This window comes from Macaca mulatta, chromosome 4 (assembly GCF_049350105.2).
Source record: "Macaca mulatta isolate MMU2019108-1 chromosome 4, T2T-MMU8v2.0, whole genome shotgun sequence".
NCBI lineage: Eukaryota > Metazoa > Chordata > Mammalia > Primates > Cercopithecidae > Macaca > Macaca mulatta.
Genome location: NC_133409.1, coordinates 7278181 through 7422359, shown reverse-complemented (window position 1 = coordinate 7422359; position 144179 = coordinate 7278181). Strand labels below are relative to the sequence as shown.

Here is a 144179-nt window from a genome sequence, read left to right as displayed (position 1 = left end):
TCTAGTTCTGCAAGCTTCATTCATGGTAAGTGTCCTACACACGTGTACTATTTTCAAAAATCTTTTATACCATATTTTTATTGACCCTTTTCTAAGTTTAGATACACAAGTACTTACCATTGTGTTACAGATGCCTGCAGTACTCAACACAGTAATGTGCTGTACAGGTTTGTCACCTGGAGCAGCAGCCTATACCGTAGAGCCTAAGTGTGTGGTGGGTTGTCCCATCCAAGTTTGTGTAACTGCACTCCATGATGTTCCATGGTGCATTTCTCAGAATCTATCTCCATCATCCAGTGATGCATGGCTGCATATCCAGATTATTTACCACAGCATCTGTCACATAGTGAGCACTCAAGAAATGTTAACTTGTATCAGTTACAGTTGATTTAGCACCACTTTTATGCTAGACTTTTACACTTTATGTACAAGCCATCCAATCTTCACAATCTTGCAGAGTAGATATATGTTGTCATTTACAAGAGATGAGCCATGGCAGCAGAATGATTTGCCCATGGCCTTAGAAGAGATGAATGTCAGAACCAAAGGTCAATCCAGCTCTAGACTACCAACTCTCAACGTTTTCTAACCTAATGTCTCCCGTCCAGAAGAGAGAAATCTGAAAAACAAATCAAAATCCAAAAATAAAAGTCTTGCTTTGGGCACACTCAATACCTGAAAAACCCAAAACATCACATCTTTTGTAGGTAAGTGACATGGTTTGGCTGTGTCCCCACCCAAATCTAATTGTAGCTCCCATAATTTTCACATGTTGTGGGAGGGACCTGGTGGGAGATAATTGAATCATGGGGGCAATTTCCCTCATACTGTTCTTGTGGTGGTGGGTAAGTTTCACGAGTTATGATGCTTTTATAAAGGGTTTCTGCTTTTGCTTGGTTCTCATTCTCTCTTGCCTGCTGCCATGGAAGGCATGCCTTTCACCTTTTGCCATGATAGTGAGGCCTCCCCAGCCACGTGGAACTATGAGTCCATTAAACTTCTTTTTCTTTATACATTACCCATTCTCGGGTATGTCTTTATCAGCAGCGTGAAAATGGACCAATACAGTGAGAAAAGAAAGCTGATGAAAAACCAAAGGGAAGTTGGAAATGTTTTGTATTCACTGGATTGGGGAGTTTGGGAAAAATCTCAGCATCCTCAGCTCAATCCCTTCCCCAATCTCCATAAATCCGTCTTCCTAGACATGGGAGATCTAGGGAATATGTCATCAGACAACTTCCAAAGGACAGCAACCAAATAGAGGTCCCAGAGTCAAGCAGGTCACAGTTGCACAACCATACCCAACCTGCAGAGCTGTCAGCTCACGGATACTCAGGAAATGGATGTCTGCTTGTAGATCACAGCTTAGAGGCTGACACTCTGTCTACCTTACCTAGAGTAAAGGGTGGATGGCTTACCCTTTCAATTGCTAACACTCTTGGTAGATTTTTAGAGACATAGGTGCATAGAGAAAATACATCTCGTTTTTAACTTTGTATTTCCCCCTTTTCCTCACTCTCAGTTGATGACAAGAGTTTTTATTTCTCTGAGAAACTAGAAACTAGAAGAGACTTTGCACAAACTTAACCCACCACATAAACCCACATGAATAGAATCTCACTCACATGCTTGCTTTCCAGGTAGTATCCACAGGTAAGTAACCTATGATTCTTAATTTAAAGCCACTTCCTCTGCTTGTGCATAGACATCCCCTATCAAAAGCTTAGCACAAGTGCTGCATGAGTTAAGCTCATCAGACACCGCCTACTTCTATGAGGAGAAGAAAAATAACCAGAGAGAGAATCCATGAAAAAGACAGAGATGTCCTTAACACATATGGGCTTCACGGTCTTAATTCCAGGGTCCATCGCAGGTTACATTAAAGCTCAGAGTCTGTTGTGTCCTCATTAAAGCAAAAGACAAACTTCCAAGCCTGCAAGTGTTGTATACTAAATATAGAATTAACTTTGTGTTTTACTTCCTCATAAACATCTCAGTTGTAAGGGGGAAACAAATGTGTAGCTTTACTATCTCGGGAAACTCTAAAGAACAGTTTTATTAAGAACTTTCTCTTCCATCTCCTAACTCTCTTAGCATAAATTTTTATTTCTCCCACCAAAATGTATCATTGCACTTAAAAAATGTTTCTTTGTCTATCTATCTCCGAACTCTGGTTTGCAAACCTCTTGAAAGCAATATAACATGGCATGTGCATTTATAAATAATTTACAAGCGAATGAGGATATACACACGTGTGTATACATATGTTTGTGTATATATATATCTGTGTATACGTGTGTGTATGTGTGTGTGTATGTGTTTATATATGTGTGTGTTTATATGCATGTGTATAGAATATGTGTATATATTATTCTACAGCTGACAGGAATATGGTGCTGGTTAAGCTCTGAATTGTTTCTTGTCTTCTTCTAGAAACATTGAGAGAAATAAACTGAACAACAACAATCTGAAATTTTGGAGAAACTTGAGAAAACATGCAAACTCCGAATTGTTATCCAGTGTTGTCAAAGAAAGTGAGGGGAGCAGAATCCGCAGAAGCTGCAGGGACGTTTTGGTGTGGTGGGAAGTGCAGGGAGAAGAGTGCTGCCTCAGGTACCTGAAACAGCGGCACTCAGCTGGAGGCAGCCCCATGCACAGGGCGGGGTTTCCGAGGGAGACAGGAAGGACGGTGGAGGAAGCCCTCTACAGGGAGTCAAAGGAAGCCCATCTCAGGAAGCAACTTCTTCTAAGAAGCATGCAGGAATGTGTTCTGACAATTCTCTCCTCTGTGCTAAAGCTTCACTCTGTCGATCACACGAAAACAAAAGAAAGAGAAAAAAGTATCCCCAAGATAATATTTCTGCATCTCAGAAGAGTAAGATACAAATAAGAACACATATTTTCAATAGAAATTTCATACACAAATAGTTTATGAACATAAGAAGATTCACAAGAAAGTCCTCATTCTCAATACCACTCAGATGAAGAGATATGCAAAAGTAAAGTTACACTGAAATGCCACATATCTTCTTTTGGGTCCGCAAAATTTACAAAAACTTGACAACATAGTCTGTTAGTAAGGTAAAAAGAAAATATATACTTTAAAACAATCCTGGTGGGAATTCAAACTTCTACATTATTAAGGAGGGCAATTGGCAGCATATATTAAAATAAAACAAAATGAAAACTAAAACAGAATTGCCTTTATGTTTTGTACCAGCAATCCAATATCTTGAAATTTACTTTGCAGATGTAAATCTCTCATACAAAAAAAGCAAGGCTATTCCTACCTACATTGGTACATATTTATTTGTGTAATGTTATTGGATAGCGCAAGCGAGGTAGTCTGATACCCAAAACCAAAGGTGATCAATTTAAATTAAAAACATTCACTCTTCAAAATATATTATCAAAAAATAATAAGCAAAGCCACAGGTTGGGAAAAAATGTTTGAAAAACATTCGTCTGAGAAATGATGTGTATCTAAAACAAGTACAGAACATTTAGAACACAAGGAGAACAAAGAAGGCACAGTATGCCCGTGAGTAATTCAGTTCCAAGGGAAGGGACTGGAAGTCAGTGTGTTAGTAGTACATGCTGAGTGGTATATATTAATACTGTGATATTACGAGGAAGAGATCCATTCAGGAAAAAATATGCGTGGTTTGGAAGTAGAAAGAAAATGAAATAGTCCATAGGATTGGGACCTTTATGTTCTGGAAAATAAAAGATTGTTTGGATCCAAACTCATATAAAAAAGGAAAAAACAAAAAATGGGGGTGCTCACTAAAACTTCTCACTTAGCAAAGCCATTCAAGGAGATAGCCTTCCTGTTTAAGCCTTTGTACTCAGACTTCAGCAAGACAGTTTCTGCTAAATGGAGAGAGAAGCAGGACGGCAAGAAATAAATTAACAAAGCAGACCTGAAAATATGTCAAGAAAAGGACACACTCTGTTTGTTTTGTGTTTACTGGCAAGAGAACTCATAGGAAGCAAACAGATTAGAAGAGTGAAAAGATTGGGAGGAAATGTTGTTGCCAAAGAAACCATGAGGCTGATTTAAAAAAAAAAAAAAAAAGAAAACAACCCTGTAACAGTTTTGCTAGCCTCAGGAATAAACCCAATCCAAAATTGCACAGAGAACAGTCTACAAAAGCCAGGCAGCAACCAAGGAAAGTGCACTCCTCAATCCCCAAGGCAGAGAAGATCATCGGGAGAAATGCCAAAGGAGGGACTCCCAGAAAACCCTGGCGAACAAGAAAGTTCATCTCAGAAGGCAAAGTTGAGAACCTGTCAAGGCGTCCCCCCACCTTCAGATAGGGGTTCTTCATATGCCTTCCTGGTAAAAATGCCATTCAACTCCCCAGTCAGGGTTTCTCTTTTGCAGAGTGGAGCATTTCTTGTCACTGTTTGATCTTTTTATACTGGATAGAGGTACGTTGGGAAGATAAGTGTCCTTTTATGTCACTGAGCCCAAGGAACCATATTTAGAACTCTAGAGAGGAATGATCATCATCTAAAGATTCTTGGGCTTTGCCTGAATACAAGGACTGCATGGGACTCTGGTCATCTCCCTTGGATAAAAGTGATTATATTCTATACATCAAGGGAAAAATTGAAATGGACATTTAGTGGTGATAAACCAGGCTATGGCACATCTTTAAGTAACATCTGTTTTTCTCTTGTGTCTGGACCTTTCCTGCCCACATCCTGTATTTATAATATCCCATGTTTTGCTCTTTCCATAGACCAGATGTAGAAAAAAATATTGACTTTGGAAACCACATATCAAAGATGGCAGAGCTTCCATCTGTCTGAATTACTAAAATGTCTGCAAGACAGCTTATCCTGCCCCTTTCTTCCCCCTAGCCCTGGGCTTGGTACCACTCAAGAATGTTACTTGAACATGAAATAGTCTTGTGTTCTATTGCAGAGTTACCTCCTTTGGGGAAAATTTATTTTTAGGTTGGTAACTACTATAACTGATATATTTTTTTACCCATGATGTAGTCTGTACCCTTAGTCTTTTGATACTAACTCTTGTAGAGGATAGCATAATGGTCACCCACATTGCATCTGTACATACCCTCTCCCAGCTCCGAACACCCAGATTCCTGATATTTCTGACCATCACAATCAATACTGCAACATAGTCCTCATTCCTGACGACTACTACTAAACTTCTAATAATTTATTTTGAGGAGTGGCAAAATATTTTTTTTTCCTGGGCCATATGCATTTAACCTAACTTGTCATATATATGATGAATTTGTTAATAGATAATATCAACTACTTGCCACGATTTGGTAAAGAAAATAGACACAAACTAGATTTAAAAACTTTCTGTGTCCAGCTGTCTACTCAACATCTCCATTTGCTGTACCAATTCATCCAAAAAGAAGCTGAGTTTTCCTTTTGTTTCAGATCTGGCAATATTTCTGAATGAGAAAAAAAATCAAACAAGATTGTCCTAAGCAAAATAACACTTTTTCAACCTTATGGAAACATGAAGAGTCCAGGATCAACATGACTGCTCCACAGTAATCAGAATCATAGACTCCTCCCATCTCCTCACCCCAACACCTTCTCACACCTCCCATCTCTTACCCCTCCCACCTTCTCAATCCTCCCATCTCCTTACCCCTCCCACCTTCTCAATCCTCCCATCTCCTCACCCCTCCCACCTCCTCACCCCTCCCACCTCCTTATCCCTCCCACTTCCTCACTCCTCCCTTCTCCTCACCCCAACACCTTCTCACACCTCCCATCTCTTAACCCTCTCACCTTCTCACTCCTGCCACATTCTTCCCTCTCCTATCTTTTTGCTCTTGTCTTCTTATTGCCATGCCCATCTTCTTGCTCTTCAAGGCTCACACTGTGACTCTCACCTCAGGACCTGCAATGTTTAGTTAATTCTAGCCACCCAATATACGTTCTAGCCTTTGGAAGTAAGGAAAGATTAAGAAATATACAAATTTCCCCCCTGGCCTTTAAGGACACATCCTAGAAATTTCACGTAATTTAGGGTCTGTGAAACAAACGTAATACATATTTCCATGCATCATTTCTAATGAATTTGAGAAAGAACTCAAAGAAGTTGCAGACTGAAGCTTTTATATATATATATATATATATATATATATATTTTTTTTTTTTTTTTTTTTTTTTTTTTAGACAGAGTCTCGCTCAGTCGCCCAGGCTGGAGTGCAGTGGTGTGATCTCGGCTCACTGCAAGCTCCACCACCCGGGTCCACACCATTCTCCTGCTTCAGCCTCCTGAGTAGCTGGGACTACAGGCACCCTCCACCGCGCCCAGCTGACTTTTTGTATTTTTAGTAGAGACGGGGTTTCACCGTGGTCTCAATCTCCTGACCTTGTGATCTGCCCGCCTTGGACTCCCAAAGTGCTGGGATTACAGGCGTGAGCCACCACGCCCGGCCAGCTAACATATAATTTTAATGCCACAGAGAATCCTGATTGCACGTATGTTGGTCAGGCGGTCACAGACAACACTGAACCTTCACACCAGACCACAGGCAGATTCCCCATAGAGAAGCAGGGGTCATTCTCCCTGTGAGCATCTTATTCCAAAGAGAAAGAAAGGTAGAACGGAGACAGGCATGTATAGTTATTCTTTCCAAACTTACAAACCAACAGCAGCCCCCACTACCTCTAGGAGACAAAGAAGCCTGCAGAATGTTTTGGATAAATCCCTTTTCACAAAAACCAGATGTTAAAGCATTCATCTTTAACACACAGTACTGTACTATCCTCCTTGTATTAGCCGGGATGTGGTCACAGGGTCACATCTGAATGCAAGGAATCCTAGGCAATGTAGTATCTACTCAAGGTGGCCTTGTGCTCCACTAAAATTTAGAGGTACTGTTCCTAAGGAAGGAGAAATTATCATTATTTGTGGCACAAAGTACTGTTTTGTTTCCAGTCTTTCTTTTCTTTCTTTCTCTCTTTCTTTTTCTTTTCTTTTCTTTTATTTTTTTGTCACCTGAATATTCCTGTGTATATTTCTTGTACATACTCTCTCCCCAAAATACATGACCCCAGGGTACTCTCCAATTATTTTGCACATCATTCGAATGCCAGGATGTCTAGAGACTTGCAGACCTCTTCATCAACCTAGATATGAATCTTTGTGCCATGGTGTCAATAAGATAAAAAATACGTCACCTGCCCATAACATGCCCAATGGGAAAGGGGAGTAGAAAGGGGATAACTTTAGAGAACCCTCTATTCAGGAAAGGGGGCAATGGAACCCACAGTCAGCGATGGGCAAGAACAATCTCAGACTCCGTGCGTGAGTCCATGCACTGCTGCCCCAGGCCAGATTCAGTGCTTTGGGTTCCATGTGTCCAAGAGCCCCCACCTCCTCATCGTCTTTTTTGGTGCCTTATTCCCTGGGAAGTTTTTCCTTCTCTAATATTGTTCATTATGAGCTTTAGGGAGCCCACTCTTCTGGGACATTGTATAGACTTTTCAACCTCCTTCTTCATGAAGCAGATTCATGATTCAGGACTCCAGGTTGTTTTAGGAGTTACCTGATAGATGCTATTGAAGAGGTCTTTGGCAATATCATTTCCTATGAAAACTGCTAGCTGTCTGGTGTATTTGCACGTAACCAGCCCCTAGTGCGAGTATTCACACCCACAGTTTTTGTCTGTATGCTATGCTGAACCTGAAGACTCAGATCTTCTTTCTGTAGGTCTCTATTCTGCCCAATATTCTCTTATCTTTAAACTGACCGACAGCTATTTTTATGGCCATCTAGAAGAATGGGCCGACATAGGGAAGAAATTCCTTTAATCCTATCACCTTCCTATGGCAGGACACTAGGCTTATCATCTGGTAAGATATAATTTAACAGCCACGGCTAGGATGCCAATGCAAGTGACATCCTATACCCTTCTAGGTTCTGAATCATGGGCAGACCTTACTTATAACCGTACATCAAACAACAATGCCTTTCCTGAAACTCCATAGCCCCTTTTCCCCTTCCCTGCCTGTGTTTCTCCATGGTTCTTAACACCATAGGGTAGATTCTATTTTACTCATAGATTGTTTACTTTCTGTTGGAATGGAAGCTCTAGAAGGGCTGTGCTTTGTTTTATTCGATGCTATAGCCCAGGGTGGGGAATAGCAGTGCCTGTTTCTACCATGTGTTCAGTGACTATTCGTAGAACAATGCCCAGTCCTGTTGAGTCATGGGTCCACTGGGAGGGAGCAATTCTTTCTCAATTCTATTTTCAATTCTCTTTTTCTATTAATTTGCATTTTCTTCATACAGTAGTCGAAAAGTTCAAGGAATCTCTGCTGTGTGCTTTTGAGGTCTCAGGACTCACACTGTTCCACCAGACAACACATGTGTTACTGGCGGTTCACCTGCACTCTCCCTTTGCTGAAAAGGCATGAATGTATAGATACAGTATTTTAAGGAGTAAACTAGAACATGTTACTTTAAAACTTTCTATTCAGAAAAGTTTTATTATTAAGCTTCTTCTCTGTTAGTTGCTCTTAAGAGCACTGGGAATATGAGGAAAGAAAAAGCGCAGCCCCTTTCTTTAATGCCAGCAGAACTCTGGATACTTAGGTCTGGAAGTAAATCAATCTGAGTCAGTGCAATGTGTTATAATGGAGGGAGGCTCTAAGGAGGAAATTGGAGGCCAAGATAACTCTTCCAGGGTGTGTGAGAATAGAGGACGGGAATCAGGAGCAAATGTCCACAGAAAAACAATGATAAAATGGCCCATGCTCTTCAGGGGCCACAGCCTAAACCTAGACCCCCAGTGCACCCTAACTCTGGGCTCTGAACTCAGCCACCAAGCCACTCCCCCACCCACTGGGCACTCCCAACAGCAAACGCTCCTTTTCTATCTCATCTATCCTTCAAACTGAGATGAATTTCCACTGATTCTTATGAATGCTCCTCCACACATGTCTAGTTGTCATTTTACAAACTCATTTTATTCAATATAAATAGTCATTATCAGGTGAGAAGTGACTTTTCCCTGGGGTGTTACTATTTTAACACATAAGCAATGGACTATGGAAATTGGAAAAATAATTTGACTCTGGAAATGAGGTGCCAAAGGCAGGAAGGAGGAATTATTTGGGGGCCAGAGGAAGTTTCTTGGTACTCCTAAAATCATACTAGAAGCAGCCGCTGTCTCTGCAGTTGGTGAAGTCTGATTCCTCATTGTTTGCGGAATGCCTTGGATGCAGGGAATCCTGACCTGGTGATTCCAAGCACATGTGATGATGCCCACTTGAGGGAAGTCCAGTAGCAGTCTCTGATAGTCTTTAACCACATAGCCCCAGGATGTGCTTGGTTTATTTTAGGACAGAGGTTTCCACATGGGGGAATGGCAATGATTTGAAGAAAACTAATTTCTCCCATCTCTACAATTGATAACACATGGCCTTGATTAGAGATACTCAGGAGTGCCTTTTTAAAATTCACATATCTTTCTGCACAAAAACTAATGGACCGTTGAGTCAGGATTCTGCATGTGATGGTAGCTGGTGCCAGATGTTCCAGAGGAAAGCAGACAGCCCCACAATGAAGCTAACCATGAAAAACTCAAGCACAGGGAGAAATCCTTTCTGACCCCAGGTGGAAATCAATCACAGGTCTTGAAGCAAAGGATCATTACTGTTGGCAAAATTTCATATTGGCAAGTACTGTTGCAAACACGATTTTTCCATGCAAATTAAGCTAAATGCATTATGAACAGTTGGTAACTATTAACAGTTACTACACTTTTCAACACTCTTTAACAATTTTCCTTAACTCCTACCATGCTAATAGATGTGTTAATCACTGCCTAAACAAGGCAAATAATGAGACATCTTAATTTGCCACTATAGATGGAGAAAGAGGAATATTGAAACTATAATGACAAAATAACACACATTTAAAAGGGATGTTTTCTTAGATATGACAGTAATGAGAATCTCGGGATGTTCAGGGAAAATGTTTAATAACTAATTGAGAATATAAAAGAAATATATGCAGAGATGTTTCTGTGTACCTCACAGTTTTACTTATAAAGTCAGAATTGGGAGCAATGGTGGATAAGCTAAATAAAATAGAGTATTTTTATGAGATCCACCTCTCTGCCACCAGTGATTTCATGAAATATATTTATGAATAAATGGTTATGAAAACATGTGCAATGTGATTCAGTGAAGGTTATCAGTCTATGTATTGCGGAAGGATACTAACATTTTTTTTAAAGTTCTCTTAGAATGGAATAATTATGTTATACTTTTCTTTATTTTTGTCTATGAAAAATATGTATTACATTGTAGTCTAGGAAATATAAGTTGTTTTGAGGAAAAAACATATCAATACTACAGTTGTTTAAAACAAAAAGCTCCATCCAAAGATAGGCATTCTCTTCAACAATTCTCTTTAGAATGGTGACACAGGTTAGACTTTTCCAAAAGATCTTTAACAAACTCCGAGAGAGAGAATAAAACAGAAACAGCAAAGAAAAAAACAGGAAACATAAAAACAGCCAAGCTTTCAAACTACAGGTTTCATAGCCCATAATAACTACTTTCTAAGCTTGTATACTGTGTTGCAGTCATCGTCCTGTCTTGTTCTAGTCCCACAGGTTGAGTACAACTATTCAGGCAACATGCTGTCACTCCTGCACTTTCAGCTCTAGGCAAAGATTCCATCTTATTTTCAAAACATACCAAAAAGTTGTCTTCAGGCCATCCCAAATTCTCCCTTCCATGTAGTGAAAAAACACCCAATACAGGTAAGGGCCTGTTTATTCTGACTTTTGTCGAGGGATATCAATGATTGGAAGCCAATTGAAAAGCCTTTTGTAACCAATAAAATAAATGCATCTGCTGTTCAAATGACACATAATTTTTCTCGGCCCTTTTGGTGGGCTCACAGCAGGGGCACCCCCTCCACTCAGCTCACCTGGGTCAAGTCTCACTTGCACACTGGCTTAGCCCATGGCTGGGCCAGGTGTGCCCCAGCTCACCTGTGTTATAGCTTGTACCCACGTTCAGTGGTTCTCGAGCTCTTGTCCAACATCCAAGAAGAATGAGAATATACTGATGATTGAAGACTGAGGAGGGCACAGCATAATTTTATTGAACGATGGAACACTCTCAGCAGTGAGAGGGGATGCGACGTGGTCCCTCACCCCCTCAGTTGGGTGGTTTCTCTCTCAGTGTGGCTGAGTCTGGGACTTTTATGGGCTCAGAATACAGGAGTCTATGCTGCTTGGTTTGTGAATATAGAAAGAAAGCTAAAGCAAAGATACCACTCCAAGGTGGGCACGACAGTGTAGAAAACCAATTAGGAAAAGGTATGCATATGTAAAACAGGTAAAGGCTGGGGATCAATCAGAGGAAAGCACACCAAATGGGAAGACAGGTTCTCAATCTGATCTGCAGAGTTACCCTAGACTTGTAGCTAGGCTTTGAACTGTCTTCAGCTTGAAGGTGGAGTTTCCCCAGGTACCTGCCCCTATCTGCCTAGGCATTGACCTGCCTCTGGCTGCTATCACAAACACATGTTTTTTTGGTTTGTTTGTTTGTTTTATGGTTTTTGGTTTTCCTTTCCTTTACCACAAGCATGACAGATTATAGAATGATCTATCCAAGACCAGTATTATCTCTATATTTCTATGTGACTCTTTTTCAAGAACCATGGTACTTCTAAAACAGAAAGTACACATAAAGAAATATAGGATCTTAAATATATCTTTACCGCTTCCAAATTTAGCTCAGAACTTACTTCTTTAAGGAAACTTTTGTCCTGTAATTCTTTCCAATTTTGACCATTTGATTTGCATGCTAGCATTGATTTTCTTATTTTGAGTCTCCTGCTAATTAATATTTAAGCTTTTGCTTTTTCCTGCTTTTCCATTCCATATTTCCATTTTTCTGCCCCTTGATTGTTCAGCATAGCACAGTAATTATATTAAGGACTTGGGAATCTGAAGTCCTAATTTCATATCTCAAATATTCCATAGCTTATCTCTGTGATTTTGTGAAAATTACTTAATCTTTCTAATTCTCAGTTTCATTATCTGAAAAACAGAGATAACAGTCCCTCTTTCATGGACATTTGGAGAAGATCTAATGAGATAATGGTTGTCAATTATTTACCACCATGCCTGGCACATAGTAAACTTTGAAATAATGGAATCTGCCATAATGCTTATAGCAGTCAGAGTTTACATGGATTCTGTTCACGGCATCTTTTCTGAAGACTCATTAATTAGTGACTTGTACAGTTAATTAATTACTGCTTTTAGGGATGGGGACGAGATGACCATGCATTCTTACCCCGAGCAAAAATCTCTGTCCAAGAAGCAGGGATACATCGAGGCTAGGGAGACCCTCCCATCACGCCACTGTTATTGCAGACAAATGAATTAGAGCTTTTGCCGGACACAGCCAGGAGTGGAAACAGGCGAGCAATTAGATCCAAACCAATGTACAAACTGGAAATCTAATCTTCCATGAGAAACCCTAGAAAAGATGGCTTGATCTCCGCTCACCACAGACAGTGTTGTGGTTAAGGAGATGAAAAGCAGCCTAATATGGCTTGTTATCTTTTCCTTCTTTCTATTCATTTTACAAGCAGTTTGGAAAGCTTCCCAGATGCTAATCTATAAGTCTTTCCAAATAGCACCTCAGAGGCCGGAGACATGGGAGGGCTGCGGGGAACACCTACATTTGTTAACAGGGTGGATTTTCTCTTTCTGTAAGTGAGTGGATTCCTCTGTGTCTATTCCAAGGGTAGAGAAAAAGATTCTGCCTGTTACTGAGCTTCAGCAAAGACACAAATCAAACATGTCTCTTGTCTGCAGCCAGACAGGCCGATGTGTGTCGCGGCTGCCAAGTCATCCATCCTCGGAGCTGTGTGTCAGAGCTTGGCTGAGAGCAGGATCCATTACAGGGACAGGGGTTATGTCACAGCAGAGTTAAGGCATTGTTTTTCCTTCCCATCCGTGCTCCCGTTTGAACTCCTCTCCAGATGTTTTTCTTTCTGCCATGTAAGGAGAGAAGTGATGGGCTCAGATGAGCCAAGGTAGAAGAACACAAAATAAATGGACTAGTCCAGGAGGTACTCTCATAAGACACATCCACCTCACCCTTTGTTTTGTTCAGTCCTATTCCCAGAACAGGGGGAGGAGGAGGCCTGATTGGAGGAACGAGACTGAGATCAGATACCTGGCCTTTGTCATGGTGGTGGAGAAGGCAAAAAACACCACTGGCCGCAAAAACTCCCTTGGGCATTTTCTCAAGAATGAAAAGGATGTGATTCTTGCAGATGGGAAAAGTATTTTAATTTCCAAGTTCAGGATGCATGGAAAGATACAGGTAGGAGAAGAAAGAAGCCTGGGCAGCTGATTTATTCAGAAGTGAAGAGAGAGCAGGAGAAGAGAAACACACTGAATACGTGCTCAACAGTGCACAGTTACATCTGTTTTCCTGGATCGGGCAAGGTTATAGGTAGAATTAGTCCCCATTAAATGATAAATCCAAGTGCTACCCACTGTGTCCCGTGAACGTGTGACCTCACCTGGAAAGAGGTTCCTGGCCGATGTGATGGAGTCGAGATTAGGTCATACTGAGGATAGAGGTTGGGCACTACTACAACGTAACTGATGTCTTTATAAGAAGATGAGGAGAGACACAGAGACAGACGCAGGGAGAAAGAGGCCATGTGACAACAGAGGCAAAGATTGGAGTGAAGTGGCTACAAGGCAAGAAATACCAGAGGTTGCCCACCCCACTCCCACGCCCCCTCACCCCAGAACTGGAAAAGTGAGGCCGAACTCCACTCTGAGTCTCAGAGGGGCATGGCCTGCCACGCCTCGGTGTTGGACATCCAGCCTCCAGAACTGTGAGAGAAGATGTTTCTGTTGTTTTCATCCAGATGTTGGTGGTTCTCTGATACAGTGACCCTAATGCAAATGCTGAAGGAAATGTGAAAAAAAAAAAAAAAAAAAAAGGGACACAGCTTTTACCCTTAAAGAGTCTACAGCATGAGTAGAAAGATTATCTAGCTTGTGCGTGCTAGAAACAGTACTTGACAGCTGTTGAAAGGAGAATGAGGTCAGTGTTGTTGTGTTCAGGTTCTTGGTGAAGTTCTTATGCTCAAATGTCTGAGGAAGGCCTCGTACTATGCTTAAATATTTAAATTTTAGATGTATAGTATTTCAAAGCTGAAATAGACTTAAGAGAGTTATCTGGCAGCTTGTAAACTGTGTCCTAAGGAAAGCAGAGCTTTTATAGATTTGCTCCATCTCCACCTCCCACCTCTGACGCGTGCCTCCACCCCTCCCCCAGGCTCCCTCCATGACAGCCATCCCCCTCAAACCTGGTCCATAAACAGACGTTCACCTTTGAGACGTTGGCTATTTTAATGCTAGTCATCTGACATGAAGCCAGACTTCTCCCTAGTCTCTGAAAACAGTCATTTCCTATGTTTGGGTGGGAGTCGCAAATCATTTTGTTTGTGTCCTGTACAATCACAATGTCTCTTGCCATTAACAACCTCTTTTAATATGCTTGTTTTTTTTTTTTTTTTTTACCTTTTCTTTTCAATTTTTATTTACTTATTTTGCAAGCAGCCAAACCTCACTCTGAAGTAGAAAACGATTTTGGCGGGGAGGATTAGCTAGCTTGCTGAATTCTAAGAAAGATTTAAAACAAGATTTTAAAATGGACAGAATCAGGGGAAGCCAGATGGCAAAAATGCTGTCCCATAAGACATCCATTGAGGACAGCACAGCCACCACCATGAAAACTCATGAGACAGCTTGGAACACTGTGGCTGCTCTCAGCCTGGAAACCTCCGTCTACCACAGCATCCCTGGTACTACCCTCCTGGAAGCCAGAGACAGTAGTGCTCCCTCTGTCTGCAGCCAAGCTGGGCTCCACAGACCAGCTCTGCAGCCTTCACCCAGGTGCACACTCCCTGAAAAAGGTGTCTTCGTGGCTGAGCCTGGCAAGAACTTAGTCTCTGGTCTCTGCTGAACTGCAGGAGAGCAGAAAATAGAGTGTTGCATGTCCAGTGAGAAGTGAGAAAAAGTGGGATGTTGTCCGGCACTCCCTACTTGTTTTCTTGTTTGTTCGTTTGTTTGCTTTTTGCAAATGTAGATACCGCTCAGCAGCCCAGGAGCTCATCATGAGAGCTCAGCACAGATGATCTGTATCAGAGTTTCACATAAAATTTTTTTCAAAAAATTGATTCTTGCAACCCAATGGCCCTGTCCAGTCGGCTCAATCTGCAGACTGCAAAATGTTAGGGGTGTCAAGTGACTCACTCAAGGTCACGCAGCTCATTAGTGTGAGCCTATCGATCAGGCCAGGGCCCCCTCCTGCTCTCCATGGCAGCTAACTGGCATCCTATCTGACAGGCGGAGAAGGACAGTCCCAGGATCCCGAGCACACGCATTTTGGGGAGGGTGAGATGATTCTAACAGCTGTGATGAGGAAAAGCCCCAGGAAATACCACATGGTTTTGAGAGACAATGATTAATACCTAATGAAGGGTGACAGGTGAAAAATATATTGTGGATAATATATAGCCATCTCTTGCCTTTTGAATTAGATGTCAGCATGTCCCCCTAAATTCTAAGGTAGGCACTCATGGGGAAGCATCAGAGAGGAGCCCAGACCTTTGTTGCCTGATTGAGGACACTTCCAGGAGTGGTGAACCCTATGCTGAAAACCAAATAAAATCTTCATTAGAAATTACCTAAAGATCTGTGCCTTGGAGAGCCAGATGCAACAAGGCCAGGTATGAAGATCATCAGATCTATGCTGTGCAGCGCAGACGGAAGGAGTCCCACAAAGTCACAGGGAGCCGGTTTGGAGGGTGACTGCTAAGAGTGCCCTGTGCAAAGCAAGACAGTAGCAGAGGCTGTTGGAGTCCTACAGCTGCTTCTGCGTCAGGGCTTCCAAAGTATACAGTGAGCTGCTGGAAGCCACAATGACAAAGGAGGCCCCTACATGAGTGGGAGAAACTGGTGCTTTAAACTAAATTTTAAAAGTCCAAGAGAGTAGTTGTAAGTGTTTTTAATTAGTTACATATCTGCTCATAAAATGTAGACATTTATTTGTTTCTACCATGCCTGACAGCTAATACAGCAAACTTTAAGTAAGGCAAGGAGTTCTAGAAAAGGACAGAAGAACTGACCCACAGCCAAGGGTCACATGGTAATAACAACAGAGAGATATGTTTCCAAATGTTACTTATAAGTGACAGGATGATTCAAAATGATGAAAACTCTAGATAAGTCCTGTCTCATATGTCCATGTGAAGAGACCACCAAACAGGCTTTGTGTGAGCAACAAGGCTGTTTATTTCACCTGGGTGCAGGTGGGCTGAGTCTGAAAAGAAAGTCAGCAAAGGGTGGTGGGATTATCATTAGTTCTTACAGGTTTTGGGATAGGCAGTGGAGTTAAGAGCAATGTTTTGGGGGCAGGGGGCGGATCTCAAAGTACATTCTCAAGGGTGGGGAGAATTACAAAGAACCTTCTTAAGGGTGGTGGAGATTATAAAGAACCTTCCTAAGGGTGTGGGAGATTACAAAGTACATTGATCAGTTAGGTTGGGGCAGAAATAAATCACAATGGTGAAATGTCATCAGTTAAGGTTATTTTCACTTCTTTTGTGCATCTTCAGCTGCTTCAGGCCATCTGGATGTTTACGTGCAGGTCACTGGGGATATGATGGCTTAACTTGGGCTCGGAGGCCTGACATTCCTATCTTCTTATATTAATATGAAAAATAAAACAAAATAGTGGTAAAGTGTTGGGGTGGTGAAAATTTTGGGGAGTGATATGGAGAGATAATGGGCGATGTTTATCAGGGCTGCTTCAAGCTGGATTGGGGCGGCATGGGAACGTACAGTGGGAGAGATTCAACTGAAGAAAGATTTTGGGGTAAGGGGTGATATTATAGGGTTGTTAGAAGGAGCATTTTTCATATAGAATTATTGGTGATGGCCTGAATGCGGTTTTGTATGAATTGAGAAACTAAATGAAAGACACAAGGTCCGAATAAGAGAAAGAGAAAAACAGGTATTAAAGGACTAAGAATTGGGAGTACCCAGGACATACAATTAGAGAGTGTCAAAGGGGGTTCCAGGTAATTATTTGCTTGGTTGGTGAGTTTTTGGGCTCTATCCTTGAACTTCTTTATGCTGTCATATACCAGGCTGGACTGATTTAGGTAAAAACAGCATTCTTCATTTAAGAACATATAGAGTGCCCCCTTTTTTTTAGCAGTAAGTCAGGGCCTCATCAAATTTGGAGGAAAGAGAAATGCAAAGCCAGCAATTGTTTGTTAAACAAGGATTAGAAATGGCTAGGAGAGTGTGAGTGAGGTTGATAGTGTGGTGGAGATCGCTGGGAAGAGGGTGGCATAATAAAGGGAACAAGAATAAGAGTAAGTATAAAAGCAAAGAATAGGTCTTCATCAGGGTGAAAGTATTGGAGTGTACTTTGTCACTGAAGATCTTCTATGTACTTAAAGAGAGACTTAAGGGTGGCAGTTTGAGGTAAAACCAGGAGCCACTGAATACCAAGAGCCTGAGAAACTGCTTGGGTGATTTGACTAATAAAGGCTGGTCTGTTATCGGACTGTATAGAGGTGGGAAGGCCAAACCGAGGAATTATGTCTGACAGAAGGGAAGAAATGACCACGGTGCACTTCTCAGACCCTGTGGGAAAGGTCTCTACCTATCCAGTGTAAGTGTCTAATCAGACCAAGAGGTATTTTAGTTTCCTGACTCGGGGCAGGTGAGTAAAGTCAATTTGCCAGTCCAGGGCAGGGGAAAATCCCTGAGCTTGATGTGTAGGAAAAGTAGGGGGCCTGAACAATCCCTGAGGAGTAGTAGAATAGCAGATGGAACAATTGAGAAGTGATTTCCTTGAGGATAGATTTCCACGATGGAAAGGAAATGAGAAGTTCTAAGAGGCAGGCTAGAGGCTTGTAACCTACGTGGAAGAGGTTATGAAATGATGACAGAATAGAATGGGTCTGTGAGGCTAGAAGGAGATATTTTCCTTGGTACGAGAACCATTTACCTTGTATGGGAAGAGACTGATATGTGGAAGTTTCAGTGGGGGAGTAGGTGGGAGTGACTGATGAGAAGGAGAAAAACTGCTGTAAGGGATAGAAGCTGGAACGCTAGCTGCTTTTTTAGCCACCTTATCAGCATAAGCATTGTCCTGAGCAATGGGATCTGATGCCTTTTGATGGCCTTTGCAGTGAATGACTCCAGCTTTCTTTGGAAATAAAGTGGCCTTGAGAGGAGTTTTTATTGAAGAGGCATTAATGATGGAGGACCCTTGCATAGTGAGGAAATCTTTCAGCCCATAAAACAGCATGGTGGTGCAGGATATGGGGTCAGTATAAGTATTGACGTGTACTCCCTTTGCAAGAGTGAGGGCCCGAGTTAAGGCAATGAGTTCAGCTTGCTGAGAGGTAGTGGAGGGGGGCAGAGTGGTACCCTCAATGATAGACGTGGAAGATATTATAGCATAGCCTGCCTTTGCTGCTGAGTACCAATTAGGCCTGGTGGAACGGCCATCAATAAACCAAATGTGATCAGGGTGAGGAACAGGAAAGAAGGAAATATGGGGAAATGGAGTGAATGTCAGATGTATCAGAGATACAATCATGGGGGTCAGGTGTGGTATCCAGAATAATGTGGGAGGCTGGATTGATGTCCAGGCCAGGAACAATGGTAACTGTGGGAGACTCAACGAAGAGTGAGTACAGCTGAAGGAGCCGGGGAGCACAAAGTATATGTGTCAGGTGTGAGGAAGAAAATATATTTTGGAAGTTGTGAGAACTGTAGAGAGTGAGTTGAGCAGTTTGTGATTTTGAGAACCTCTGAAAATATTAGGGCAACAGCACCCATGGCACGCAGACATGAGGGCTATGCTAAAACAGTAAGGTCAAGTTGTTTGGACAAAAAGGCTACAAGGCGCGGTCCCAGTCTTTGTGTAAGAATTCCGACCACACAGCTCTGCACTCTAGCTGTGTGTAATGAAAAAGGGTTGGGATGAGTTAGGGAGAGCTAGTGTGGGGGCAGCTTCTAGGGCTGATTTTAAGGAATGGAAAGGAGTGGCAAAAGGATTTAGGATCTGTGGGGTCAGCTAGGTTTGCTTTTGTGAGTTTATATAATGGTTTAGTCGGGATGGTAAAACTAGGTATCCAAAGGTGGAAGTACCTAACCATGCCTAGGAAGGAAAGGAGTTGTTGTTTTGTAGAAAGGGTTGGAGTTTGGGAGATTAGCTGGACACAACCAGCAGGGAGAGCACGTGTGTTTTCATGAAGAATTATGCCAAGATAGGTAACAGATGAGTAAGAAATTTGGGCTTGACTGAAGTAATGGGAGCTGTCTGTGGAGCCTTGCAGCAGTACAGCCCAGGTAATTTGCTGAGCCTGATGGGTGTCAGGGTCAGTCCAAGTGAAAACTAAGAGAGGCTGGGATGAAGGATGCAAAGGAATAGTAAAGAAAGCATGTTTGAGATCCAGAACAGAATACTGGGTTGTGGAGGGGTTGTGGAGGGAGGTATTGAGGATAGGAGAGTATATGACTTTGGCACCACGGGGTGGATAGGCAAGAAAATTTGGTTGATAAGGCGCAGATCCTGAACTAACTTGTAAGACTTGTCCGGTTTTTGGACAGGTAAAATGGGGGAATTGTAAGGAGAGTTTATAGGCTTTAAAAGGCCATGTTGTAACAGGCGAGTGATAACAGGCTTTAATCCTTTTAAAGCGCGCTGTGGGATGGGATATTGGCGTTGATTGGGGTAAGTGTGATTCGGTTTCAATGGGATGGTAAGGGGTGCATGATCGGTCACCAAGGAGGGAGTAGAGGCGTCCTATACTTGTGGGTTAAGGTGGAGAAATACAAGGAGAGGATGTGAAGGAGGCTTTGAACTGAGGAAAAAGGTGGCAATGAGGTGTGGCTGTAGCCCATGAATAGCCAGGTAAGCAGATAACTTAGTTAAAATGTCTCAACCTAATAAGGGAGCTGGGCAGGTGGGGATAACTAAAAAGGAGTGCATAAAAGAATGTTGTCCAAGTTGGGACCAGAGTTGGGGAGTTTTAAGAGGTTTAGAAGTCTGGCGGTCAATACCCACAACAGTTATGGAGGCAAGGGAAAAGGCTCTTGAAAAGAAGGTAATGTGGAGTGGGTAGCCTCCATATTGATTAAGAAGGGGTGGGACTTACCCTCCACTGTAAGAGTTACCCAAAGCTCGGTGTCCGTGAATGTTTATGGGGCTTCCGAGGCGATTGAGCAGCATCAATCTTCAGCCAATAAAGCTGAGAACATCTGGGAAGAAATCAGTCAGAGCCTTGGGCCAATTGGACAGTCCCATTTCCAGTGGGGTACCACACACATGGGACATGGCTTAGGAGGAATCCCGGGCTGTGGGCATTCCTCGGCCCAATGGCCAGATTTCCAGCACCTGAAGCAAGATCCTGGGGGAGGAAGTCCTGAAGGAACCCCTGGCAGCTGCAGTTCAGGCATTTTGAAGTTCTTGTGCGCTGGAGATGTGGCTGGGGTTTCTCTTACAGTGGAGGCAAGTAATTGCAACTCAGAAATACATTGCCTCTACTTTATTATTGTACACCGTGAAGGCGAGGTTAATTGAGTCCTGTTGTGGGGTTTGAGGGCCAGAATCTAATTTTGGAGCTTTTTCTAATGCCAGGAGGGGATTGGGTAATAAAATGCATAGAGAATAAAACAGCCTTGTGTCCCCTCTGGGTCCAGGGTGGTAAAGCGTCTCAGGGTTGTTGCCAAACGGGCCATGAACTGGGCTGGGTTTTTATATTTGATGAAAAAGAGCCTAACTGCTAGCTGATTTGGGAGAGGTAGAACAAAGAAAAAAGGAGCATTAGCCTTGACTATGCCTTTAGCTCCAGCCACCTCTTTAAGAGGAAATTGTTGGGCAGGTAGGGGAGGGCTAGTCACGGAACGAAACTGTAAGCCAGAGCAGGTGTGAGGAGGGGAGGTGATAGAAGGATTAAAGGGTGGGGGAGCAGAGGCTGAGGAAAAATTGGGACCTAGCTCAGCCTGGTGAGGAGCCGCCTGGGGAGAAGGAGAGAGGTCAGACGGATCCATAGAAAAGGAAGATTCAAAAGACTCAGAGAGACTTGGGGTTGGGACTGAAGGGACAGGCGGGAGGGAAAGAAGAAAGATTTGGGATGAGTCTCATTGGGAGCAGAGACTAGGGAGGGACCAATGTGTAAAGGAATGCCTGGACATCAGGCACCTCAGACCATTTGCCCATTTTTTGACAAAAATTGTCTAGCTCTTTTAGGATAGACAAATTGAAAGTGCCATTCTCTGGCCACTTGGAACTACTGTCCAGCTTGTATTGGTGCCAAGCAGTGTTGCAGAAGAAAATAAGACACTTAGATTTTAGGTCAGGCAAGAGTTGAAGAGGTTTTAAGTTCTGGAGAACACAGGCTAACGGAGTAGAAGGAGGAATGGAGGGTGGAAGATTGTCCATAGTGAAGGAGGCACATTTAAAGAGAAGCATAGAGACACAGAGAATGGGGGTGGGGAGCAGCCAAAGCAAGTGTCCCCATAATTGACTTGCCACCAAGGGAATGACCAAGGCAGGCGTCCCCACGGAGATCAGACGCCAATGGAACATGGGTGAATAATGAGAGAGGCGTCCCCGTGATGATTAAACACCAAGGGAAGGCTGCCTTCCCGAGTCCATGACTGGTGCTGGAGTTTTGGGTCCACGGATAAAGTGTGTCTCCTTTGTCTCTACCAGAAAATGAAAGGAATTGAAATTAAGAGAAATGAGAGATTGAAGGCATGAAGATTGAAAGGAGAAACAGGTTGAGGGATAGTGAGAGAGGTTGGAGAAGAGAGTAAAGAGAAACCACTTACCTGATTAAAAATCAGTGAGATGTTCCTTGGGCTGGTTGGTCTGAGGACCGGAGGTCCTAAGTGGATCTCTTCACAGAATGAGGGTGAGGACAGGGGACTGGTCTTCCAAAGGAGTCCTGCTGACCCGGGTCTTCGGCACCAAATGTCTCACGTGTCCATGTGAAGAGACAACCAAACAGACTTTGTGTGAGCAACATGGCTGTTTATTTCACCTGGCTGCAGGTGGGCTGAGTCCAAAAAAGGAGTCAGCAAAGGGTGGTGGGAAGGGGGCTAGAGAATTGATGCTGCTGGTTGGTTAGGGATGAAATCATAGATGTGTGGAAAATGTTCCTGGTTGCCGAGTCAGCCTCTGGCTGGGGGCTATGGGACCGGTTGAGTCATGATTCATGGACCCTGGTGGAGTCAGTTGGTCACCAGAATGCAAAAATCTGAAAACCATCTCAAAGACCAATTTTAAATTTTGACAATAGTGATGTTATCTTTAGGAATAATGAAGGAAAGTTAAAAATCTTGTGAACTCTGGAACCACAGCTGACTATTCTTTAACTACACCTATGTTTTAGCAGAGTTCAGGCCTCTCCCATAATCCTAATCTATGGCCTTTCATTAGTCTTACAAAGGCAGTTTCAGTCCTGAACAAGACAAGCGTCAATTTTAGGGTTAAACTTCTTTCCTTTATAACTTATCCAGTCTCGGGCAGTTCTTTCTAGCAGTGTGAAAATAGACTAATACAAACACTTTCCAAGAAGTAACAAACATTTTAAGAGAGAGAAAGAAAGGGTTACATTGCCATCTCTCAAAATGGCTGATTTTTCAATAAGTATGTCAGAGAGCTCATTTTATTCCATTCTTTCCAGAATTGTGTATTACCATTGAAGAAAAAATTACTAATCTCTTAAACTGAAAAATCGCATTTTTCTTTTAATTTTGCTTTGTTTGGTTATTAAGTGTCACAATTTTAATAGTTTTTTTAATCATCTGTAATTCTTTTCTAATAGTCAGGTTTTAATTAAATTCCTATTGAATTTTAGCTTTTTTTTTCTTATCTACTTACATGGGCTCTTTCTACAATAGTTTATTTCTTCTTCTTATATATTTGTTGCAATTATTACCTTCATTTGCAATTGTTAAAGTTAGCTTTGTGACTATTTTAACATGTTTAAATTCAAATTTATATTTATTTTTTTCTTTGTATTTTGTATTGATTTGGGTTTGAAAAATGACTTTGATTTCAAGATCAGATATGTAGGTTGAGCATTCTTAATCTGAAAGTCCAAAATCCAAAATACTCCAAAATTTAAAACTTTTTGAGCTTCAACATGACATTACATGTGGAAAATTTCATACTTTACCCTCATGTGATCTGATACAGTCAAATCACAGTCAATATTTTATTTCATGCACAGAATTATTTAAAATATTATATAAAATTACTTTCAGGCTATGTGTATAAGATGTATATAAAACATAAATGAATTTCATATTTAGACTTGGGCCCCCTCCTTAAGATACTTTATTTATATGCAAATATCTCAAAATTTCAAAAATATCCAAAATCTGAAACTGTTCTGATCCCAACTGTTACAGTTAATATTGAGTGCCAACCTGATTGGATCGAAGGATGCAAAGTATAGTTCCTGGGTGTGTCTGTGAGGGTGTTGCCAAAGGAGATTAACTTTTGAATCAGTGGACTGGGAGAGACAGACCCACCCTCAATTTGGGTGGGCACCATCTAATCAGCTGCTGACATGGCTAGAATAAAGCAGACAGAAGTTGGAAGGACTTGATTTGCTGAGTCTTCTGGCTTTCACCTTTCTCCCATGTTCAGTGCTTCCTGCCCTGGAATATCAGAGTCCAAGTTCTTCAGCTTTTGGACTCTTGGACTTACACCAGTTATTTGCCAGGGGCTTTCAGGCCTTCAACCACAGACTGAAGACTGCACTGTCACCTTCCCTACTTTTGAGGTTTGGGGACTCAGACTGGCTTCCTCGCTCCTCAACTTGTAGATGGCCCATTGTGGGACTTCACCTTGTGATCGTGTAAGTCAATTCTCCTAATAAACTCCCCTTCATATATACATCTATGCTGTTAGTCCTGTCTCTCTAGAGAATGCTGACTAATACACCAAGCATTTTAGATAAGGGCAATCCACCTGTATATTCTCCTATACTTCTGTTTTTATTGTCTTGTTTTTATTTTTTAACATAACTATAAAATGTATTAGAATTTTAGTATTTTTTATGACGGACTCTAAAGATAGCCTTTTATTTCTAGGATGTCAACATTAACTAAGAAAGTAAACTCAGCTTCTCATTTATATGTCATTCTATTTAGCATCCTTAAATGACTTTCTTAAATAGCTCTACTCTTACTTTTTTTGGGGGGGCGGGGAGGACAAGGTCTTGCTCTCTCATCCAGGCTGAGTGCAGTGGTATCATCACGGCTCACTGCAGCCTCAATCTCCTAGGCTTAAGTGATCTTCAGCCTCCAGAATAGCTGAGACTACAGGTATGCCAATACACCCAGATAATTTTCTTTTCTTTTTTCTTTTTTATTGTTTTTCTAGAGACGGGGTCTCACTGTGTTATCCAGGCTGTTCTCAAACTCCTGGCCTCAAGGGATCCTCCCACTGGGCCTCCCAAAGTGCTGGGATTACAGGTGTGAGCCACTGCGCCCAGCCTACTCTTACTATATTTTACATATAATTATATTTTAAATAACGGCATCATTTTGAAAAGTAAGGAAAGCATGAAAAATGTAAAATTCCTTATAAGATATAAGATTACAGATAAAGTAGGATTTAATACTGCTGGTAACCATCTCCCTGCACCAGCTGAGTGATGAGGTCAGAAAATAAATCTGGTTAAATTGATCTGAAAATACTATGCTATCTAGTGGGGATGTGAGTTTTTAAAAGGCCTACAAGACTAGAATAGTAAACTAGCATGAGTCATGCACAGCTGAAAAGACTAGTGCCTCTGCTGCCTTTTCAGCTAGACTATCAAATACTAATAACCTCCATGTAGGACTGACCTCCTCTGATGAATAGTGTGCAATAATAACATGTGGACCAAGTTAACAAAAATGGCCATAATTGTAATTAAAAATGGCCATATATATGATAAAAATGATCTCCCGTGAGGGTTTGTTTGCACATCTGAATATTCTGATACTGACTTTTTTTCTCCTGTTGTTTTAGGCAGTAACGCCTAATTCAAGGAAACCCAGAGACAGGTACAGAAAACATACTAAGAACACAGGAACCTCTGGATCCAGGAAAGGTGACTGAGTCCACAATGCCTCCAACAGACCTGAACATAAATCACAAGACAACGGAACGTCACTGTCTCTTATTTGGTGTCCTATGGCTGAAAATGTGCAGTGTTTCTGATGTATGTCTTTATGGGGGCATTTTAGGGTAAAGAGAATTGTGTAAGTTAGGACTTCCCTGACAGAGACATGATCTAGAATCAGAATCCTCGGAACTTCTCATCTCTATGGTTAACTCACGCCCAAGTCCCTGGAGGGCACAGACACAGCCCTGAGGATTTGTCTGCGGGGGCCCTCAGCACCCTTGAGGGTTTACATTAGTGAGACAAATGGCGAATTCACTGCAGCCAAATGTTGCACATTTCATGATGAAAGATAAGTCTCCCCAGACTGGGCTTCATTTATTTCTCCTGCAGTGAAATATGTGTGGATTTGTATTTTTTCATTACTACATAAATACAAGCAGTTTATGAAATGCTGAAGGAATTATCAAAGTTAAATCTCCCATTCTATGGCTATGAGAAGAATTTCCTTGTTGTTTCTTGCTTCATAAAAACACAAGCCATGATCTAATGATTTAATGAAAAAAATCTATTTTGTTTAAAAAGTGAAATTAGAATTTGGCACATCTGCTCAGTACCTCAGGGGGAGTTAAACCCTTGCTTTCTGAAAATAAAGGGTACTGTAGAAATGTGTACCACCAATTGTCCCAGGTTATTGATTAGTAATGCAGATGGCACTGGATCATAACATCAAAGTTGTTGTTTTGGTTCAGATCATTGTACTATGCATTTCCAGGCTAGCAGACAATTCATTTGTATTTTCACACATCCCAATACTTAAATGTCCACTCGATGCCGGCCACTATGGAGGAGCTGGGAATACAGTGGTAAACAAGAGTGCTGGAGCCCAGGGAGCTTGCTATGATACATACCACTACCATGGTCCCAGTAATTCCTGCCAGGTGGCATTCATGCCCTTGTGTAATCTCCTCATCCTTTTGTGCACATGGAAAGGACCTAATGACTGTTTTCTAACAGAATTTGACAAGAATTCTGGAATGTCATTTTCCAGATTAGGTTACCAGGAGACTGTGGCTTCTTTCTTGGGTGCCCTCTCTTCGCTCTGTCCCATTTGCTCTGCAAGAAGGCCTGTCATATTGTGAGCTGCCTGAGAGAGGCCCACAGTGGGAGAAACCAATACGCCCAAGGACCATCAAGAACCAACAGCCAATGAGTGGACTTGGGGCAGGACACCCTGGGTGAGCCCGATGTAGCTGCCTGCCCTTGGCCAATAACTTTATTATAGTCTGATGGAGACCCCCAGCTAGGGGCACCTGGCTAAGCTGCTCCCAGATCCCTGCCCCACGCCCCACAATAACATTGAGGGGATACATGTTTGCTATCTAAGGTTAAAGACTTCGGGAGTAGTTTGATATGCAGAAATAGGTGACTTACACACTTACTTGCTAGAGCCAGGGTCAGATAGCGAACAGATACATCAATGGATGATATGATGTCAAATTGATCTTTCTGCTTTCATGATTTTCTCTTTGTCACTGCTTTTGAGAGATTTGATTGTGATATTCCTTGGTGGTGTTTCCTTTATGTTTCTAATGCTTAGCGGGATTTTAGACTCTTGGAAGTACGAGTGTAATTTTCATTAAATTTGGAAACATTCTAGCCATTATTTCTTCAAATGTTTTTTCTAGTGCCTCCTTACTCTTCAGGGACTCCAGTTACTCATTTTAGGGTTGTTCAAAGTTGTCCCACAGCTCACTCCTGCTTTGCTGATTTTAAAAAATTCATTTTTCGTACTGTGTTTCATTCTGGATCATTTGTATTTCCAAGTCTTCACACTCACTAATTTCTCTTTCTGCAAGGTCTAATTCACTTTTATTCTGTCCAAGAAATTTTACAGGTCCTATACTGTAGTTTTCATCCCTAGAAGTTTGATTGGGGTCTTTTTTATGTCTTCCCTGTCTTCACTTGACTTTTTGAAATATGGAAATACAGTTATAATAACTGTTTTAATGCAATTTTCTGCCAATTCTCACATTTGTGTCAGGGCTGGGTCAATTTTGAAGGATGGTTGGATGGATGGATGGATGGATGGATGGATGGATGGACGGATGGATGGAGGGATGGATGGAATAATTTAGTCCTCATTATGAGTCATTTTCCTGTTTCTTTACATGCCTGGTAATTTTTTACTGGATGCCCAGGTTTGTAAATTTTAACTTGTGTGCTTGATTTTTTTTAACACCTATAAATATCCTTGAACTTTATTCTGGAATGCACTCAGTTACTTGGAAACAGCTTGAATTTTTTAAATTTTTATTTACTTTTTTTTTTCAGGGCATTGCTCAGTTTAATGCAAATTATTCCGTACCCTGTGGCCAGATACTTCGGCACAGTCTACAGACTGCTTGTGAATATGGAGCTTTTCCCGTCTACCTATGGAAAGAGACTATTCTCAGCACTGTTACTACTGATCCTTCAGGGTGGCTCTGTCTCTGGCCCTGGGGAGTTTCTTTGCATATGGGTGGTGATAAGGGACTCCACTGAATACTCCCTGGGGACCCTGGGAAGGATGCTGTGCAGCTTCTTCTTCTGTGTTACCCCAACCTGTGAACTCAAGTACCTTCTCCTTCCAAGACTCTCATCTCGGTCTTCTCAACTCAGGGAGTTTTCAGAAGCCCTTCCTGTCTACTGTTCCCATCCACATGGCTTACAAACCCTCTCAATTCAGTGAAATGGGACAGTCATAGGATTCACTTTGTTTTTCTCCTTTGATGCATCACAGTCCACTTGTCTGATACCTATTGCCTTGCTAATCATGGTCTCACATATTTCGTCTGCTGGAGGTTGTTTGTAGTGGGAGGATATATCCGTGTACTCCATCTCATTCAGAAGTGCAAGGATGATACATGTTTATTCTTAGATTTTTATTTAGATATAATTATAGATTTATATTTAGTTGTACCAAGTAATACAGAGAGATCTCATACACCCATTTATCTAGTTTCTTCCAATGGTAACATCTTGTTATAATTGGACGATATTACAACCAGGATATCGACACTAGTAGAGTCACAACATGGCACATTTCTGTGATAGTTAATATTAAGTGTCAACTTGATTAGATTGAAGGATGTGAAGTATTGTTTCTGGGTGTGTCTGTGAGGGTGTTGCCAGAGAAGATTAACATTTGGGTCAGTAGACTGGGAGAGGCAGACCCACCCTCAATCTGGGTGGGCACAATCCAATTGGTTGCCAAAGCAGCTAGAAAAAGCAGGCAGAAGAAAGTGGAATTAGCTGACCTTCTGAGTCTTCTGACCTTCATCTTTCCCCCATGCTGGATGCTTCCTGCCCTCAAACATCAGACTCTAAGTTCTTCAGTATTTGGACTCCTGGACTTACACCAGTGGTTTAACGGGACTCTCCAGCCTTCAGCCACAGACTCAAGGCTGCACTGTTGGCTTCCCTACTTTTGAGGTTTTGGGACTCAGCCTGAGCCACTGCTGGCTTCCTACCTCCTCAGTTTGCAGAGATTGTCTATCATAGGACTTCACCTTATGATCATGTGAGTCAATTCTCCTTGATAAACTCTCTTTCATATATATACATATATCCTATGAGTTCTATCCCTCTACAGAACCCTGACAGATACAATTTTTATCATCACAAAGATCTCTCATATTGCTTTTTTTCTTCTTCTGCCCCTCATATCCCCTCCTGAACGTTGGCAGTCACTAATCTTTTCTGTTTATATAATTCTGTCATTTGAAGAATGTTATGTAAATGGAATTATACAACGTATAAACACTTGGGATTTGTTTTCTCACTCAGCATAGTTCTCAAGAGATTCATCCATGCTGTATAAATTAATAGTTTATCCTTTTTATTGCTGAGTAGTATTCCATAGTATGGATATATCGATGTTTAACTGTTCACCCACTGAGGCATATCTGGGTCATTTCAAGTTTTTGTAAAGATCATAAATGGTATTGTGTTTTTAACTTCAGTGTGCACGTGCTTATTGCTAGTATATTAAAATACGGTTGAATTTTGTACGTTTATCTTATATTCTATGGCATTGGTCAGCTCTAAATTAGTTCTAGTAATTTTTTTATGGGCATTTGGAGATTACTCTACATCTATAATCATGCAGTCTACAAATGGGGTAGTTTTATTTCTTTCCTTTAGATTTGTATACACTTTATTTATATATTTTCTTGTTTAATTGCACTGGCTGGACCTTACTGTATATGTTGAGTGAGAGTAGTGAGAGCAGCTATCTGGGCCTTGATACAGCTCTTAGGAGAAAATCATTCAGTGTTTCCTAATTAAGTATCATAATACGCGTAGGTTTTTTGTAAATATTTTTTGTCAAGTGGAAAAAGTCCATTCTTGACTATTTCTTGAGAGGTTTTATCATAAGTGGGTATTTGATTGTGAAGTTGTCTATTTTTTTCTTTCAGTTCAATCAGTTTTCACTTTAAATATTTTGCAGCTCTGTTTTCTGGAGAATACATGTTCAGGATTTTTATATCTTTCTTGGTAGATTGATACTTTTATCATTGTATAATATATATCTCTATATTTTAATACGGTATGATTTTTTTCTTTTTCCTGGAGCCATCCTTTCATGTTAAGTATTCTGAAAATAAATAATCTCTTTTTTTTTGGAACTGATAATGTCTCGATTCCCTCTTCATCCCTGAAGGATACTTTCACTGGATATGAAATTGTTGAGTTGACAGTTGTTTTCTTTCAGCCTGTGAAAAAATGTGCCACTTTCTTTTGGCGTTTATTGTTCCTGGTAAGAAATACACTGTCATTTTTTTAGTCCTTTCCCTATGATTAAGATGTCATTGCTCTCTCACTAATTTTAATATTTTTTTCATTTTCCTTTGTTTCCAGATGTTTGGCTATGATGAGTCTTAGTATGAATTTCTTTGGTTTTACCTTTTTTCTGTTTCACTCAGCCCCTTGAATCTGTGGTTTTATGTCTTTCACTACATTTGAGAAGCTTCCAGCCATTACTTTTCAAAGCACTATTTTAGCTCCAACTACTTTCTCTTCTCTGCTGGGATTTTGATGACATAAATGTATATTTTGTTAAAATTCTATCAGTCTCTGATGTTCTCTTGTTTATTTTCAGTCTATTTTCTCTCTGTTGCTCAAAATGGGTAAGTTCTAATGTCCTATCTTCAATTTTCCCATTGTTAAAGCTTGAATTTTTGTGTCCCACAAAATTTCATATGTTAGAGCCTTAAGCCCAGTATGGCTGTATTTTGAGATGGGTCCTTTAAGGAAGTAACTAAGGTTAAATGAGATTATAAGGGTGGAATTCTGATCTGATAGAATTTCTATCCTTGTCAGAGAGCTTGTGCTTGTGCAGGCATCTCTCTCTCTCTCTCTCTCTCTCTCTCTCTCTCCCCCCCGCCCCAACCCTGCTTCTCTCTTTATATTTATACACATACCAAAGAAAAGTCATGGGAGGACACAGTGAGAAGGCAGCTGTCTGCCAGCCAGGAAGTGAGCCCTCACCAGAAATCACATTGGCCAGAAGATTGATCTTGGACTACTCACTCTTCAGAACTGTGAGAAACATATTTCTATTGTTTAAGCAACCCAGTCTGTGGTATCTTGTGGTGGCAGCCTGAACAGATAGATTTTAATACTAAAAAGCTCGGTGCTTTTGTAACAAATACCCGAAAATGAGGAGGCAGCTTTAGAACTGGGTAATGTGTAAAAGCTAGAGGAGTTTTGGGGTACATACCAGAAAAAGTCTAGATTACCATGAAGGGACTATTGGTGGAAATTTGTACATTAACGGTGACTCTGGGAAGGACAGCAAGAAAACAGAAGACCTGAAGAGAAAGTCTTCATCTTCTTGAGAATGCATATATCATCATAAACAGATTGTTGGTGGAAATATGGATGGGAATGGTCATTCTAGTGTTGTCTCAGGTGGAAATGAGGAACAGGTTATTAGAAATTGAAGTAAGGGTGATCCTTTTTATAAAGTGGCAAGCACCTTGGCTAAACTGTGTACTGACATTTTGTGGAAGGTGAACTTTGAGAGTGATGAAATTGGATATTTAGCTGAGAAGATTTCTAAGAAAAATATTGAAGCATATTAAGTTTTCCTTACATTAGGAGTAAGATACGAGAGGAGAGAGATAAATTGAAGAAAGTATTCAGCAAAAAGGAACCAGAACTTGGTGATTTACAAAATTCCTAGACTATCCATATTGCAAAAAAGGACAAAACATGTTCCAAAGAGAACACTATGGGTGTAGATGAACAACTACTTGATAAGATTCATGTTTTGTAAACCACAAATGTAATCAACCACTTCAGCAGAAGCCAGAAACAGAAATGGGATTATACTCACAGAGATACTGCCGGTTTGAAGTAAAGGTACCTAAGAAAGTGTGACACAATGGAAGAAGGCTATTGGACTTCTGGAATCTACAGAAGGGGACCATAAAGCTATTGAGCTGTGAACATGCTTCATCCTTTAAGAAAAAGAAAAGAATGTCCCTGAAGGGGATTCAGAGGTTATCAGGGCTTCCTCCTCAGTTTCAAAGACGGAGCTACCACCTCTGTTTCAATGGGCTTGGCTGTTGTCACCCAAGCCCTTATAGGCAGAACCACCTGGCAAGTCTCAAAGGCAGGGCCACCACAGCTGAAGGAGCAGGTCTTCCCTGCAGAGCTATGGGAGCGATGCTGCCATCTCAATGGGCCTGGAAGAAGCAGCATTGATCCAAAGTGTATTCTTGTCTTCAGATCTATCGGAATTTGCCTGCTGTTTTTGGTTTGCATAGAATCCATCACTTCTTTCTTCTTTGCTGTTTCTTCCTTTGGAATAGGAATGTCTATGCTGTACCTGTCTTGTCATTATATTTTGGAAGCACACACTTGTCTGTTTTCACATGTTCACAGGTAGAGAGGTGATACGGTTTGGCTGTGTCCCCACCCAAATCTCATCTTGAATTATAGCTCTGATAATTCCCACATGTTGTGGGTGGGACCCCGTGGGAGATCCCTGAAACATGGGGGTAGTTTTCTCCATATTGTTTTCATGGTAGTGAGTAAGTCTCATGAGATCTGATAGTTTTATAAGAGGAAAGCCCTTTTGCTTGGTTCTCATTTTCTCCATTGTCTGCCATCATGTAAGACATGTTTTTCACCTTTCACCATGATTGTGAGGCCTCCCCAGCCACACAGAACTTGAGTCCATCAAACCTCTTTTTCTTTATAAATCACCCACTCTTGGGTATGTCTTTATCAGCAGTGTGAAGAAGGATTAATTCAAGTGGCGTTCTACCTCATCATGAATCATACCTTGAGTCTCACTCATGTCTGATTTAGATGAGTTTGATGAGACTTTGGAATGTAGACTTTGGGGTTGATGCTGGAATAAGTTAAAACATTCAGGGCTGTCAGAATGATATTTGCACACAAGAAGAACATGAATTTCAGGAGGTCAGAGGTAGAATGTTATGGACTGAATATTTGTGTCCTCCCAAATTCATATGCTGAAGCCCTATCCTCCAGTGTGGTCGTCTTTAGAGCTGGGGCATCTAAGGAAGTAATTAAGATTAAATGAGTCCATAAGAGTGGGGTCGTTATCAGGTAGAATTAGTTTCCTTATAAGATGAGACATCAGAGAGTTCGCTCTCTCTTACTGCGAGTGCTCCCAAGAGATACCGTGTGAGGACACAGCAAGCAGGTGGCCATCTACAAGCCCAAAAGAGAACTCTGGCTGGACACGGATCAGCTGGAACTTGGACTGTGGGCTTCCCAACCTCTAGAACTGTGAGGAATAAGTTTCTGTGTAAGCCATCCAGTCTGTGGTAGTTTGTTATGGCAGCCAACAGACTAAGAAAACAGCCAGCATGCACCCCTCCATTCTGCTGTCAAGCCTTCCGTTGAGTGTTGTATTTCAGCTGTGTGCAGTAAATGTAGTCATGATACAAACTAAACACTCACAGAAATATTGTAGCAAACAAAAACTCACAAGAAATGCAAACTCATGATGTAAAGACTGGCAAACAAGAAGGCTTGATTTCAAAGAAACAAACAAAACTCTTGGGCCTAAGACATTGGGTTTTGGTGCCTTTGGAAATTATCTAAAACGTGTCAGTTAATGACTCAATACAGCTGTGATTGATTAGCCAGTCATTTGTGGGACCATCATAGTTACTCAGCATTTTCTCTTAAATTCTTACTCTTTAAAAAAGTTACTGAATTATCTGCATGTATTTAATAAATAAATATTTGTTAAGGCCCCTTTGTTTCCTTGGCGGCATTCTAAGCATGGAAATTAGATTTTAAAAAATAATGTACTTAATACCTATATTGATTGTATTTTGGTTTTAGCCTTATAATTATGAAAAAGAGAAGTCCTCAGTATTTAGGGTGTGTATTGTAGGCACTGATCTAATGACTACTTAAAAAAAATTCTTCTTCTTTACTTCTAGTAGAAGCTGTTTCTTACTGTTGTTTATAACAGAAAGGAAAGAATAAGTATTAAATATATGCAGCATAAAGCCTCCCTTGGTCTCCATCTTCATGTAGAATTATTCCTGAAAAATTGCAGTGACTCAAAAGGCTTCCTGATCCCCACAGGTGGTCAGAGGTTTCAGTGTGGCAGCTGGCAAGTCCAACCCACCACTGTGGAACAGCAGCAGGGGGACCACTAGAAAGAGCCAGTTAGAAGGATTTATTTTCTGTTTGGTTTTTTTTTTCCCTCCTTAATCAATGGAATAATATCTGTAATACTTAGCCTGATAAGCAGAAAAAGGGAAATGTAAGACTCAAATTATTGGTTCATAAAATAAAGCTCCAGACAATTCTGTTTTATTATACAGAATGGATTGGTTGTGGTCTGTTAGCAGGCAGAGGTACTATGCATACAGATACCATAATAATAGTAAAGAATGGTTGAGTGGAGAACCAGTGCCTCTGCTCCAATTATTTTTATAATTGCTCTCTATCTACTGTCTCTGCAGATATTCCATAAACAGTGTGCAACACTAACTCCATCCTTTTGTTGCATGTGTTATTATTTTTGCTATAGATAAAATTTTCAACCATGTAGAAACAAAAGTTTAAAACTGTTATGTTGCTCTCTGCATTTACAGGTTTGCCATAATGTGGCATAATTGGACATGCTGTTAAAAGACCGAATTAAACACATCATGTTTTGGTGAAGAAATGAACCCAAGAAGTAGTAAAGATAGTGGGGAATTCCTGAATCCCAAAAGTCTTCTTAATTTTGACCATTTGACGTTTGTGTGTGTGTGTGTGTGTGTGTGTGTGTGTGTGTGTAGTAACTCAAATCAGAAAACCAGCCAAAAGGGGCCAGCTCTCAAAATCCAGGCACTTTAGTGAGACAAAGACTATTTCAGATTTCAAGGGCTCAACCCTGTGGACTAATATCTTGCCATTCAAAGAGGGAGGTAGTACTGTGAGGTCATTTATTGATTTTGTCAACAAATATTTGTGGACTACTTATGATGGGCCAGGACCTGTTTTGATGCTGAGGGTCAGTGGATTTCAAAGCTAAATATGTAAGAATTTACATATGTAATATGTAGTTATTATATGTAAATATGCATTTACATATTTTAGATTTCAAAGCTAAATATGTAATAAATATGTAATGTGTTGCCAGAAACATTTTTCCCTAAGCAGCAACTGAACAGTGGGAAACCACTCAGCTGGAGTCATGGTCCCATTGGCCCTGCTGGCCTACTGTCCTGCAGTTTGATATATCAGCATTCATTGAAGATAAAATTGCTTTTCCCTGACGTTTTTGTTTGTCTCAAAAGCAGTCTAAGACATGCTTTCTTCATTTGAGAGATGTCCAGAAGAGGGCTTGAAAAAGAAGACCAAATACAATGTTGTCAGTAGTGCACCAGGATTGGGAAGAGTAAAAACATTCACAGAAGACAGAATAGACAAGAGACTAGCTGAGGGATCAATGTGTCCGTACATAAGCAGACAACTAATAATAAAAGTAAAGAATGGTTGAGTTTCCAAACCTACTACTTTGTAAAAACAAAACAGAACAAAAAGCACCCTAAATTTTAGTGGCTCAAAACAACCATAGTGTTTCTGCTGATCTTGCTTGGCTCACATATATGATGGCATCAGTCAGTGATTCAGACCTGGATGGCATTCTGATGTGTCCTCACATACTTGTGGTGGGAGCTGGTGGGGTGCTGGAACCTTCTTCTCTTTTCTCCCACCACTCTCTTACCCCTTTTCTCTCCCACCACTCTCTCACCCCTTTCTCTCCCTGCACCCTTCTCCATTTATTCACTAGGCTGGCCCAGGCTTCTGTATTTGGCCGCAGGACAATATAAGAAACTGAAGGCAGAAGCTGCAAGCTCCTGAGACCCAGGCTCTGACACTTCCCCAGTGTCACTTCTGCCAGGTTCTGTTGGTGAAAGCAAATCACAGGGAACAGATCTAATGGTCAGTGATGTAGACTGTATCTCTTAAAGGGGGTTATGCAGAAAATTGTGACCATATTTGATCTACAGCACCTATTAAGGACTGCATGTCCTGTGTATAAGAACATAATTATGTAAATATATAATATACATATTTCAAAATAACCTCTGTTGAATAAGAGATGACTGGAAATTAAAACACATAAAATAAGAAGAGACCATGAGAGGGTGCAAAATAGGCTTTTGCACCTATTATATTGTTGAAACTATGTAAAACTTGTAGTAAAGTTGCAATAATTTTTTGAAGAACTTCCATCTGTCATTTATTTGAATTTCCCAAATGCAGATATTTTACCACATTTCTTCAGCAGTAGAATAAGGATGAATAAGTACATATAAATTCAGAAAGTAGATTAGTAGCTGTGGGTGGGAGAGTGAGAATAGGAACTGAGTACTGATGGATAAGGGGTTTCTTTGGGGGCTGTAAAAATGTATAGAATTAAAATGCATAGAATTAAATGTATTAAAAATGTATACAATTAAAAATGTGTAGAATTAAAAAAATATAGAATTGAGCGGCACAACTCAGTGGGTATACTAAAAACACGAAATTCTACACTTTTGATAAGTTAATTTTATGGTATGTGAATTATATCTGAATAAAACTGTTTAAAATACTATCCATGAGCACTAGGTGAACGAATTTCATTATTAATGAAATCAAATGCAAGGTTGTGGGGCTTAATGTATGCTAGGACTCTATTCTAGATCACCAGACAGGCTACAAGGTCGAAGTAAATAGGAGGATATTGGTGAAGTCTGTGAAGTGACCGGGGAACTTATATCCCCACCCCTCTGAGTATGTCTTTCAGCCTGAGGCCTCAGGCGGTTTCAGTTATTTCACGGGCCCAACGTGGGACTCTCTGACTCAATGGAGTTAGAGAAATTGAGCAGCTTGCCTGGATCCCCTGGCCTGCGTGTGGTGGGAGCTGAGTAGGAAGAAACCGAGGCCTGACTCCCGCCTCCTGCACCCTGCCAGTATATGTAGGTAGGGATCTGATGGGCCAGTTTTGACTTGGTGGGGTATATAAAACAGACATGGCAATCCCTCCCCCTACCCCCTCCCCATAATAGGCCCCCGTGTGTGATGTTCCCCTTCCAGAGTCCAAGTGATCTCATCGTTCAGTTCCCACCTATGAGTGAGAACATGCGGTGTTTGGTTTTCTGTTCTTGCCATAGTTTGCTGAGAATGATGGTTTCCAGCTGCATCCATGTCCCTACAAAGGACACAAACTCATCCTTTTTTATGGCTGCATAGTATTCCATGGTGTGTATGTGCCACATTTTCTTTATCCAGTCTGTCCTTGATGGGCATTTGGGTTGGTTCCAAGTCTTTGCTATTGTGAATAGTGCCACAATAAACATACGTGTGCATGTGTCTTTATAGCAGCATGATTTATAATCCTTCGATGTAAATGACGAGTTGATGGGTGCTGACGAGTTGATGGGTGCAGCACACCAACATGGCACAAGTATACATATGTAACAAACCTGCACGTTATGCACATGTACCCTAGAAGTTAAAGTATAATTAAAAAAAAAAAAAAGAAGACATACATCAGAGACAAAAAATAAAGTTTCTTTCAACTCTGATAAAAAATAAAAAATAAAAAAATTAAAATAAATAAAAAAAACCAAAACAGACATGACACCATTGTATATTTATAAATACATATAGAAAAATAGAAATATCAAATATTGTTCAAAGAAAAAGAAACCTGAAACTAAACAGAGTTGACACAGACAATTGTTCCATCTTTGGCTGATCAGAACATTCTTTGTGTAAGTATCTTCCAGAAGTATCTGGTTTTCCTTCACAAAACGTTTGTTCTCATTTTAATTTGTTGCTTGTAGTTTGCATTAAGTCTTATATTTTAATTCATTTTATGTGCCATTTACCTAGAAAATTACTAATAAGAAAGAACCATAGCAACTAAATAACAACTGATACCTCTTGGAAAGGCTTAAATGAGTTTTGAATAACTTCTTGATTGCTACTGTAGCTAAAATATGTGTTTTGTGAAAAATGCACATTATATTATTGTCATGGTAAGAAACTGAGATAAATTACAGGTAATTCTCATTTTGTAGTACCGTTTCTATGGTTATATAAGCAATTTATGTTACTTCAGTACTTGTTACCATGGTTATCTCAGGTAATTCCAGGTTAGTAAAATTAAAATGGTGTGGGTATTTTTGTTTGTTTGGTTGGTTGGTTTTGTTTTGTTTTGTTTTTGGTGATGGTTGTTGAGTAACATCGTTCATGTGGAAAGAAAGAAATATCCCTTATTGGTAAAATAGAGTATTTCACTTAGTCGTGGTACTGGATGACTGGAGGAGAGTAAAAGAGTGGGCAACTCATTCTTATGGGGAACCCCCTCCTCTCCTCTCCTACCGTTAGACAACTGTGAGACCCAGGTATCTCGAGCAGCTCCAGTTAAGCTCTCGCACATGATGGGCTGAGCCACGGTAACAGACGGAAAATAAGCTCTAAATCCTAACATTCTCTCAGCTGCTTGATATAAAAAGAGTGACAGAAAAATTAATGACTGTGAGCTCAGAAACAGAAAGTGCTGTCCAGATGCTTGTTCTGTCGTTGTTGCTGATACTGTTTCTATTGTTTATTCATTTTTCTCTTGTTCTCCTCTGATGAACACACGAGCTGACATAAACTTAAAGAGGAGATACGTGTATCGGAGTAGATGCCTGAAATGACTTTTGAAGGTGTGATGGTGGGCAGGGAAGATACCTTTAGTACAGGATTGATGCACCAAGCCTGCCAGGGAAAAGGGAGTGGTAGAAACTCCACTGGAAGAGCATGGACATCCTCATGGGCAGAGCAACAACGTCCAAAGCACATGCTACACTGTATTTGGCCGACGTTAAGTTTCTTCTGGCTACCAGTTGGGTTTTAGCCAAGGGACCCCACTAATTAGGCATGTGACCTTCATTTGACTTGGTAGTAGTCTCTCAAAGTCAGAAACCAAACATACGGCCCTCCCCAAGAGAGCCTTGTGAGTTAAATGGGGAGAGAGAGACGTCGCTGGAATTTTGCAGCATAAATGTTGTGTGACTTTATCTTAGTTTTTTTCTCATTATCTTTTTCTCACTTTTCTTACCCCCACAGTTTCTTAGCTTTGCTTTCTTGCCCTCCTCATCCATCTGATTTAAATTTTACATTTTGTTGTTTCCTGTGTATTTCTGTTAAGCTCTGATAAACCCTTATGAGGCAGAGTATGGTATAAGTTAATAAAAGTAATAGAAGTTAGGAACCATTATTGCAATGACAGTATAAAAGTAGAATAAGAACTGCACATACTGCGTATGTGGACCCATGTACAAGTGTGCACAACACTGTTGCAGTTAAAAATCTATATGTCTACATTCACATCTGTCTGTTTTTTAAAAATGTTTGTGTTATTTGAGGGTTTGTTTGTTTTTTTTTTAAATTTATTTATTATTATTATACTTTAAGTTGTAGGGTACATGTGCATAACATGCAGGTTTGTTACATATGTATACTTGTGCCATGTTGGTGTGCTGCACCCATCAACTCATCATTTACATCAGGTATAACTCCCAATGCAATCCCTCCCCCCTCCCCCCTCCCCATGATAGGCCCCTGTGTGTGATGTTCCCCTTCCTGAGTCCAAGTGATCTCATTGTTCAGTTCCCACCTATGAGTGAGAACATGCGGTGTTTGGTTTTCTGTTCTTGTGATAGTTTGCTAAGAATGATGGTTTCCAGCTGCATCCATGTCCCTACAAAGGACACAAACTCATCCTTTTTGATGGCTGCATAGTATTCCATGGTGTATATGTGCCACATTTTCTTAATCCAATCTGTCACTGATGGACATTTGGGTTGATTCCAAGTCTTTGCTATTGTGAATAGTGCCGCAATAAACATACGTGTGCATGAGGGTTTGTAAATTAAATCATTGCTAAAAGCGTAAAGCTATTACATATCTAATTTTGCCCAACTTACATAAATACCAGGATTTTCCAGTACAATTCATAATCTAACAGAATATCTTATTGGGAAACCATAAAACCAATTCTACATCTCTTTATGCCAATACCAATAGGGTGCATATTTCAGTAGATACGAATAATGTGTCCACTACATTCTAGGAAATGTATGTTACTGTATCTCCAGGAAAATTTGTGGATAATATCTTATTTTCCTTTTTTTTTCTCCCTATGGAGACAGGAAGAAGTTTTGATACAAGAGAAAGAAACAATCCTCAGACAAAAACATACCTGGTTCCTTACCATGTAGATCAATTAGAGCAACTTAACTGAATTTTCTGCCGGTCTCTTCCTGTACAAATCGCTCCTGTTCAGAGATCCTCACAATTGCTGTGAAATTCAAAGAAAGAAAGTAACTTTTCATAACCTGTGAGTACATACAATACTAACATAAGACACCAAATTATTAATAAAAGTCATAAATCAAAGTTCATCACTTTTCTTACCAAATACATTAAACACATCTGGATAAAACCACTTTCTACTCCACAAACGAACTTGGAAAGAATATATTTGGATTACTTAGTGGGATTCCCTTCCCACAACACATTCATAGTGTCTCTTTCTCTGTTTCTCTCCTTGTTTTTAAAGCAGGATTACTTTGTTTTAGACCTGTCATTCTTCCAGGTTGCTAACTGGACAAATTCTGTCTTTGAATATGCAATTGAGTCAGCCTGTTTCAAGAAATATTACGCAGAGTGTATCAAAGCAAATACAACTGCAGCTCAATTTTAATAATGCTTTTACTTTCATTATAAAGTATGTTCAATGGCAGTTTCAAAATTAAATGAAAATTTTTACGTGACATCTTAGCACCCATAGGATAATTGAAAAAGAAGGTTGGCTGAGTAGATTAGGTTATGAAAACTAAGATGTCAAAAGAATTTTTGTTTAAAAAAATGAAATCTCTTTTCAATTTGGGGAACATACGGCAGAAGAATCATAGATCTGGAAGAAAGGAACATTAAGCATTCAACAGGTACAGCTCTCTAGTATGGAAGAAATTTTAAAACAAGAACAACTGCAACAAGCAAGAGGCTCACATTGCCTCCTTGAGCGTGAGAAGGATTCTCCATATTCTTCAGATCATTATACGGAAGATCTCTCCTCAAATCAGAGCAAAAAACATGACATTCAGTTTCGGCATTGTTGCATTTATTGCTCAAAGCATTTAACTTTACTTGTTTTATGGATGTTCTGTATGAGACTCCTTATTTCTCCCATAACTGCAGTAGGTTGGCAGTACTTATGTTAGCAATTTGATGTTGAAGGTTCAATGCAGTCACTTGACCTGGAGTTTGCGGTGAAGATAAACAAGGATTATTTATTTTACCAGCAGAGTAGCCCTGATGAGACTATGGGATTTCCTTCTAAGTAAGGATTTCCAGACGTCCCAATCAAGATGATCAATACAATTAAAAATGAAATAAATTACCATTTTCATTAAATATATGGAAATAGCATATTCATTTTTTTAACTAAAAATGAAATGGATTAGCATATTCTTAGTGGTTATTTTAAGATTAGATATCAAGAATGTAATTGCTCAGTTGTGGCAAATGTGATCGACCCATCCCCTCAATTAATCCTTTTTTTTTTTTTTTTTTTTTGAGACAGGTTCTCACTCTGGTGCCCAGACTGGAGTACAGTGGCATGATCATGGCTCACTGCAGCCCCAACCTCCTGGGCTCAAGTGATCCTCCCACCTCAGCCTCCCATGTAGCTGGAACTACTGGGATATGCCAGTATGCCCAGCTAATTTTAAAATTTTTTGTAGAGATGGAGTCTCGCTTTGTTACCCAGGCTGGTCTCAGACTACTGACCTCAGGTGATCTTCCCTCCTTTGCCTCCTACAATACTGGGATTATAGGCATGAGCCACCACATCCAGTCTAACTATTCTCATTTGAACAAAAGTTGTTTTTACGTACAGAGCAAAATTAATTTTAAATATTTTCTAACCTAATGTATACTAATTATTAGTAGATATACAAAATGAGCATTTTAATATGCCAGAGTCAAATTCTATTTTATTTTATTAAAACAAAAACACACAAGATAGATATGTTTCTTTTCATATGTCAAAGGTAAGAGTCATCGAGGAGCAACCTATCCCCAGGTCACCTGCCATACATTGGCAAAATCCAGGCCTTCAATTTATATTCTGTGTTTTTACATATTTTTTTTTGTAATGTTGCTACCTATGTTAGTAGCCCTTAACCATTCTAATCTCTCTAACCACAGTATTAAAATTTATTGAGTCCACCAAGAACTTTGGTTTACGTAAGATATATCAATGACTTTGCCATATCAGGATTTAAAATGAGAAAAACTTAAAATACGTATTTAGTCATTGAATAATAATAAATCTATTACATGTTAACAAAAATAATATACCTTCTGATACCTATGCTTGTCAAAGCAAAATATTATTGAGAAGGGGGTCATTCTTTTAAAGTTTTTAATGAATTTCTTTAGTATCTGGCTTAAAAGAAGACAGCTGAATTTCCATGTCTGCTTCTGCATTCAATGTAGTGCAATATATTGCTTTTGTTAATATATGTACTAAAAATAACTGGCGTCACACAGATACATTTTTGGAAAAGGAAGGAGTATTTTATTTGCCTTTCTAGATAACTGTGATGTGTATAAATAACCCAAAGTCAATAGTTAGCAGTTTCTTAAAGGTTAGTTCCTGCAGGAGTGGCTCACTACCCAGCACTTTGGGAGGCTGAGGTGGGAGGATTGGTAAAGGCCAGGAGGTTGAGACTGCAGTGAGCCAAAATCATGCCACTTCACTCTAGCCTGGAAGACAGAGACAGACTCCATCTCTCAAAAAAAAAAATAGTTGCAAATGTAGACTCTCAAACCATAGCAAACTTTGTACACTTGTGAGAGAGTAAGAGGAGTGAAAAAAACATTTTATTCTTGATCTCACAAAACCTCTGCAAGTCCATTGCACTTACTTCAGGGGTTCTCAGGTCACATTTTAAAAACCATTAATCTTTAATATTAAGTAATATTTGTGAGTATGATTTTAATGATTATATAATATCTTAAGAATAAATCTCCCATCATGATAATCCTCCACTTACTATTTGTATTCCAGATTTTATTTATATAAATAATCCCATCCTTTTTTCATATTTCTATTTATGGTGGATGTTTTTTAAATACTGCTAATGAGTAAGTATGGCTCTTATAAGGCATTACTGCATATGATCAAATATCTTTCGTAGCTGTTACAGTCAATCTTGCTATGAGTATTCTTGTGCATCAGGTGAACATTTCTGTTGAGTATATACCTCTTGATGGAATTGCTGGGTCATGCATTTACTCATGTTCCACATGAAGAGCTACTTCCCAACAATTTTCTAGAGTTTTCCCAGTTGACCCTCCCATTAGCATTATAGGACAGTTCTAATTGCATCATCTTCTTGACACAGTTGGTAATTGTTTTAGTGTATTTTCCATTTTACCTAATATGGTACAAGTGGAATTGTATCCCATTATGGTTATAATTTTCATTTCCCTGATGACTCACAGATGAGCAAATTAATACGTTTATTGGCAATTTGAGTATTCTGTTTTGTGAGATGTTTTTTCAAGTTTTGCTCATTTTTTAAATTTGATTGTCCACCTTAGACTTACTTGCTTGTTAGAGTTCTTTATGTATACCAGAGATCAGTGTCTTGTTGACTGTGTGTATTTAGATCTACTCCCATGATGGGGCTTGCTTTTGCAATATGTTAATCACTTTAAATAATTTGTAATATATTTCAGTATATATATTTCCTCTTTTGTAGTTACTGCTTTTTTCTTATTTCTTTATGAAATCAGCCCAACTCCAAAGTCAACCTGATGTTCTCTTGTTTCCTGCTAAAATAGTTTTCATTTTAATATCAATTTAAATATGAATTCCATCTGAAATTTGATTTTGTGTTTTGTCTGAAATAGGATTCCATGTACACTTTATTTTCCAGGAAAGAATATAATTACATAGCACCAACCACCAATTTTTCCACTGAACTGTATTAATTAATATAGTTTTTTGTTAGGTCTTGATTTTGTGAATATAAATTCCCCAGATTTATTCTTCCAGACCACCTTCACTAATCTTGTGCTTTTGCATTTCTGTAATTTTAGTATCATTGTATCAATTTCTAAAACAAAATTCTTGGATTTTGAATTTTGGTTGAGATTGAAATGAATTTATAGAAAAATTTTGGGAATATTGACATCTTCACAATATTGAATGTTTCAGTCTGTGAACATACGATTGGGAAATATTGTTCATCTTTCATTAGATTTATTTCTAGTGTTTGATATTATTAACATTGCAATATTGTATTGATATTGCAATAGTAAGTGGCAGTTTTTAGAAATGTAAATTTTCCAATTGTTTGTTGCTAGAACATAAAATACAATTACTTTTTTTAATGACCATGTGTCCAGGAAACTTGTTAATTCTAAATATTAATTTTAAATAGTTTGTTGATTCTTTGGATGTTCCAGATATACCATCACGTCTGCAAACAATGACAGGCTTGATTTCACCTTTAAAATTCACGTGCAATTCTTTTTTAGCCTTGTAACAGAGGCTAGATAATTCAGAACTTCATTGAATAAGAATAACAAGCATCTCTTGATTTTTCTTGATCTAAGAGGTGGTGGAGGGATGTTTTCAATATCCCAGCATTGAAAATCATGGCTTTATTAATAGTTTTTCTTTTTCAATTAAAAATGTGCTCTCCCTTTGGAGGCCAAGGTGAGAGGATGGCTTGAGCCCAGGAGTTTGAGACCAGCCTAGGCAATATCGTAAGATCTCATCTCTACAAAAAAAATTTAAAAATTAGCCAGGTGTGGTGACACATGCCTGTAGTCTCACCTAAATTGTGAGGCTGAGGGAGGAGGATTCATGAAGTGAGCCATGATCACGCCACTGTACTCCAGCCCTCACTACGGAGTGAAACCCTGCCTCAAAATTATTAATTAATTAATTAATTAGTTAAATAAAAAGGACTCTCATTATTAGTTTAATAGTAATTTTTAATAAAGAATGGGTATTAAATTTTTAATGTTTTCTGAAATTATCTGATGATATGGTTGTTATGACTTTGATTCTTAATGTGGTTAAAGGAAACATTGATTGATAACCGATTGTTATCCAACTTCAGAGTTTTATGATAAGCCCTACTTGGTTGTCATGTAGCATCCTTTATATGTATTATGGAATTTAAGTTTCTAATATTTGTTAATTTTTGAGAGAAATTAGTCAGAAATTTTATTTTTTATGTTGTGCTTGTCATGTTTTATAGCAATGGTTATGCTAAAGTCCTAAGAAGGTATGGACACATCCACGTTATTTCTGTAGCAGTTCAGAGTAAATAAAAATTACAGGTGGTCCCTGACTCCCTGACTTATAATGGTAAGTATTCAGTAGAAAATGTACTTTGAGTACTCATATAATCCTTCCGTTTCCACCTTTAGCTACAGTATTCAATAAATTTCATGAAATCTTCAAGACTTTATTATAAAAAAGCTTTGTATTGTATAATTTTCCCAACTGTAGGCTGATGTAAGTGTTCTGAGCGTGTTTAAGGTAGGCAAAACTAAGTTGCGATGTTCCATAGGTGAGGTGTATAAAACGCATCTTTGATTTACAATATTTTCAACTTACAATGGGTTTATTGTGAGGTAACACCACTGTAAGCCAAGGAGCATCTGTAATCCCAGCACTTTGGGAGGCCGAGATGGGTGGATCACGAGGTCAGGAGATCGAGACCATCCTGGCTAACACGGTGACCCCTTCTCTACTAAAAAATACAAAAAACTAGCCGGGCGAGGTGGCGGGCGCCTGTAGTCCCAGCTACTCGGGAGGCTGAGGCAGGAGAATGGCCGGAACCCGGGAGGCGGAGCTTGCAGTGAGCTGAGATCCGACCACTGCACTCCAGCCTGGGCGACAGAGCGAGACTCCGTCTCAAAAAAAAAAAAGGGCTTTACATTTCCAACTATGAATGTGCATCCAGTTAAATTTCCAGTTTTATTGTTTAAAAATGTCTCCCATTGTATTTTATGTACAATAGTTCTTCCAATTGCTTTTGTCTGATATTAATGTACCATACCATTTTTATGCTTACTCTTTCTATGGTGTATTTTTCATACTTTTTATTTTTAGTACACATGTGTCTATAAATTTTAAATAGGTCTTTTTTAGCCAGAATATAGTAAATGATTTTATCCCATCTAGCACTCTCTGTGTTTAATTGGTATATTTAATCAATTGACATTTAATATAATTATTGATATGGTTATGTTTAAGTGTAAACTGTGTCATTCATTTTTCATTTTTTTATATGACTTTTTTTCTCTCTTCTTTTTTGCATCCTCTGGGTTGATTAAATATTATTGTTGCACTCCATTTTATTTACTGAAAGTACTGTTGGCCACCTCTCATTTTACCCCTTTTCTAAATGATTGATTTAGGCATACAACATGAAAGTTAGGCATATTATATGAAAAACTTACCATTTAACAAAGTCAGTAGCACATCACACATTGGCGTTTTCCATGTCCTACTTCACACTTCTCAGTTCACATCTGAAAGTTGCTTTTTATTTCTCACCTCACACTTAAAGCTTCAATTTCCTGCTTTACAAATGCAATGAACTGACAACGGTTTAATTTCATTCCCACATTATAATTGGTGCTATTGTTGTGATATTTTTCTTTTATATGAGCTATCTCAGATTTGTAATTTTTGTTTTAGACAATTAGATACCTTAAATAAAATTATGACTAAAAACATACATGCAAACAAACATATGTGTATCAATTTATTTACTTTTGGTTTTGCTCATTTTTACTGCAAATATGATTATCTTTGTTGTGTCATTATTCTTCATCCCAAAGAACGTCATTTTTATACAGTGTGGTCCAGCTGGAAATATTTATTTCATGTTTATCTTTTAAATGATATTTTCACTGGATACAGAAACTTGAAATACAAATTATTTAGACAACAAAAAATAGTAGAATAAATCAAGAAGTTCAAACGTTTTATTTTTGACTCAGCAGTATACATAAATATTGACACAAATAATAGAAAAGAATGAAAGCATACATTCTCAATAGGAAAATGACAAGGAGCAAACAACTACCAAATGAAGGAAATTCTAATACATTGCAAGAGATTTCTTTTACAATAATGTAAGAATAATTTTTAAAAAATGAAGTGTATCTTTTCCTACACAAACATTATTATCTATATGTTTGCCAATGGAAATATATATACATTTAATATTTAAATGTTTATTATTGTTAAATATCTTTTATACCTGATAATATTCTTTTTTTAGAAATCTACTCTTTAAATGTTAATTTAGCCAATCCAGCGTTCTTTGGTGTTTGTATGGAATATCTTTCTCCACTGATTTACTTTTGATCTATATTTAAGTTGATGTTTATTTATTTATGGTGGAGTTCTTATAAAACATATATATAGCTGTGTTGGGGTCCGTGCCGGGGGTGGTGGAGAATGAAAGAACACACAAAAGACAAAGACACACAGAGAACATGGCGGCCGCACTCAGAGCCTCCGCCTCACTTTATTTATACCCCATAAACCCCACGTCAGCAGAAAGAATGCAATGCAAAACAAACTTTCTTTTCCCACATGTAACCTTCTACTCAGTTCCTTGTTTCTATGCTCTTCCTTATCTGCCCGCCTTCTTGGCGCCTACGGGAGTTCATTAAAAGTTCAATTGGAGATACTGTCCTTGAGCCCTATCTATTCTCAGCATACTGTTTTCAAAGGCCCCTGCATAGCTGGGTCTTGCTTTTAATAAAATCTGAATTATTTTAACCGGTAGGTTCAAACCATTTCCATTTAATGTGATTATTCATATTTTTGGATTAAAGTCTATCATGCTGCTAGGTATTTTCTATTTTCCTTTTATTATTTGTTCATTTTTTCCTCTTTTATACCTTCTTTCATATTATATGATATTTTAAATTACTGTATTTTAACTTCATTTATGCTTTATTTCTTACTCTGCTCTTTAAAATTTTACTGAGTATACTAGCATTTATATTACTAATCTGTAAGTAATCACAATCTTTCTTCAAATACTATCACAGTGCTTCATATATAATGTATGAAACTTACAACAATATCATCCCAATTCCCCTGCCTAAGCTTTGTGCTATTGCTTTCATACATTTTATTTTACATATAGAAACAAACAATATGTTGGTATTATTTATTCCATACACAGTTATCTTTTAGATTGATTTAAAAAGCAGAAAAATGAATTGTATAATCATTTCAATTTTACAACATTCTTACTGCAACACTTGTGTCTATATGACATCTTATTCTTTCTGCCTGAAGAGCTTCCTTTACCAATTTTACTAGTGGAAATTGACTAATATGAGCTCTTTCTGTTTTTGATTTTTTGAAAAGCTTTAATGTCCTTTTGATTTCTAAGACATGTTTTTTGCTGAATACAGAATTCTAGTTTGAGATTTTTTTTCTTTCAGCATTTAAAAAAATGGTACTCATTGTCTTCTGGTATACATAGTATCTAATAAAAAGTCTGCTGTAATATTGATCTCTGACAACTGTAAGTAATGTGTCTTCTCACTGGCTGTATTTAATATTTTCTACCTGTATCTTTGTTTCCGGCTGATATTATGTGACATTCTTGGATGTGTGGTTTCATATCTTTCATTTTGATAAAAAAGAAACAGCTATTATTTTTTCAAATATTTTTTCTGCCTCATTCTTTCTTATCTTTATCTGGGATCTCAATTGTACAAAAGTTAGACCCTTTGTGTTACTGTGTTATTTTGCGCATCTTCTGTACTCTTTTTCGTTGTTGTTGTTGTTGTTTTTGACAGAGTTTTGCTCTTGTTGCCAGGCTACAGTACAATGGCATGATCTCAGCTCACTGCAACCTCTGCCTCCCAGGTTCAAGTGATTCTCCTGCCTCAGCCTACTGAATAGCTGAGATTACAGGCATGTGCTACCTCACCCCGCTAATCTTGTATTTTTAGTAGAGACAGAATTTCACCATGTTGGTGAGGCTGGTCTAGAACTCTTGACCTCAGGTGATCTGCCTACCCCGGCCACCCAAAGTCCTGGGATTACAGGTGTGAGCTACCATGCCCAGCCTGTTCTTTTTATTTCTTTAATTTTTAAATGATTTTACCTTTACCTTCTTTTTTAAATTGTGTCATTTCTACTGCACTATCTTCAAGCCAATGATTCTTTTTTCAAATATAGAAAATTGTATAATAAGATCATCAGGCATTTTTAAATGTCTGTTACTATATTTTATTAGATTACCTTAGTTTTTCATCTGTTTTTTTCTGAAGAGCACCATGTATTCCCACTGTCATTTTCCATTATATCAGAGGTTGGCAAACTACAAGCCATTGACCATTCAGCAGTTTTCATAAATAAATTCTTATTGGGATACAGCCCTGTTCATTTATTTATGTTTTCCTCTATGTATGTTTTTTAGCTTAATGGAAGTATCAAATAATTGTGGCATATGTTGCATGACTCTCCAAACAAAACGTGTACTTATCCTTGAAGAAAAATTTTGCCAAAACCTGCACCAAGCTAACTACTACACATATAAAGAAAGCCATTTAAGACCAACGAGACCCTAGCCAAGTGTCTATTAGAACTTCCAGCCTATACTTGCCTTGCAATATTATTAATTAAATAAATGCGTGATAATTTTGTTATGCAGCAATAGTGTGGCTGTTACACTTATGAGCAATAGTCAGATCACAAAAGTTAGAAAAATCAAGCATTTACAATGAAGTAGAAAGTAAAAAACACCAATTTGGGGCCAGGCACGGTGGCTCACACCTATAATCTCAGTACTCTGGCAGGCCAAGGTGGGCAGATCACCTGAGATCAGGAGTTCAAGACCAGCCTGGCCAACATGGTAAAACCCCATCTCTACTAAAAAATACAAAAATTAACTTTGTGTGATGGCAGGCACCTGTAATCTCAGTTACTTGGGAGACTGAGGCTGGAGAATTCCTTGAACCTAGGAGGCGGAGGTTGCAGTGAGCCAAGATCATGCCACTGCACTCCAGCCTAGGCAACAGAGCGAGACTTGGTAAAAAAAAAAAAAAAAAAAAAAAAAAAAAAAAAAAAAAATTCCCACCAATTATGAAATATTCTTCTAAAATGTTTAAACTGATTATTATCTATTCTTTACCAGTTTTAACAAAAAAATAAGTTGTGTGCTCAAAAGCCACACTTTTTAATGAATAAATGGTCTAGTGGAATAATAGAATGAACTGACATGGATAAAAGAGACTTAAGAGACCTATCATCTGAATGCAATGAATAAACTTATTTGAATCCTGATTCATATGAATTGACTATACAATTATATTTTTAAGAAATTGGATAAAATTGTACATGAACTTTTTTATAGATTATGATAAAGGAGAATTTCAGTTTGTTAGATGTAATAACAATTTAGGGCTTCTTTTAAGGACGAAATTATAAACTATATGGGATTTCTTTTAACATATTCTAGGAAAAACAATTGGGGTAATACATAAAAGAACAGAAATATGTGGATAATTTTTGGATTTAAATTATTGGATACATATGGGTTAATTATACATATGCTTTATTTCTATATATGGTTAACAATGTCAAAAATTAAGAATTCAAAAATTGTATACATACATATATTCCTACCTATATGCATATATGGAACAATAGGAAAAATTGAAAAGAAGATTATATGGAATAAAGCCTATAATCCAAGCACTTTGGGAGGCCAAGAGGTCAGGAGTACAAGACCAGCCTGGCCAACAGGTTGAAACCCCGTCTATAGTAAAAACATAAAAATTAGCCGGGCATGGCAGGCGTGGTGGCGTGCACCTGTAGTCCCAGCTACTTGGGAGGCTGAGACAGGAGAATTGCTTGAACCTGGGAGGCATAGGTTGCAGTGAGCCAAGATCACACCACTGCAAAAAAAAAAAAAAAAAAGCTATCTAAGGGGCTGGTAAAAGACTATGTCTTGAAAGACAATTTTTAGCAAAGTATCTCAACATATAATTAGATCATCAATGAAAACCTAAGTTACAAAGCTCTCCAAACATTATCATGATCAATACACTAATGCTATTCTTCTAGATGTGTTTGAAATAGCGGCATTGCTGTAATAAATGACTAGCAAGTAGGACTACCTATAAGAAAGGTACACAAGATTAACACCTTAAGACAATGTTGCGTTTGGCAATGGCAGATAATCTATTGGGCGTGGGTAGAATACTACAAATAAATGCTTCATTTTGCATGAGTAAAATTGTAAAAGCGGAAAAGAAGTCTTCACTGATCAGATTTTAGACCATATTATATTTTATTTGTTTCTGTTTTCTGCTTCTTGCAGGTGAACAAGGTTTATCTGTTTCGTGAGATTACACTTGGGTAGGGCACTGGTTGGGAAGATTCTCAATCAATTATGCTCACTGAAATGAAAGAAGAACACCAATGTACCTTCCCCTGCCTTTTAGAAATCCTAGTTATGTGTATTTGTTTAGTTCCTAGCCCTTGTTTGAATGTGGACTATTGAATATAGGGTGACATTTAAACGACCAAGAGAGACAAAATTAATTTATATTTAAATCTAATAACAGTCAGATAGTCCATAGAACGAGAGCCCAGGTTTGCATGGGCTGTGTGAACTGCAGGTTTTCTGAGGATGAGAGAAATATAGGAGAGACATGAACTATTTCTCTGAAGATTCAGGGACATTCAGGTGAATAAAGGTGATTGTAGGTCATTTTCCTGTGAGTCATAAGTTGCTATTTTATTGAGATGGCCTTGGTAAAGCTGCAGTTAACATTTAAGTTGCTGTTTGATTCTTTTGTTTGTCTCATACTGGTTTTCTTTTGAATGTGATGTTGTTTTGAGACAGGTTACAAGGTAGCCCAGTTTTATTAAAGTTAGAGGAAAGTCTATCCTCCTAGGTTCTGAGTGTAGGTTATCTGTTGGTCTATGTTTAGGGTTCTTCTGAGTCCTTATTTTGTTTTATTGTCTTCATCCATCTTTTAATGAAAACTAAAGAAAGGCCGTTTTCCAAATGTGATTTTAAAACACAATTTTAAAGTGTTCCTCTCTAGCCTAGATTTAAACCGTAATCACAAAAATCGCCACTGAAAGGCCTTTGCAAACATTGTTTATTAATTTTCTAGTTACAGAACAAAAATATTAATGCTACTTTGAAACAGAGATTTTGATTCTTTTCTCCAAGCAAAACCTGTCTATTTTACAGATACCCCATCATAAATCACTGCTATTTGTAATAGTCACATCCATCATTTGACCTTTCTACTGTATAATACATGACAACAAAAATCATTCTCTAAAGAGAGAATATTCTCATTAAATTCTGTGTCCTATTACAGTATTTGGTTTTTAAAACCAGTGAAGTCTCATTTCAGCATTTTACTAATAACAAGTGGTTAATGCTTGAAAACAACAGAAATGACCTTTTTCTGCCCCCACATTAATCCCTGTGTAAAGGACAAACAAGTGTTTTATCATAAACCAATCCCAGAATGGAACCATGATCTAAAATATACTACCAATTAAACAATAATTCAGCGGCTTTGATTGTAAGTACTCTGTGTGGAACAGATTAAAAGAATGCCATCCATGTATTCCAGGAGAAAACCAATTAAGCCAACCATATAATGAGCAATGATGCTCTCTCACATCTGCCAGCAAAAACAATCAACTTAATCTATTATAGACTGGTATGTTTCCATTCAGTATTCTATATGGGTGACTTAAATCAACAAACCAAGTGCACAGAACCAACACTTGGTTTTATGTCTGTGAAGTAACAGCTTTAAGAACCTAAGGTCCTTCAAATGGTTTATGGCCAGTGCTTTAGATCTTAGGTCTAAGTAAGAAGAAAGAAAACCTATAATATTTTTCATGCCATATTTTCTGGATATTTGTCCTCATCTTATATTCCTAATATTATCTTTTAGTCAATTTGAGAAAATGTTATAAACTTCTCAAAAAGTAAGTTGAGCTTAGTTGATAAGCACTGAGTTCCGCATTTTCCTAATATTGGATTTTTTCCCTGAAAATTAAGAATGAAAGTATCATTGATGCATTATCTGTTTCTCATTTAATCTCACACTTAGATTTTTATACAGTCTTAGAACCAATGTTATTTAAATATTTAAAATTATTTCTGGAAGACCTTGTCATCTCTGAGTGATTTTTTTTTTTTTTTTTTTTTTTTTTTTTTTTTTTTGCTTTGGAGGGAGGTATCAGTACTGTATTAATAATCCAATCAAGATTCATAAGGAAGAGTCATTATTCTATCTTTAGGAACCAAATAACATGTAAATTGGGATATTTATATTTAGTCATTCAGTTTCCCTGGGCCAAAGAAAGAAATGAGAAATGAAACATGTAACATTCAGCCATACCCTTAGTACCTTTATTCCTCAGGCTCCCCAGGACCTGAAGTAAATAAATGGATTTCCAACAACTCCAATAAGGCAAATAAGAGCAAACTATAATTAGCATTCATTTATTCATACTCTCAACAAATATTTATTGAGTGCCTTCTGTATTCTCAGCACAATTTTGAAATAATGCATAAATATGCAATGTTATAACTAGATTTTCACATTAACTTTTCAACTTTGTGTATGCTTTTCCTTCAGTTCATTAATCCAAGCCTAGTTTTCTGGACCAAATAACAAAAACCTAAGAGATTTCATGAGAAGTGTGTGTGTGTGTGTGTGTGTGTGTGTGTGCATGTAAAACACAGAGCCCAAAACTTAATAGGTATATAAGTATATTCTTGGTTTCTTCATTTGGGAAACTGTCAATCATGTTAAAGATATATGAGTATTTTGGCTATACTCTTACAAAGTTTAATTTATATTAGCACGTTATCATCACCTGATGTATTATATCAAATACGATTTCACTGCATTATTTATGTATCTATTTCACATCCTTACATGACGAAAATAAAACTTAAGATATATTATTCATTATTTGTGATTATATGTATATGTATATTAAATATTTATCATTTTCCTATTTTTCTATAATCCTCTCTATTTTATAGTGTGTCATATGTTTAATTTCACTCATTTGAACATTTATTAATGTATACATTTGTTAAAATATTTATAGTTTATTCCTACTGATTATTTATGGTTTATTCTTATTAATTTATTCTTATTATTCTTCTTAAGATGTTACTTTTATTGATTATGTATATACATTTTGTAAATAGTTAAATATACAAAACACAACATATATGATTCATGAAGACACTGCTTCTGCCTAACTTAGTCTTTCTATACAGCACTACAAAAGCAACAACTTAAGGTCAAAATGAATAAGTTGAACATTGTTGTAGGACTTTTTTCAGTGAATTGTGGAGTATTCTGATAGCAGCCAATACAAGAGAAGATGAAAGCATTATATGTCTGTAATACTATGAGTGGCTGCATTTATAATTTTGATTGAGAAAAATATCCAACATTAAATAGTTTTGATAGTATACAAGTCTCCTTTACAAAGATACTCATTCTTTTTTTAAACATTTGCATGAAGTACACCAAATTTATAAGAAAAAATGTTGACTAAGGTTTTACTTTAAGTATTATGATGACTATTATTATATATGCTACATTTCATCATCTAAATTATGCTAGGCAGGCGCTTTACATGCGATAACTAATTCATTAGTAAAAATGGTATGAGAACATACTGGATTTTGATGAAGTTCTAAGGCCAAAGGAATATTTGGTAGTTTTTTAAATTTTATAAATAATAAAAGCCCACTGCAGAGAGCTTGGAAACACTTTCGTTTTTCACATGGGTGTATTATGAATAGGATTAGATGTCGTATTCTTTTATGACATTTGCAGTAACTTCCTAGTCTTTCAAAAGATATCATGATTGCATGCATATATTGTTCTCATGTTTTTCCACTATTTAAAATAATTCTGTGGTAAGCATCTTTGGTGTAAGCATTTTTGTACATATTATTTATATTTTTCTTAGAAAATATTTTTAAAAGAATCAGCAGGGCCAGATCTATTTGGTGCATCACTGTACCATATATGCTGCTATACCCATTGCTGCAAAAGCATGCTCCCATGCTAACATACTAATAATCTCATAGTTTTAAGGTGGCACATTCTTGATTTTCTCTGTGATAGAAAATCTTTCTATATCCATGGCTAGCCTTATTTCTTTTTCTACAATTACCTGTTCAAGTATTCTTGACATCTCATTGAGTAATTAATTTGCAAGTAACCTTTATATTCTCAAGTAAATAATATTGTATAGTCTTTTGTTATAACATGTTCAAAAGGAAAAAAGAGCAGTATTTGAAATTATCTTGCATATATTTGTGATGTTATTTAACTAAAATCTTAAGGTATCCTTTAAATTTCAAAAATTAAGAGCAACCTTATATTACAATTTTTGTTTATATTTATTATAGTTATCAGGTTGTTACATTTCCATTATTTTAAGATGCTTTGTGTGTATATTTTTAACAATGAAACCAATTATTGATGTATCTCATATATTATTTTTCAAATATAATAACTTAGATGTAGTTTAGCTGTAAGAAATGCTGTACGTGTCAATTGCATCTATTATGTTACATCTGTCATAGTCACCATGTCCTTAGCAATATAACACACAGATAAAGCACTATTACATAAATCTTATGGGCAGGGACATTTGTTTGTAACTGTCTATTTTTGGTGATTTTTATTTTTGCCCCATATGGAGTGGGTACTGTCTATCAAGTGAGGCTTGGCAGTAGCTGCAGGAGCAGCAGCATCAAGAGTGAGACACTGATGAAAAGAGAAGAGGAGCTGCAGATCAGATTTCTTCAGGAGAAGGAAGAAAGTAATAGGTCAAGGGAAGGATAAGCAGTAGACAGAGAAAAACTGGCCAGATTAGTAGCAGAAGATCTAAGGAGGATGGGGAAGCAGACGGCTTTACAAAAAGCATCATGAACAGTGTTGTGTGCTGAAGGGAGATGGAATGCAGGGGAGACTCGGAGTGCCTGGAATAGGCAACAAAGAGGTTCACAAGTCAAGTGGAATGACTCAGTCATAAGATGGTAATGACACCTGAGAGACCACACTCTTTGGAGAAGCATCCCAAAGGAGAGAGGGTGATATGGAATCAGGGAGAGAGACACTGGGAGAAGAGGCTCTCTTCTTGAAGAGGTGCATGGAGAAAGAGGGAGGCATGGATAAATGTGGTGTATTTTTCCTGGGCCCTGGGAAGTTAAAGGAGTTCCCAACAGATGGTCCTGACTTAATGAGATAATTTAGTGGTGCGAAGGAAGGCTGAGAAGAACGTTGCAAGTCTGCGGATACTGAAGGGAAGAGAGAGGCCCCACAGCAGCTGAGAACCACGTGTAGCGAGCATGAATGTGTACTGGGCTGATTTTCATGATTACAGGATTTTTTTTTTTTTTAGCATTGAAGAACTTAATGTTTAGTGTTCTGCTGTCCTAGAGATAAGAACAGAGAGGGCAATGTGGATGTTAAGCTAGAGTTGTGTATGAGAGTTATTGCAAACAGAGGAGGAAATGCAAGTTTAAGTGAAATAGTCACTTGGATGACCTACAGTATTGTCTACAACTGATAGGACTTGGAAATTGACTAAGGAAACTGATGACCTGGGAGGAAACAAAGTCATTTGAGGGAGCAGTCGTCTGAAGAAGTTTATGGGGATTGAGGACTTGAAACTCACCTAACAGTGGGGTTACAAGGCTATGGTTAAGATGCTGGACTCTGAGGTTCTGATGACATGGTTCAGTGCCTTAGGCCAGGTGACTTAAGAGGAGTGGAGTTGGAGATCAGGAAATCACAGGCTGACACCCTAATGCCAAACTTCCATCCGCAGCTCTAAGTTGGGTGACACTCGCCTGACATTTGCACTGACATCTTTCCCAAAGCTTCTCATGTCCCTCCTTCTCCCTCAGCCACAGGTTGACTTCGTCTCCTGTGTCCTCAGTGATTTCCTGCATATTCCTGTTTATTCTCATGTTCTCAAATCCTTATTTCCATCAAGCATCCAAGAACCTTGACATAAGAACCAGCCACAGAAAAACGCATCAAACATTAGTTCAAGGACATTGAAAGAAAAACAATTTATAAAATAGTTACAAATTACACAGGTAAATAATGGATGGTACACAGAGTTTAACCAACTTCTACCTAAGCTAACAATTTAGATTTCTCCCTGTGTAGTGTTAAGTCTTCCCTGCCAATCTTCACCCGGTCATCAAATTATTAACTACATGGAGTCTAGACACAGAAACCAGGATGTAAGTCCTAAGAATCTCACCATATGACACGCATGGCATGCATCTGGTCCCCCCAAGATGGTCTCAACCCGCTGGCCCATTACTGGCCATCTAAATGGAAGTTAATGTTTCCATGCCATTGTCACTATTCAAAGGACACATGGAGAAATTACAAATGGCTATGATCTTAAGTCATCAGCCCATCTTTTAAAAAGTAAATAAGGCTCTTTTTATTTTTTCTCCCAGCTGCTCAGTCACTTTTTGTGACAGAAATGCAGTGTCATTATCCTTCAGTGTGAACTCCACATGAAAGCTGAAAATGAACTAGAGGGTCTGGAAAATGTGGCCTGGTTAAGATCTACCCATCGGCAAGCACTCGAGCAATGTCTGAGTGGCCTGGTAATGGAGCCCCTCACAGGGCCTGTCACCAGCACATCACAGGCATCACTCGGAGGCATTTTCCGTGGGGCATAGCCAGCTCCCTGTTTCTTCAAGTTCAAAAACTAAACCTTCCATATACCCCACCCTCTAAATGAGAAGCTCGATGTAAACTGTCCATGCTAGGAAATGAGGTAACAAACAGTGAGTAATCAAGGGTCTCACGTTTGCTGCCTCAGTACTTCCCTGACTATTCTTTTTTTCTCTCTATCTTCCCTTTCTTTTCACTAGAATTCATTTTCTGAACTCTTTTCTGTCACAGATGCTTAACCTTCACTTTGCTTTCTTGAAATGTGGCCTGGAGAATCAGGTCTTTTCAATCTGCTCGATGTGTTTTTCCGCCTTGGCCAACATTAGAATTGGAAAAAATTTGGGGACCGCATAAAGCTGGCAGGACAGAGCCATCCACACCATATTTCTTTGTTATTTGTGCTTAATATATTGTTGGCAGCCTTGTCTGTTTTAGGTTCTTGGCAGGATTTGGTCTCTCTTTCCTTGGCACTATTCCCTCGTTTTTGAACATGCAGGGAAATTTATTTAGAGAGCTTTTCAAGAGTCCATTTTTAGACCCACGGATGTAAAACTCACCAGTCGACCCTGTTCCATTAAACAGCCAAGAAGTAGTCCTTATTGTAATTAATCATTACAATAATCATTAATAATTAGTGATGTGCACATACATTTTGAACCTTAAAAACACAATATATGTTTGCAACTTGCATCACATCTCAGTAAAAATCTTCAGAAGACACTTGTGGCAATGTGCAGAATCTCACTGTGAACTAGTGGCTGAGAGGCCATGAGGAGGCAGAATGCATTTGACAAAATGCAAAATGCCTTGAAATGCAAAAGAGTTTGGCAACATGCAGCTATGCCAGTGAATTCCAGTATTTGTTGCATTCGGTTTTAGCTCATTATAAAGAAAATGTTTTGCAAATCAGGTAGAAGAAGCTGCTCCCTAATAATTAAGGCATGTGTCCTAAACGGGTAGTCAATTTCTTGACTGGGGGCGACCTTGAGCTGATAGCACATGTCAGTTCAGAGATGTAGTGCAAGGAGTGAATTTCGTCAGGTCTATTATACTGTATAAAAAGAGATTTCACCTTGATCACTGCTGTCTGCTTAATGGTTGCTCCAGTTCACATCTCATTTGGTTAACAGAAATTTAGAGGAAAAAAATTAAAACTGGTGAAAAAAATTCATCAAAATGGAAAATCAGTCGCTGGCATCTCTTACTGCAGCCCCACTATACTTGAGCTAACTTACAGCCCCTCTCTAACCTATACATAAATCATTCTTCAGAGTTTATTCCAATCATTGAAACCTGCAAGTACATGGATCGTGTACTGCCAAAAGATTCTGCATTGGCATTTAAAATATGAATTTAAAAGCTTAAAAATATATACCACATTAAGGTTGTTTATCTCTGATATGTGGGATTGTTTTCTCCTTTTATTCTTTTGTATGCAATCCTTTTATAATTGGATGAACAGTATGTAATTTTAAGAAAGAGAATGTCTTTCCTCAAGTATCAGGAGAATGAACAATCTTAAAAATTAAAATCTACTTTTTGTGCAAGAATTTTCCAAACACTTGAGCAATTTTTGACTTAAATCCTAACGTTTCATGACTGAAGGTGTACTTAGCAACCATTCCATGGTGCATGCTCCAAAAACTACTCCAATATGCCAGTGAGTATTTTCTACTCCAAAGAATAGTGAACTATGTCCTGTCAGCCCAACTCGACTGACTCCGTCTTTTTCTATGGCCCACAAGCACATAATACTTTTCATCTTTTCAAAGGGTTGTATTTTAAATGGTTATTTTAGTACCTACACAATCCCCTCCGCTTTTGGTATATGTTTGTTTGACAGAGAAACCTAAAACATTTATTTTCTGCTCCTTTAAGAAAGAACTCACTCATCACTGATGTAACAAAAAGTGGTCCATATTGAAAGAATTGTAGGATACAGTAAGTAAACACAGAAAAATGTGTTTTCACTCAATCCTTCTCAAAGCTTTAATGTGCTATTATGTATTATAACAGTAACTAAACTATAACTATGCATCCTCCCCAAACTATTTGACCATATAGATCTTCCTTCTGGGCAGGCTTTGTGATATATTCAAGGTTATTATGAAGTGTGGTGCATGTGTTATTCAACCAAAGGAAGTTTTCTCTGTGCCTTTGTAGGAATTCATAAAGACAACTTACTACATTCAGGGCCCAGATGCAGCTCTTTATGGAAAACGACGTCATGCAAAACAGTGCCTCTGCTCGGAGTTCACAATCATTTCGAGAAATACAAGATTCATTTTTTAAAGTGTAGAAATGGTATCTCTCAAAGACATCAGTAATAGAAATAAAAGCCAGTAATTAAATTTGGATTTATTCTCTTTTTTCTAGCACACAGCCTTTGGGATAGGGTAGAGAAAGAAGCGCCCTTCCTTACAAAGACAGGAAATCGGGCATCTCAGTTTTAAGAACTGTGTCTCTTTATCCACAGGGATTGGTAAACAGACTTTTCAAAGTGTTGCTAAGAACCATAAAACTTTCGTATCTTTTGTATGTTAGGGCTTTAGAGAGAACAGGGAATGAAGAAGAGCTGAAAAGAACATGTGTAAGAGACTAAGAGGCCAGGAGAGAGTGTGGGATGTGACCTTGAAGCCCAGAGCATGGTCTCCAGAGTGTTCCAGGGGCAGTAAATGGCCAAGTGTGCAGGGCCAGTGCACAGATGTTGGTCAACGCAAAATGGCACGTGCAAGTTCCACAGCTGCCGGATAAAACCCTGCATCAACACGGTGACCCTGCACCAACATTGTGGCCCAGGAAAGGTCACCAGGGAGGCTTGCCTTGCCCTGGCTGTGGGAATAGTGCTCTGCTTGTTCTTCGCAACTTGTTTGTTCAATTTTGACCATCACATGAATGGAATCAATATCACGCCACATATGTTAAGACATTACCAGCAAAACACAGGACAGACAGACAGCAAAACACAGAGAATTGTGCAGGTTTCAAGGAGCTGAACTCTGTGAGGTAAGTTTTACGTATCTACTCATTGTAAATATAAGTAATGTTTTAAAAGAGGTTTTGCCTTGACCTAGAGCATAAGCAAGTTCCCTGACTCAAAATATTCTATTCTCCACTACTTCAATTGTTCAGTTTTCCCAACTCCCTAGATCCTTCAACAGGCATCCAGGTCTGCCCAGGATGCAGCCCAGAGATTTCTGGTTTGCCCAGTTTAGAAATCCAAAAAGTCTTGCTTTTTACCTTTAGATAGTTCCAAAACAGGAAAATAACCCTATTTCTTAAGTGTTAATAATATGAGAGGTCATAAAATTGATTAGACATTACGATACATGAAGTATGAGATGGTTAAATCAGACACAAAAGAACTGGAGATTTTAACCTGTATCAGACCTTCCTGTAAACCAAGGGATAGGCATAAATGACTTTGAGACACAAGGAAGCATGAAGACTGAGACCACCTGGCACCCATACCTCACTGGGTCAGAATGTTCCCTAACCCAAATTAAATACGTGAGATATCTAGATGATGTTACATAGGATATTATGTTACAAAGGGAGCTACTTTGATCGTAAAATATCTCCATTTTTACCTTTGAAAATACATAACTGTCATTGATATTTTTAGTGGATCATGCTCCATAAATTCATACATTTCAGTTTGGTTCACTATAAAAAATCTAAGTTGACCAGATATAACCTGCTAAAAGCATTCTTTCAATAACGACTCTTCCCTATACTAGTAAATGCTATCAATAATTTATGTTAGCATGTTTTTAAAAAGACCTATTCGTAATTTTTTTCTTTGTATTCTCACTCTTGGTGTTCATATGATGGAAAAAAATGGGTTATAGATCAGCTACTAATCCTTTCTTTCCCATTCTTTACTTTCAAATATCATTTCCTAAGCACTTTATTACACTAGGTTTTAAAATAAAACAACTCAGGCAGCAAAGAATTGGAAAATGGAAGCAAATTACAATTGGAGACATGGCATGGACATTAAGCCTTGAAATCAGAAAAAGATGTGGATTTGAAGCCTAATTGCATGCACCCTAAATGATATGAAAGGGCTATCATCTGCATAATGGAGATGATGATACATGGGCCTCATAGATTTGCTTAATGACTGAGTAAAATAATATAACAAACATGTTTAGCACAGTGTTATACTCTTAGGAAAACCTGAGTAAAAGTAAACTATTATTTTGTTACAGTTTTGAAGGTGATAGGGCATGGTTATTGGTGACCTTGAGAGACAGAAAAATTCAGAAGAGCATAAAAGAAAGTAGATAACTACTGCTCATCAATATCCAGCTCTCTTCTATAGTGGGGCATATGGGATTCGTGTACTCCTTCATCTCCTTGAAGGTAAGTGTATGTGACTTGTCCTGGCACCTGAGATCCTATTTCCTAAGCAAGAAGTGACATAAGCCATTCCCAGGTGCAAGCACCTATGAGCCGGTGCTCACCTCTTCAGCTGACCCTTCCCAAGATGCAGTGACCATGGAAGCACTTACTGATATGGAGGTGCCTATCAGTAGCACTCAATGGAAGTGGCCTAGAATATCCAGCTAACACATGGAGACAGCTGTCTTGAGAATTCACAAGCTACAAAATGGACTATCTTTGTGTGAGAACTCACTATTTCTGAGGCTACTTCACTGAGAGTGTTTATTATTTCAGAATAACGTAGACTATTTTGACTCATGCAACTTGTATCTAGAGAAAATTCAGCAACTTTCTATAATTAAAGTAAGGTTGTCTGAATTTATGTGCATGCATTTTATTGCCATTTACATTTCATGCTTCCCAAAGTACAACCCAGCATACAATGTGATGAAGGAATTGGATAAACATGCATACAGTGAATGGCAAAATTTATTCTTGCATTTTGAGATTCCAATAAAAGAGGTCTAAATGTGGTATTATACTTACTGTATCAAGTAGCTGATTTTGCAGACTAATTTTCATCCACAGTATGCCCCTTGCACAAAAGACTACACTGCTCAGAATGCATATTGACAAATGCCTGATCCTTTCTAGTCATGATGAATAGAATAGGTTGTCATAACAAATTGCTATCTTCTAGAACAGATTTTGAAAAAAAAAAAAGCCAATAGAGAGAATGTCAACAATCCTTGGGCTTTTCAGTTGATGATAAGTAGAAATCAATACCTTTTATTTAAATGGACATGCATTACACCTGCTATATTCTTTCTACATTGATGTCAACTTGGCATTTCCCTAGAAATTTTTCTTACAAGAAAAGCAATATTGTATCCTTTTATTCCTTCTGTCCTGAGTCTATATGCATGCTATTTCTGTAGAAGGTTTCTATAGAACCTTTCTATAGAAGTTTTTAACAGCCAGCGATACAAACTAAAATTTGAATAAAAGAGAAAGTAATTTCTTGTTAATAGATTACCTTTTATTATATTTGAGATGAGACGTTTAATTAAAATATTTATTGAGAGAGGTAAATTGTTTCAGATCATTTCAACACCTTACATGGAATATATGTACGTATTTATTTCTATTTTATGTGAATATTATGATTAACTGCCAATCATTTAGAGTTATTTATACTAAATGCTAGATGATTTTTATGTAGTATTTAAATCTATTTCCTCAATCCTAAACCAAAAATATATATTTGATTTTCCTTCAATATCTTTGTTACTTATGACTCTTATTAAGCTCAGGATTTAATGGTCCTGGCTCTATTCCTGACACCTTATCAAAGTTGTGCTGGAATTTTTTCTTGAGCAAACTGCCACTGTATTTCAGAATGCAATGCCCTGCCTCATCTCTTGTGGTCACTCCTGCAATTCCCCATGTCTCACAGCTCCACCATCATTTGAAATGAGACTTTGCTGACTTCTAAAACACTTTCATTGTTCTTTCATTCTTATCTTCCAACTTCTGGTCGAAATAATACGAAAAGTTTACCTTTTACATGTAGACTTTGAAGCGTCACAATATTCTAAAGAATTTCGTGTAACGTATGTGCTGAGGGTCACCCCTCATTGTGTCAAATTTTTCACAAATCTACTTTAACTTCAGTTTCAAGATGCCATTGTGTCCAAGCGGGCTGGGCATGTAAGAGTCACATGACACTGGAGCATGTCGGGTAGAAAATAGCTCCACTAGGACCATGATGGCTGGGATCCCTGGAGGTCCTAGCAGAGAGTACGAGATATGTGTTACGGTCATTCATCCCCCTAGAGAAACACTGGAAAATAATATCATAGCCAGAGAAAAGACTCGAAAGGAACCTAAAGATGAGGCTTTAAGTCACTTCCTCTATGATGTGATCATGACAGATTCTATCAGCTCTATTGTTTTAGTGCAGTTGCTATGAAACTGTTCTATTAAAATAGAATAGAAATTTAATATTCTATTCTATTCTGTTATATTGAAAGTCAAGAGCCTCATCAGCTAATGAGAGGAGCTGAGTCTTCCATGTGCCAGAAATTTTAGCCAGAGAGCTAAAGCTTCTCCCAATGCTCAGCAGGAAATAGGGGGCATTTTCTCAGCTTCTATGCAATTGTTTTGGGGGAAGGAGCACGGAATGGAGTCAAAAAACAAATATACAACACAACCAACCTACCATCTAGGTTGGGTTGGGTAGCCAAACAGCTAGAGAAAGGGAGGCCAGGGAGGAAAAAATGGGACACTGACCCCTGAGAAGACACAGGTAAGGGCCACAAATCTAAGAGACAGAGAGGGAGAGGCAGGAGAGAAAGAGAACATGCACAAAGTGAAGGAGTTTGAGTGTAACACACATACACACATCTTTCTAGGGATTTAAAAAAACAAAAAATAAGATTTTCATACTATATATTCAGTAAATGCACTGGGGAATGGCTTGGTCACCGCTGAAACTGAGGTCTGCAAAATCAAGTTAAGAAACTATTTAGAGGCGTACAGCATAAAAAAGGGACATCTGAAGGACATAAAAGGAACCTGGAAGATAGTGTAGGGTGGTGCCAGGAAAACAAAATGTTTACAATAGGAGCTTCAGAGTGTAGGAACACAATACAACTATCATCATGAAAAAGAAAAAAGTCTAACCTTAGAGTATGTAAAAATTCAGTGAAGATATTCCTCACAGAACACTGAGAGAAAGTTCTAGCCAAATGAAGAAACAAAAATACAAAGCTGAAAAGATAAGGATTTGTGAACGTCAGAAAAGAGGAAATATTGGGGGAATATGATGGTTAATATGACACTCGAAAATAATGTATTCTGCAATTGTTGGATGAGCAGTTCTAGAAATGTCAGTTAGGTTAAGGTGGCTAATAATGTCCTTAGGATCTACTATATCATGAATTTTTTTTTTTCTCAAATTGTCCAATTAGTTACAAAGAAACATGCATGAATATCACCAACCATGTCTATTAATACCTCCAAAATGTGCTGTGGATTTGTCTGTTTCTCCCTTAAATCTCGACAGTTTTGGCTTCCTGTTTTAAAGTTCTCTCATTAGGCACAAAATACAGTATTTATAACTTCTTTATGTTTTGGCAGGTTTATCATTGTAAGACCTCTCTCTCTCTTTTACTCTAGTAAAATTCTTTGCCTTGAAGTCTAGTTTGAATCTTACTAATATAATCTCTCTTCCTTTCTGATGTTTATTGTTTTAAGGAAATATTATTTCTAATATTATATTTTCACCCCACATATGTTTGTGTGTTGTAAACCCTTCTCTTGTGGGCAGAATACAATTGACTTTTCCCAGATCTATCCTTATAATTCCAGTCATATGATTGGATTATTCAGTTTATTACATATAACATCATTATTAATATGATTTTTTTAGGTGTACTATTTTATCATGTTACCTTTCCATTTTATTTTTTGTTTCTCCTTTAGTCATTCTTTTAAACGTTTTTTTGATTATTCCATTTTATTTAGTGTATTGAATTTTTAGCTATTTTTAAAATCATTTTAGTAGTTTCTCTAATTATTACAATATGCATTTTTAACTTAGAGTCATCTTGGAGGTATTATTTAATTACTTCAGGTAAAATATAGGAAATTTCAAAGAAATGTATTTTTATTTAACATTCCCATCCTTAGTGCTTATTGTCATGTATATTGTATCTACATACATTATGAACCAAGCTAAACTAAACAAAAACACTTTGTGCTTTAAAAAATCATATATTTTTAAATGAGATATATAGATGAGATGATAGGTGATTGATAGATAACATAGATAGATAGATAGCATAGATAGACAGATGATTGATAGATGATGTAGATAGATAGATGATAGATAGGGCACTAATGACTTCAGTCAGACAGAGTTTGGATTACTAAAGTAGACTTATAGGACCCTGTAGGACAATGCCTATGAAACAAGCTTACTTTAGGAAAAGGATAGAACATAGCAACTGCACTAAAGCAAGGACATGCACAGCAGCCAGAGGCTGCCCCACAAAGCAAGACCCATGGCACCCAGAGTGGGCCCCAAGAGTCATCCCCTGAAAGACCTTGTAGATGGATGCACTCTCTTATTCAAATCCAGAATCACTGACCTGCACCTGGATACCTCCAAATCTCAGCTAGGGCATTTTAAACCTATATACTATTAGTTTCTAAGGCTTCATTAAAAAAAAAAATACCAAAGATTGAGTGGCTTAAATAACAGAAATTCATCTTCCCACAGTACTTGAGGCTGGAAATTCAAGATCAAGATGTCAGCAGGGCCAGTTCTTTTTGAGACATTTCTCTTGACTTGCAGATGACCATCTTCTTGTGTCTTCACACGGTCTTTACTTATCGAACATCTGTGTCCTAATCTCCTCTTCTTATAAGAAGAGATTCTTATAAGAATGCAGGTCATATTGAGTTGGACACTATCCTACTAACCTCATTTTAACTTACCTAACTCATAAAGGCCCTATCTCCATATACAGTCACATTCTGAGGTACTAGGAAATAGAACTTCAACAAATGAATGTGAGGAAAACACAGTTCAGTCCAGAACACCCTGCTCATCACGTGGGCATAGTCTTGCTATCCAACCTGCCTCACTGGCAGAGCCCTCTGGAGACCTTACCTGGGTCAGTGCAAATCCTTGATCCCATTACACAAACTACCTCCAACCCTCCTTGTCCCCACGATGATGAAGCACATTATTAGTCAGAACATGTAGTGCCTTCACTAGGCACCAGTACTGTGCAGGGACAACACTTATTTCAACAAAAGAGTCAGGTCAATTGAAGCCTTCCTGTTGTAATTAACCCTCGGTGAGGTGTGTGTGTGTGCATGCATGTGTGTGCGTGTGTGTGTGTATGAGAGTGTGTGCGTGTGCGCGTGCGCACGAGAGAACACATTTCTAGATCAACACATTTCTAATTGTTACCTGTGGGGCGATTTGCCCAACCACTCCACTTACCATGATCAAAAGTTGATCTTCAGTTTTGACTGACCTTGCAAGGTACCAGGGAGAGAAGGAAAAAAAAAGCCCATCATAATGGGAATTCCAACAGGAGATATCTTTTTTTTTTTTTTTTTTTTTTTTTTGAGATGGAGTCTCGCTCTGTCGCCCAGGCTGGAGTGCAGTGGCGCGATCTCGGCTCACTGCAAGCTCCGCCTCCTGGGTTCACGCCATTCTCCTGCCTCAGCCTCCCGAGTAGCTGGGACTACAGGCGCCCACAACCGCGCCCGGCTAATTTTTTGTATTTTTTTTTTAGTAGAGACGGGGTTTCACCGTGGTCTCGATCTCCTGACCTTGTGATCCGCCCGCCTCGGCCTCCCAAAGTGCTGGGATTACAGGCGTGAGCCACCGCGCCCGGCCCCAACAGGAGATATCTAAATAAAGGTGGGACCCTATGGAGCTGGGTTCCCCGATAATGGATAATCCCACTTTAAAACAACTTCTTCCCATTAGTCCCTTTCCCAGGTGACTACAAAGGAAGTTGCCTTATTCAGAGCAAACAAGAGGAGAACAAATACATGTATGTATATTCGTTCTACATTCATACAAATGCAAATATATGTGTGTGTGTGTGTGTGTGTGTGTGTGTGTATGTATATACGGATAGATTTACAACCACAAGACTATGTTTGTGAATTGTGAACACTTATTTATTTAATATAAGTGGCTCAAAACATCTGTGGCCATACATTGAATTTAAAATGGTTCCAATTTAAGATGCCAATTTAAGATTTAAGATGTCAATTTAAGGCAGAGACAAATTCAAATGTTTTCCAACTGATGACACTTTGTCCTGTGCCTTAAACAATCCCCACAAATAAAACTAGCAGCTAAGTAATTAGATGTCAAGGAATCAAGACACAATGACTGAGAGTAATCAGAGGAAAACAGTTTAAAAAACAGATGTAAAACTCTTTTGATATGATATTTATCAGACATATATGATAAAGCAACTGTATTAGTCTGTTCTTACACTGCTATAAAGATACTACCTTACACTGGGCAACTTATAAACAAAAGAGGTTTAATTGACTCACAGTTCCACATGGCTGAAGAGGTCTCTGGAAACTTATAATCATGGTGGAAGGTGAAGGGGAAGCAAGGCACATCTTATACGGCAGCAGGGAACAGAGTAGGGGAGGGGAGAACTGCCAAACACTTTTAAAACCATCAGATCTTGTGAGAATTTCCTGTCACAAGAACAGCATGGGGGATACTGCCCCCATGATCCAGTCATGTCGCACCAGCTCCCTCCCTAAATCCATGACAATTACAATTGGAGATAAAATTTGGATGAGGACATAAAGCCAAACTGCATTATTCTGCCACTGGTCCCTCCAAAATCTCATGTCCTTCTCAGACTGCAAAATCAATTATGCCTTCCCAACAGTCCCCCAAAGCCTGAACTTATTCCAGCGTTAAGCCAAAATCCAAGTCCAAAGTCTCAGTGGAGACAAGGCAAGTCCCTTCTGCCTATGAGCCTGTAGAATCAAAAGCAAGTTAGTTACTTTTAAAAAATGATGAAGGTACAAGCACTGGGTAAATGTTTCCATTTCAACTGAGAAAAATTGGCCAAAACAAAGTGGCTAAAGGCCCCACACAAGTCCCAAACCCAGATGGGAAGTTGTTAAACCTTAAAACTCCTAAATCTCCTTTGACTGTGTTTCACACCCAGGGCATGCTGATGCAAAGGGTAGGCTCCCAGAGCCTTGAGCACCTCTGCCTCTGTGGCTCTGCAGCATACAGCCCATGTGGCTACATTTGTGGGATGGTGTTTAGTGCCTGCAGAATTTCCAGAGGCAAGCTGTCAATGTATCTACATTTCTGGGATATGGAAGACAGTGGCCCTCTTCTCACAGCTCCACTAGGCAGTGCCCCAATGGGAAACCTGTATAGCAGTTCCAACCCCATATTTATCTTCTGCAATACCTTAGCAGGGGTTCTCCATTAGGGCTCCACTCCTGCAGCAAACTTCTGCCTGGACATCCAGACATTTCCACATATCCTCTGAAATCTAGGTGGAGGCTCCCAAACTTCAACTCTTTTCTTCTGCATGCCCACAACTCTAACAATACCTGGAAGCCACCAAAACTTGGGGCTTGCAGCCTCTGAAGCCATGACTTGAGTTATACCTTGGCTTCTTTATTATAGTTCTCTAGAGGGGAAGAACTAATAGGATAGATGTATATATGAAGGGGAATTTATTAAGGAATATTGACTCACATGATTACACGTGAAGGCCCAAAATAGGCCTCTGCAAGCTGAGGAGCAATGAAGCCAGTCTGAGTCCCAAAACCTCAAAAGTAAGGAAGACAACAGTGCAGCCTTCGGTCTGTGGCCAAAGGCCCGAGAGCCCTTAGCAAACCACTGGTGTAAGTCCAAGAGTCCAAAAGCTGAAGAACTTGGAGTCTGATGTTCAAGGGCAGGAACCGTCCAAAATGTGAGAAAGATGAAAGCCAGAATACTTAGCAGGTTGACTTCTCCCACCTTATTCTGCCTGCTTTATTCTAGCTGCACTGGCAGTTGATTAGATGGTGCCCACCCACATTGAGGATGGCTCTGCCTCTCCCAGTCCACTGACTCAAATGTTAATCTTCTTTGGCAGCACCCTCACAGATACACACAGGAACACTACTTTGCATCCTTTAGTCAAACTGACACTTAATATTAACCATCAAAGTTCCACCCCTTGTCAACTTGAATGCATACACATCTCCTGAAATTATACATAATCTCCAAATAAAGACAATAATGAAGTCATAATTATGGCTAAGAAAATATAGCTATCCCTTGTACAACCGGAAGCACATTAATCCTTAACCTAAATGCTATTACATAAAGTTAACAACATTTAAATGCTAATATGAAGTCAGCAAATCTTATGTCACATGAAAAGGAAAAAGAAAGGAAATAAAATTAAGATTCTTTTAATACAAGTGTATACATGCATAAACCTATTCTTAACAAAATAAAAAATATATTCATGACAATTACAGTTCTTGTTTCTGCAACTGGCCATATTGTCATGTCTGGTTTTGATGACTACCTTCTTCTGCTACCCATTCTGTATTCCCTTTGCCTTCTGCAAGTACCTCAGGGGGTCATGCTTTCTTTCTCCTGGTGGAGTGACCCAAACCTTCATGCCTAAAGAGTCTGGGCCATTTGTAGTCCTGCCTGGGTTGGACCATTGTAGTTTCCCATTGACCTTAATCACAGGGCATGGTTATATTAAGAGATGCCCTATGGAATCTCCTGTGTTTTATACATACTCTTTGTTACTCCATTGTGTAATAGTAGATTGATTTCATCTTGATAGTCTGGGTCAATCACCCCAACCAACATTGTAAGATAATTTCTTAGTACAAGTGTATACATGCACAAACCTATTTTTAACAAAAGAAAAATTATATTCATGACAATTACAGTCTTAATTTCTGCAACTGGTCACGTGGTCAGTTATTAGTTATTCCTCCTACCCCTGGAGGTAGGAGGAGCCCAAAGTGGCCAGGTGGCAATTGTAAATTTTGGTTTAATGGAATCATTGTTGTATCTCCTGGTGGCAGCATTCCTCTCTCTGGAACTAAAACCTGTAGGCAAACAGAACATAAAGTCGTGGAAACAGGAAGCAAAAATTTTGCTAGTGGGTCACTAGGGGTTATAGTAAGTGGTGGCACTTCCTCTTCCACTCCTTGATTCCTGGACCCATGAATCCTGGCTATGGGAGAAAGAGCACTATACATTGGATGCTGATTCAGAGCATACACAACCTTCTGGAAAGCTTTGTCCCAGCCATGCAAAGTATTGTTACCTAGTTGGCATTGTAATTGTGACTTTAAAGACTATTTCACTAATCTATCAATCTAGCTGCTTCAGGAAGAAGGGGAACATGATAAGACCATTGAATTCCATGAGCATGAGCCCACTGCTGCACTTCTTTAGCCATGAAGTGAGTGTCTTGGTCAGAGGCAATGCTGTGTGGAATACTATGATGATAGATAAGGCATTCTGTTTATACATGAATGGTAGTCTTGACAGAAGCATTGCATGCAGGATAAGGAAACCCATATCCAGAGTAAATGTCTATTTCAGTGAAGACAAACTGCTGCCCTTTCCATGATGGAGGAGGTCAAATAATCAACCTACCACCAAGTAGCTGAATGATCACCCCAAGAAATGGTACCATATCAAGGGCTCACTGTTGGTCTCTGCTGCTGGCAAATGAAGCACTCAACAGAGGTCATAGCCAGGTCTGCCTTGGTAAGTGAAACTCCATGTTCTTAAGCCCATACATAGCCTCTATCCCTGCCACCATGACCATTTTGTTCATGGGCCCATCGGGCGATGACAGGAATGGCTGAGGAAAGAAGCTGAGTGGTGTCCACAGAATGAGTCACCACTTGATCCTCCTCTGCTGAGGTCACCCATGGATGAGTATTCAGATGAGATACAAATATCTTCAGTTTTTTAACCACTCAGAAAGGTCCATCCACCTACCTCTTCCCCAAATTTCTTTGTCACCAATTTTCCAATTATGCTTCTTACAAGTCCCTGACGATCCAGCCAAAGCATTGACTACAGCTCATGGATCAGTATATAATCGCACATCTGGCCATTTCTCTTTTCAAGCAGAGTGCACAACCAGGTGCACTGCCTGAAGTTGTGCCCATTGAGATTTCCCTTCACCACTGTCCTTCAGAGATGTCCTAGACAGGAGCTGTAGTACTACAGCTGTCCACTTTTGGGTGGTGCCTGAATATTATGCAGAACCATCTGTAAACCAGGCCATAGTCTTCTATTCCTCTGTCAACTCATCATAGGGAACTCCCCATGAGGCCAGCAGTGCAGGCTGGGGAGAGAAGGCAGGGTGGAATGAGTGGCAACCATGGACACTTCCTCATGTAACTTACTTGTGCCTTCAGGACCTGCTTGAGCCCAGATCACTTCTGATGATGGAATGCTGCTATGCATGCCCAACTTTGTGGCTACATGGTTCAGAAAGCACCCAGTTTATGATAAGCAGTTCAGGTCACATGGTGACTTGATGACCTATAGTCAAGCTTTCAGTTTCTACCACAGTCCAGTAAAGGCCAAGAGTGGTCTCTCTAAAGGAGAGTAGTTATCTACAGAAGATGGCAGGGCCTTGCTCCAAAATCCTAGAGGCTTCAGCTGTGAATCCCCTATAAGTGCCTACCAAGGTCTCCAAAGAGCATCCCTGTCTGCCTGAGGGATGTACCATCAGATTTGCTGGGTCATATGGCCCAAGTGACAGATCAGCCTGCACAGAGCCTTCTCCTGTTCTGGACCCACACAAAACTGACAGCCTTTCAGGTCTTTCAATAAATAGGCCAGAGTCACACATCCAAATGAGGAATGTGTTGCCTTCAAAATCCAAATGGGCCCACTAGGTGTTGTACGACTTTCTTAGTTGTAGGAGGGGCCAAATGCAACAACTTATCCTTCCCCTTAGAAGTAATCTCAACAGGCCCCACACCACTGGACCCTTAGAAATTTCACTGAGGTAGAATGTCTCTAAAGTTTAGTTGGATTTATTTCCCATTCCGTGGCATGCAAATATCTCACCAGTGAGTCCAGTGCATTTGCTACATCTAGCTCACTGGGTCAAATTGGCATAATGTCATCATTATAATGGACCAATGTGATACATTTTGGAAGTGAAAAGCGATCAAGATCCCTGCAAACAAGATTATAACACAGAGCCAGAGAGTCGGTATACCCCTGAGGTAGGACAGTAAAGGTATATTGTGGCCTTGCCTCTGGTGGGCATTATAGACAGGAATGGAGAAAAAGGCATTTGCCAAATTAATGGCTGCATACTAGGTACCAGGAGATATGTAAATTTGTTCAAGCAATAAAACTACATCTGATACAGTAGCTGCAATTGGAGTCACCATTTAGTTAAGCTTATGATAATCCACTGTCATTTCCCAAGATGCATCTGTCCTCTTCACAGGCAAAATAGGAGAATTGAATGGGGATATGGTGGGAATCAACACTTCTGCGTCTATCAAGTCCTTGGTGGTGGTACTAATCTTTGCAACACCTTCAGAGATGTGATTTTGTTTGATTTACTATTTTTCTAGGTAGAGGCAGCTCTAATGGCTTCTATTTGGCCTTTCCTGCCATAGTAGCCCTCGTCCTACCAGTAAGGGAGTCAATGTGGGGATTCTGCCAGCTGCTAAGTATGTCTATGCCAATTATGCATTCTGGCCCTGGAGAAATGACCACAGGATGAAACTGGGGACTCACTGGACCCAGTGAAAGTTGAACCTGTGCTAAAACTCCATTAATTACCTTACTCCCTAAGCCCGTACACTAACTGAACTGGAGAACCACAGTGATGTTTTGATTCCCCTGGCATCAACATCAGCTCAGAGCCAGTGTCCAGTAGTCCCTGAAAGTTTTCTTCATACCCCTTTCCACAGTGCACAGTTACCCCAGTAAAAGGCCAGAGGTCTCCTTGGGGAAGGATGGGAGAAAGACAAACAGTATAAATTGTCGGTATGTGTAGTGGGGTCCTTCCTCAGGGAGACCCAGCTTCCCCTTTATTCAAGTGGTTCTGGGTCTGTAAACTGGTTCAAGTTTGGAAATTGATTGAAGGATCATGATTCTCTACTTTTATAATTTAAATTAGTCTTTTGTTACTTGACCTGGAAGTTTTCTGCTTATAAATTAAGTAAGAATGCAGTAGGCTTCCTATCAATTTCACTTCTAGGTACACCATAATTAATTAACCAATGCCAGAGCTCTGCATGAGTCAGACTGTTCTGATTGCTGCTTTATCTCTGCTGTTCATTACAGTAACTACGCCCACATTGCCGTTGATGATTGAGTGCCACCAGTTGGCCCCTGCCAGCTCGGAATCCAATTATTCCCATTGCATTTAAATTTTCTAATTGAGTAACTGTGGTTCCCACTGTAAGATGTGCCATACAGAGAAAAGCAATCACAGAGCTCTTCAAAAACTCAAGCGCTCCCATCACAAATCAATTTCACAAGGGTATGATAACGGGTATGTCTTCTGGAACCTCCCAGTTGGGATGAGTAGGTCTAAAGTGACTAATTTACATCACCATCTCAGTCTCCCTAACCTTTGGATCCTTTCCTCTACATTAAACCAAGGGAGATTAGATACTCCTAGCTCACTCACAGTGGGCCTTTTTTTAATTCATATTTCAGCTAACCAAGCTAATAAACTATGAGAACTTTTTTTTTAACTCCCCAAGCTGCAACATTAAATGCAGAGTCCCTGCTAAGTGGGCCCATATCAATAAATTCAGTTTGATCCAACTTTATGTTCCTTCTATCATTATCCTGCACCCTTAATATCCATTTCTATGCCTGTTCTCCAGTCTGATCCAACTTTATGTTCCTTACATCATTATCCCACACCCTTAATATCCATTCCTATGCCTAATCTCCAGTCTGATCCAACTTTATGTTCCTTCCATCGTTATCCCACACCCTTAATATCCATTCCTATGCCTGTTCTCGAGATTTCTGCTTATATAAATTAGAAAACTCAAGAAGTTCTTTTGGAGTGTAGCACACCTCCTCATGAGTCACACTCTGAACCTCACCTTTAGGAACCTGCCAAGATTCGAGTCTAGTCTATAAGCAAATAGGTGTGTTGAGGGTGAGTCCTGAGCAGAATCACCTGACAACTGCCTCAGAGGAGGCCATCACTGTTGCCTCAGGCAGTGCATGGTTTATCTTATCAGACTAAGGTGAAAAGGCTGATGGCAGCATGGGTGGGGAGGGTATGTTTCCACCACTAATAGGATAGATATATATATGAAAGGGAGTTTATTAAAGAGAATTGACTCACAGGATCACAAGGTGAAGTCCCACAATAGGCTGTCTGTAAGCTGAGGAGCAAGGAAGCCAGTCCAAGTCTCAAAACCTCAAAAGTAGGGAAACTGACAGTGCAGCCTTCAGTCTGTGGCCAAAGGCCTAAGGACCCCTAGCAAACCATTGGTGTAAGTCCAAGAGTCCAAAAGCTGAAAAGTTGGAGTCTGATGTTCGAGGCAGGAAGTATCCAGCACAGGAGATAATTGAAAGCCAGAAAACTCAAGAAGTTGACCTCTCTCACCTTCTTCTGCCTATTTTATTGTAGTTATGCTGGCAGTTGATTGGATGATGCCCATCTACATTGAGGGTGGGTCTGCCTCTCCCAGTCCACTGACCCAAATGTTAATCTCCTTTGCCAACACCCTCACAGACACACCGAGGAACAATAATTTGCATCCCTCAATCCAATGAAGTTGACAGTTAATATTAACCATCACAGCCCCTTTTAGACACAGCAGGAGCTGGAGCAGCTGGGACACAGGTCACCATGTCATGAAGCTGCACAGAGTAGTAGGGTCCTTGGCCCAGCCCACAAAACCATTTTTCTCTCCTAGGCCACCAGGTCTGTGATGGAAGGTGCTGTCACTAAGGACTTTGACATGCCCTGGAGACATTCGACTCATTGTCTTAACTATTAACATTTGACTCCTTGTTATTTATGCAAAGTTCTTTGGGCTTGAATTCCTTCCCCAGAAAATGTATTTCCCCCCCCCCCATATGGTTAGGCTGCAAATTTTTTCAAACCTTTATGGTCTGCTTCCCTTTTAATTGACTCACAGTTCTGTATGGTTGGGAGGCCTCAGGAAACTTACAATCATGGTGGAAGGCAAAGGGGAAGCAAGGCAAGTCTTACCCAGTGGTGGGAGAAAAAACGGGCAATGTGGGGACTGCCAAACATTTTTAAAGTCATCAGATCTCATGAGAATTCACTCACTATCATGACAGCAATATGGACAAGTCCACTCTATGACCTAATCACCTCCCACCTTGACACATGATGATTACAATTTGAGATGAGATTTGGGTGGGGACACAGAGCCAAACCATACCAGCAATTATCTTACTCTGATTGAATAAATGTAAATAAAAGAACTTCAGAAAATAGGGACCTATTAAAAATGTCTTAGCAAACCTGCAAAAACACTAATCAGAACTTCTGCAAATGAAAAATGCTACAAATGAAGTAAAAACTTTATATATATATAAATATATATAAAAAATATATAAATATATATAAAAATATATAAATATATATAAATATATAAAAATATATAAATATATATAAATATATAAATATATATAAAAATATATATAAATATATATAAATATATAAATATATCTAAATATATATGTAAATATATATCTAAATATATATATGTAAATATATATCTAAATATATATCTAAATATATATCTAAATATATATGTAAATATATATCTAAATATATATCTAAATATATATCTAAATATATATAAATATATAAATATATATCTAAATATATAAATATATAAATATATATCTAAACATATCTAAATATATCTAAATATATCTAAATATATATAAATATATATAAATATATATAAATATATATAAATATATAAATATATATAAATATATATATAAAAATATATAAATATATATAAATATATATATAAATATATATAAAATATAAATATATAAATATATAAATATATATAAATATATAAATATATATAAATATATATATAAATAGACATAACAGGAAAAGAAATTATTGGATAGAAAAATACATCAAAATAACTTATTTTGTCCTCTTTGTAGTATAGAGGGCAAAGAGGCTGAAATGGAAAATAATTTTAAAAATGAAGAAAAAATTAGAAAGTCAGACATAGTCTATTCCACCAGTAAAAGACTAAAGATAGAAAAGGTGATGGATGCAATGTTTAAAGAGAAAAAGGCAAAGGAATTTTCAAACTGATAAAACAGACCAATTCACATTATTAAAATACTAATCAAATCAGTATGGTATTTGTGTGGAAGAGTAAACGTTATGGTTGTTAATAATTATTCTACTTCTTCTGATATTTTCCCATTCTTCTTAAAGTGATATGACCATGTGACTTGCTTTAGTCAATGAAATATGAGCATAAATACTGAGTGTGCCTCTAGGCAGAAACACAAGTGAGTGCTTCACCATGTGTCCCTTCTCTTTAATGTGTGATAGTGGAAGGATGCATGTAAATAGAGACTGCTTCACCATGGATCTCAAAATAGGTGCATCACACGTGCAGAATGAGCAGCAAATCAACATTTGTTGGTTTAAAACAAGGACATTTTGGGGTGTTTGTAAAACACAATAAGCTAGTTGACTGCTACTGAAACATGAAATTAGAGAAATCAATCAGTGAAACACATGTGGATGTCAGTATGTAGACACAGGCATTAGCATAATTCAATCAAAAATCAATAGATTGTTTAATGAATGGTATTGCCACAGTTGACTGTCTATCCAGAAGACAAATATAGGGACTCTACATTCACTCACATATATCTTAAACCATATTCTAAAACATATTTTAGATAAATTAAAGGTGCTGAACATTAAAAAATTAAATGCCTACAGAAAAGTTAATGCTTACAGAAAACCTAGGGGACTAAAAATAAGGGTCGGAGAGATTCTCTTTTTAACCAAGGCTTGAAGCCCAGGCATTTTTAAAAGGAAAATTGGCATATTGAATTACAGAAAAATTTAAACTTTTATATAGCAAAAGTTACTGTGAAAAATGCCAGTAGAAAAACATGTGAGCTGGAAAAATTTATTACAAAGATGATAATGTGTTATTAGCTATAATATAAAATGACAGCTACAGATTTGCAAGAAGGAAACAAATAATACAAGAGCAACTGGAACATAATGATCAATAGAAGTGCAAATTTAAAGGCCATGAAACGTATGAAAAGATCAAATTCACTAGTATTCAGACAAACGTAAATAAATATACAATAATGTATAACTTAATACCAGTCAGGCTGAAAATATATAAGCTACAAAACTATTTCCAATAGGGTGTGTGTGGTAAAGAATACTTTCAAATATTTCTGATGAAAGTGAGAAATGATACTACTTTTGTTTAGAAAATAATCTGACAACATCTATCAAATTATAAAGAATAATATACATACATATATTCTAACAATAAAACCTCACTCTTCAATTTAGCCCATAGAAATTAAAGTACTAGAACACAAAGAGGTTTCGTGCAAAATTATTTGAATTAGAAAAGAATAAACAAAATGAATACATATACAAATATAATCTATATATATATATGAAGTACTATATATATAGTACAAAAATGGAGAGAGAGAGAGAGAGAGAGAGAGAGAGAGACTAATTCATTGGGAATAGCATGCCAGGAGGGATTTCCATAAAAATTAATTAATGAGAGAATGATGATGTAAAAATCTATAAGCCTCACCACCACGGGCTAAGATGCAATGGGGCCTCAAATAAACTTGAAAGGCAATCTAGACCACAAGGACTGCAACACCTAAGCAAGTCCTAGGGCTGAACTGGGCTGAGACAATGGACTGGGAGAGTGCATGACCTACTGAGATACCAACTGGGGTGGCTAAGGGAGTGCTGGCATCACCCCTCCCCTAACCCCAGGCTGCACAATTCACAGCTCCAAAACAGACCCTTCTTTCCATCTTCAAGAGAGGATATCAAAGAGTGGGTATGAGTTTGTCTTGCATCGCGGGTACCAGCTGAGCCACAGCATGATAAAGTACAAGTCAGAGTTGTGAGGCCCCTGTTCCAGGCCCTAGCTCTCGAACATTTGTAGACATACCCTGGGCCAGAAGAGAACCAAAGGAAGGAACTCACTGTCTTGAAGGAAAGAACTCAGCTCAGGAAGGATCCATCACCTTCTAACTGAGGAGCCCTTGGACCGTGAATAACCAGCAGTGACACCCAAGTATTATGTTGAGGGCCTTAGGTGAGATGCTGAAACTCGCTGACCTCAGGTGAAACTGAGGACATTCACAACCGTGGTGGCTACAGAGTGAGACTCCTTCTACTTAAGAAAAGCAGAGGAAAAATTAAAGGGGACTTTGTCTTGTACCTTAAGTACCATCTTGGCCACAGAGGGGTAGGGCAGCAAGTAGGCTTTTAAGGTCCCCAGTTCCAGAACTTGGCTCTTGGATGGCATTTCTGGACCCACTCTGGCCTAGAGAGGAGCCAGGGGGAGCCCCAGGCCAGGCAGCAAAGGGAACATCGACAGTGGTTTGGCTGTACTTTTTTTTTTTTAGATGGAGTCTCGCTTTGTCTCCAGGCTGGAGTGCAGTGGCATGATCTCAGCTCACTGCAACCTCTGCCTCCCAGGTTCAAGCAATTCTCCTGCCTCAGCCTCCTGAGTAGCTGGGACTACAGGTGCCTGCCACCACATCCGGCTAATTTTTTTGTATTTTTAGCAGAGACGGGGTTTCACTGTGTCAGCCAGGATGGTCTCGATCTCCTGACCTCGTGATCTGCCCACCTCGGCCTCCCAAAGTGCTGGGATTACAGGCTGAGCCACCGCACCCACCTGATTGGCTGTACTTCTAATGGGCCTGAGGTGGTGGTGGCCATGGGGTGAGGCTCTTCTGCCTTTGGCAAGGGGAGGAACAAGTGGGAAGGATTGTGCCTTGTGGTTTGACTGCCAGCTCAGCTGCAGTACAATAGAACATGAGGTAGACTTCAAAGGTATTTGGCTCTAGCTCCTGGCTCCCAGTTGGCACCTCTGTATGCCCCTACGGCCTGGGATAACTTGCTGTACTGAAGGGAAGGACATAGGCCTGATTAGATTTGTCATCTGCTGATTTTAGAGCACCAGCGTTTTCAGCAACCGTAGGCAGTAGTTAGGGAGTCATTAGAGCAGGCTTTGGGCAAGACCCAGTGCTGTGCTGGTTTCAGGTCTGACTCAACTCAGTCCTAGCAGTGATGGCCACACAGGTGCTTATGTCACTCTACCCCTAGGTCCAGGTGGTTCAGAGTAAAGAGAGATTCTGCTTGTTTGGGAGAAAGTAAAGGAAGAGAACAAAAGTTTCTGTCTGGTAATCCAGAAAATTATTTTGGATCTTGTCCAAGACCATCAAGGAAGTACCTCTACAAGTCTGCTGGAACCACAGCACTTCTGAATTTGGGTTTCCCCCTAAAGCAGATACAGCTTAGATCACAACAGTCAAGTTCCTTAGAATTTCTGGAAAGTTTTCCCAAGAAGGAGAAGTAAGCCCAGACTGCAAAGACTAAAAGAAATCCCTAATTCTTCAATGCCCAGACACTGAAGAATATCTACTAGCATCAACGCCATCCAGGGAAACACAATCACACCAAATGAACTAAATAAGGCACCAGGTACCAATCCTGGGGAAACAGAGATATGTTACCTTTCAGAGAGATAATTCAAAATAACTGTGTTGAGGCAACCCAATGAAATTCAAGATAACGTAGAGAAGGAATTCAGAATTCTATCAGATACATTTAACAAAAAGATTGAAACAATTTAAAATACAGGAGAAATTATGGAGTTGAAAATTGCAACTGGCATACTGAAGAATGCATCAGAGTCTTTTAGTCGCAGAATTAATCAAGCAGAAGAAAGAATTATTGAGCTTGAAGATAGGCTATTTGAAAATATACAGTCAGAGGAGACAAAAGAAAAAAGAATAAAAAACAATAAAGCCTGCCTACAAGATATAGAGAGTAGCCTTAAAAGGGCAAATCTAAGAGGTATTGACCCTAAAGAAGAGCTAAAGAGATGAGGGTACAAAGTTTATTCAAAGGGGTAATAACAGAGAACTTCCCAAACCTAGAGAATAATATTAATATCCAAGTACAAGAAGGTTATAGAACACCCAGCAGATTTAACCCGAGAAGATTACCTCAAGGTATTTAATAATCAAACTCCCATAGACCAAGGAGAAAGAAAGGATCCTAAATGCAGCAAAAGAAAAGAAACAAATAAAATATAGTGCAGCTGCAATACATCTGGTAGCAGCAGAATTTTCAGTGGAAACTTTACAGGCCAGGAGAGAGTGGCATGACATAATTAAAGTGTTGAAGGAAAAAACCACACACACTTTTACTCTAGGATAGTATATCTGGTTAAATTATTCTTTAACATGAAGGAGAAATAAAGACTTTCCCAGATAAAGAAAAGCTGGGGCTTTCATACCTCAAGAAATGCTAAAAGGAGCACTTCAATCAGAAAGAAAAGGATTGTTCATGACCAATAAGTGATCACCAGAAAGTACAAAACGCACTGCTAATAGCAAACAGAAAAGCACAGATCACTATAACACTGTGACCGTAGTGTGTAAACTACTCTTATCCTAAGTAGAAAGACTAAACCAGGAACCAAAAACAATAATAACTACAACACTTTTCAAGACATAAACAGTACAATAAGATATAAATAGTGACAAAAACATTAAAAAAGAAGGGAAATGAAGTTATGGTGATATGTCTTTACTAGTTTTCTTTTTGCTTATGTGTTTAGGCAAACAGTATTAAGTTGTTATCAACTTAAAAAAATGGGTTATAAGATAGTATTTGCAAGCCTCATGAGTAACCTCCAAATAAGAAACATACAATGGATACACAAAAAATAAAAAGCAAGAAATTAAATCTTATCACCAGAGAAAAATCACCTTCACTAATGGAGGAGAGGAAGGAAGGGAAAGGAAATGAAGACCACAAAACAACCAAAAACAACAAAATGGAAGGAGCATGTCCTTACTTATCCATAATAACACTGAATGTAAATAGACTAACGTCTCCAATTAAAAGACATAGAGTGGCTGAATGAATTAAAAAAAAAAAAAAGAAAGAGACCATTGATCTGTTGCCTGTAAGAAACACACTCCACCTATAAAGACACACATAGACTGGAAATAAAGGGATGGAAAAAGATATTCCTTGCCAATGGAAACCCAAAAAGACCAGGAGTTTTACTAACATCAGACAAAGTAGCTTTCAAGAAAAAAATTATTAATATAAGATGTGACAAAGAAGGTACTATATAATGATAAAGGGATCAATTCGGCGGGAGAATACAATAATTTTAAACATATGCATCCAACACTGGAGCACCCAGATATATAAAGCAAATATTATTAGAGCTAAAACGAGAGAGAGATCCCAATACAATAATAGTTGTACATTTCAACACACTGCTTTTAGCACTGCACCAATCTTCCAAACAGAAAATCAACAAAGAAACATCAGACTTAATCTGTACTATAAACCACATGAGTCTAAGAAACATTTACAGAATATTTCACTCAATGGCTGCAGAATACACTTTCTTTTTCTCAGCACATCATTCATTCTCAAGAATAGATCATATATTAGATCACAAAACAAGTCTTAAAATATTTTTAAACATTGAAATAATATCAAGCGTCTTCTCTGATGACAATGGAATAAAACTTGAAATTAATAACAAGAGGAATTTTGAAAACTACACAAACACATGGAAATTAAATAACAGGCTCCCTGAATGACCATTGGATCAATGAATAAATTAAGAAGAACATTGAAAAGGTTGTTGAAACAAATAATAATGGAAACATAGACCAAAACCTATGGGATACAACAAAAACAATATAAGGGGTAAGTTTAAAGCTGTAAGTGCCTACATCAAAAATGAAGAAAAACTTTAAACAAACAGCCTCACAATGCATCTTCAAGAACTGGAAAAGCAAAAGCAAACCAAACCCAAAATTGGTAGAAAAAGAAATAATAAAGAACAAAGCAGAAATAAATGAAATTGAAATAAAGAAAATAATACAAAAGATCAGTGAAACAAAAAGTTGCTTTTTTTTTTTTTTTTGGAAAGTTAAACAAAATTGACAAGCCTTTAGCTAGACTAAGAGAAAAAGAGAGAAGATTCAAATGCACAAAATCAGAGATGAAAAAGAAGACATTACAACTGATACTGCAGATATTCAAAAGATAGCAGCCACTATGAGCAACTATATACTAATATATTGGAAAATCTAGAAGAAATGGATACATTCCTAGACACATACAACCTGCCAAGATTGAACCAGGAAGAAATCCAAAGCCTGAACAGACCAATAACAAGTAAGGAAATTGAAGCTGAAATAAAAATTTTCCCAGTAAATAAAAGCCTGGGACCTAATGGCTTCACTGCTGAATTCTCCTAAACAGTTAAAGAAATAATATCAATACTACTCAAACTGTTTCAAAAAATGGAGGAGGAAAGAGTACTTCAAAGGGATTCTGTGAGGCTAGTAGGCATATGAAAATGTGCACATATCGTTGATCATCACACAAACGCAAATCAAAACTATGGTGAAATATCATCTCACCGCAGTTAAAATGGCTTGTATCCAAAAGACAGGCAATAACAAATGCTGATGAGGCTATGAAGAGAAGTGAATCCTCATACACTGTTGGTGGGAATGTAAATTAGTAAAACAACTACGGAAAAGAGTTTGGAGATTCTTCAAAAAACTAAAAAGAGATCTAACAATCCCACTGCTGGGTATATACCCAAAAGAAAGGAAATCAATATATTGAAGAGATAACTGCCACTCCTGTGTTTGTTACAGCTCTGTTCACAATAGCCAAGATTTGAAACCAATCTAAGTGTCCAACAACAGATGAATGGATAAAGAAAAGGTGGTCTGTATACACAATAAAGTACTATTCAGCCAAAAAAAACCACAAAAAAACAAGATTCAGTCATTTGCAACAACATGGGTGGAACTGGAGGACCTGTGCTCTTTATGTTAAGTGAAATAAGCCAGGCACAGAAAAACAAACATTGATTGTTCACATTTATTTGTGGGATCTAAGCATTAAAACAAACCCATGGAGATAGAGAGTAGAAGGATGGTTACGAGAGGCTGGGAAGAGTAGTAGTCGGGGGTGAGAGGGAGGTGAGGCTATTTAAAGTGTATGAAAAAATAGAATGAATAAGCTGGGAGCGGTGGTTCATGCCTGTAGTCCCAGCACTTTGAGAGGCCGAGGCAGCTGGATCACCTGAGGTCAGGAGTTTGAGACCAGCCTGGCCAACGTAGTGAAACCTTGTCTCTACTAAAAATACAAAAATTAGCTGGGCATAGTGACAAATGCCTGCAATCCCAGCTACTCGGGAAGCTGAGGTGAGAGAATCACTTGAACCCCGTAGGTAGAGGTTTCGGTGAGCTGAAATTGCGCCACCACTCTCCAGCCTGAATGACAGAGAAAAAAAAAAAAAAAGAATGAATGAATGAATAAGGCCTAGTATTTGATAGCACAAAGGGTGACTAGAATTAATAATAATTTAATTGCATATTTTAAAATAACTAAAAGAGTGTAACTGGATTGTTTGTAACACAAACGATAAATGCTTGAAGGGATGGATACCCCATCTTCCATGATGTGATGGTTACATATGGCATGCCTGTATCAAAACTTCTCCTGTACCCCATACATACATACTAGGTACCCACAGAAATTAAAAATAAAAAATGGGTTCATGCTATATATACTATTTCATACTCTGGTTTATTCTATCACATTAATCTGCATTATTTTTATCAAAGCACTTATTGGAAATTATCTTGCATTCACTAGTAGGTAAGCTCCGTGAGAATAGGGATTTTAACTGTCTTGCTCACTACTTTATCCTCAGTAGCTAGAAGAGTCCCACACACAAAGCAGAGGTTCAGTAAATACGAATTCTGAAAGAATAGTTATTTTTCATTTAATTTGCTCTATGTAACTTAGTGGTTAGAAGGTATACCACTATAAAGAAATACAAATTGATTCAGCCACTGACCTAATGTTTTATGTTTGATTTTGTTTTCAAAGTTTTCACTATTGACACAACGCTCTACCTTCTTGTAGTTAATCTTGGCACCCGTCCCTTAATATTCCCTTGATTTAAATTTCTATGTATGAGATTAATGGGTCAAAGCATACGCATATTTTAAGTATTTTTATTTACTTTTTCCATGCTGAGATCTATAACCCTTTTTTCTCTTCTCTCAGCTTTACATGAGAATATCTTGAATCTTTGCCAACTCTGCGTATTACTGTTTACCATTGCCAGTTTGAAAGGTGAAAAATGGCTTCTAATTTTTTATATTTGCCTTGCTTAGATTATTGACAATTTTGGACTTTATCGGGGTAATTTATGAATTGCTCTTCATATATTTGTTCAGTTTTAATGGAGTCATTGTCTTTTGCTCACTGATTTCATGAAGATATTGAAATCATAAAAGCATTAATCATTTTCCTCTCATGTCATAAATATTCTCCCCAGTTTTTAATTCGCCTTTTACTCACACTGATAATTTTCTAATGATCTTCAAACTTAGTTTATCAATTTCTAGCATCTCAGAAGCTCATGCCAAGAAATCTCAAGTTTAAAATAGTCTTCCTTTTACTGCCAATTTTTTGTTGGGTTTCTCGTATGTTCTTTTGAATTAACTTCTTTTAAAAATACAATTAATTTCTGTGGATTTATACAAAATATTTGGAAAAAATCATAATACGTAATTTTGAACATAACATAGATGTCGGTGGAATAGTGAGGTTAGGTAGCACTGCAGTTTCGCTCATACATGAGCAGTGTTGATAGATCACATTCTGCCAACTCAGAAGCAGTCGTCTTTACCTATTATGTGCAGTTTACCCCAATCATGCCAATTTCTTCCAACTGCTCATTAAACTGTTAATGGCGTCAGAGACGTGCACACAAATCTACGGGCGAAACTGAGGTAGAAGGCAGGACTCGGCACAGGAGGTGGGTCTTCACTCCAGAGGTGGCGCTCAGACATCAAACCAAATTGAGGACTAGTTAAAACAGGGACAGAGAAAAAGCGGCTTTCCACAAGACACTCCCATCCGTGTGCCATGTCAGTTTACCATTGCCGTGGCGACATCCAGATTTTACCACCTCTTTTCATGGCAATGACTTGATGACCAGAAGTTGCCACCCTTTTCTATAGATTTCTGCCTAATCTGCCCATTAAAGGGCAGATTAAATTGCACGTGATTGAAAGTGGATGTAAATATGACTGCAGAACTGTCTTTGAGCTGCTGCTCTGGGCACACGACCTATGGGGTAGCCCCACTTCACAAGGAGCAGGACCTCTCCTGCATCAAAAACAAGCTGAAGAGGACAGCACGTTTATATGGACAGCAAGATTTCCAAAAGATTTTCATAGACTGTATCACAAAACAATAATAGGATGCTTCTCTGACTCACCTCCAGTGAAACTGCATGTTAATGGGCACCTACTCTGTCCGTATTCCAAAATTAGGTATGATATTCACCAAGTAAAACTTCCAAAGGGGTCCCAGAAACCTGTTTTGTACATTCTTAGCCCTCACTACATTAAGGATACACGAGGGTAGGAATAAGCAATTAGAAGGATGATTTACTTAAAGAAAACATCCCCTCTGTTTCCTCTGCAGTGCCCCTCAGCAAGGAGTGTCTCCTGTAAACATTTATGAACAGAGGTTGCCAGGACCCCTTTGCAGAGATCAATATGCATCCCCTGGAATCTTATCTCTCTGACAGCGTCATTAGGTAGTGGATGTGAGAGAGAACTTGGATTTCCCCTAGATCTTCTCCGGGTAAAATATTTGGAATGGAAAGATGACCTCAACTGATGCATGGACCACAAAAGGCTAAGGCACAAATGGTTGGGGTCAAGAACGCTGAAGGCAAAAGCTCCTCATCTGTGGGCAGCAGGGTCCCTGCAAGACTCACAAATAAGTAAAGAGGATGAGTCAGTAGATTACGTGTCAGACCTAGACAGGGGCACCTTCGGGGGATAACCATGTCCAGGGAGTTTTTAGGAGAGGATCAGTTTCCTGTCCATTCTCTACTTCTTTCTCTTCTACACCCGTAACTCTACAGGAATCAGAAAACAAAGTTCTTAAATGGGGTGGGGAAAATTAGAGCACAAAATCCCTTCCGTAATAACAGGATCCCTGTCTTCTAGCAAGCTTAAACCAACGGAGTTCATCGCCAATGAATTTGGGAAGTTTTCTTTTTTCACTTGAATTAAACATTTTAATGATGGAACTGAGGCTATTTGTGGATGGATAAAATTGATTGGAAAACTGTCTATCACTAAAGAGGGAACTGAAAATGTATTGCATCTGTGTTCTACTTCGTTCACACACAGGAGAAAAATTTGTCCCACAGAGTGGGTTTGAAAGCTCAGTGGGGACAGAAAAAGAACAATTGTTTTCTAATCTACCGCAGATCCTTTTTTTTTGTCCCCAACATGATGGATATAATTACAAACTCAAATAAATAAGAGTATATTCAGAAGAAAAGATTTTAAGGATGGCTATCACATCAGACACCTCGTTAGGTAAAAATTGCAAGGAACTGAATTGAGGTTCATGAGTGTGTTGATTTAGGGATAATCATTAACTGTTTAGTTACGATTTGTGTGCCTTTCTGTTTATAATGTAATCCAAAAAGCTTTAAAAAATTATCTGGTTTGACAAGTCTATTCAAAACTGACTTTATACCGGCCAGGCACGGTGGCTCACGCCTGTAATCCCAGCACTTTGAGAGCCCAAGGCATGCGGATCACGAGGTCAGGAGATCGAGACTGTTCTGGCTAACAAGGTGAAACCCCATCTCTACTAAAAATACAAAAAATTAGCTGGGTGTGGTGGCGGGCACCTGTAGTCCCAGCTACATGGGAGGCTGAAGCAGGAGAATGGCGTGAACCCAGGAGGTGGAGGTTGCAGTGAGCCGAGGTCGCGCCACTGCACTCCAGCCTGGGTGACAGAACGAGACTCTTATCTCAAAATTAAACAAACAAATGAACAACAACAAAAAAAGACTTTCTAAATTGCCCCTTGAAAAGAGCAGCAGGGTGTTACCTGACCACAAGTGTAGTGTGCCTGGTGAAAGCTAAAACCACTCTAAGCTCCCTGTGTTTGCAAGTGACACTCAGATACAAGGGCAGCTAAGAGCCCCTCACAGTTATCACATTCCTCATGCTTAGAAATATCCCAAAGTCTCACAATAGACATGCACATTGAAAGGGGGTTTCTATCACTTTAAGGTACATGGATGTGCTCTGGTCAAGGAATAGGCCAAAGTGAATATCCAGGCCTGCATGACTCAGAGAGTTTGGTGTGCCAGAGCACGCCTCCACTTGTTATATAACCTCCTTGTGTAAGTTCATGCTTGGCTTGGAGCCACTATTGTCTGTAGAGGGTATAATTGCCCTGCTGATGACATGCACGGGGCTTGGCTCGGCTCAACATGGCTTGACATGGCAGGCACACTGGCACCCGGAGAAAGAGAGAGAATCAGAGCTGTCTGTCTTGCAGACGGACAGAGGGGAGCCAGGGCATGGGTCAGCATGGCACAACAATGCACGGCTTGCACTCATGCCCAGAGAGAGAAAGAGTTAAGCTGCTGACCCTGAAGGCAGGGGAGAGCCGGCCACACAGCTGTGTGTAGGAGCCGCTGGCTCAAGCAGCCAAGACAGGGTACACATTAAAGAGCTAGGGTGAGAAAGCTGTTGATGAGAGCTGATGCTGAGTAAAACCACGTTCACCTGCATACAGCCTCCCTCTCCCCTCCTCAGTGTTCTTTCTGCCCATCCACCCACTCCCTTCAGACCACAGCATGGACTGGACCTGGACCCAGGGATCTAACAATCAGCAAAGAAAAAGTTAAGAAAACAAACTTAAAAATTTCCAGTTAGGAACCTTGCAAGCATCTTTCCCAAAGCATACCTGCTTCATCAGCATTTAAATGCCAAGAAAATCTGCAGCGATCAAAGTTCAAGCACCTTCTCTCTCATCTGGACTGCTTCTGTTTCTGTTTCTCTTGCCCCTTCTCTGGGCAAACTAAGTTTCCCTAAGTGAAGCAGGAGTCCAGCCTTCTAGCAAACAGTCTATAGTTATAGCCAAGGAGCAATATAGCCCCAGGGATATAGACGGGAAAACAAAGAGAGAAGGGACTCCCCGAAGGGAAATCACCTGGCCCCTGACTCAGTCCATCTCCCAGGCTAACTGGGAGCTACTGGATACAGGCATCAGGAAGGTGATGTGAAAGACGCCACAGGTGAAAGAGAAGATGAACGCAGAGCACCTGAGCAGGTGTGCAGCCTCAGATTCGTTGGAAGGCACATTCTTAGACGACTAGGTGGGCTTCAACTGAATGTCATCCTGACAGAATCAGGGCTCACCTTGGTGTACATTGTGAGTTTTTAGAAAAGCCTAGATTTTAAAGCAGTCTGGATTGTTTTATTTGCATAAACTTATTGGATACAATTACAGTTTTGTTCCATGCATAGATTGTGTGATGTGTAAATCAGGGCGTTCGGTGGAATAACTAAGTAAGTAATTTCTCATCATCCACCCCCTCTTACCCCCTCCCTTTTCTGAGTCTCCATTGTCTATGATTCAACTCTCTGTGTCCATGTGTTCACCTTTTTTAGCTCCCTTTTAGGAGTGAGAAAATGTGATATTTGTCTTTCTGTATTTGACTTGTCTCACTTAAGATAATGGCCTCCAGTTCCATCCTTGTTGCTGCAAAAGACACAATTTCATTTATTCTTACAATGAATAGTTTTTATTGTGTATATGTACCATTTATATTTCCTTTTTTTTTTTTTTTCCTTTTGAGATGGGGTCTTGCTCTGTAACCCAGGCTGGAGTGTGGTGGAGTGATCACAGCTTACTCAGTCTCAAATTCCCAAGCTCAAACAATCCTCCCACCTCAGCCCCCCAAGTAGCTTGGACCACAGGCACATGCCACCATGCCCAGCTAATTTTTTTTTTTTTTAGAAAAAGGTTTCCCTGTGTTGACCAGGCTGGTCCCAAACTCCTGGGCTCAAGCAATCCTCCTGCCTTGGCTTCCCAAAGTGCAGGGATAACAGGCGTGAGCCACTGTGCCCAGCGACCATTTATATATCTTGATGTTTAAATGTTGTCACCTAATTTAAAAAACTATTTGGTCCAGTGTGTGTGGTCCACACTGTCATCTATAGGTCAAATGTAGCCATGAGTGCCCAAGTTTTCATCTCACAATGCTGAAACTTGATTCAGTTGGCCTAGAAAAGCCTGAATTCAGCATACAAAAGATATCTGTGCCAAAATAGAATGTAAGAAAGTATAAGATGTAAAGGTAGCACAGGTCCCAGATGAGTCCTCCCTACTTGTCTACCAAATGATGTCTTAAGCCAGCAGTTCTCAAAATATAGACTATGGGCCCTTGAGAGTCCCAGAGACCCTTTTATGGTGTCTTTATTTCTGTTTCTAAATCTTCTATTCATGTCAAACAAATTACTGCAAACTTTTTCGGCTTAACACAGCACACATTTATGGTCTCACAGTTTCCATGGGTCAGGAGTCCAGGTAAAATGTGAAGAGTCCCTGTCCCGGGTCTCCCAAGGCCACCATCAATGTGTTGGCAGGTCTGCCTACTGGATATTCCAGGGGAAAGCCATGTGTAGCCTCATTCATGTTGTTTGCAGACTTCAGTTTCATGCAGTCATAGGACTACAGTACCATTTCCGTGCAGTGTGTTGGTCCAGGGCTGTTTACCACTTCTACTTAGTTCTAGCATCTTCTAGTTGCTGCCTGTCTTCTTTGGCTATGACCTCCTCCATCTCCAAAGTCAGCAACAGTGGGTGAAGGTCTCACGTTTCAAACTCTCTGAGATCTGCTCTCGTCTCCTGTCCACAGCTCCTGTGATGAGATTGGCCACATCCAGGTCATCTACTCTTTATGCCGTCCACATAACACAATCCAGGAAGTGAAATCTCAGCATGTTCACAAATCCTAAGGACTCAACTGTGGAACCATGGAGGCTGCCCATAGAAACTCCATCTATGCACAAGGGTGCTGTGCATCAAGACTAATTTTATAGCAATGATAAATCATCACCTTTATTAACACTATGGTGACATTTGCCCTCGGAAGCAGTTGCAGTGAATTTGCCCATCTCTTAGAAGCAAGAATCAAGTCGGTAACACCAATGAATTCTCCATGGCCACAACCCACGATTCAAGAAAATGCTAAATGTCTTTGATATAGAGGCAAAATGTATCAATTTATTAACTATCAATCCTTGCATCCCATCTTGTAATACTGAAAAAACGAAATAAGAAGTATGCCTAAAGCATTTGTCACAAGGTAAAGCCCTTACAGAACAGTTTGAGAGGCAAATTGAACTACCTGCTTTTTCACGAATACTTAACAGGATGACCCAGTCGCTTACTGCAGGTATTAATATTTGACTAACTGCCATTTTGTTTAATAAATTTAAAGGTTCTTATCAAAGGAAAATAACTGATAGTATTTACTGCCAATGATAGAAATTGAGCCTTCAAGTTTAATTTAGTATTTTGGAAAATAACTACCAATCCACATCAGCTTAAATACTTCTTAATATTTCAGAGATTTGATAAGACCTGTGGTGATATTTAACAAATGTGATTTAAAAAAATATTCTACAATAAAATATACCATGTTTTAAAGATCTGTAGACCTCACTAAACCAGTATTTTCCAAATGACCAAAATTATGCATAGGTAAAGATCCATTGAAAGTTACAAGATAGACCAAAACAAGAACAATCAATGAAAAGCTTGCTGATATTGCTATATATTCTACCTTGCAATTCAACTTTGAGAAACTATGATTTGCTGAGTTTTGGTGTAATATTAAAGAAGAATAGCCACAATTTTCTAGGCAAGCTACATATACTTCTTCCTCTTTCAGATATATATCTGTGTGAGACCAAATTTTCCTTATAAATTTCAACTAAAACTACATATTTCAATGGAAGAAATGCAGAAGCAGATGAGAATCCATCTGTCTTCTATTAGGACAGATATTAATAGATTTCAAATGGAAAACAATGCCACTTCTCTGACTGCTACTTTCTTTTAATAAAATAGTCATTTTTTCATAAAATAAGCTGATGTCAACAGTTATTATTGCTATTTTAAAATATATTAACAAATATAAATTTTACATTTATTTTTAAATTTTGAATACAGTATTTATTAATAAATATCATCCTCAAAAACAGAAATTTCTTGGTGTTCTAAGTAACTTTTAAGACCATAAAGTGTCCTGAGGTTAAAATATTTCAAAAGTGGTACCTGAAACACATTAGACCTCTCACACTAACTTAATAACCAATAAGTTACACTCTCTTCCAGGAATTCTTCTCAACATATTCCCCTCAACTTCTTGCAAATAGCCAACTCTTTGTGGACAGTCAAGACTCAACTTTTACATTTTCTTCTGCAGAAAGCCTCCTGTGATGGTTAATATTGAGTGTTAACTTGATTCGGTTGAAAGGATGTCAAGTATTGTTCCTGGGTATGTCTGTGAGGGTGTTGTCAAAGGAGATTAACACTTGAGTCAGCGGACTGAGAAAGGCAGACCCACCCTTAATCTGGATGGGCACCATCCCCTTGGCTGCCAGTGTGGTTAGAAAAAGCAAACAGAAGAAAGTGGAATGAGCAGGCTGGCTGAGTCTTCCGGCCTTCATCTTTCTCCCGTGCTGGCTGCTCCCTGACCTGGAACATCAGACTCCAAGTTCTTTAGCTTCTGGACTCTTGGACTTACACCAGTGATTTGCCAGGGCATCTTGGGCTCTTGGGCCTTCAGCCACAGACAGAAGGCTGCACTGTCAGCTTCCCTACTTTTGAGGTTTTGAGACTCGTACTGGCTTCCTTGCTCCTCAGCTTGCAGACGGCCTATTGTGGAATTTCACCTTATGATAGCATGAGTCAATTCCGCTTAATAAATTCCCCTTCATATATCCATGTATCCTATTAGTCCTTTCCCTCTAGAGAACCCTGACTAGGTTCTCACATAACAGGCATGAGCCACTGCGCCCAGCAACCATTTATATTTCTTGATGTTTAAATGTTGTCGCCTAATAAAAAAACTATTTGGTCCAGTGTGTGTGGGCATACACCTCACATTCTTCTTTCCCCAAACAGCAAAAGGCATTTCTCTTCTCTGTTTTCTTTAGCATATTATTTATAAGTTAAATCATAATACTTACCATAATATGCTTTAATTATTGTGTTTGACAGTCTACTCCTCAGGACCGAAAAGTATCTGGTGGTCTGGCCTGATTTGCTTCAGGTACAGGAATTAGAACTTTTCTATCCCTATACCATCAATGTCTAACACTGTCCTCTCCCTCCATGTGGCATGTACTTAAAATATGGCATAAAAGGATACATCTGATTTTTGTAGAATTTCCTAATAGTGTGAAAACACTGGTGTGTATGTTATCATACTCAAGATATGTTTCTCTCATCACAGCTCTCATTCTCAGAGGAGTGTGATGGTATCATGATATATTTCTAGTGTTATCTATGGTAGTAAAGATGTGTCAAAGAGGCTCCCTGTTTGAATTCTTGCACCCAATGAATTGTTACCAATTTTCTGTAGTTTTGTGTGAAAAGCACTCTTATTTTGTTATTCTTTCCATGACGCTACTCATCAATCTAATGCTACAGGCCCAGTTCAGTAGTGAAATGCTTAAGGTCCCATCTCTTTGGCCTTTGTTTATCTTCATCTTCATTTTCCTTATTTTAATTGTTTACCTTGCCATAGATCATCAGAAGCTGAGATACTGGAAAATGACTTTACATCCTTAATAAACAAATGATTTTTATCAAATCTGTTGCAGTGACATTAAGTGTTGGCACTGTATTGACAACCTCCCAGAAGCTGCCATCTTGACGAATTTGTCCTTCACTGAGTACTTTCACAAATGTCACTCCTGACAGCGTGCACAGCAGCTATTTCAGTAGAACAGACACATATTGTTTGGAGCACAGTGGTAGTCTCGGCTTTGAGGCCTGTCATTATTTAGGGTTCTGCCTCTTGGATGGCTACCTTTCTGGACGAAAATGAATCATCCCTTCTCACAGTGCTGCCCGGCACACTGATGCATGCCTGCTGCTGCAGCTCTGTCTGAAGACGTGGTTCCATAGGTCACATGTCATTTTTTTTTAAACTCATACTCCTGAGGTGACCCCCACCTTCATCTGATGACATACAGGAGTGGCTCAAATGTCATGTTGTCAATCATCTTGTGGACATACCTGTGTCAGGATGCCCAGTCTCATTGCTTCAGGACCTTCCCGCTATTGATCTTCCCTTGCCATTTGCTGTTAAGCTTCATGCGTAAGGGACTCTGGGAAAATTTCTTAAGAAGCTAAAGGACACATCAAGACGAATTCAAGTCTTAAAGTCAAAAATGGTTAGTTTTCTCAAGACTGTTGGTTGTAGGAGTTTCCTTAATGTAGATTTTCCACTTCTTAGACTTTTTGTTAGTTGTCTGAAGAAAGAAGTAAGAGAGCATAATTTTGTAGCTGCTTTAAAACCACAGTATCAGAGAACTTCAGTTTTGAAAAAGGTATGTCATTGACTTCAACCTCCCATTCCCACTATGAGAAAACACAGAAAGACAATGAGAGAGAAAGGATGTGTACCATGGAAAAAACTAACAAAATAGCTGCAACATTCTCCATGAATTAGTTTGATTTTCCATTTGCAATCTTAATGAAAAATTTACAATTTTTACATTATTGTCCAAAAAATGCTGTTATGCCATATTTCAGAATTTATGTAGTAAATGATCTGAGTTTTATGGGCTATTTCTAATGTTTCTTCCAGATACCTTTGTTTTTCCTTCTGGATATTTAGACCCTATATTCAGATCTTCTGGGTTACATGTGATTTTCTTTCTTCCATTCAGTCTGTGCTAAATGTGTGACTGTGTGTGTGTGTGACATGTGACGTACGCTTGCATTCTCTTCTGAAATAGGTAGCTTACTTGTTTAACCAGTCTCTGCATTTTCATCTGTAAAATGGAACTATTAATATCATCATTCCCCTCCCAGAAGCCTAACACTGCCTTTAAAAAATACAAATTCTATAAAATTTGGATTAAATTGTATATATGTGTATATAGCCATCTATAATATTTAGAACAAATTTAAGAAATTAATACTAGCTCCCAATCTATGCCCCTGCACTTACCAGTTGGCTCCAAAGGCACCCATACAATGTGATGTAAATACTGGGACTTTGTAACATGTTTTAATGTTGTTTCTAGAAGATTCTATTTTGCTATTAATGTAACCCCTAAATGTACTCAACTAAATGTACTCAACTGTTTATATGAAAATAACTAGCGAGGCAGAAAATTGCCTTTTTATAACTCTGGGAATGATGATTCTGCAAATCTGTAAACCATTGAGAATATTATAAACAAGAAAATCCAAGAGATGGTTTTAGTACATTTGGATATATGCAAATCTAAATAATAGCAATATTAATTTCCTAATAAAATTCTCAAACTATAGAATTTATTCTTTCTTCTCCAATAAAATGTATGCAAAAATCATGTTTTTAAGAACCACATATAAATATTAGTTAATAATTAAAATTTCAAAAATTACCTTGCTAAACCATCTGAAACGCCTCTTATAATTATCTATCATTACAAAAGCTCATTAGTGTCCACAGTATGTTACTATCAAAAATACACTTTAAATAACTCTGTTACATGAATATTTAAACAAAAACTTCTTCAATTCTAAGTTGTTGGTGGGAAAATAGCTCACATGGCTTGGTTATGACTTATTCCTTAAAAACTATGGACTTCAAACTTTTCTTCTCTGATAAGCTCTGATACAGCAACAGGGGAGTACACACCCCACTCCTGTCTTTGATCATTTTAGCCTCTCTTTTCTAATTTTCTCTTGAACAAGAAAAATGAGAGGAAATGACTCATGTATCTTTGAAGATGGGAAAACAAACAAACATACAAAACAACACATGATAGATGTGAATTCCCGAAGTGGTAGAAATGGGTTATGATCGGCCTGGCTCTGACTGTTTTAGTCCTCATAGCCCTTTTACACAGGAAAATGCTTGAATTTAGCTATTGATTCTGGACCATGAAGCGACTTTGGTTTTAGCCAGAGCTTATGTGAACAAAAGAAAGAATGGAGGAAAAGGAAGAACAGTGAGTGGTCCAAGGGAAACAACAGAGAGAGAAAGGAAGGGCATTTCCGAGTCCAGGGACAAAGCAAGGACTCCTTTTCCATATGCCGTGTTGTCCTGGAGCCTTGATATGGGGGTCCACAGTTGTGAGTCATTTGTGTTTGCCATTGTGACTATGCGTCAGGAGAAAGAGGACAGTGGGCCACCCCGGGGGCACCAGTTCTTGCTAGTATCTTCAAGTTTGACTGTACCCAGGTTTAAGTGGCATTTGTATACAAGAATAGTAAAGTGTTAAAGATGTCTTTGAAATTAAAATCAAAGTGGAACAATATTGTTAGCTTTACCTGCGCGCTCTTTCTCTCTCTCTCTCTCTCTCTCTGTATATATATATACACATATATATATAGTCTTTACCCGGCACCTGGCATATATATATCTCCCATCTCACTGATTGTTTACTTGTACTTCAAGATCCTTCAGACCAAATGTCACCTGATTCACTCAGTCACCCTCTCATTCACTCACTCTACCATTCATGTACTCAGCCTGCAAGTGAGTAACCTGAAGTAGTTGTGTCTTAGTCTGTACAGGCTGCTATAAAAGGGTACTACAGCTACAGACTGGGAATTTTATAAGGTGAAAACATTATTGTTCACAGTTCTGAATGCTGGAAGTCCAACATCAAGGCATCAGCAGATATCGTGTCTGATGAAGGCTTACTTCTCATAGACAGTGCCTTCTTGTTGCATCTTCACTTGGTACCAATATGTTCTTTTTTTTTTTTTTTTTTGGTAACAGTAGGAAGCCCTTTAACTTCATGACCTAATCACCTTCCGAAGTCCATACCTCTTAACACTATCACCTTTGGGGCTAGGTATCAACACATGAATGTGGGGGAGGAGGACACAAACATTCACACTGTAGCAAGTTGCTAGTGTAAAAGTTGTTAGACTCACGAAGTCACTTGTGTTAAAACCCTGACAAATGGAGCCGGGGAAGGCCATGATGGAGGGTTCTCATTCAAGTTTGCCTGATGATAAGAACTCTGCAAAAGGCTCTGCAAAAACCACAAGCTTACACAAAGGCCACTGCAACCTTACACAAAATAATATGTTTGCGAGCACATCTGTCCAGCAACTTCCTGTCCAACCTCAGACTGGTGCTCCCATTGGTACCGATTCTTGCACTCAAGGATAATTATCCAAAAACAATTATATAATCCTCCTCATGTCTCCTTTTTAAACCCTCACCTTCCTTTGCTTCCCTGAATATGCCCATTGTATTCCCATTGCAATGCTTACTCTGGAATACATACCATTTTCTTTTCAGGAGCCTCTTTCTCTCTCTATTGTTTAGGGTTTTCATTAGGAATTCAAATGGGAAAATATACAGGCCTTTCTTTAAGGACATAAAAAACAACTAGGGAAGACAGACAAGTAAGTAATTAAAAGAGTCCAATATGACATTTGTTTCAAGAATAGAGTGCCCATGGATGCAATAAGAATACTCAGGCGAGATAATCACACAGTGAACTATTGCTGGTCATTCTCCCCAGGGACACTCCAACACCATGCCCTGTTTCCCCACATCCTGTCCATGCCTCCAGGGAAGTATTTGCTGTGTCGTCTTTTAATCATCCATAGGATTGTCTCATTCAATGGACGATTAACCTCTTGAAAACACAAATTAAGTTTGGCCATTTTTTTATTGTCTCTACGCTGAGCACAGCTCCTAAACACATTTGGTAAATGAATAAATAATGCAAAAGACATTAGCTGGCCTCAGTTCCCTTCAGTTAATCCCATATGCCTCTTTAAAGCATTATTCTTTGAATCTTCCCTTCTCAAAATTACTATACCTTTGACAAATGTGAAATGCAATGTATAGCACAAAATCCTCCATACTGTAGGCAAAATTAATGTACCTGGGCATTGTTCATAATTTCATCTCAGCAGAACACTGGAATTATTTCCAAAGAAACTGTTTGATTCTAGTCCCTATTACTTCTACATTGGGAAAGCTTGAATTAGGATAGAATTTAACATATGATGCAAATACAAGCAGCCATGAAACATCTTTCTCTCTCATCACTAAGTCACTGCTGCTAAATTTATCGACCTGCTGCTCTAAGTCTGCCATCCCACAAACAAAGTAAAAAGGCACTAGTTAATCCACCCTATATTAGTTTCCTATTTCTGCTGTAGACAGCCTTATGGCTTATAACAACACAAATATGTCATTATACAGTTCTGCACATCCAAAGTTCAAACGGGTCTCAGTAAGGCTGCATGCCTTTCTAGTGGCTCTGGGAGTCCATTCATTCTCTTGCCTTTTCCGGCTCTAGAGGTTGTCAGCATTCCTTGGCTCATGGCCCCCTTCCATCCTCAAAGCCACCCACAATGGTTGCTTGAGTCTTTCTCAAGCTGCGCCATTCTGAAACTTACTGTTTTGCCTGTCTTTCACTCATGAGGACGTTTGTGACTACATCAGGACTGTCCAGACCAACCAGATGGTCTCCCCATCTCATGATATCTGATTAGCAAATTTAATTCCATATGCATTTTTAATTTCCTTTTGCTATACAGCATAACATTTTCAGAGTCCAGAAATGACGATGTGGATATTTTTGGGTAGGTGAGGCTATTCTGTCTACTATACCCCCTTTCTGTGCCTGATTAGGTATTATTTCCATGAAAGCCTGTCTGGACTTCTGTAATATATAACTTCTCACCTGTGTCACCATTGTGTTGTTAACAAGAGGAGAACAAGTTAGTTCTTAGCTTATGCCTAAAAGAAGATAAGAGGGGATCTCTAATAATATAATTTGATGCTGTCATTTTATAAGATAATTGTTTATTCCAAAAAGAGGGCTGAGTTTGCACATGCTTGTGTATGCTTCCCCAGGACTGCCCCACATCTCCCCACATTCCCTGGGTGAGAGAAGCACTTTGTACTTTTGCTGATACTTCAGATCTCTTAACCGTGAGTGTTTGCACAAGAGTGTTTTTGGTCTTTCTCAGCTCCCATAAAGTCTTCCTATGTGTCCTCATGGGGCTTCAGGGTTGTTAGCTGCTCCTGTCCTCACCTCCCCCACAGCAGCTCTGGTAGGCTTCTTCCCAGTGCGCTATCAGAACAAATGTGTCAGCACTTTGTACCAGATGGTTGCCTTCAACAGTGAACAAAGTTCCTTAATATATCACACAGACTTCAAGAAGTGCTGGGTGAACATCTCAAAGACCGGCTGGCTGCCCTGTGAAATACAGGCAAGGGAGAAACAATTGCTGCCCATGGATGCCTGTGGCAGAGCCAAGGCAGGAGGCTGCAGAGAGCCACGGCCACTGCCATGCCATCCTTTGCTGAATTCAGCCAAGAAAATGGCACATTATGATGTGAAAGGATCCACCCCATAGCAAAACTGTAGAAGGCTAAACTTCCCTCTGGTTGTCATAATGAAAACTCACAACTAAATAAGAGATCCATTTTACCTAGCTGCTTAATTGTGTTTGACTTGGGGAAAATCTCTAGAATTTCGTTTTGTTTCTTCTGTCACACAGGCTGGAGTGCAGCGGTGCAATTTCAGCTCACTGCAGCCTCTGTATCCTAGGCTCAAGTGATCCTCCCACCTCAGCCTCTGCATCCTAGCCTCAAGTGATCCTCCCATCTCCCATCCAAGGTTCAAGTGATCCTCCTGGCTCCTGAGGAGCTGGGACCACAGACGTGTGCCATCACACTCAGCTAATTTTTGTAGTTTTGTAGAGACAGGTTTTCGCCATGTTGCCCAGACTGGTCTCGAACTCCTGAGCTCAAGAGATCTGCCCACCTCAGCCTCCAAAAGTGCACTAGACCTCTTTAACTTACATTTATCTAAGATGAAGAGATGGCTACCTTCTAAAGTTTTTGAGAAAAGATTTTGGAAAGTTGTTGGAAGGTGGTAGAACAACCAGCAAACACAAGGAACTGCTGTTCTATTGTTTCTATCAAACATAAAACTGCCAGGCCTGATTACATTAATCTGAAGCTTGATATGAATTAGCCAGGGTTTCCCAATAAGGTGTTAAATTATTTCAAAATGTATGAGGGGATTTTGAAAAGTTTGTGGAGAATGGAATTAATAAATAAAAGGGAAAAATATAAACTTTATTTCGCAACATAAGCTTCATCAAGTTCAAGACAGTTTTGTATGCAATAATACCAGTGGAGCCTCCTGGGAATGAGTCATGTCAGCACAGTCTTTTTTACATTATTAACTGAAGAAAAGTGAGCACACTTTACAGATTTATGTTTTAAGATTCAGAAACAAAAAAGGAGCTGAAAGGAACTAAATTGGGATGGTAATGATTAGAGGAGGAGGCCTAATGATTTCCCATCAAACCTCTCACAAAATTGCCCTTGTTAGATGAAAAGGATAAGCAGGAATATTGTCATGGTGGAAAAGGACTCTTAGGTAAAGCTTCCCAGGTGTTTTTCTGCAAAAGCTTTGGCTTTCTCAAGACACTCTCAGAATATGCAAATAGTATTGTTTTTGGCCCTCCAGAAAGTCAACAGCCAAAATAACTTACGCTTACAAAAAAAAAAAAAAAAAAATCTGTTGCCATGACCTTTGCTCATGGATTGGTCTGCTTTTGCTTTGATGGGACCACTTCCACCTCTCAGTTGCCATTGCTTTGGTTGTGCTTTGTCTTCAGGATTGTACTGGTGAAGCCGTGCTTCATCTCCTGTTATAATTCTTTAAAGAAATGCTTCCGGATCTTGATCCCACTTGTTGAAAATTTCCACTGAAAGTTCTCTTGTCTGCAGCTGATCTGGGTGAAATGGTTTTGGCACCTATTAATTGGAAAATTGGCTTAGCTATAATTTCTCAGTCAGAATTGTGTAAGCTGCACTAGTCGATCTGTCTATGGTGCTGGCTTGTGTTTGTGTTGTGAATCTTTAGTTCTCTTCATTTGGGGCATGGACAAGATGATTTTTTTTTTTTTCTCACAAATTGATGAGAATGATCGACCAGTATGGGCTTCATTTTCAACATCATCTTGTCTCTTAAAACAAGTTACCCATTTGTAAACTGCTGATTTCCTTAGGGCATTGTCCTCGTAAACTTTGGGTAAAGCATCGATGATTTTACCATTTTTCCACTTTAGCATACCATAAATTTATGTGTGTTCTTTAATTTTAGCAGAATTCATGTTGCTCTGATATGGTTTTTTTTTTTTAACTGATGTCTTACCCTTCTTAGTGCCTCAAACTAGATCCTGCTTAGACATGTTATAACAAGTTAGTATGAGTTTATTCGGGTCCAAAACAATCTTAGAATCTCTTCTTAGTTTTTTCATAAAATGCATTTTTCACAAACTTTTTGAAGACCCCTCATGTGAATGATTTTGCACTGTCACAAAGAAAAGCAATGCACTGAATGTAATTGGTTGGGTCCCATTGGTTAGCTACACTGAAATTCACAGGACAGCCCTGTACAATAAAAAGTTTTTTAAGTTTTTTTTACTGGAAAATCAAATGTCCCATTAATATTCTTATTGGTGGATGATTGAGCATAAAACCTAATACTCTTTTGAAACGTAAAGTATTTTTTGCTGAGATTTAATATTTATGGGATTATTCAGAAATACAATTATCATGTAAGTTAAATAAAACATATACTTCGGCTCAGACTTTTACCAAAAGTTGTTTACAATTTCAGAAAATCATAGTATCAATAGCCACACAGCTTATGGTATGTCACCAATCCAACATACTTGTATCAATCTATATTTGTAATTGCAATATGCATGACATGTTTTTATATAAGGAAATCCTTATTTATACCTAACTTCAAAATGTCAAAAACAAAGAAAAATGGATTCTAATAAACTAAAAGCTGTCTTCTCTTGTAAATTTAGGTAGGTGTGAGCATACAACATGCCATGAATGCAGGTTATATTATCCATGCATTCTTTTACAATTATAGGTTAGTTCTATTACTGATTAAAATATGTTTTTTGAGAAGGAGAAAATTATAACACCCAAAGGAAAAAAATTTGGAATTAGGCAGAAATGAGATTTAAGTTAGATTTCCATATCTAAATCACTATTTTCTATGAGCTGTCATCGACCTCTTGAACCTCTGTTTCTTAAAAATATAACAATTGGCCAGATGAGGTGGCTCACGCCTGTAACCCCAGCACTTTGGGAGGCCAAGGCGGGTAGATCATGAGGTCAGGAGATCGAGACCAACCTGGCTAACATGGTGAAACCCCATATCTACTAAAAAAAAAAATTAGCCAGGCATGGTGGCGGGTGCCTGTAGTCCCAGCTACTTGGGAGGCTGAGGCAGGAGAATGGCGTGAACCCAGGAGGTGGAGCTTGCAGTGAGCCAAGATCATGCCACTGCACTCCAGCCTAGGTGACAGAGCAAGACTCTGTCTCAAAAAAAAAAAAAAAATATATATATATATATATATATATATATATATGGTAACTATTGTGGTAATGGTAACTATTGTGGTAATGAGATAGAAATTATGATATACAGAAAATCTTGTTTTTAAAGTAGTTGGATTTATCCATATTTTTATTTATGATCTGTATTTATTAAGTCTTATTTAAGAAAATTATTCCAAGTACAAAGGGTTAAAGGTATTCTTATATATTGTTTTCAAAAGAATATTAACTTTTGCTATTTGCATTAAAACTCATGATCAACATGGAATTCAATTTTTATTGATCACATACTACTTGTACTACCTTTCTTAAAAAAAAAACTTCTTATTTTGAAAGAATTATAGACTTACAGAACAGTTATGAAACTAACACAGGAAGTTCACTTACTTTCTTCTTCAACCTTCCCCTAATGTTAACATATTATAAATCCATAGTATAATCATAACAACCAGAATATTGATGTCATTATAAAACGATTATCTAAAATCAAGACTATATTCAAATGCCAGTATGGAATAAATTTTTGCTTATCAATTGAGATGGGGTCTGTTTCTTGTTTCTTACTTGAATAGTCAATTGTTTTCCCTTTATTCTGTGTTGACTATTGTTCCTGCTGATATGACACAACAGTTCTGATATTTATCAGGTTTTCACATATGCATGAATCTGTTTCTGGAATATGTTTCTTTTATTTTCCACTGGTGTATTTATTGATCCCTACTTCAATACTGCCTATAAAATGCAATACAGCTTTACAACGAGTTCAATATGTAATAGGACAAACCTTATCTTGTGTGTTCTTCTTTTTCAAGGTGTGTCTTGGTTATTCCTGGTCCTTGATCTTTCCATATAATTTTGAAATATGAGATATATGGAATCTAAAGACCATAATAGGTACTCCATAATTATCTAAATAAAATATTGAGGATGAAATAAGTACACATACTTCCTGACTTAGGTTGGGGTTACATCCTGATAAATCCATTGTAAGTTGAAAATATTATAAGTTGAAAATGCATGTAATATACCTAACCTACTGACCATCGTAGCTTAGCTTACCCTACTTTAAACAAAATCAGAACACTTACTAGCCTAGAGTTGGGCAAAATCATTTGGCATCACTATCAGTTGTTTACCCTCATGATCATGTGAATGACTGGGAGCTAAGTATTTATTGCATATTCCTAGTCCAGGAAAAGATCAAAATTCAAAATTTGAAGTATGGGGTTTCTATTGAATATGTATTGCTTTCACACTGTAATAAAGTCAAAAAATCATAACTCAAACCACCATAAGTTAAGGACAGTCTGTACAAGTGTATATTAATATTTAATTTTTCAGTGATTGCAATCATTACAAAACAGTGGATGTATATTAAATATTTCTTATTGTGTATTATATCTTCCACTGTGTATTATGTTTCATTTGACAACAAATTGTTTAGTTATCTAGTTTTATTACATCCTTCTGAAGTTTTTCAAAATCTCTTAAGTTATTCGCTAGCCAAACATTTTGTATCTTCAACAACAGCACGATAAACAACAGAAGTATAAAAATGAAAACAAATCTTAATTTTAGACTAATCAGATATGACCCACTTAATTCTACGTAATATATTTTTTTTATCTAACCAGGTTTAGTTGTGTGCTGTCCTTTTATTAATGACAAGTCATTTTTTCAACACATAATGCTTAAACATTTAAACTTTATGGTCATTTTAACCTTTCTCTCATTTATTTACAATAATTTAATAATACTGACACTATGCTTTAATAAAACTGAAACTTACCAGTTTCTCAAAAACATTAGTTAATATCAACATTGAAAAATTGTATACATCTGCCCACATGAGGGTCATCGATGTAAAAAAAAACTTTATATAATTAATACATTGAATAAAAATATCAAAATGCAATGATATTTTGGCTTTCTCGTTTTTTAACCAAAAGGTATTTTTCAAAATATTTATTTGCATTATAGAATTTTAGGTGAAGTTTTTAATCTCATCTCAATATAATAAAGTATAACAATCATAAATGTACAGCTAAATGAATTTTCATAAAGTGAATACATTCTGATGACCATGAAATTTGAAAAATAGAAGATTACCAGCACCCAGAGCTATCCTCAGCATCTTTACTGCCCCTACTACATTTCCAAAGGAATCACCCTATTAATTCATAAACTATCAATGAGTTTTACCTTTTAAATATGTTTATTAATGACTTGATAATCTTATTATGTGACTTCTTTTACTCAACTGTATATTTATGAGATTCATTGTTATTTGTTGTTGTCATATAATATATCACTGTGTGAATAGACCATGGATATTTTTTTATTTTCTATTACTTTCTGAGAGAGGGTCTTGCTTTGTTTCCCAGGCTCATGTACAGTGGTGCAGTCACAGCTCACTACAGCCTCAACCTCCCAGGCTCAAGTAATTCTCTTCCCTCAGCCTCCTGAGTAGCTGAGACCACAGGTGTGCACCACCACGCCCAGCTAATTTTCATTTTTAGCAGAGCCAAGGTCTCGCTATGTTGACCAGGCTGGTCTCGAACTCCTGGGCTCAAACACTTCTTCAGCTTCAGCCTCCCAAATTGCTGGGATTACAGGTGTGAGTCACCGTGTCCAGCCTAGGTCATTATTTATCTATTTGACAACTAGATTTTTATAATTTTTAGTTAGTAAGAATAGTTCTGCTCTGAACATGCTTCTATATGTCTTTGGTCCAGATTACTGAAATTGTATTGGGTAAATTGCAGATTTCTGGGTAATAAGGCATAAATATATACAACTTTAGTTGATACAAAGTGTTAAACTATAAAACATCAGCTCCTATAAGAAGTCTGTGAAATGGTCAGTTACAACATAGCCATGCCAATCCTTCGTATGTTGTCTTTTTCACTTTAGCAATCTTAAATATGGCATATTTAATCATCTTCAGTTCAAAATACTTTATCAACTCCCTTGTCATTTCTTTATTAATTTATGGGTTATTTACAAACATACTAATTATTTTTCTAACATTCAGAGCTCTACTTGCCTACTTCTTATTGATTTCTAGATTAATTTTACTGTTTTAGACATTGTTCTCTGAATGATTTTCATTCTTAGGTTGAAAGAGTTTTTGTGGTGCAGCATGTGGTCAATTCTATGCAGCGTTCTCCATATGTCAATCAGATCAAATTTACTGATATTTTTCAGATCTTTCAAATTCATACTGATTTTGTTTAATCTCATCTTTCTGTTGTATAATAATAAAGGTACATTAAAGGATCCCAACGTGGCTATGATATTTTTTCCTTTCTTTTAGTTCTATCGATCTTTATACTATGATGTAAAGGTATAGTGGTAGGTTCATTCAAATTCATAATTGATCTCTTTCTTGGTAAGGTGATACATAACTTTATAAAAGATTATTCTCCATGTTATACTAATTTTAATTCCCTTGAAGTATACTTTGATAGTGTTAAGCTATACCAGATTTCTTTGAGGTAGTGTTTGATTTGCTTATTTTTCCTTATTTCCAAGCTTTATGTGACGTTTGTATTTAAGAGTAGCTCTTGCAAGTTATATCTATCCGGAGATTTTTAATTTAGTCTGATAACCTTTACATTTTAATTGAAGTATTTAATCTATTTGCATCTATATTTAAATTACTGACATTTCGTTTAAGTCTCTGTGTTCCTTATGTTCTATATTCCTTTTATTCTTCCTTGCTTTGTTTTAGATGAAAAAAAATTCACATTTTTGTGGTGGTACAGGCCTGTAGTTCCAGCTACTTGGGAGACTGAGGTGGCAGGATCACTTGAGCCCAGGAGTTTGAAGTAGCAATGAGCTACTATCATGTCACTGCACTCCAGCATGGGTGACAGAGTGAGACCCTGTCTCTAAAAATAATAATAAAATAAAATAAAAATTTTTAATTACTTTGATTATATCACTCTATTCCTTCATTATTTTATTGGTTACCTTATTAGCATCCATAAGTTAGTAAAATCTATATATATACATATATATACACACATACACACACATAAAAAAATATATATATATATCAGTGTTTTTTCTACATTCAGGGCTGAAATTTAGTAAATTTTAAATGTTTATGTTCTATGATTTTTGCCATTAAAGATTAAACATTAAACACAAACAAAATTATGATTGTTTTATATAGTCAATATTCATTTAGATTTACTTCATGTGTAACCTTTCCTTAGTTGTTAATTATCCCTGCCTTTCCATGGTACCCTTTTTCCTGAAGAAAAACTTTTAGTATTTCTTTAGGTACACTGCTGCGGGCAGCAAATTCTTCTGGTTTTGTTTTTCTAGAGAAGTATAAGTGTCCCCTTTACTTTTGGATTGTTTGTTTTAGGATGCTATGCCGTATTTCCTTGTGTAAGTGCATGTATGTGCCACTACAATGGGATGTCCCATAAAAACTTACGGGCTCAGGAACAGGTCTAACATTCTCATCTTAATATGCAATATGGGAAGAATTGCCAATGGTTGTTAATTTCTAAGTTAATAAGCCTATGTATATTGAGGAAAATTTAATTTTACTTCGAAAGTACCACTACAAAGTTCCTTTTATTATTTAAAACTAGAAGGTTTATCCACTTATAGTTCTTCTAAGTAAAATAACCAAATTTTATTTTTCTTTGTTTAGAGGACAAACCTTCCAATAGAAACAAACACATGATGAGTGTTTCAAGGCCATCTGTTCTCTGTCACAATGGCTCAAGTCTGCTGTTGTCATGTGAAAGCAGCCACAGACAAGACTTGAGCCAAGGGAGAGGCTGTGTTCCAGGGAAACATTAATACAAAAACAGGTCATGGGTCAGATTTACCCTCCAGACTTGGCTTTCAAGCCCTGGTCTAAGGCCTAGTGTCTAGAAAGGTCAATGAAGACAGATATTGCTTCTTTGCCATGTGCAACTGTTTGCATCTATAGAGATGCAGAAAGATCATCTGGGAAGATGGAAAGTGGGGTCCAGACATCTTGTCTTTGATGTTCAAAACCATTTGTGCATTTTTACTGGAGTGGGAATATGAACAAGTGACAGAGGGTCAACCCTAAAGCTGATAAAGCTGAGAAAAATCTGTGTGGCAGACACCAGAACTTCTAAAGACACAATGATTGTACCATGTTGGCTATGTCTTGAGGAAAATGGCAGGTAAATACATAGCTTGTGATAGTATGATAGACTATCCATGCAATTACTTTTCTTGTGTGCATGTTTTGTGTGTGTGTGTGTATATATATGCAGAATACGTTAACCTCATTTCTGATGCCCTTTCTGTATTACTTGTAAAACAGCTACTAGTTACACATTCTATTACTTTCTATTAGTTTTCCTCCAACTGAAATTTCTTCTCCATTCCCTCCATATAGGTAATGATTTCTGTGTTTTTCTTTATCTTATGTTCATTTGTTTTTCTTTCAGCACTTAAAATACTTATGTTTGTCTTCTGTTATCTGAACTTTCTGATGAGGTATCAGAACCATTTGAATTATTGTCCTCATGTGAAGTCCATCTTTTTCTCTAGCTGCTTTCAACATTTTCAATTTAATTTTGTTTTTGAGTAGTTTTATGATGATACATATATAGAGAGAGGTAGTGTCTTTGAATTTAACTTATGCAAAGTTGCTGAGTTTTTCAAATCTCTAAATTTATGTCTTTATAAATTTGTTAATATTTTGGTCGTTGGAAATTTTACCCTTATTTATTCTGCCCCATCATCCCCTCTTTCTCATACTATGAATAAACATACTTTAGAACTTTTGATGAATCTCTGGAATCTCATTCATTTATTACTTTTTTTATCCTATCTCTGCTCTTCAGATTGAACAATATCTATTTATTCATCTTCAATTTCTGACAGTCTACTTCACCATCTCTATTCTACTATTGAGCTCAATTTCATTTGGCTTATTTTCTAGCTGTCATTTTTTTCTCCTAAAATTTCCTGTATTTTCATTAATTTCAGATGTCCTTTTCTTTAACCTATGGAGCACAGCTAATATAGGTGCTTGTAGGCTGCCATAACACATTACCACAGATCAGGTATCGTCAGACCAATTATTACCTGCTAAAAACCCCATGGCCAAATACAGTCATATTGTGGGTCAGGGCTTCAACATATGAATTTTGTGTGTGTGATGGGAGCATACTTCAGTCCATAGTAGTACTTTGTAGTCTTGTTCTACTAATTGTAACATCTCAGTCATACCAAGACTGGCATCAGTTAACTGATTTTTTTCCTTCATGAACGGAGTACATTATCTTGGTCCTTTGTATGTTGAAGTATTTTGGATTGGATCCTGGATGTTGTGAACCTCACCTTGCATAGAAACTGAATTGACTTGTAATTTCCTGGAACATGATATTTACTGTTGGCAACCAATCAATCTAACTAGTATCAAATGTTGTTTTTTCTCACCTTAGGTGGGTGGTGTTTGAAATCTCAGTTTTTATTGTTGTTGTCACACTGGATTGGGTATGTCTCACACATGTTTGGTTCAAGGATCAGCTTAAGACTTGTGAAGATTCATATGCAGAATTATGAAATCCTATTCCCCAGACCTCACAATTTTTGATCTTCCCTCTTAAGCTCTACTTCTGGTACTTCTTTCCCTGGTTCTCTAATCTGAAACACAATGGGATCTTTGCACCACCACGTTACTTGGCAGAGGTCTGTCTTTGGGCAAAGCCATGGGAAGTGAAAAAATGAGAAAAATATCTCTGTTTGTGTCATTTGTCCCAAATGATGACTCTTTTACAGAATCTGCCTGCTTGTGTTTATTTTTCAGAGTCCTTAATCTGTCCAGAGATTATAGAGGTCATCAGGGAAGGGATAGGTAATAGGGACTTGTGCTGTTGGCAGTCACTGATTTTTTTTTTTTTGAAAGCTATTTTCACTGGCAATCAAACTCCAGTTTGATAATTATTTTATTTTAGAGTTTTAGATATGGCATTTTACCATCTTGTGCTTTTCACTCTTTCTGTTAAAAAGACAGCTGTCAGTCTTATTTTTGTTCCTTGAAGGAAGACGCATATTTTTTCCCTCTGGCTGCTTTCAAGATTTTTCTCTTTATTTTGGTTAATACATGTAGATGTATATTTATTTTCTTCTTTGGAATTTGTAATAGTCCTTAAATCTATGTCTTAATATTTTTGTCAGTTTTGGAACATTGTCTCCCATTATCTCTCCACATGTTTCTCATTATCTATTTTCTACACAATTTCTAGAACTGCAGTTACAAATACTTCATAGTTTTCTCCATGTCAAATATGGCTCTTGCATGCTTTACATTCTCCATTTCTTTTCTCTTTATGCTTTTGACAGTATGTTTTCTACTGACCCCTAATCCTTACTTCAACTGTAAATAAACTTTGAATTCACAAACTGTGAATAAATCCTTACTTCAACTTTGCAGTTAAAACAATTATTGATTGAATTCTTAATTTTGGCTTTAGAAGTTTCATCTGAAGGCTTGATATAGACTACAGGCAAAATTATCCCCATTTTCATGTCTTTTTATTGAATATGTTAATCAGAGTTATTTAAAGCCCATGTCTGATAAACTCAATATTTCTATCACTGGTTTCTCTTTTATTTTCTCTGACTTCTGTCTCTTGCCATGCTTGTAATTGTATTTTATTGAATGTTGGACTTCATGCATCTTAAAAATGGAGAGTTTCTGGATGGTGCTTTTATTTTTTGGTAAGAGACTTAGCTGAGCTTAGCTTAGCTGAGCCATTATTAAATGAGGGAGAAAATCACCCTAACGCCATCAGGACTTGTCCTGATTCTCAGTGGCAGTCTGTGTGAGTGCTGGTCCATTTCTGCTTCCCACTTCCTCCCGGAGTCCCACCCTCCAGGGTTGCCAACTGACAGGATACATGCTTCCCAGGGTCATTCCACATGACAACCCCTGAACTAAAATATGTATCTCTCCAGTGCCATGAGAATGTTGGTAATTTTATTGAGTATCTCACTCTCTTTGCTCCATGTTGGCAAAGCTGAAATGAAGTTCGTAAGTCAATGCCAAAAGTGATTGGTCCACTGTCCTATGTCTCTGTGTTTCCTTCAATGTCAGCAGACTTGGGCTTTCTTCTGGGCTAATTTTGTTTCTCTGTTTAGGCAACTGTAAATTGGCAAATATGGTGAAAGGAGAAGGTACATAAAATATGAACTCTCTTAAATGAGTTTTACAAAGGTACGTGAAATATTGAGCTCTCCTCAATGAGTTTTCTTTCTCTCCAGGATTTTGGTACCTCGAGTCCAGGGTGCTTTTGCATCTTTTGGATGCCTTTATGCAGATGAGATTATTTCCTGTGCCCGTATTGTATGCCGCTTTTCTCCAGCCTCCCATTATCCAGAGGATTTGCTGCAAACTAGACCTTCATAGCAGAAGTGAAACAGTGTGCTTGCATTACACATTTATATTGGCAAACTATGAGTCACCTTTAGATCCATAACTTTTTAATTTACAAGGCACAAAGAAACTCAGAGGGATCATAAATTTATCAATTTGCTTTCATAGGTAAAATAGAAAAGGCTGGCTTAGTCAACATTACATTTTCAGCACTTACTGAAGGTGTGTTTATGAGATGTCCAAACAAATTTTCGTATGGCGCCTTTGGAGTTACTAATGTTCACTAGCTTCCTTTTATCTTCCTTCTTGTTGTTTTCAGTGATGCTATAATCTCCCCAGTGGTAGGAGATCATAAATCTCTAGGATGTGTCAATTACATATAGAATGGAGGGGACAATTCTCCAGTTCAAAAGAGAAATAGTGAACATGTGTTCCACCAGCATTGTCTGAAGAGGCATTACAGGGGAAGTGATGTTCTGGGTCAGAGGAGGGCAAGCACACATCCCTATCTCCAGAAGCATGAAAGCATTGACTCACAATTAGCAAACTGCCACTTCACATGATAAACGCCACAGTAAAGGAGTGACTAGCACACCGTGGGAGGGAGCGATCCCCACAGAGGAGAAACTGACCAAGAGCCCTTGAAAATGCCCAAAGACTTCTCATGGAAGACCCCACGTAAGCAGAGGCTTAAATGGCACTTAGAGGTTTTTATCTGTTGGACAATTAAGGTAAAATGTTTTCAAGATAGAGGAAAGAGAATGTACATCATAACAGAAAGTAAATATGGGAAACAACAAGAGATTTGGTATGGCCAAAGCATAGGGTACTTAAATAAAAATGGGGTAGGATATAAAGTGTAAAAGATAGGCTCACAGTGTGTCTGCCATGATGGGTCATTTGGGCTTTACATAGCAAGCAATGGGGAAAAGATAAATGACTTAACCGGCAGTGTTACACAATAGGTGGCAGATCGCACTCATCTGCATCCACAAGTGACAGATTAAGAGTCATTTTGAGATGCTGTGAGGTTGCCTCAGCAGCCTACCCTCTTGATGCTAAAGAGTTTGAATTTATCAGAAAAGAGTGTTTTATGTTATACCAAAAACATGGTATAAAAACATGAATGAGAAAATAATTTATCTTCTCTGGCTAGGAAAAGATAGGAGATAGTCAATAGTGCCATAAGATTCAGATGACATATGACTAAAACCAATTTGCTAAAATAGCATTTACAAGTCATATTAAAAGAGAGGCGCTTTATGAACAAAGTCTGTTCATGATCCCACACCCAGCACACAACCAAAGAGTAAACAAACAGGCCCAGCATGTGACTTTAAATTCAAATGACTCAGCCGGGCACCGCGGTTCATGCCTATATTCCCAGCACACTGAGAGGCTGAGGCGGGCAGATCACGAGGACAAGAGACGGAGACCATTCTGGCCGACATGGTGAAACCTGTCTCTATTAAAAATACAGAAAATTAGCTGGGCATGGTGGTGTGTGCCTGTAGTCCCAGCTACTCAGGAGGCTGAGGCAAGAGAATCACTTGAACCTAGAAGGCGGAGGTTGCAGTGAGCTGAGATCATGCCACCGCACTCCAGCCTGGTGACAGAGCAAGACTGTCTATTTAAAAAAAAAAAAAAAGTCAAATGGTTCAAAACGTGTTGGAAAAGTGGAAAATACACATAGAAGAATATAATATCATAGTAAAAAACTGATACAAATAGAAAATTTAAAAACCAATATTAATTAAAAATTGCAGAACTGCACAGAAAACTTGATTGGAGCTGGACAAATGCCAAACATAACGAAGACTCATTATATATACTGGAATATTTTCAGAAACACAAATTATATTTTTGTACCTGCGAGTTTGCTTTATTTGGGAATTTGGTAAATTGACTTCTATGGAGGAAAAAATTCTTTTAAAAGATTTTAAAATTTGTATTATTCATCAAAACAAATCTTCACTTAACCCTAGATCTGGGTTAGGAACAATATCAAATCCTTACCCTTTGATGACAGGCAGCTGCTATACCCATATCAGCCCACCTAGTTGGTTGTTATGCTAACTAAATCTAGTGAATGCCAATGCATTTAATGCAAATACTCATGTTGTTTTTGTTTTGATTCCATTTACTATGAAAAAAGCAAGTATAGCTTTTTCAATTTTCACCCATTTACAATCCGTGTAAGAAGAAATTGTGTGATAAGGAATATATTATTGTTTCTTCATGTTGGCCCTATCTCTATATAGTAATGATATCCAGGGTAAAAAATACAATGACATTTAGAAACTACCTCTTCCTGTTCAGTCAATTCAATTGGCAAACATTCATTTTCATCACTGTATGTTCTAGCTACTGAATTTAAAAAATACACACAATTTTTTCTTGCATAAGAGGAATGTTCATTAATCTCAATTTTATTTACATAAATAAGTCAGCAATGGAATCTGATTACCCCAGTGAAAAAAGAATCCACAATTTTAATGTATTATAACTATCAAAGGATTTCTGCAGCATCATACCATATAACAGAATATTCAACAGGGTTTCCCAAGATTTTTGTTTTACTTTCTTCCACAACTTTTCTTTCTTTGGATGAGATAAAAATCAAATAATATTTTTTGGTCAAAATTTTTTTATACTATAGAAAACTGTATGATATAACATAGCACACGTTCTCTAATATAGAAAACTGTCTTGGTCTCATTGTGAAAGGGTCATAGAATTAATCACTTGGGTATGTGTCACCTGTGACCTAAGTCAACCGCAACTTACAGTGACAATCCAGAAAATGCTTAGAGTTCGCTGCTACGCTAGACAGGGCCGAAGTGTGTGCTATGGACTGAATGTTTGTGTCCTCCCTAAAGTCAGCCGTTGATGCTTAATTCACAATGTGATGGTACTTGGAGGTGGGGCCCTTGGGAGATGAATAAATCATGAAGGTGGAGCCCTCATGAATGAGATTAGTGCCTCTTTAAAAGAGACCCCGAAGAGTTCTCTTGCCCCTTTTAACACTGTGAGTTTACAGTGAAGAGCCATCATCTAGGAAGCAGGAAGCAACCCTCACCAGATGCAGAATTTGCCAGCGTCTTACTCTTGGACTTCCCTGCCTCTGGACCTATGAGAAATACATTTCCACTGTTTATAAGGCACCTGGTCTATGGTACTTTCTAATAGCAACTCAAACTAGCAGTGTTCATTGTTTGAATAAAGAAAGGTGAGGGACATGATTTAATATCTGTGCTTCCTGTAAAATGTGCACAATTTTGAGGGTCAGAAAACATTGACAAAAAATCTTTTCCTGCACAATCTAGAACTGGCATTCCAAACGTAATATTTGTCTGAACCTGTTTATCCACAGCTTACTGGATATACAGAAGAATTTACAAAACAGAAAGACAAAACATCTTCTCCAATTATTATACCGAGTTTCACAGCATGTGATTTGCTCATTCAGATGCATTCAGCACCAGTCAAAATTGTTTCCTAAGCACTGGGCAGATGATCACTTGAATAGAGTAGTTTGCATCTATTAGTAACATCTTATGCCTTAGCTTCACCAGATATACATAAGAAGTAATACCACTCATTAAGAATGAAGAATTCCAGAGAAATCACTGTCCTAAGATTGTTTTTATTGCTATTGAATACTACACTGTTTGGTTATGCTGCCTTCAACAGCAACGACTAGAATACATCGGCATAAAGAGACTAGTTTTCAAGTAGCTCTCTGATGACAAGGCTTTAAATCCTGTTACCCTTAACTAAGCATCCTAAGCATCCATTTTAAGCCAAATGAGATAGAAAAGATAAACAGAACAACTACTCATAGCTTAGCACTCATAGCTGGAAAATGGGCATTTGGATTTCATGTTATAACAAAAATAAATGTGCAAACTAATGACAGTTTATAAGTGACTTAGATATATGTATCATAAGTATAATAATATATACCAAGGCTTAAGTATTATCACATCTATCAGAAACTATAAATCAAGTAGACTGTATGAGAGGTATATATTTACTGCAATGGTGCCACCATTGAACAATGGAATTTAAAATTTTCTTCATAGGGCAGTTTAGCAGACACAATAGAAACCCATCTTATCACCATACGATTTTACCATGTTCTGAGCATTAACTGTGCTATCAGTTTTTATTCTCTCCCATTCTGAAGACTTAAATGTGAATAAGTCACAATTGCTTTCAAGAACCATAAATATCATCTGATGTGGATTGAATTCTGTCTCCCAAAAATATCTGTTGAAGTTCTAACCCCTGTTATCTGTATATGTTCCCTGATTTGGAAATAGGGTCTTTGCGGATATGATCAAGTTAAGAAGAGGTTGCTAGGGTGGGCCCTCATAGGAGGCCAAGGTGGGCGGATCACGAGGTCAAGAGATCGAGACCATCCTGGCCAACATGGTGAAACCCCATCTGTACTAAAAATACAACAATTAGCTGGGCGTAGTGGTGCGTGCCTATAGTCCCAGCTACTCAGGAGGCTGAGGCAGGAGAATCACTGGAACCCAGGAGGCAGAGGTACAGTGAGCTGAGATTGTGTCACTGTACTCCAGCCTAGTGACAGAGCGAGACTCCATCAAAAAAAAAAAAAAAAAAAAAAAGCAGAAGACAGAGACATGAAGAGAAGTGACAGTCAGTCATGTGACAACAGAGGTGCAGAGGTGGAGATGAGGGTGATGCCTCTGTAACCAAGGCACTGGGGTTACCAGAAGCAGGCAAAGGAAAGGAAAAAAATCTTCTACTAGAGGTTTTGGAGGGATTGTGCCCCTGCTAAAAGCTTATTTTTTTATTCTTAACCTCTAGAATGATGAGAAACTAAATTTCTATTGTTTTAAGGACCCAGTTTATGGCAGTTTGTTAAGGCAGCTTCATGAAACTGATACACCATCAAAGAAGTGACAGTCAAATATAGGTCAGAGGTTTCAAAAATGTTAGGAGAGTAAACAATAACACAATAACATGAATAAAGATATCCAACCCACCATCCCTCTGACTGATCCCCACCCACCCATTCCTGCTGTTCCTCAGAAATCAACTTAACAATCCACAAACATAATATGAAATTAAGAGAGAAAAATCACTTCAGCAAACTTGGAAAACAGAGTCTTCATACAATAATCTTTGAGCATGGTTTTTACTGAAGAACACTGAAGAACCGAATACCAACTTGAATTTTTCCTGAATAAATGATGTAGCCTTGACAAAAAAGAGAATGTATTCTCCTCCAGAGAAACAGACAAATAGGATAGAACTAGAGATAGACATTGACATCCACATAGATCTAGACATAGACATCAACATCAACATAAACCTTGACATAGACATAGACACATAGACATAGACAGACATAGACATAGAACAAGATAGAAATAGATGGGATTGGCCTACGCAATTATGGAGGCTGAAGGGTCCCGCCATGCTGTCTGCAAGCTGAGAAACAAGGAAAGCTGGTGGTATAATTTGCTCCAAGCCTTAAGGCCTGAGAACCAGGGTGGGGTGGAGAAGAGAGCTTCTGGGCTAAGTTTCATAATCTGATGACCTAAGATCAGGAGCTTCAATGTCCCAGGCAGGAAAATATTGATGTTCCAGCTCAAGGAGACGGAGAGTAAATTCACTCATCCTCCCTTTGCCATTTTGTTCTATTTGGGCCCTTGATGGGTGGGATGATACCTGCCCACATGGATGAGGGCAGATCTTCTTTACTCAGTGTACTGATTTAAATGTTAATCTCTTCCAAAAACACCCTCACAGACACATCCAGAAATAATGTTTTGTCAGTCATCTGGGCATGTCTTAGCCCAGACAAGTTGACACAAAACTAACCATCAAAAATATCATTACAGAATGTTTAAAAATGATTTGGGTGTTGTTTAGAAAATGAATAGTAGGGGACATGGATGAAAGCTGGAGATCAGTCGGGATAATTCTAGTCTATTGAGACAGCATAGTCACTTTATCTTGGGTACTGGCAATAAAGCATAAGTGAAGTGGATATTTTTTAGAAATATCCTTGGAGTTGCATTAATAGAACCTTGAAGGCTAAAGAAGAGATAGCTGTCAGAGGTAATTCCCAGGTTTGGCTTGAACAACTGAGTCCATGTAGGCATTATTTCTCGATGGAGGTGCCAGTTTTCTAGGGGATAAACAATGGCATGAACACAGTTCAAGTGAAGAAAGTTGGTTCTTGCCATAGTGGCTTCACCAGATAAACAATACCCTTTGTTGAAATCAAATCCAAATGTTGACATTTCCCTGAAATCCAACTCTCTCAACTCTTATCATTTATCTCTTCCCCCAGCATAAGATCCAAGAAAAAAAATCTAATAGCATTCAAATGAACTGTGAGGGAACACCCTCATTTTCAATTTTAGAAATCACTAGCATCAATTATTGGCCTCTCTTTGCTCAATGATTAGCATGAAAAACCAGCATGAGTCCTGTGAAATTACCTTTTAATATAAAGACGGAATCAACCAGCGCTAAGGAAATAGAGTAAATTAGATTTCTATGTTTTTAAAAATAAAAATAGTTTAGACAGCATGTTTTGAATTTCTCTAAAAATTAAATAAAACAAGAACACTATGAAACCAAATATACACATTAGTAAATTTTAAAATAACAATTTTAAAGGAAAACAGAGATTGCCCAAGTTAAATAAAATAAGTGAAATTAATCATGTCATAAGATAATTCAGAGGACATTAAAAATAAAGAGGGAATTTATTAATGCAGAAAAATAAATCAGAGATGAAATGATCATGTAAGCCTATAATTCCAAGGAGAAGAAATATAAAGAAGACGATAGATATAAAAATCAAATAATAGAATATGTTTATATATGTATAATGCCTGCAGAAAAATTTCAGACTAATAAAGAACAACACATGTAGTAGATGTAATGAAATACGATAAAAGAAAACGTATCTGGAAAGTCCTTGTCAGGCTAAAGCAAGCCTACACTTACTTTTAGAAAGGGTTGACTTTATACCTAGCCAAAAATGGATAAAATCACTGAAATCTGACAATTAAAAATATTTTGTACAGAAAAAAAAGCTTTTTAGAAAACATTTTTAAGAAAATATTCTCAAAGAAAAAAACCAGCAGGCCGTCCTGCTACTTCTCTTCAGTAAATAGAAATGCCGAAAGGTAATGAAACAGACAGCCCCAGGATTCAGGAAGACAAAGCTTCACTAGGTTCAAGGCTGCCTCTAGTGCAGAGTGCAGGCTTGGCCATGGGGACAGGAAGGGTTTCAGCCCCTATGATCCCCTCAGCAGGTATCACTGTGCCAGGAACAGGTGCTATTTATTCCAGCTTCAACTATATTTATCAGAAAACAAGAAACACTGAAAACACATTACTAAATGCTTCTCTCTAACAGTTTAAGAAGAACTGAGTATACTCAGTAAACAAGAAAAAAGAAAATAATGAATTAAGAATAAAAACACAGAGAATAAACACACTGGAGTAGGTCATCTAAACCAAAAGCTAATTATTTGGAGAGATCAATAAGATAAAATTCTGAGACAAATAATCGAGGAAAGAAAAAGAATGATGAAAACTGACAAACTATAGAACCAAATAAGATGGGTTGTATAATAATTTTATACTGTAGAAGTAAAGATGAAATTATTAGCAAAAACACCCAAGTGGATATGAACCAGAATGCCGGCTATAAACCTCACCTTACAACACGGAATAGAGAAGGAGATGTGTGGGTGAGTGGACGGAATGCAGAACTCTGTTTGCACCAGCTCCCAATCCTAGCAGGCTTCAAGCTCTGTGCTTTCTCGGGCTGTTTCCTGGCTAGTGTCTACCTCACATTGAGCAGGACAGGGATTCCCCTGGATAAGGTGGAGGAAGGAAAAGAGCTCCACGTGGCAATTCCTCGGCCCCTTCCTGGCGAAGGCAGGTGCCCGTCTTTGTTTTTGGTTGCTAACCTCACAGAGAGCACTGATCCCCCCAACCTTCACACACCTACCCACCTTATGGCACCTGGCTCCACTGAGCTCTCTCTTGACTTTTTAGACATGTTTTGTTTTGAAATAATTATAAACGTAATAGAAGTTCCATAAATAGTACACGGTCCCACCCATCTTCCTTCAATTGTGACATCTTATAACTTAATAGTACAATAATCAAAACCAAAAGTTAATTTTGATTCATTATTCCTAACTAGGCTATAGATCATATTCAATTACCACCATTTTCTAAACATGCATCTGTGAGTTTCGGGGACATTCTGTGAATCACAGGCAGACATTTGCGTCCATCCCCACAATTCACCCTTCGTTGTTGTATGAGTTTCTCTAGTCATTCAAGCTCTCTCTTGCTTTTTTATCAGTGAAAGTTTCATTTTGGGGAGAATCTCAAAAGCCGATGTAACGTTAATGTCTTAGTAGAATCTAGAAGACATTAAAATTCACTATTGTATTAAAAGTCCAGCGAATTACATAAGAAAAGAAATAAAATTAAGTACAATGATTTAAACACAAGAGAAAAATGGCAAACAGCTCCAGACAATTTTCTAGGTAGTTTCACAGACAACCTAGAAAATTCAGAAGAATCCACTGAAAAACCAGAGTTTAAATAAAACAGCCTATGGAAAATGAAAATACAGTCACGTATCACTTAACGACACAGGTATCATTTGAGAATCCTTGTGTGAATGTCATAGAGTGTAGTTACACAACCCTACATGATTTAATCTACGACACACTTAGGCTAAGTGTTAGAGTTTGTTTCTCTTGGGTTGTAAACCTGAACAGCATGTTACTTTTCTGAATACCGTAGGCAATTGTAACACAACAGTATTTGTGTATCTAAACATACCTAAATATCAAAAAGGTACAGTAAAATTATGGCACAAAAGATTACAAATGGTATACCTGTATAGGGCGCAGGAATAAAGCTTGCAGGACTGGAAGGTTCTCTGGGTGAGTCATTGAGTGAGTGATGGATGCATGTGAAGACCTCATACATTACCATACACTACCGTAGACTTTATAAACACTGTACACTTAGTCTACACTGAATTAAAAAGAAATTATTTCTTCAATAATAAATTAACCTTAGCTTAGTGTAATTGTTTTACTTTGCAGACTTTCTAATTGTCTAACTCTTTAAGTTTCATGATCACACTTAGTTTAAAACATAAACACATTGTATAGCTGTACAAATATATTTTCTTTATATCATTTTTGGAAAAGCTCTTTTATATTTTTACTTTTTTACTTTTAATTTTTTTAAATACAATCTAAGACACAAATGCACACATTAGCTTACACCTAGGGTGAGGATCATCAATATCACTGTCTTCCACCGCCACATCTTGTCCCACTAGAATATCTTCAGGCATAGAGCTGTCATCTCCTATGATCACGGTGCCTTCCAGATACCTCTGGAAGGACCTGCCCGAGGCTGCCTAACAGTTAACATTGTTTCAGTAAGTAGCAGGAGTACATTCTAAGTTAATGATAAAAATATAGTGTGGTAAATAAATAAACCAGTAGCAGTCACCTATTATCATGCACTGTATGCAATTGTATGTGCTATATTCCTATCCAACTGGCAGCACTGTAGGTTTGTTCACAGCAACGTCACTGCAAGCCCTTGTTGTGTTGCACTATGATGTTATCATGTCCGTGACATCACAAGGTGATAGGAATTTTTCATCTAGATTATAATCTACTGGAACCACCATCATATATGCAGCCCATTGTCAACCTGAAATATCATTAGGTGGTACATAGCTGAATAAATATCTAATACATCAGCAAACACAAATTAGAAAATATTGACGTAAAATATTAAAGTAACAAAATAAAATACCTAGGGAAACTATAAAAACTATAAAACTCTAGAAAGGATTTATAAAACAAATTAAAAATTCTACTAAGGAAATAAAGGTTACCCAAATTACTAGAGATATTATATCCATGAATTGAATATTCAATATGACGTATATACCATCTCTCCAAAATTAACCAATAAGTACAGCATAGTCATAGACAAATCTTTAAAATGACTTTTTATAGACCCTGACAAAACAGTCGTAAAATTTATATAATGCAATATATGCACAAAAAGAGCCAAGACTATTATGGAAAATAAAAAAGGAAGAGCTTTCCTTCAGAATATCGAAACTTACTTTATATTTCAAGTTACTACGAGAGTGTAGGATTTGTATTAAATGAATAGATGAATGGACTAGAACTAATGATATAAAAACAAATATATACATATGTATTATACACACACACACATATATCTTATGTATCTATATGTATATTCATGAAGTTGGAAAGGGAGGAAAGGGCTTATAAAGAAGTCTCCAGAACAAAACCTAGCAAAGACTGATAAATGTTCTTCATCAAAATTAGGTACTTTTACATGTACTTAAAAGCAAAGTTAGAGGATAAAGAAAAGACATTTAGAAATTATGTTCTACGTATGTAACAAGGAAATAATATTAGTAAAAATTAATAAAAAACTACAAATTAATTTTTAAATGACCACTCAAAAAAATTAACACAGGAAAGTAACAATAATAAAAATTAAATATTTGATAATAAATGAAAAGCTCTTGAACATCACTAGTATTACAGAATATGAAAACTAAACTACAGTTAAAGTTTTCATCCATTCAGTTGTCAAAGTTTATAGTTTTATAATATCTTAGTTGGCAAGCCTGTGGAAATGTATATCCTTACACACTCATGGCTGATTCTCACTTCATATAGTTCTTGAAAATAAATAAACCCTGCCCACCTAGAATTCTATATTCAATTTCTTCATTAAGTAGGGCAAGGATACTTACATGTGTCACCAAAAAAAAAAAAAAAAAAAAACAAAGACAAGAGCAGAATAATATTAGAGTATTAACACAGATTATATATTGGTATTTATTTAAATTACCTAAATACAAATTGAAACTATCCAACTCAAATTAAAGTTAATATTTTGTTAAAAAACAGAAACTGTTTTCTAAAGAAATTCTTTAAAAGAACACCTGTGTCAATAAGCATATGTCTAAAACATATAAGCACTTACAACTCAATGTACTTATATTTTTTATGTTAATTCCTGTGTTATACCTAAGAAGTAAAGGTTAATAATTTGTCTCATAACTGCATCACTTTAGGCTGCAATGTCTACAACTGATGCATGATTATATTTTTTAGTAATTTCTTGGGAAAGCAAAACAAAAAGTCAGTACAAATACTTTTCAAAATGATTACTTTTTCGTTGAATAGAAAGAAAGTAAAATGAAGGAGATTGCAGTTTGGGGGAAGAGAAGAGGCTGGAATGGAAGCTTGATTAGTTAAAGTATTTTAAAGAAATTTAAAATCCACCTGGCACTCAGATATAAAAAGCAATGGAGATTGAGCTGCTGCACTGACATTTCTTTCTGGATTGCAGAGGATTGTAATGACTCACACTTCATTGCTATGCCAGCCTATCTTTCTGGCACAAGCCTTCATTAAGGTTACAACAAATGTAAAGGCAAACTGCAAAGCGCATGTCAGTGTAGCACTGGCAAGTTTTAGTGACCTGTCACGGTGACATAAACCCCAATATGCCCACCTGAAAGCTCCACAGGTAAAGGTGCCTAATGATAGGGACTTCAGGACAAATGTATACCGAAATGAAATTGGAAGTCGCTCTAATGTTACCTGGAAGCATGGTGGTTACCCTCACACGCATTAATGTGACACAAAGGATGCCTTAGTAACCAGGCACAGTGAAATATAATTGGCAAAGTAAGCGATTTTAATAGAGCATATAAAAATGTGTGTGTGGAGACAGATAGGGACTGTCCCTTCTATGCAATTTTCTAGTAATGGTAGTTGTGTGTGTGTTAAATGAAAGCGTGGGTGAGTTCAAGTCAGTCTTTCTAGAAGAGCAGCAATATCAAATAGAAAACAATCATCAAATACTAGTATGTGTTTTAAAATGAATTTTTCACATACAGATGTTGGCAGGTTGAGAGTCAAGATTTATTCTAAGGACTGGAGCAAACTGAAAGTTGCTAGAAATGTATTCCTAATTCTGCTGTATTATGATACTATACTGTTCTCTGTGAGAGAACACACATGTATGCTGCATGTGTGTGTGCACTTACACACAGTATGTATGTGTGTGCAGTCTGTGCATATGCATGTGTGTGTGTGTGTGAGCACATACTTGTCCGTCAAGAAGAGAAAGGAACAACGGATGAATAAAGAAAACCAGGAATGTTATTGTCTCACATTTTTCATATTGCTCATCAGTGGTGGCTCCTAAGTTTCTACCAAGGAAACCTGAAAGAGAAAATATCGGTGGGACTCTCGGTGACCCAGCATATCACGTGTTTCTTAGATGGAGTGTCTGTAGGATAGTTTGAGGAGCTAATTGAGATTTCATGGTGGCTGCAGCCTTCCAATGCCCTCCTTTGCACCAACATTGCTGCTGATGTCTGACATTCTTAGTACTTCAAGCTAATCTGACATAAATGACCATGAAGCTTGATAACCAGGATATGAATAAAATCTCTCACAGAATGATGATAGACGTTAAATGAAACTATAGTGGTGAGAAATGTCAAAGAGTACCTGGTAAGAAGTAAGCACTCAATACACGCCCCCTGTTATCATTCCAATTGCATAGTAAAAGTGCCCCTCAATATCCCCAGAAGATTGGTTCCAGGACCCCTCTCAGACACAAAAAAAATCCATGGATGCTCATAACCCTGATATAAAATAGGTACCACCTGCATATAACCTATGCACACCCTCCTGTATACTTTCAATCATCTCTAGATTATGTGTTATTGCTAATACAATGTAAATGCTATATGAAGGGTTGTTATCCTGTATTTCTGAAGAATAATGACAAGGAAAAAAGTCTGTACCTGTTCAGTACAGACAAATCTTTTTTTCAGATATAAGGTTGGCTGAATTCATGGATGTGGAAACCAGTAATAGGGAGAGTCCGTTCTAATAGCTTAAAAAATGCACCAGAGTTCCACATACAAATTTTACTATCTTTTCAGGCATCTCATTGGAAGGCATCAAACTTATTCCAGCAAGATGTCATTGTTTTTTCCAATATCATTAAAGCACTTTGAATTCTTTGTTTTGAATAGCTTTTAAAACCTGCAAAATTTGATTTGAACATTCTTAATCATGGCAATTCACTGATAGGCATGATTTCTGATTTTATTTTTATTGCTCCACTAAAGGACAAATGTAGTAAGTGGAAGGGACAGTGGGAGACACATTGATGAGTCAAGACATTCATTGTCCAGTTTCCCGAAAGGATGATAATTCAGAGGCCAGAATGAATGAGATAACTAACAAAGTTGCCCCTTTTCTGATAAAAATTAAGGGGATAATAACTTGTATTTTATGGCTTACGTACAGCCTATGATGCATTTCCAAAGAAGAATTGCAAAAGTGTGTTAATCTGAAAAATATACTCATTTGGAAGAATACAATCTGTAAATCTGTTTGTAAAATTAAAAATAAAGCATCAACTCACAGAATTGTGGAGTTTATGACTAAGTGAACTCCCTGATTAGAATGCCTTTGATACATGTGCTATCTGCTTGTGTTTGCACAGCGGAGAGTTCACAGCCTTACAGAAAACCCTCATACGTACTGGCTTTCACCTTCTCAACTGAGTGTAGCTTCAAATCTGTACGTAAGAGCCCTTTTATCCACTGTCTATCAATATTTGTGGCTTACTTTGTCACTACTCTTACCTCAGTGTAATCAATTTGCCTACTACATTACTTGTTATCTGTTAGAGCAGGGGCTATGTCCCGTGTCCACTAGACACAGGATTTAGAAAGGTATTTGAGGGAAAAAAATAAGTATACAAAACACTTTTCAGTAAACAGCTTAGAGGAGGGTAAGGCTGGATACAAAGTTCCAGATAGACATTGAGGAAGTGAAGGTGAAAACTGTTTTACAGGAGGAAACAGTAGTAGGGCGCACAGAGGGAATTCACGTGAAAGCAGGTAAGGAGGCAGCAGGGGCGAGACAGGGGTTGCTTGGATTTATGTAGGAGAAGGAGGCAGAATCCCCACATCCCTCGCAGTTTCCAACTTGCTTACCTGGGAATTTTCGCATCCACCTATAATGCGAGGAACGGAGCAAATGTATCTCAGTGGACTCACAGGAGAAAACACCAAGCGTTTTTCATCTTGCACAGCAAGATCCAGTAGTAAGCACAGCACACAGTAAGCAAATAATTGCCTATGAGTAGTGCACCTACATAAACCATGAAAACAGGCATAGGATAGCATTTGGAAAAAAGGTAGAGAAAAAGATAATTTGAGGAAATGATTTCATGGATGTGTACTGGAAGCCACATGATCAAATAAAGATGCTAAAGAAGACTTTCCTAGTAATTTCATGTTACATTTTTACAGAAGACAGATAAGGAGGTGATAGAACATCATAGACACTCTGATATCTAGTTTGTTTTTGTTTTTGTTTTCTGAGACAGTCTTGCTCTGTCATCCAGGCTGGAGGGTGGTGGCAAGATCTTGGCTCACTGCAACCTCCGCCCCCTGGGTTCAAGCAATTCTCCTGCCTCAGCCTCCTTATTAGCTAGGATTTACATGCATGCACCACCACCGCAGGCTAATTTTTATATTTTTATTAGAGATGGGGTTTCACCATGTTGGTCAGGCTGGTCACGAATTCTTGACCTCAAGTGATCTGCCCACCTCAGCCTCCCAAAGTGCTCAGATTATAGGCGTGCGTGACTGCACCCGGCCAGATATGTTTTAATTCAGGTTTTTGAGGTATGATTTTCATAGAGCAAATGTTTTCCTTTCCAGTTCTACAGTCTGTAAATATTGACAAATACTTACGTACAAAATAATGTAACCACCACCACAGTCATAAGACATTTTCTTTGTCTTTATTTTCCAGCAATTGCAATGTATCTTGACATGGGTTCCTCTAGGTTGATCACATTTTGGATTTGCTCAGCTTCTTTGTTATGTGGGTTTTATCTTTCATAATATTTGGGATGTATTTGACCATCATTGTTACAAGTACTCTTTCGGCTCCACTCTCTTCCTCCTAGAATTCTTGAACTCTGATGACACAAATGTTATTGTCCCACAGGTCATTCTTTTTTTCAGTTTCTTTTCTCTCTGTGGTTTAGAATGCATCCCAGGTAGGGGTCTTGTTGTGGTGGGGTCCCTCTTGTCAGTGCCCAACATAGCAGGACCCCGGGATGTTGGAGCAGAATCTCAGGCTCAGCGGAGACACAGAGAGGTTCCCTTGTCTATGCACTGCCAGTGATGCTTCAGGTTGAAGCCCCACACTTGTCATGCTGTGCTCCTCCGGTCTTGTTGTCAGGACTCCAATTTGACCTGGGTGATGAATAATCCTACACAGGATACATTCTGTGGTCAAGTGGAGGTCAATGTTATCAGGTGTATTAGTCTGTTTCCACATTGCTATAAAGAAATACCCAAAGCAGGCCGGGCGCGGTAGCTCACGCCTGTAATCTCAGCACTTTGGGAGGCCAAGGCAGGTGGATCACGAGGTCAAGAGATCGAGACCATCCTGGCCAACATGGTGAATCCCTGTCTCTACTAAAAATACAAAAAATTAGCCGGGCGTGGTGGCAGGCGCCTGTAATCCCAGCTACTTGGGAGGCTGAGGCAGGAGAATCGCTTGAATCTGGGAGGCAGAGGTTGAAGTGAGCCAAGATTGCACCCCTGTACTCCAGCCTGGGCAAAAAGAGCAAAACTCCATCTCCAAAAAAAAAAAAAAAAAGAAAGAAAGAAAGAAAAAAGAAATACCCAAAACTGAATAATTTATAAAAGAAAGAGGTTTAATCAACTCACAGTTATGCATTGTTTGGGAGGCCTCAGAAAACTTACAATCATGGCAGAAGGCAAAGGTAAAGTAGGCACCTTCTTCACAGGGTGGCAGGATGGAGTGAGTGCAAGCAGGAGAAATGCCAGATGCTTATAAAACCACCAGATGTGAGAACTCACTGACAATCACGGGAACAACAAGGGGAAACCACCCCCGTGATCCAATTACTTCTACCTGGTCTTGCCCTTGAAACGTGGGGATTATGGGGAGTACAATTCAAGACGAAATTTGGTGGGGTCACAGAGCCAAACCACATCACCAGGTCAGGGCCATTTTCTACTGTTAGGTGGGGGTCTTAACAAGACCAACCACTATGCATTTCCTCCTGTCTTGGTATGTCTAACCAGTTCACTTTTCTCTTTCCACCTTTCACAGCTCTTATTTGGTTGTCTCTTAGGAGATCTTGAATTACAGCTGCATGTTGCAAGAGGAGAGAATCAGCAAACTTGAAGACAGGACAATTGAGATTACTGAGTCTGAAATAGAAAAAAGAGATTGAAGAAAAGTTAACAGACGGTGTGAGGCACCAACATAGGTACTGTGGGAATCCCAGGATAAAACAGAAAGAAAGAAAATGGAGATTACTTGAAGAAATAATGGTTTAAAACTTCCCAAACTTTATGAAAGACATAAATGTAAACATTCATGAAGCTCCACAAACTCCAAACAGGATGCACTCAAAGAGAACCACACAGGCCAGGTGTGGTGGCTCATGCCTATAATCCCAGCACTTTGAGAGGCTGAAGCAAGTGGATTGCTTGAGCTCAGTAGTTCAACACCAGCCTGGGCAACATGGCAATACCTTGTCTTTACAAAAAATTCAGAAATTAGCCAGGTGTGGTGGCACACACTTGTAGTCCCAGTTACACGGGAGGCTGATAGGCTGGAGGATCACTTGAGCTCCAAAGGCAGAGGGTGCAGCGAGCCAAGGTCATGCCACTGCACTCTAGCATGAATGACAGAGTGAGGCTCGGTCTCAAAAAAAAAAAAAAAAAAGAGACAAATACACCAAGACACATTATGATCACACCGTCAAAAGACAAAGAATTTGGAAAGTAGCAAGAAAGAAGCATCTCTTTATATACAAGAGATTCTCAGAAAAATTATCAGCATATTTCTCACCAGAAACATTGGAAGTCAAAAAACTTGTGAACCAAGTATGTCCAGAAAAACCTTCTTTGAAAGCAAGGGGAAAGTAAATGAAAATAAGGGGAAAGTAAAGACATTCTTAGATAAACAAAAGCTGAAGATTTTGTTGTTACCATGAGAACTGCCCTGCCAGAAATGTTAAAGGGAGTCCTACAAGTTGAAATGAAAGGACAGTGGGCAGTAACTTGAAGTCTTGTGAAGAATTGAAGATCTCTGTAAGGAGAAATACGTGGGAAATTATAAAACCCCATATTATTTTGATGTTGCTTTACAACTTTGCTTTTTATTTTCTTCATACTTTAAGAAACTGATGCATTAAAAAACAAGTATTAGTCTATGTTTTGGGAAACAAAATGTACAAGAATGTAATTCTGTGATATTAATAATTGAAATAATGAAAATGGAACTGTTAAAAGAGTAAGTTAAGCTGGTATAAATTCAGATTAAGGCATTATAATTTTATGATCTTAAATATAACTCCTATGTTAACCAAAAAAAAAAATAGCTATAGAATATACAGACAAGAAAATGGGAAGGCAATTAATATGTTTTACCAAAAAAAAATTACAAATAAGACACTAATGAACAAATGGAGGACCAAAATTCCATAAGGTATGTGTAAAACAATAGAAAAATGACAGAAGGTAAGTTTATTCTTATTAATAATTATTTCAAATGTAAATTTAAATGATTTAAACTCTTTGATCAAAATACAACTATTCACAGAATGTATTTTTAGAAACCCATATATATGCTGTCTCTAAGAGACTTGTGTTAGATCCAAAGATATAAATAGGTTGAAAGTGAAAGAACAGAAAGATATCACATGAAAATAGTTACTAAAAGAGAGCAAAGGTGGCTATAACTAATGTCAGACAAAATAGAGTTTATATGTAAAATATTACAAAGGCAAAGAATATTATATACTAACAGAAGGTTCAATAAAGCAAAAATCATATAAAATTATGAATAATTATGAATGTAATAAAACACCATCAAAATATATGCAGCAAAAATTAAGATAAGTAAATGGAGAAATAGTTTTACAATAGTATTTGAAGATTTCAATAATGTGCTTTTATTATGAATAGAATAATCAGATTGAATATAAGTACAGAAATAGAGTACTTGAACAACAAAATACACCAACTAGATCTAACAGACCTATACAGAAAACTCTGCCCCAAAACAACAGCCTACACATCTGTCTCAAGTGCACACAGGACGTATAGACCATATGTAAGGCCCCAAATTCAGTCTACTATTAAAAAAAGATGAAAATAACAAGTGTCAGAAAATAAGGGGAAATGCTGGAACTCTTGTGCACTGATGGCATGAATTTAAAATGTTGTAGCCACGATAGAGAACAGTATAGTGGTTCCTCAAAAATTAAAAATATAATTATCATATGATCTAGTAATTCCACTTTCCAGTGTACACTCAAAAGAAATGAAAGTAGGGTCTGAAAAAGATATTTGCATACTAATGTTCATAGTGGCATTATAGACTAAAGGTTGAAGCAACTCAAATGTCCATCAAAGGATGAATGGCTAAAGAAAGTGTAGTATATATGTACAAGAGAATATTGTTCAGCCATGAAAAGGAAGAAAATTCTGACACATGCTACAATTTGGGTGAACTTTAAAAACATGCAAAATGAAATAAGCCAGTCACAAAAAGACATATGACTCCACATATATAAGGTACTTAGAGAGGTCATATTCATAGAAACAGATAATAGAATGGTAGTTGCCAGGGACTCTGGGAAGAGAGGAATTGTGAATAGTTGTTTAATGAGAACAGTTTCAGTCTAGCAAGAAAAAAAGAATTTAGGAGAAGAATAGTGGTGATGGTTAAACAATATGAATGTACTTGATACCACTGAACTACACTTTAAAAAATGGTTAATATGGTACATTTTACATGATGTGTATTTTCCACAATTTTTTAAGAAGTATTTTTTTAAAGTAGATATACCATTTTCATTCCCACAAGCAATGTATGAGATTTCAAGTTGCTATACATCATTGCTAGTATTTGGTATTGAAAGATTTTTAAATTTTTATTTTAGCCATTGAAATATGTAGAAGTAACTCATTGTAGTTTTAATTTGCATTTCCGTGATGATGATTACTGTTGAGGATCCTTTCCTGTGCTTAGTCATCATCCATGTTCTTTCTTTAACTAAGTGTATCATTTGCCAGGTTTTAAATTTTGTGTAGTTACTGAGTTGTCAATGTTCTTTCTATATTATGGAGACTAGTCCTTTATAAGATATGTTTTATGCATATATTTTTTCCTGGTCTATGGATTATGTTTGAAATTTTTTAACAAGGTTTTTCAAGGTGTAGAAGTTTTAAATTTTGATGATGTACAATTTGTCCCCCCTTTTTTTGAGTCTTTTGTGTCCTATCTAAACAATTATTTACCTGAATAAGGATTGTAAAATAAAAATTTGTTCCTATTTTGTTTTTGGTTTTTTCCCTCTCATTTTTTTATGCTTTAGGTTTTATGTTTAGGTCAATAATTCATTTTCAGTTAATTTTTGTAGATCATGTAAAGTGTCAGTTTTTTATATGAATTTTCAAGTGTGTCTGCATTTTTTGATGAGATTATACTACACTTACAGTAACTGTTGATATAGTTAGATCTAAATCTACCATCCTGCAGGTTGTGTTTTTCCTGTTCTATTCTTTTGTTTTGTTTTTCCCTTTATCTTATTGCTTTTAGGTCAGTTAAACAGTGCTTATATTGTCCATTTCATCCCCACTAAGGGCTTATTAGTTATGCCTCTTTCCTTATGTTTCTGTATAGCCTTAGAGTTTTCAATACACATCTTTATTTTATCATGGTTTACATTCATAAAACACATACCATTTTCTATATAGTTGAAGAAACTTATAACTGTCTATCCTTATTTTATCCTTTATGCTATTTTTGTCATACATTTTACTTTTATATACTTTATTAACCTTAAAACTTGTTATTGATATTTTTGCTTTACATAATCAATTATCTATTAGCCATTTAAAATAAGAAAAATTATCTTACATTTACTTTTGTATTTATCATTTCATGAGTTCTTTCTCAGCATTCTCATCCTTCCTCTTCACATCAGCGAAGCTCTGCCTTGTATTTGTGTGCATCTTATGCAAGCCAGAATTTTCTTCCTCTCTCCAGCAGTGGAAAGCTTCTAATTTTACTGGTATAGGATCACGAGCTCTGAGATTTTTCTTGGTACTAACCATAGGTTGAGAGGTTATTTCTTTCCTCCTTTGTCCAACAACAATGACAGGGCTTTGACTGGGCTTGTTGTCCTATTCCCCTAGTACTTAAGACTCTTGCTCCTTATGAGAGAAGAGTCTAGGCAGTGGCTCCAAGGTTTTGTGCCTTTCCACAGAGACAATTGATTCCTCCCTGCAGTCCTGCACAAGGAATTCCCCATTGATCTCCCACCCTTCCCCTAAATCCCCCTCATGAGCACATGGTGGAGCTCCATGGAAAAGGAAAAGAGCCTGTGAGTGAACGTAGTCTCTCCCTGAATTTGGGGCTCTCAAGGGGTCCACATGATCGCCGTAGCTCATACTCACGCTTTAGCAACACACTAAAATTTGAGCTGACTTTCTTTTACCTTCCTTCATGACAGTCACCCCTTCCTATAGGACACTGACACCAGTCAGACTGGCAGTATGTCAGGTCTTTACTTGGCAGGGAATGGGAGGCAGCCTTCTCTCTCTGGATTTTAGTCTAATTGGTTGACTTGTGATCTCAGCTTTCTTATGGGTAAAATAGCATTGTTGTTATACTGTACTTAGCTTTTTCTTGTCGTTAGAGTGAGAGAAATGCTCTTTCTAGTTTTTTACATCCTAGACCTAACTTATACATTTATGAGCTACCTTTGGTGATATTGTCATTTCAGTAGGTGAAGTAAACAATTGAAAACAAGGATACACTGACTGGTAAAGCTCATAGAACAGGAAACCAGTTGGAAATTCATTATGTCGCTTTAAACACAAATGGCCCTAAAGCTGTTAGACTGATAGCCTCTTCAGGATAACATTTTTCCTCAGATATTTCCCAAAACCTTATAACGTGTACTGTGAGACAGCCAATTAATGTCTTTTGGATTCTGAGTCAAAAGATCCTGGCATTCTTTACAAACAAGTAAGGGAAGTGTTTGCTATGTAAAGAAATGAGGTCAGATTCAAGAGCTGGCATTTTTAGATATAGGGAGATCAAAGAGATTTTGCTGCCTAGCTTCCAGTGAGGCCTTTTTAACAGCAATAACAAAATAACAACATCCTTTTCCTCAGTTTGATGGGAGACATTGTCCCAAAAACTCTGTGCGGGATTCAGGAGAAAGTTTTTAACATATGACTCATATTTGTCTATTGTATATTCTAATAAGATTTCTCTATGGCTTTCTAATACTACAAGGTACTCAGATTGGGTCAATCAAAGCCAAATGATGCGAGTGATGAAATCAAATTGATTCTCCTTCCCAGTAAGTCCTGTTCCCTTGACATTTTTCTAATAATCTCAGTAGGTGCCCCCTCTGAAAAGATAGGCAAATGATGAAGGGTAATGAGGCCCACAATACCATGACTGTTCACCTGTTATGCTTAATGAGGCTTATGCTACATTCCTCCAGATTCTGCGGAGGCTAAAGCCCACTTGTTCATTTCATCAGGATCCCAAAACATAATACTACTGTTTTATCCTGGTAACTGCCAGCCACAGATTCACCCTGATGAACTTCAGTGCCTCTAAACAAGGAATTGAAGATAAAGGAAACCAGTTAAATGGCACACTGAGTGTTGTTTATGGTACTTCACAGTCATTGCAAGGGTGTGTCCATAATGTATTGTGACCATTTGCCATCCTACAGCTCTTTATATTTCCAGGCTGTGAGGGCTCCTGCAGATGGTCAGCTTGTTCTTAATTTAGTGCTTAAACTCAATTTTATTCATTTTATTGTAGAGTAACCCATGAAAATAAATCTCGTTAACTAGCTTTATTTTGTTTTTTGTCTGAGACTCAGATGATCAGGACAACTGCCTAATTCAAATTTGTTGCTTGCAATGTGGTTTGTACAAAACTTTTACTATTGCATATCACAGATAAGCATGACGGTGAGACTGGGTGAATGTTCATTTGCAAACAGCCTGGAATGTTTCCTGTCAATTGATTGTTTCCAGCTTGCTCAAATGTGAAGTAAAAGAGCATAAACAATGGAATCTAGTTCCAAGCTTAACTCTTAGCCCCACCCATAAGACAACTTATTTTCACATTCTTTTTAACTCAACACTTTATATATTTTAAATTGAGTTAACATTTACCCTCCGTATTATCATACCTTCTTCTGAACCTATCAATATCACTATTTAATAAATAAGTACATTAAAATACAACCAAAACCAATTCTGCCTTCTGATCTGTCTTCAGAAGGTAACCTTTTAAGCCCTAACTCTTCCTGACCCACCTAAATTGTTAGTAAAAGAATGTCATTCATAAGTGAAGCCAGCTTGGTGTCTTCTAGATTAGTATCCATAGGAAGTAGTGGTGAGACTGAAGTCAGGATATTAACCAAGGTGTATTGCTCACATACACAGAGCCACTCAGAACTGAATAAGCATGACAGAAAGTCAGGGAAGCACTGGCTTGCCCCACTTTTGGCTTCAACCTTTTTCGTTCACTTATATCTGTGGGAGAGTTCAGGAAAAGACCAGGAATATACTCTCCCTTTTAGACATTCATTGCATTAGGCTGTCAGTACAAACTGCACCCTGAAGTTAAACAAAAAAAAATCACTTGCAGGAGCCTGTTATCTTTCCTCCACATTCTTATTCTTGACTTATTCTAGCATGCCTTCAAGCTTTTTGCATCAATGAAGAAGAGTGTGTTTGTGTGTGTGTGGGTTGGGGGGGCGTGCACACAAGTGTGTGTTCTTTTCTTTTAAACATTTATTACTAAATTAGTGAAAATTATGGTTGCTTCATTGCATAATAATTTAGAATACCCTTTGCTTGTAGTATAAATTTCAAATCACCTCATAAGTTGAATAAAAATGAAATGTATTCCCCTTCATGAGTGAAACTGCCATAGGACATCCAAAACACTTTGAAAACATTATGTATAATACATCAGGGCTAACACACCAAAAACATGTACACTAACACAATTTCACACACAAAATGGCTTACCAAAGTATTTTCATCGTTGAATTCTGTTGTCTTTCTAAAAGAAATTCTGTCATCAGTTAAAGTAACTTAATTTGCATGCATTATATGGGGTAAGATATCCAAGCTTAGGTAACCATCTCTTCTGTCATTATAGTTATATCTTATTTTCAGTGTGGGTATGACTGGGCTTTATTCTGACCTCAGTCCCTGTGTCAGCTAGCTTGGAATCGTCACCCATCACTACAGTCACTCTTTTGCTTATATCTTATGTTACTTATTCACATTATTCTATCATAGGATTCACCTGGAAAAATAACTCTTGGAACAATCCTAGGTTGACTAACCATGTGGGATTGCCAAGGAGTGGAGGAATTCTCAGGACCGCAGGACTACCAATGCTGAAACTGGGAATATCCTAGGCAAGCCAAGATGACTGGGCAGCTTGAAACCAACTGTCCAATCACCCTCCTTCTCTGTTCCTTGCCCATTTTTTCTCTGTGGACCCAGCTCACTCCTGGGAAACTATTTCTGCTCCTTACTCTCCACATCATATCCAATGGGGCACCAATGATTATGTCCTTCCCTTCTGGGATTTTCACAGCCCCCACAGGCCTCCTGTTGATGCAGTCTGAGAACTAAGCATTGTTTTGCCTTTCTTAACACTATAATTGAACTTTAAATTTTGCGAGTTTCTGATCTACCTTCCTTCATTCAGCTACATTTGGCAATAACTGCAACCATTTTTCCCCCTAGACATAACTTTCAAGCCTGATTCCTTTTTGTCCCTATATCAGTCTCTCTCAATTTAATGTTAATTAGCTTGAGACCATCTGAAAATTAGGCTTGGAGCAAAGGACACTCAGAGTCGAGTCTCTTTGAATAACTTATAAAGCTTAATGAACATTTTTCATCTCAATCTTTTTTATTTTCCTTCTTTTCTATTCCTGTTGAGATCAGGAGGCAGCTGAATTTTCAAACATGTGCAAGTTGCAATGTCTTTAAGCTAATCTCACCTTTTTTTTTTTTTTTTTCATTCCATGCTAAAAGCAGAGAGTAAAAGTTGTTACACCACATTTTGGCTTTTTCCTATCTCTTATCCTAGCATACATCTCGGTAGACACGTGGGTTGCTTTTCAAGTTTGACACGTGGCATTTTATCTAATATTTTGCCACTGCGTGTAAGAGGTGCCTCCTTTCCAATCTAGATAAGTTTCTTACTGTCTTTTTTTGTGACCACTAAGATGATTTCTATTTTGGCAGCACCCCACTTCAAAGGTAACAGTTTTTGTACTGTTTCAGTTAATTCTAGCTCCTTTCAAAATACATTTCAGTGAGTTAACCCAATTGGATGGTGCCCACTCACACTGGAGAGGACAGTCTGCTTTACAGAGTCCACTGATTCAAATCTCATCTCATCTACTCATCTCATCTGGAAACACCCCCACAGACAGTTACAGAGATAGTGTTTAGCCAAATATCTGAGCACTCTATAATCTAGTCAAGTTGACATGTAAAATTAACCATCACACCACCAAAAAAGTTGAAAACTTCTATTTGTGCCCTAAAGGAGACCCTTGTCTCCTGCAGCAGCAGGATTGAGATCGCTGAAAATTAAACACAGAATCTTATCCTTCAACTGGCTGAATTACAATGCAATTTGAGCTCCCATCCTCACAAAGTTCTACTGTTAAAGGGAGGGCATTGATTGGGGAAGAATAGGATTTTGTAAACTGGGGTAGGATGGGTGGGAGGAAGCTGAAGAAGCTAGAGTATTGAGCCTTAAATAATGCTGAGCTTTCTTTGCCAGTAGAAGACTCCCACCTCCAGGAGAATTAGCTTCCCTATCCCCAGTAGAATCAACCTCCCCAGTCCCATCTGAGATGACTCACTAACAGATCATTGTCTAAGGAAACTGTAGTGGCTGGCCTCTCATGAGGCAGTTGCCATGCAAGACAATGCTGATTCTCCTCAAGACCCACTCTCACAATCCCTATTAGTTTTTAGGCTTATAACAGGACCCACGTTCCAGCAGACCCCTAAAATCAAGTACAAAGTGTGGCCCTTGAAAAGGTAAACTACACTTCAAAAGAATTACTTGGTTTTTCTCATTGCTACAGTCAGAAATCCAAGGAACACGTGCAGGAATGGATCCTAAAGGTGTGAGATAATGGTGGAAGGAACATAAAATTGGATCAAGATAAATTTATTGATGTGGGCTCAATAAGAATATTCTGGATTTAAGGTTGCAGCTCAGGGAGTTAGAAAGGGCTTTCATAGTTGGTTTGGTTGATTAGCTAAAATGTGGGCCCAAAAGCAGCCCACAGTGAGCAAGTTAAAAGTGCCAGCCCTGCTTTGATTTAATGAAGAGGAAGGACTTCAAAGGCTTAGGAAGATTGGACACATCCACTCTGGGAAGGTCCAGAAGACATACCTTTCACCACGAGTGTGAGAAATGAATGTGTGAGGGGAGGCCCAATGTTCTCAAAGAGATCTGTGGTTGCTTTTCTCCATTGGACAGACCTCACAGTAGGAAGTTCAGCCACTGAATGAGGAAACCTAAACTCAAGGGAAGTAATTGTATCCTGGAGTGACAGTGGCCAAGTGGAGGCACTCAACCACCAATGGCAAGGTGGGCGTGGTATAGTAAAGAACAGCAAAGTGAAAGCAGACATCAGAATACTGACTCAAAGACCTATGATGTTTGCTGGTTGATTATGGTGCTACTAGAAGTAAAATAGAAAGCTTATCAAATTCTTGTTTGATCAGTATATGCAGAAAAGTTTAAGGCAAGTGAACATGACTGTAACCTAAATCATAAGCAGACAGTCATGATCCCTTAATAAGTTGTCAGACTGGGGCCATTTTTACAACTGCAGAACACCTTGAGCAAAGGTGAGCCTGGTTTCCCTTGAGGAATGACCTTGGCACACTACTGAAAATTTATACAGTTAATTTTTCTCTCAACCTCCCCCAAAAGGATGTACCTGCTTTTACCAGAGTAACTTGGCACTGGGGAAAAAGAAATAATAAAGCCTTTTGGGGAGAGCCAGAAACTGTCTCTAAACTGACACTAATTTGAAGAGACACAAAATATTATTGCAGGCTACCCAGTCGGAGTAGGGGCTTATGAAGCTCAGGTAATCAATAGAGTTTTACTTCAGGGCCATCTCACAGTGGTTCAAGTGGGTCTTTGAACCCATTTTGTGGTTATTTTCAAAGGTCCGGAATGCATAATTGGAATAGAAATACTCAGCAGTTTGCAGAATCCCTACATTCCTGACCTGTGTTCCCTGACCTGTGTGATGAGGATTATTATGATGGGAAAGGCCAAGTGGAAGCCACCAGAAAGGCATCTATTTGGGAAAATGATCAGTCAAAAGCATGCTGCATCCCTGGAGGGGTTACAGAGATTCAGTGCCATTATCAAAGGCTTAAAGGTAGCAGGGTTGGCAATTCCCACCACATCCCCGTTTAGCTCACCTATTTAGCGTGTGCAAAAGACAGATTAATCTTGGAGGATGACAGTGGATTATTGTAAGCTTAAATAGGTGGTGGCTTCGATTGCAGTTACAGTACTAGATGTGGCTTCATTGGTTGAGCAAATTAACCTATCTACGGGTACCTGATATACAGCTATTGATCTGGCAATTTCCCTTTTCTCCATCCTTGTCAATCAGACACACCAGAAACACTTTTTGTTCGAATGGTAAGGGCAAAACTACACCTTCACTGCCATACCTCTTGGATATATCAAATCTCAAGGCTTATGCCATGATTACTTTTCCCTTCCACAACATATCACACTGGCCTGTTACATTGGTGACATGCTTATTTGACCTAGTAAGGAAGAAGTAGCAACTACTCTAGACTTACTGGTAAGACATGTGTGCCAGAAGGTGGGAGATAAATCTGACCAAAAATCAAGGACCTTCTACCTCAATGAAATGTCTAGGGGATCCATGGTGTGGGTCATGTCAAGATAACTCTTCTGAATTAAAGAACAATTTGCTGCATCTGTCCCCTTCTACAACCAAAAAAGAGGTACAATGCCTACTGGGCCTCTTTGGAGTTTGGATGTAACGTATTTCTCATCTAGGTGTGTTACTCTGGCCCATTTACCAAGTGACTTGAAAAGCTCCTAGTTTTGAGTGGGGCTGAGAGCAGGAGAAAAGTCTGCAACAGGTCCAGGCTGATGTGCAAATCTCTCTGCCACTTCAGGCAATCCAATAGTGCTTAAAGTGTCATTGACAAAGAGGACCGCTCTTTGGAGTCTTTGTCAGTCCCCTTGAGGTAAATCTTACAGTGAGTCCTTAGAATTTCAGTGCAAGGCTGTGCCGTCATTGTCTGCAGGTAACTACTTCCCTTTTAAGGAATCGATCTTGGCCTGCTTCTGGGCCTTAGTAGACACTGATTGCTTAACCATGGGTTACCAAGGTACCATATGACCTGAGCTGCCCATTATGAACTGGGTGTTATCTGATCCACCAGGTCATGAAGTTGGGCATGCACCATAGCATTCCGTCACCAAATGGAAGCAGTTCATACTTGATTAGGCCCAAGCAGGCCCTGATGGAACAGGTAAGTTACATGAAGAAGTTGCCCAAATGCTCATGGTCTCCACTCCTGCTATGTCACCATCGCTCAGCCAGCCTGCACCTACAGTCTCATGGAAGGTACCTTACAGTCAGGTCACTGGATGAGAAGCCTGGGCTAGGCCTGGTTTACAGATGGTTCTGCATCCATTTTCATATATCTCAGTCAACTTGGGATACTGTAACAAATTATTGTAGACTAGGTACCTACAAACAACAGAAATTTATTTCTCACTGTTCTGGAAGCTGGAATCCCAAGATTAGAATGCCAGCATGGTCAGGTTCTGGAAAGATCCTTCCTCTATGTTCAGATAGCTAACTTCTCCTTTGATCCTCAAAAGGTGGAAGGAGATCTAGAGGGCTCCCTTGGGTCTCTTTTTATAAAAACACTTATCCCACTCAGGAGGACTCCACCCTCATGACTTAACTACTTTCCAAAGGCTCCATCTCCTAATGCCATCATATTGAGGGTTAAGATTTTAACACATGAATTGTGGGGAAGCATAAACGTTTAGTTCATTTCACATGACATGCAGGCATCACCCAAAAGTGGACAGCTGCAACACTAGAGCCTCTTTCTGGGACATCCCTGAAGAACAGATGTAAAGAGAAATCCTCCCAGTAAGCAGAACTTAGAGCAGTGCAGCTAGTTGTTCACTTTGCTTGGAAGTAGAAATAGTCAGATGTGTGATTGTATAGCGATCATGGGCTGTGCCAACGGTTTGGCTGGATGGTCAGACACTTGGAAGGAATATGACTCTAAAATTGGTTACAAAGAAATTTAGGGAAATACGTGAATATAGACCTCTCTGAATGAGCAAAAACCACAAAGATATTTGTGCACCGCATGAATGCTCACCAAATGGTGACCTCAGCAGATGAAGACTTTAATAATCAAAGAGATGACCTGTTCTGTGGATACAACTCAGCCTCTTTCCCTAGTCAACCCTTTTGTTGCCCAATGGGCTCATGAACAAAGTGGACATGGTGGCAGGGATAGAGGTTATAAGTGGACTCTGCAACATGGACTTCCACTCATCAAGGTCAACCTAGCTGTGGCCACCACTGAATGCCCAATCTGCCAGCAGCGGAGACCACTGAGTCCCTGAAATGGCCCCGTTCCCAGGGCGATCAGCCAGCAACCTGCTAACAGATTGATTGCATTTGTTCATTTCCATCATAAAAGGGACATTATTTATGTTCTTATTGGAATAGACATTTAAGTCTGAATATGAATTTGCCTTCACTGCATACAATTATTCTTCATAAACTACCATCTGTGGACTTACAGACATTTGCATCCACTTTCATGGTGTTCCACATAGCATTGACTCTGATCAAGGAACTCACGTCACAACCACAGAAGTGCAGCAATAGGTCCTTGTTCATGGAATTTGGTGGTCTTACTGTGTTCCCCACCACCCTGAAACAGCTGGCCTTATAGAATCCTGGAACTAATTTTTGAAGTAACAGTTACAGTGCCCACTGAGTGACAAAACCTTGCACAGCTGGGACACGTTTCTCCAGAAGGCTGCACATGCTCTATTTCAAGATCCAATATTTCATGCTATTTTTCTCATAGCCAAGATTCATAAGCCCAGGAATGAAGGGGCAAAAATGAGAGTAGCACCACTCACTATTATCCCTCAGAGCCACTAGAAAAATGTTTGCTTTCTGTTTCTGCAAGCTTCTGCTCTGATAGCCTAGAGGTCTTAATTCCAGAGGAAGGAATGCTTCCACCAGGAGACACAACAATGATTCCATTGAGCTGGAAGCTCAAACCGCTACCTGGCCATTTTGGGCTCCTTATGCCTCTGAGTCAACAGGCAACGATGAGAGTTACTTGCTGGCTGTGGTGATCGATTCTGACTACCAATGGGAGCTTAGATTGCTTCTCTGCAAAGGTAAGAAGAAGCATGTCTGAAATACAGGAGATCCCTCAGAGTGTCTCTTAGTATTACCCTGCCCTCTGACTAAGGGCAATGGAAAACCATGACACACCAATCCAGGCAAGACTAGGAAAGGTCCAGACTTTTCAGAAGTAAAGCTTTGGGTCATAGAATTACAACCAGCTGAGATGCTTGCTGAAGGCAAAAAGTACAGAGTGGGTAGTTAAGAAAAGACTATTATAAATAACAGCTGCAATCAAGTGGCCAGTTACAGAAACTAGGACTATACTTTTCATAATTATTTACTCTTTATTTTGTTTGAATACATTATATTTACCTCCTTTCTGGGAAAGGGGTTATTGCACTTTTGGTTGTTCACAGGATAGGTGTATTATCTTAGGCAGAATTATGACCTTGTTATTGTCTTTATTTGGAGATTAAGTATGATTTAGGGAGATGGGTATAAATGCCAAACTGACAAGGGTTGGACTTGTGAGGATAAAATTTCATGTGTCAAGTTGATTAGATGATAGAGTACCCAGATGTTTGACTAAATATGATTTCTGATTGTGTCTGTGAGGAAGTTTCCAGATAAGATTAGCATTTGAATCAGTGACCTAGTAAAGCAGGTTGTTCTCTCCAATGTGAGTGGACATGATCCAATCTATTGAGTGCTTAAAAAGAACAAAACATGGAGGAAGAGAGACTTTGCCCCTTCTGCCTGACTACTAAACTGAAATGTTAGTCTTTTCCTACCCTCAGACTGGGACTTACACCGTTGGCTCTCTTGAGTCTCCAGCTTGCAGATGACAGATCATGGGACATGTCAGCCTCTGCAACTGCATGAATCAATTCCTCATAATAAATCTTTTCATATATTTCCTATTGGTTCTGTTTCTCTGGAGAACTCTTAATAATATGCATAGCTTACAAAATCTTATATCTGCTGACATCTGAAAACCCATCGCTCACCACTCATTCTCATGCTTTTCCCTCCAGCTGTACTAAGTCACCATTAGATCCTGCAGCTGGTAGTTTCATTCTCTTTTTCACATCTGAGCCTTAATAGATGTTGTTTCTTCTGCCTGGTATACTCTTCTCCTCATTTGTGCCCAAACTTTTTCCTTGTGCGACTTTACATATCTCATAGATCTCACTTTTGTCACCAACTCCTCAGGCATGCTTTCCCTAACCCAGGCCCCAGTTTTAAGTTAAATACCCTTCTTATGTGGTCTCAGGGTAGCTCCCTCACATATTAGCACTTAACAAGAGGTATATAATTACCTGAATAATTTTAGGTATGGATTCCTCTATGATACTGAACATGCATGTCTTCCCTTTATAATTATGTGTGGCATCTAGTAATCTTTTATGTATATAGTGGATGTTCTGAGCATGTTTGCTGCATTGACTTAAATTTAACTTATATGACAAAATGCCTTTGAACAGTTGCTCAAATTATTTCCTCGTTATGAATAGAATAAAATGGTTAGGTGAGGTCATCCCTTGTATATCCTTAAATCGAAGTTGATAGACTGAATTTCATATGAGAAATCTTTCAGTGTCATCACCAAAATGAATCACACATTTTTAGAAGCAAATGCAAATTGAGAAAACCATATAGATAATTTGTGAGGAAATTTTACATTTGCCTTGCAAACCAAATATATCTGGTGTAAAACACCTATCTAGTCACAAAACTACAGAAAAAAAATACACGTACTGTTTTAGATACAATTGATGGCTGCAGTCTGACACCATATTAGCTTAACTATAAAATTGTTCTTTTTTTTTTGTGGGTTTTTTTGCAATACTTACCAAATCTGCCCTCAGTAGGTGCACATGTATGTAGTATCACTGACTTCAAGAAGAATAAAGTAATGTAAAGTGTACTAAGTAGAATTATGTCTTGGCTTTATATAAAATTAAATAAATAAAATGTGTTACATATTTCTTTGCAGCTTACAAGATGACAAAATAATTCAAGAATAGACCAATTACTCTTTCCATATTGGTTTTATTATACTAGCAGGAACAGACTCTTAGAATTACCTACAGTAAATGAATTTAAAACATCTCATTTTTCAGTAACTTAACTATTTGAAATTCAGAATATATTTTAATTTGAATTAAACCAATGGTTTTTACTCCCAAAATATATTTGACATGGCACTAGAAAATAAACCTTGAGAGAGACAAGTCTCTGCCTTCAGAGTTGACTTAAAGAAAAGTTGAAAGTAGTTGATCATCCATTTACATACAGTGTGAACACTGATGTAAAATGTTTATGTATATGAACTGATTTAATTATCTTCAACAAAGAAGAAAACACTGACTTGAGCACAATTTTTAATTGCCAATCTGTGGATGAAGAAACAGAACCCCACAGCGGGTAAATAACTTGCCCAAGGCCATGTGCCTTGTAAGTGCTACAGCCAGAATTTGAATTCAAGCAGTTTAGTCCCATAGTCCATGCTCACATCACATGCAAGCTAGGCTGATAAAATATTCACAAATGCATAAAACGCAAGTCAGATTATGAGTACAAATTGTTAAATTAAGGGCTCTATGCATTCGCATATGATTGTTTTTACCACCCTTTTCCTTTTCTGAATTCTCTTTCTTTTCTCTTAAAATGTTACATTTAATTGGAGACAACTTTATAATCACGTGCAGATTTAAGAAATAATACAAAGAGACCCCTTCAAACAGTTTACCTAGTTTTCACCAATGGCGACATTTTGCAATCCTATAGGACAGTATCGCTACCAGGATATTGATATTGCTTTAGTTAAGACAAAAGGGCATGTCCACAGATCACTGTGGGCTGTCCCTTTTCTGATCTTTTGGCTGGAAAGAGCTGGCTTTTCTTGGGAACCTCTTTTTTTTCTTCTGTACCTGTTGTTACTGGGTTGCTAACTCGACACCTGGAAACTCACAGAACTCGCCACCATGACCATATCATTTATTGAGTCCTGAGTCCCTGGCTTATTTGCCTGTTCTCCTCCTTTCAGAGTTCCCTTTTGTTTGTTTTATTATGTAAGGCCCATGGTATTTATTTAGACTTAGCAGAGAAACAGGGGAAAAAATATCTACTCTATCTTTCCTGAGGCTAAGTCTCATTAAAAAAAAAAAAAAGATTAATTCACAGTTTCATTTCCATCCTCAACCCCCACTCAGTTCCTGGGAAAGTTATTGGTATAGATTACTCATCCATTCTTTATTTTCCCATCCCATCTAGTGATGATCTTGATAATAACATTTATCACTGAGTACAGTTTGCTTACCTACCTGTAAAACTTGGAACAAGCTTTCCGACTTGCAACTTGGGATACCAAAAGCACATCAGAGATTGTGATTTCTCACCACATGCCATTCAGGGAGAATATGCCAAACTCATTCCGTTTCTGGTGTGTGTAGTGGAGAGGGTGGTGGGGGGACTCTTAGCTAGGAATGCACCAAGGGCCTGCTGGAATAGAAGCAATATAAAAGTAGCTCTGTAAGGAATCTAATCTATACTAAGGACATAAGAGTGCAGGGTCACCTCCACAAAACTTTTCTCATGCAAATGAGTTTCGAATCCTTTTGTTTGTCTCTTAAGTTCTCAGGAAGTAGATGGTTTGCCTCACTACTCAGAACTTCTAACACATTCCTCTCTTCAGGACCAGAGTCACTGGTTCTTTCCTGAGCTA

The 144179-nt window shown here is 38.3% G+C and overlaps 1 long non-coding RNA gene across 1 annotated transcript; it reads right to left on the bottom strand.

The window, feature by feature from the left end:
- Positions 1-40080: 40080 nt before the first annotated feature.
- On the bottom strand, positions 40081-118606 carry LOC144340640 (uncharacterized). Its single transcript, XR_013416884.1, has 4 exons — positions 118474-118606; positions 67011-67044; positions 40814-40877; positions 40081-40100 (listed from the first exon to the last, which is right to left on the bottom strand). It is a non-coding gene; the product is annotated as an uncharacterized LOC144340640 (long non-coding RNA).
- Between the last annotated feature and the right edge of the window lie 25573 nt (positions 118607-144179).